The 135434-nt window shown below is 33.1% G+C and overlaps 1 protein-coding gene across 2 annotated transcripts; it reads right to left on the bottom strand.

The window, feature by feature from the left end:
• Window positions 1-14164: 14164 nt before the first annotated feature.
• Window positions 14165-128842, bottom strand: LOC118204675 (protein DEK-like). Of its 2 annotated transcripts, none has more exons than XM_085807816.1 (12): window positions 128643-128842; window positions 105615-105786; window positions 96584-96727; window positions 78054-78130; window positions 77732-77826; window positions 73568-73707; window positions 64283-64473; window positions 63886-64024; window positions 55700-55761; window positions 43874-43957; window positions 43727-43795; window positions 14165-14330 (listed from the first exon to the last, which is right to left on the bottom strand). In XM_085807816.1, the coding sequence occupies exons 1-12, from the start codon at window positions 128676-128678 to the stop codon at window positions 14235-14237; spliced, it is 1305 nt and encodes a 434-aa protein (XP_085663942.1). In that variant the 5' UTR covers window positions 128679-128842; the 3' UTR covers window positions 14165-14234. The 2 variants fall into 2 exon arrangements, with proteins under 2 accessions (XP_085663942.1, XP_085663943.1); XM_085807817.1 differs by lacking the exon at window positions 14165-14330 and adding an exon at window positions 34470-38826 and having other exon boundaries at window positions 128643-128841.
• Window positions 128843-135434: the final 6592 nt, after the last annotated feature.

Genomic DNA, 135434 nt, shown 5'->3' with positions numbered 1-135434 from the left:
TCAGTTTATGGGAAAATGTTTTCCATTTGAAAAGGTAGGGTCCCCTAGTTTGGATTTAATCAGCAACCGTTTATCAAGTTCTAGCGAAATTTTATTATCCATCCATTTATCAGAATTTTCCATCAGTGGTTTGTATGGATCAAGATTTCAACATAGTTCAAGAAAATCCTTCAATATTTGAAAGATATCATGATATTGAAAGACATTTCCAATTTTTTCCCATGACGGAATCCGTCTATCCCACACCTTCTTCCAAAGTGAAGTTAAAGAGATTTTTCATACCGAGTTTTCAATTTTCACCTCTAACCATACCGTTGACGTGTAAGAGACAGACCGTGACATATATTTCAGTTTCCATGACAGCTAACACTCTTGAGGTTTAAAAATGTATGAAAGAATTCATTTTTGACCCATTTCAGCGATTGAGTTGGCTGGAAAAAATTTTCTCAGAGCTCAGGGAAAAAAAGCTCTTTCCAGGAGGGAGAAGCATGTGTCTCCAGGTTGAATGCAAGCACACACTGATGTGAAGTCGAAACTCGAGTGGCTTAAATAGATAAGTGAAAATTCCTTCTAGAAAGAATTTTGCTGTCTTGTTTGGGTCATCGAGTTGACTGGGAAAAATTCTCAGAGATCTGAAAATAATTCTGAGTTTAAGCATGAGACATTTTGACGAATAAGCTAAACTATTTTTCTAGTCTCACGAAAGCTCATTCCACTGGCACCATTTTGGGCTCCTAAACCTCGATCGTGTGAGAACCACCCTTTTATTTCTCATCTCAAACCTTGAGGGTGGGAGCAGCTATTTGGTTTCCCATCCCGTGAAGACTTTCGGAGGAGACCCTTGTGTTCTTTCGCTCTTCGAGAGCCAAGATGGGGCCCAGCGACCGTTTACGTTTTCTCTGCGCTTAAACCTGGATCGCTTGAGCAGCCATTTTGGGTCCCGTCTCACCCAGATAGGTCATGTTGTATTTTTTCCTACACCTAGCCATATTGGACATGTCATGTTATCAGGTTCAATGTTCCGCCTTACTTGCTTTGGGAACATGCAAGGACCTGACTCGGAACAGAGAGCTTACTAAAGCTACGTTCAATAAATGTGGGAAGTAGACAAGATACACAGGAAGGGTATACGAAACCCTTTATTTTTCACTCTTTACAATAATTTCCGGACTTCGGAATACAGAGACCAACCACTTGTGGTCTGAACGTAAGAATATAAAAATATTAACTAAACTTTGGAATAACAAACAAGGGCCTACGTGGAAGATTGGCCGTATATTAACAGGAAGCCGTATGTAGTACAGAGAACTGTTAACACTACAATACGTTTAAAATTATTAAGAGGATTAAACCTCTGGCCTGGAAGGCAACCAGCAACCGAGTAAAACTGCTAAGGCAAGCGGCCTGCTTCTACTAACTCCTTCCTCTTCCTCGCTTGGCAAAAAGCCACAACTTAAGTACTTGGCGTTCGCCAGACAAATTTGCATAAATAAGTTAAAGCTTTTAATTCTGGCCGGAAGTAGAAAATAAGAAGTGATAGTAAAGATTTAAAATAAAATAAACGTTAGTAAAACTTAAGATCCTTACAATGTCATCGTTGTTTTCGAAAGCCAAAAGAATTCCTCAAGAAGGAACATCTTTTCTTCCTGGTTGTGGGATAGGGTAGAGATGTTGCATCTTCAAGAACCCACACTCATCTGAACAGAAACGCGGAATGTTTTTATAGATAAGAAATGAACTGAAAGTGAAAGTAAAAATCAAATCGTATTGGCTGGAAAAATTTCTTGGCTGTCGACTGGGAAAAAATTTCCATAGCTAAAAAAAAAAAAAAAAAAAGAAAAGAAAAAAACTCTTTCTTTTTGTTCATTAATTTGATGTCTACACTCTTTTGACTTTGGAATGGAGAAACCGAAAGACCATGACTCGCCCTTACTAAAAAATAGAATTCCAAGAATGAGTCATGGTCTATTTTTAGAAAGGGTTAGTCATGGTTTTTGGGTTTCTCCATTCTAAAGTCAAAAAGTGTAGACATCAAATTAATAAACAAAAAGAAAGAGGGTTTTTTTTTTTTTTTTTTTTTTTTTTTTTTTTTTTTTTTTTAAGCTCTGAAACATTTTTCGCAGTTGACAGCCAAGAGAAATTTTCGAGCCAATACGATTTTACTGTCACTTTCACTTTCAACTCTTTTCTATAAAAGCATTCCGCGTTTCTGTTCAGAACAGTGTCGGCTCTCCAAGGTGCAACATGCGTTTTCTCTGTCTACCTCATCTGCACCTAGGATGTTCTTTCTCAAGAAGAGGAATTCTTTGGGAATGCCTTGCAATTTCTGAACCTTACACGAGCTAGATGTTTCTTCTTCTCATATTTCGAGGAGCTTTCAATGGAATTTTTTATGGATGTCGCCTATTGTAGATGGGGAAACACCTAGCATTTGAGTCAATACTGGAACGCTCGATAGTTTTTGGATACGCATGTTTTTTCTAAATGTATTCCTGCTTTCGTCTGGATAGAAAAGGGTTTTTATGAAAGTCCTTTTCAAATATTGACTCAAAATATTCTTTCTAAACATTTCCGCGTAAAGTAGTGAATAATATGTAATAGACCATTCAAAGCAAATGCCGGTTCATATTTTTATTGTTATACCAAACATGAAAAAAAACCTCGAAGTTTACAGACAAAAGTCTTGTATAGTTACAGAAATGCGAGCAATTACGAAGGAAATACCTGTAACGAACACAGAACCGAACCAAACTGTAAACTCTACAGGATTTTTTCAAGAAGTTTTGCTTTGATTTTGTCCGTAGCGTGTGATCACGTGGCTTAAAACAGCTGAGAGAGAAGAACCAATCAGGAAGCAGGTGAAAAAAGCGTTTTAGCGGGAGAGTTCAACGATAGTCGCCATGTTAGCCATTATTTTTGCTATGGTCGAGGTACGTTCGAAATCAGTGTTTGACGTGTATATATTTTATTAATTTTATGTAATGTATTTGTTATGTTCTTTACACTACTATCTATAATTTAATTCATTCTTTTAATGTTTAGCTTATAATTCTAATGCTCCTAAATAAACCTGTGCTGAATGATTGTTAGATAGAGTTCAAATCACAGAGCTTGTGTTCCATTTAGTAAAATTACAACTTTTATTCGTTACATCTGCAGGTGTATGCAGTTAAACTGCTCATATTTCGAAACAGAAACAAATTTGTTAATATGTTAGTTTCAAAGCAAATAAGCTTAATATTAATGTTCTATCTATAATCTAATAATTTCTCATGTTAAATATTTATGTATCTTTTAAAACATATCGCGTTAGAATATTTATCTTTTTCATTTTGTGGACAGATGTAACATTATTATTCCATACATGTTATCATTAATTCCAGCGGGAACTGCGTTAGAATACTTTTCAGAGCATTATTACACTATGTATGTTATTATTAATCTCAAAGAAAAAGATAAATGTGATATATTTAAAAAATTCGTGAAAATAACTTAACATACATTAAGAATGGAATATTATTTCATTAATACATGCGGTAAGTTCGCCTTAAAAGATTATATAGTCGGATAGCAATTACATATTTGTAAAAGTATTCAATGTATATTATGTTTTTGTGTTAAGATAGTTCTAATCCAGGACAGTCTTTACCAACTTATAAAGCATCTATTAAGTTACATTATAACCAGCATTTACAAAAGGCAATAATCGAAATGTGATGACTTTGACATATTTTTAACTATGATGTAACATACTAGGAACATTAGAGGAAAAAATTCTATTTTTTTCTTTATGCTTGTTGAAAAGTAAAATATTAATAAAATGGTACAACATTCATTCTAGTACTTACAATGTAAATTTACATATAAAGTTACTATAAATTTTGTATTGTAAATTTGGTGCAAAGTTCATTATAAAATGCATTTGCTAATATTTACTAGTTATAGCATTCAATATCAAATCATGGAAATTTAATGATACGTCAGTTGCATATATTAATTTCAATAGTCAGCTCAATGCCTAATTTCTTCTATATCTGAGATAACATGTATTTTTCGAGAATAATTCTTTTGTGCCATCTTTTCATTTAAAAATATCTTTGAGATATATTTTGATGTGAATTATTTTCAAAATTATCCTCATTAGAATGAATGTTATTCTCTTTATTATGTTTAAAACTGTCATTACACTAAAAATTGTGTTCAGAAAACTATTTATGGCTGAATGTTTAAAATAAGTTCTACCACTCCTTTTTTGACAAAGAGTATCAATTTGAATTGCAATTGGTTTTAATTAGTCGTTGGTTGTATTTTTAAGACCTACTTGATAAAATTCAACAAATTAGTTCAATCTATGAGTTCATCTGAAAAACCTAAAATTTTTATTCCAATTCTGTCTTGTGTATATATTTCAAGAACGAAAAAGAATTACAAATTCACTATCCGACAATACTGAGTAATATAAGTTGTTGATATAGCCAAACTTAAAATGACCCATTTTAAAACCAGATTAAATAAATCATCGCGTATTTTGGGTCATCGAATTTCTTTGGCGTTAAAAGTGTCATAGATTTAATAAATCCAAGGGTCAAGGTAAACTCATAGATTTTTTTTCATAGTTCATATTTGCTAAGTTATAAATTTTGCTGATGCAAAAGTTATGTAACTTATGCAAACATATGCTTAGAGTATTTGAACTAGTGTTGAAAAATCACCGGAATTTAAAATGTAATTGACAATATGCCTTACAGCCTGTTTTGGTAAAATCATATTTACGGGGGCCCCTTGGCAAAAATTGGCGATTTTTGGTGGTACATGGATACCGAGTTTGTGCAATTCTTTGACCATGTTATTTTGGCTTGTGTAGCGACGATTTGTGTGCCAAAAACCGCCGCTACACAAAGACAAGAGATTGCACAAACTCGGTATCCATGTACACATCGACCTATTTTCACTTAAAAAAAAAAATCAGCGAATTGTACAAACTTGGCATCGCGCACTCCCTTGACTTTATCCATGTACACATCGACCTATTTTCACTTAAGAAAACATCAGAGAATTGTACAAACTTGCACTCCCTTCATAACACAGGGATCACCCTTCAATATACTCTAACTGCTGTTTTTTCATAAATTAAAACATTTTAGGCATTTAATATATCTTCCTGTAAGTTACAACTAAATGAATGACTCTTAAGCATAAAAATACCAAATTTTTATTTAGAGTAGAAGGAGTTATACACTTTTAAATAACAGTGTCAGAAAAATATACTTTTTAAAATATGTAAACCATTGTTAGAAGTACAGAAAAACCTTCCTCAGCAACTATACCTCTTTAAGTGACTATGTCAAATATTCTGGTGATACAAACAGTGATATTAATTATCACTAAGAATCATGCTTTGGGAAGTAACCACCTCCATTAAATATCAAAATTGTACAAAATTATGGAAGGTTATAGAGAGGTTTTACTGTATATTTATACTTAAAGTATATCATATCACTGTTAGATGTAGATGATGTAAAAAATATTATCTAATCATAAATATTTCAAGCATTAAATAGCTTAGTAAGTGAATAAGTTCTCAGATTCTGACTTTGTACCCTGTCTTTCACTATGTAATATTTTTCTAGCAACTGTGTTAAGTACCAGTAAGTAAGTTTCTGTCTTAAATACCACTTAATGTAATCGGGTATCATCTGTTCTGGCTGTAAAACTTAATCGTAATTAGTGAACAGATGAATATCTATAAAACGAAAGATGACACTCTATGTAAAAAATACAAGTATTAAAATGTCTATGAGAGGAACATTTAAAATATTAAATCCACAATCAATTTTTGCGACATCTAAGATAGAAAATACCCAAACTGACTAGTTAATTCAGAGGATGAATGCATGTAACATCATTGTTCATGTGTTTGTTAATTGTGTAAGTTTTGAAGTTCATGCATTAATTGATGTTCATTGATAACTATATTATTGGCCTTATACATATACATGCATTTTAATTTTTTTTTTATTTTGCAAGTGAGCTAAGTATTAAAAATCAGCATATTTTTTTTAAATTTTTTTTAATTTACGCTGATTCTTAATGTTGGACCTTTGTTTTTTATTGTTATTCAGCATGATATTTAAACTAAATTAAGTTCAATTTACTTATTGACCTGAAAGGACAACAATTGATTGATGGAGAAAATAAGTTATATGTTAAAGAAGACATTTCTTCAATACATTTAAGTAATAGTAAACAAAGTCCAACATTAAGAATCAGCATAAATTAAATTTTTTTTTTAAATTTATGCTGATTCTTAATGTTGGACCTTTGTTTTTTTATTGTTATTCAGCATGATATTTAAACTAAATTAAGTTCAATTTACTTATTGACCTGAAAGGACAACAATTGATTGATGGAGAAAATAAGTATTGTGTTTAAGAAGACATTTCTTCAATACATTTAAGTAATAGTATAAGCACATTAAACAAGTCGAATAAATATTCAAATCTGTTTTTTAAATATCCTGACATATCTGAGCTAGCTTACTAATTTCAAAAACAAAGCATGTCAAACACTATATAAATAAACTGAACGCCAACCTGTATATTTCAAAGCTCGCCAGCTTGGCCAATAATGCCTAGAAATAGCTCAGAAAGACTTTAAAATCATGCTAAATAATGAAATAATTCGTCCTTCTTACTCACAGTGGTCAAGTCTATTACATATGGTGATGAAAAAAGGAGGCTCATATCATCCGTGGGGAGATTACAGGAAGTTAAATTCCCAAACAGATACCCGATACCAAGAACTGAAGATTTTCTCCACATTTTGAAAGATACAGGCATGAAAGTGCAAGTTGGCAAAAAAAGCTGAACAACGCGCGGACACAAAATTGCACAAAAACTAAATGCGCACGCGCGACCTTAAAAGAAAAAAAAAAAAAACATTTTAATCAAATATCAACCTTTTAATATAAAAAGTATTAAACATATACATATAATTAAACTAAAATAATACTTGTACTTACTATTTTGCTATTAATTTTATCTTCCACTTGTAAAAAAAAAAAAAAAAATCAGTAAATCACCAAGGGATTGTAATGAATTAACCTAATTAATGAGATGTTCTTTATATAACTTAATTTAACAGTTGATACATGAATACTGTACACAACATTACAGCACAGTTTTAGTTTAGTTTTTGTTATCAAAAATTGGCTCTTATGACATGTTATGAATTCATCCTTAAAAGCACTGGCAAATTCCAATACGCATAGTTTGTTGTTGCACACAACCGCAACCACGTGCAACAAATGGTGACTTCAGGACGGTGAGGCTTAAGCCAAATGAATCGTCGCAATTTATAGTACAGCATAAATTTTGTGGTTAAACAAGACCTTGTAATAATGTGCGAAATGCAGCTGAACCAATATTTTTTACTTATGTGTATTGGATTACTTATCGTATCTATTGGATCGTGCATCAGTTTCATCATATTACAGCCACGTGGATTACCTTCATGTTCCATTTGTGATCATCTTTCAGACATGCGGAGTACCTTCATCTTCTATTAGTGATAGTGTTCCAACATCAAGCGAGTGGATAATTTCTGTACATCAAGGTGATATTTTTTACCTTTTATTCCGCACATGAATTCGTATGTATTCGTCAAGCGGGTGAGTTTTTTCCTATATTTCTCATGTTCTAGATCATCAGAACCCAGGTCCTAACATTAATTATTTTGTGTTTCTTCACGTGTACTGCAACAGTATTCTGGAACTATATCTTTTTTTTTTTTTTTGTTATCTGTATTTATTCATATTTATTATGGCTACTAGCGATCCTCTAGCCACTGATGACAAACAAATGGCTCGCGTTGCTGTGAAACCTGGCCCACTTTGCCGTAGTGACCCCAACCTTTGGTTTTTTCAATTAGATGCACAATTCAAGCTCGGGGGTATAATACGCGACGACACGAAATTTTATACTGCAATTTCCGCATTCGACACTGAGGTTCTTCAGTCAGTACGCGAGATTGTTCTGAAGCCCCCCACGGATAATAAATACGAGGAATTGAAAAATAAATTAATTTCAATTTATGAGGAGTCTGAAAACACCAAACTAAAGCAGTTATTACAAGATTTGCAACTTGGTGATATGCGCCCATCCCAGTTATTGTCAAAAATGCAGGAGCTTGCGGGTGACAATTTTAAGTCCAATGTTTTACAATCATTGTGGCTCAATCGTCTCCCGAACAATATCCAAGCTATTCTTGCCTCCAGTAACGAGAACCTACCCCAATTGGCTCAGATGGCAGACAAAATTCATGATGTTCTCCAACCACAAGCAATCAGTCAAGTTCAGCATCACAGTGTTGATATTTCATCTCTTCAACAACAAATCCAGGAATTATCATTGCAGGTCGCAGCCTTACAGACGCGATCTCAGTATCATCCGCGCTGTAGTTCAAAGTCCCGGAACCGAAATAATAGGGAATTCCAAAGCGCTCATTCTGGTACTCAATCAGACATTTGTTTCTATCACAGCCGATTCGGTGATAAAGCGCGCAAGTGTACACCTCCATGCAAATTTCAGAAGACCTCTTTAAACTGAAGGGGCCGTCACTCGAAGCCATGAGTGACAACGGCCCGTGCATTAGTCGATTGTTCGTAACAGGTAAACCATCAGGCAGACGTTTTCTTGTTGATACAGTTGCTGACATTTCGGTTGTACCTCCCTCTTTTGCCGAATCCAAACGGCCGCCTGGAAAATTTAACTTATTTGCAGCTAATGGGTCAAAAATTGCAACATATGGAGAAATATTAATGTCTTTGGATCTAGGATTGCGTCTCAAATTTCAATGGCCATTTGTCATCGCTGCGGTTTCGCACCCAATAATTGGTGCAGACTTTCTGCAAAAATTTTCTCTGTTGGTCGACATTAAAAATCGACGCTTACTCAACTCCATCACACAATTGTCCGCGGTAGGTAGCATTGGAAATGCCACTAATTTTGGAATTAAATTAATTTCCGGTAATTCTCCTTTCCACAAACTACTTGAGCAATACCCTAATGTCATCCGCTCAGTAACTGGCAAACCGACTGCTGACCACGGTATTGTACACGTCATAGAGACTACTGGACCACCAATCTTTGCCAAAGCACGGCGGTTGCCTCCAGAGAAAGTAAAGGTTGCAAAAGAAGAATTTAAATACATGCTTGAGCAAGGGATCTGTCGGCCATCTAAAAGTTCATGGGCCAGTCCACTCCACATGGTCCCTAAGAAAAACGGCGACTGGCGTCCTTGTGGGGATTATCGACGTCTTAATTCAGTTACTTTGCCTGATAGATATCCGGTTCCTCATATTCAGGACTGCATGCAAGACTTGAAAGGCAAAAATATTTTTTCTACGTTAGATTTGACTCGTGCTTACCATCAGATCCTTGTCAATCCACCTGATATACCAAAAACTGCTGTAGTAACACCTTTTGGATTATTCGAATTTCCTGTCATGACTTTCGGGTTATGTAACGCTGCGCAAACGTTTCAGCGCTTCATTAATGAAGTCCTTCGAGATTTAGATTTTTGTGTCCCATATTTCGATGACATTCTGGTAGCCTCGACAACTGAAACCCAGCACCTTGAACACCTTTGCATATTCCTTGGCCGATTTCAGTCTTATGGTGTAGTCATTAATCCATCAAAATGTGTTTTCGGGAAATCTAAAGTGTCATTTCTTGGTCACGAAGTTTCTTCGGAGGGCGTTCGCCCACTTAGTGACAGAGTCACTGCAATTCAAAATTTCCCAGAGCACAAAACTGTTCAGGAGCTGCGTCGTTTTCTGGCCATGTTAAATTTTTATCGTCGCTTTCTTCCTCATACCGCTGAAAAGCAGGCACCTTTGCACACATATTTGGTTGGGAGTAAAAAGAAAGATACGCGGCCAATTATTTGGTCTGATGATGCCCGTACAGCCTTTGTACAATGTAAGAATGACTTAGCGTCGGCAACAGCTCTTAGCTATCCTTCTAAGCACCCTTTAGCATTAATGGTTGACGCGTCTAATACTGCCATGGGTACAGTTTTGCAGCAACTGGTAGACGGAGCATGGAAGCCTCTGGCTTTCTTCTCGAAAAAATTTTCTCCAGCGCAATCAAAATACAGCACGTACGACCGCGAACTTCTTAGTGCGTATGAGACTGTTAAACATTTTTGTCATATGGTAGAAGGTCGTGTGTTTTCTATCTATACCGACCACAAGCCGCTAATTTTCGCTTTTCGACAAAAGCCTGAAAAGGCTTCTCCCAGACAAATGCGTCATCTTGATTACATAGCGCAGTTTACGACTGATTTTAGGCATGTAGAAGGCCCTCAAAATACAGTTGCTGATGCTCTGTCCAGAATTGAAGAGGTTCAGTTGCCATCAACAACAGATTTCTCCGCCATTGCTGAATGCCAGAAACAGGACCCAGAATTGCAACATCTTTTATCTAACAAGTCTTCTCATGGACTTAATTTAGTACCTATGCAGTTAGAACCAGATCTTTCACTGTACTGCGATGTGCAAGGTAATGTGGTGCGGCCATACATTCCACTGAAATTCCAGCATGGTATTTTTAGCGGCCTCCATAATTTATCCCATCCTGGCATCCGTGCTTCTCGCACGTTAATTCAACAGCGTTTTGTATGGCCTGGTATGCAGAAGGACGTCGCTGCATGGGCGAGTTCATGTACAGACTGTCAAAAATCAAAAATTCACAGGCACACTCGAACTCCATGTCAACGCTTTGAGTTACCATCTGCTCGCTTTAGCCACGTGCATATCGATTTGGTTGGACACTTACCCCCATCACTAGGTTATACATATCTTCTTACGTGTGTCGACAGATACACACGTTGGCCAGAGGCTATCCCTATTGTAGATATGTCAGCCGACACTGTGGCAAAAACCTTTTTTTCTGTATGGATTTCACGGTTTGGGGTACCCGAGTACGTTACCACGGACCAAGGACGGCAGTTCGAATTTCAATTATTTACTGCATTAAGAAAATTCTTGGGAACTAAAAAGATCCGTACATCACCGTACCACCCGAATTCCAATGCACTTGTTGAGAGGTTCCATCGCTCTCTTAAACAGGCCATTAGATGCCTTCCTACTGTGTTGTTAGGACTCAGAACGGCTATCAAAGAGGACCTGGGTTCTTCAAGTGCTGAAATGGTTTATGGTACCAATTTACGTTTACCGGGAGATTTTATAAATCCCGCAAAAAACTCACCCAATGTCCAGCCTCATGCATTCCTCAAACAATTGCGTGAAACCGTGGCTGCGTTATACCCTAAGCCCACAAGCATACATTCTTCAAGACCTGTGTTTGTGCCTAAAGAGCTCACTACATCCTCACATGTGTTCTTACGGTGTGATGCATCAAAAACGTCCTTGGAGCCTACCTATACAGGCCCACACCTAGTTCTAAGTCGTACATCCAAGAACTATCGGATACTAATCGGCGACAAAGAGACAGTGGTGAGCCTTGATCGTCTCAAACCAGCCTTTATCTTAGCACCACAAACTGTCGAGACTGGTACATCAGTCCCACCTCCTTCGAAGGCACCTTCATCTATTGGGTCTACACCAACATCTGCTACTACGTCAGTTCCTGTGCCTGGATCCCAGAAAACAAGTGCTCCTCAGTATACACGTTCCGGACGTAGAGTCCGATTTAACCCTCGCTACCTTTGATTCGTTGCCACTGGAGGGGGAGTACTGTGGCGACTCTGTAAACATGTGTTGTAATCGGCAACCGCGCGCCGTTATCACTAACTGTAACCGAAGGTGATTTCGGCGACACACAGTCTGTCTCGTCGTCGGTGCGGTTGGTCGCTCGCTTTCCTCCAATGTGATTGTCTGTCGACTGTAGCAATTAAGTTTTAATATTGTGATGTGATTAAATGTTGTTATCAAAAATTGGCTCTTATGACATGTTATGAATTCATCCTTAAAAGCACTGGCAAATTCCAATACGCATAGTTTGTTGTTGCACACAGCCGCAACCACGTGCAACAGTGTAATAGAGTTCTGTTTGATTTTTATTTTGTTTCATTTTCAGCTATTGCATGTTTTTTTTAAAAATAGTTCATTCTTTACAAAACATTCCATACTATATTAAACAAGGTGTACTGTGTTAGATTTGAAAATTTTTATTATTGTTTCTTCAGAAACTCAACAATTGCCTCACTACTGTATTTTTCATCCTGTCTTATTGTATAAATGATAATAATTTAACAGTCAGTGTGTAAAGAAAATTCATTCTTTAGTTTTATCAGGAACAACGTTTTTCAAAATAATCTTATAATTAAACACAACCAATTCAAAAAATATTCTGTTTTATTTTAATAGTTCATCATAAAATTACATGCATTGAAATATCAGAAAGTTATAATAATGAAGATATTGACACTTTCAGAGAACAGGAAAGTTTTCTGAAATGTATTTATTTCTTTAGTGATGTATAAGGCAGTGCTACTTAGCTGGTATAATATTACATTACTGTCTATTTTGACTGGCACCAGTAGACTAGCAGATAAGATAGCCATGGGAATTTTCCTGTTTCTCCTCATGTATTATGTGAATACAAGTCAATTTTGCATAGAAAGATCTTCTCAAAGGCATCCCTTTGCCTAAGGTACATAGCTCTTACTTAACGTTACCTTGCTTTGTGTAACTTAGCCATCAACACCTTAATAATTTTTAATACAAAGTGACAATTTTTTTTTTTTTTTCCTACCATATTACCACAACAAATTTAGCAGGATGCACCAAACTGTGTCAACCATGTATATGTGCATATAACAATTCTTCAGTATTTAATAAGCAGCATCACCATTTCTGTTTTTTTTTTTTTTTTCCTTTGTGTGTGTGTATTTGTCTAAGTTACAATGATTTGCATAACAAATCCTATTTTTATTTTTATAACAAATTATTTATAAACAAATCATACTTTTTTAAATGTGAAATTAATTTTAAAATATGCACTTGTGGAATTTGTCTGCAATGGATGAAATAGTAGTATGAATAAAATTCTGAAAAATAAAGCTGTATTAAATTATAAAGTTACAGAAGAATGGAATTTGCTATGTTAGTTGAATTTAAATTACCCGGAATCTTTCTCCCTTCGCTGTTGCTATACCACCAAAAGAAAACCAATTATGAACAGCATCCTGCAAACAAAAACTTGTTTGTAACAAGGTTTATTGATTGATTGGTACAGACTTAAATGGCATATTTGTTACCAAATGAATCTAAAGCAAACCAGTATGAAGGTTAGTTTTACAGGTTAATTTGTTTTCAAATTAGCAACTCTGTAAAAGGGATCATCCAGCTGTACTGACACTGCATGTTCTTTCTCATATCTAGTTATTTGGTTGTAACAGACAATTAAGATAAAAAAACATTTGTAACACTTCTTAATTTTTATGTATGGTAGCCCAGTTACATGAATACAACATTTTTCCACTACTTTTTTTACACTGTAAACTTAGTTTAGAAAGTTATTTACCAAGATTTTGGGATGTTGTATAGAAATATCATATGGAACAACTACAGTCATATGTATTGTTTCAGAAGAGAGTATATCCTCTTACTGAATCTTTTCCTGCACTTATTGTTTGATTTAATATTTCCAGTATAGTGGAATGACCATTATGAAAACATAGCGTCCTGTAGCTCTTTCTATATAATTCCATTCAGATATTCACACTTTTATTTTTGCAAGTTAATGCAGAAGACAATACATATTTACATCTATTTCTGATACTTCTAATTTTAAGGAATAATCATGGAGTCTATACTGTTACATAGAAGATGCTAAAAAAATACTTAACAAGAAGTTTCACATTATTCATGCAACAAAGGAGCTGAGGTTTATTGCAGTTTTAAAACTCATACAAGCATTTATATCTTTTATTATAGATGTAAATCAATGACCAGTTCCTAAAGTATTGAAAGATAAAAGTCAAGGAAAAAATTCTCAGTTCATAGTGCCAAAGTATTTTGTTAATAATGATAAAACTCAATTAAAAAAAGATTCCTCATGTTATTATGTAGAACTGATGCTAAAATTCTATATTAGAAACGGTTATCGATTAATTATGTTAGGTAGAATTAAAGAATAAACAGTCGGGCAGAAATTTATTAAATGCATAAAACATAGCAAAAGCCAGGGCTGTATTTGCTCATCCATTTAAAAAATTGTGGCTTTTCTATCCAACTGTCTACAAATCTGTGAATTCAGAAAAATCTTTAATATTGTAATTTTTTCCAGAGAAGCATTTCCATCCTAAAAAAAAAAAAAAAAAAAAAAAAAAAAAAAAAAAAAAAAAATGTTAAAAAAGAATTGAAATACAAAATTTGTGCATTTTATGCAGAAAGTGAAAAGAAAATCATTATTTCATTATAATGTTAATCATAAAAACAGATCTGCTTAATATTTTTTGTAACAAAAACTTAAAATAAAGAAATATTTTTATTCTATTGCATGTCCAGTGATATTAAAAATAGTTTTAAATTTTGATTTTAACTTGAAGATGCCCCAGAGAAGTTGCACGATATCTAAAATTTCTCTGAAACTTAGTTTGAAAACCTTCAAACTACTTGAAAACTTCAAATTATGTGAAAAAATAAATACTGGTAAACAGCAGTGATTAAAAAGTTTTAATGACCAAAATATTTTCATTCCATCATATTATTTGTTTATTTTGAAGAAGACACTGTAGAGACATTAGGATTTTTTTTTTTTTTTGGAAGCTGAGAGATGTGAAAAACGAGCAATGCCTTCCCTGGGACTCGAACCATGGACCTCTCGAATATGTACCGAATGTGCTGATCATTACACCATGATGGCATGCTATGAAGGCAGGAGAAATACCTTATAACACAATCAGATAATAAGATCACAAATAGAAGATAAGAAATTTATTCTTCTGGAAAATTAAAAAAAAAATATTCATATTGCATATATATACAAGCATATACCATAAATTGTAACATATATAAAATTCTTGGATTATCTAATGGAAAAAAAGTAATAAATGTAAATATTTCAATAAATGAATGGATAAAAAATGCCCTTAAACAACCTCATGTTTAAATTACTTAGAGAAATTAATGCCAACAAAAACATTATTATTGAAACAAATGGTAGATAAACACAAATTGCCTAATGTATTTAATTTGACTATCTGTTTTGGAACAAAAGATGTAAACAGCCTTAATGTACTTAATAACAGAGAATAAGGAAGCCTATTTAGTGCCTTCCAGTAACAGCCACAGAGATCCTATATAAAGAGAGCTATGCATTTTGCAGGTGGTGGAGGTTGTATCTTGGGCCTTTATTACAAAGGATGGTCACAGAATTTTCAAATAGAAAGGTTTTGCTGAATAATGACCGGTTAGATAAGTTATTATGATGGAATTAGCCTTTGGGTATCAGAAATGGACATGTAGTTGAAGAACGAAAGCTTGCTTTAAATTACAGAGATTTCTAATACATTAATTTAATATATTTTTAAAAATATTTTAATAATATAATATCTAATATATTTATTTTATTATCCAAAATTATTTTCTAATTAACAGAAAGGTACGGAGTAAGTTTCAGTGATCAATTGTCAAAAAGGCTTCTTCTGGATGTCTTAATAATAATACAAGGAAATAAGCTTATTTTACACATGCCTTATGGCATAAGAAAAGGAACTTATGAAGTATATTAAAAACTAAAAAGATATACATATAACACAGAAATGATTTTTAACTCTAAACAAAATTACTGGTTAACGTTTCGGAAACAAAATTCAATACTTGCCCATAGTCAACTTGTGAAAGCTTTTTTGCCAAAATGCAAATTATTGTGTAAGGAGAAAAATTTCCAAAAGCCATTTTGAAGTTTTTAATAATATGACTAATAATCATACGATACTACTTTTTGATCAGTAATGTGATGAGTGGAGGTAAAAGTTTAGATTTTAAGATTCTTGCGTCCACAATCAGTGAATATTAATATCAAAAGAAGCACTAAATATTTAACATATATAAAATTCACACAATTTACAGGAAGAGGGAGGGAAAAAAAAAAAAAAAAAAAAAACACGTGAGAATATAAGTACATCATGCAGTGCTAGAGCATGTCGACTTGTGAAGTTTTATAAGTAGTTTAATTTGCACATTTTATTCTTTCATATATACGGTTGAATATACGGTATACAATAGAATATACGGTTGAATCCAACAGGTTGTACGTAGAGGAAAAAGAAGATTTTAAAAATAAATAAATAATTCAAGGCCTGGCAGACTGAACGAAATTCCGGTTCCCAGTTTTCATCACTAGGTGGCGCTCGCATTCTGCTACAATTTTGCTATACTCGCACTATTTGTAACGTGGCTCGTTATTAACAGAAAGTGTATTTTATGCCTAGCTGCTGTATATTTAAGGGCTATACTTAACAAGCTTCTTTTTTTTTGCGTAACTTTATATGCATATAGGTTTAAAATTGTGTATATACCTCATTGAAATCAGTTCTGAAATTCCTCATTCTGCTTATTTAATCCTGAAATCTGTGTGCATCTAACGTTGTTATTTTCAAAACTTTGTTTGTAACTTTCTTCTGATTAACCTGGAATGGGAATGGTACACATGGATTTATGTCAGGTAGTTACATGTAGGTAATGTATCAAGATGGCACTCATGTATATGTGTGCTTAATAGTGATAATATTGTTTTGTGAAATTCAATAATTTTATTTCATGTATACATTATTCTTGATAATGAACTATATCAGTATCTCATGCTGCCAGCCATAAAATTTTGTACACGTCATTCTGATTAATGTTGTATGTGTGTAAAAATGTCTAGCTGCTGTATATTTAAAGGCTATACTTAATAAGATGGTTTTCTGCTTAACTTTATATGCATATAGGTTTAAAATTTTGTATCAGGGTTGCCACTCAAACAGGAGAATGAAATTCCCTGACTTTTCCAGGTATGTTTCGAGAAAATTCCAGTCTATCCGCGTAATGTACGTTGGCTGTGCTAAGAGGTAAATTAATTATGGTATTACTTGTACTGTGTAGCAAATTCACTTAATTATTTAATAAATCCCAGAGGACATTTATTCTTAGTTATTCTTGGTACACTTTGATAATTTTGTTTACTTTTCCACTTAAGAACTTAATAAAATTTAAGATATATACATTGGATAACAATTGTACGTTATATTTAATTATTACTCATGATCATCACCAGTTCAACATAAGGCTAATCCGGTTCTTATAAATCACAACACAATGCTAAAAGTTAGGTTAGATTTTAGGTATATTTAATTTGTGTGAGGTGTCTTCTTAAAAGGCACCTTAACACTTGAAAACACAAATATAATTATAATAGGAGTTGTTTTCTCCACTGAAGATTGAGATTAGAATCTCCCCAATCTGGAATAAAATAAGGCTTTTTCTGCAGACATTCTGCAGCTAAATGAAAGAAAGAAATCTATTTAATGATATTTTTTTACTAAATTGAGGTATTTTATATTTATTTCGCAGCATACATAAGGAAAAAATATGTGCATTAAATTTCGTGATGTCATCATACTGCTAGAATTAATTTCAGGATTATGCCAGAGAAAATTTCCTGAAATTTGGAAATATTATTTACTAATGATAAATAAATTTAGAGGGAAATAAAAATAAAGATAATTACTTAAAAATTGAATTAGAATAATCAACGATTTAGCGAATATAGTTATATTACATGGTTAGCCTAGATGACTGATTACTATTTTTTTCATTTTACTGAAAAATGACAAGGTATTTATTAAAAAGAAAAGGGAAAAAAAAAAATAAATAAAAAATAGATTTTGCGGTAAAATCCTAGTATACGGTACGGCCTTCGCACGATTTTGAAAATTTTCGCCAAGAACAAAATGACTCATTTACTGCTCGTCATCATGTCGCCAAATCCCGCTGTACCATACATGGAGATTATTCTAACCAAAGAACGTCTATGTAAAGAAGAAAAGGTTCCATACATGTAAATGCTATTACGCGGTTAGAAAGGGGGGGGGAATTTGCCAAGGGATTTGGCGACGGAACCTGGCGGCCAGAATTTCCCTCTCCGCGATGAGTACAGGAAATTGAGAAACACGTGTTAAGAAACGTTCTTTGACAAAAAAGAAAACTACGAAAATCCGTTTTTAAATTATTGCGAAAAAATTCAAGAAGAAACGTTTTATCAAAGAACTTTTTTTCTTGGATTTTTCGCAATAATTTTAAAAATGGATTTTCGTAGTTTCCCCCCCCTCAAAATAACTAATCTATGAATTAATTTACTTGCGCCGAAAATATTTCCTTTAGAGTTTAAAGAAATTTTAAACGATATTCATTTTATGAATTCTTGATAACGTGACCTTCGAACTTCGACATCGGTTTCGAGCTTTGGCGACAGATATATCGCGCATGCACAGCTGTTTCCCTCTACGATGGAATGGAGCCACGTCTGTTGCAGAGAGGTTTTCTTTCTTTACAATACATATTTTTTGATTCTAACCTTCATGGTACCGTATACTAGGAATAAACCCATTTTGTTTTATACGAGAACAGGTACTTTCTTTAGTTCATGCACTGCACATGCGATTCTCGAGGTTACTGGAAACCAAAATTGCGGGAAACTTGATTTGCCTTTCTAAAAGACAATCAAATTGGAGCTGCGAAAATTGGCTCTATCCCAGCTGCCCGAATGACACTCTCGTGATAAACAATTCGCGAAAAAAGTGATCTCTTCCGACGTCGGCGCAAAACTCGCCTTTTTTGGTGGGATCGTTGTATGAAATTCCCTGACTTTTTCCAGATTTTGACTAAAACACTTAAATTCCCTGAATTTTTTGGTCAATTTCCGAATTCCCTGACTTTGTCCGGTTTTCCAGGTAGCGTGGCAACCCTGTTGTATATACCTGTCATTTTATTTCATGCATACATTACTCTTGATAATGAACTATATCAGTATCTCACGCTGCCAGCCATAAAATTTTGTAGACATGTCATTCTGATTAATGTTGTTTATGTGTAAAAAATGTCTACCTGCTGTATATTTAAGGGTTGTACTTAATTACTGTACTTATTACTTTGTTTTTTTGGCCTAACTTTATATGCACATAGGTTTAAAATTGTGTATATACCTCATTGAAAGCAGTTCTGAAATTCTTCATTCTGCTTATTTAATTCTGAAATCTTTGTGCATCTAATGCTGTTACTTTCGAAACTGTCTGGAACTTTCTTCTGATTAATCTGGAATGGGAATGCTACACATGGATTTATGTCATGTAGGTAATGTATCAAGGTGGCACTCATGTGTATGTGTGCTTATTAGTGATATTGTTTTGTGAAATTCAGTAATTTTATTTCATGTATACATTATTCTTGATAATGAACTATATCAGTATCTCACGCTGCCAGCCATAAAATTTTGTACACACGTCATTCTGATAAATGTTGTATGTGTGTAAAAATGTCTACCTGCTACATATTTAAGTGATGCATTTAATAAGCTTGTTCTTTTGCCTAAATTTAAATGCATATATATATATATATAAAATTGTATATATACCTCATGCTACTTAGCATTGCGGGTATGTGTGATGGATATATTTATATTCAGCCATTGCAAGTTTTCAAATTTTATCCTTGATATACAGAACTTAACATTTTCTCAAGTATATATTGTGATGATGAGAGTTATTTTTTTGTGTGCTGTTAAAATATATTTTATGATGTTTGTGTCACTTTTATTTATAACAAACAGATTGATTTGATCAATAGCTTTATAAAAAATTTCATTATTTTCATTTGAAAAATTGAAGTTTCTCTAACACTGAAAATGTAATTGCTGCAATGCACTTAATTCAATTACTAGTTAACATCAATGAAATTTAGAATACAAATGAAAGTGAAGAAAAACACACCTGTGTAATATTAAAATTAGTCAAAAAAGCAACTTTGGGTTTGAGTTTCATTCAAAATCTACGGCCCAGTAAGACTTTTTTTTGGCCTAATAATTTTAGAATGTCTTTGAATATCTGCAATGAAAATACTGCACAGAGATCAAAATCTGCATTACTTAAACGTTTATTGTTTAAGATTTCCTAAACACAGTTATTTAATAATTTAAAAAAATTCTTCAGTATGTAAAATTTAATCTCTTTAAGTAATATTTTTACTCCAGTGCCGTGGAAACAGATATACAAATTTTAGATCACGGTGTATTAATATGCTAATTCCATCTTTGATAGGGGGGATACTAAATTATTTTTTGGCCCAGTACAGCTGATAGAAATATTTTGAAAATTTTTCACAGAAATAGTACATGATCTGAAGCTATCTGTTAACTTCTTACTATATAAATAATTAAAAAATAAGGTGTATACTCTGAATTACCTTTAAATTAGAATAAATAGTTGTAATGCGTACAATTCAGAATAGCGCATGTCTAGATGAAAGCAGGAATTAAAATCGAGATCAAATAGCTGGTGTTTATGTGTGAAAAAAAAAAAAAAAAAAAAGGTGAGATAGCTTAAAATTCCATGCTTTCCTTCTAATTAAAATATTTTTACTAATAAGAAATCAACAATTTCCGACTACTATGAATTAATCGTTTTTAAACTTTGCATATAACAAGACAGAATTTGTTTTCGGTACTTTTCCGATTTTTGTAAACATCGCAAAGTGTAGCAGAATTGTAGCGCCATCTTGCGGTCAGTAGGAATATCACGCAGGTAACCGAAAACACAAAAGAATATTTTCACACTGGCAGGCCTTGATTGAAGTCAACTCTCGTTTGACGGTTGCTTACTCTTCTTTGATTCTGTGGAAGGCAATTACTCTTTTTGTTAAATTAACGTTTTGGCACTAAATTTACCTCTTTGCGGAACCCTCTTTTTGGCGATAAAGATAATTCTTTGACGATGTGGGGATAAAGGCTATATGACTAAGAGCCCCGTAATAGAACCCTTCCTTGTTCTTTGATTCGATATTCGTACGCATCTAGTTCCGCCTTTCCACATAATCCCCACCTACTTCGCCTTGATGTAAAGAGCTTGTCCTCCGTTTACCCCCCCCCCACATTTGCCGGTCGCAATTTCTCAACGATTCTACATCGATCTCAGAAACAGCCCGGGTGACGTTCAAAAAAGCGGAATTCCGCAAAAACTTTCATGCCTGAAGATACCAATTTCCCCCCCCCCCCTAAAACTGATCTCTTTAAAGCATCTTATCAAATACCAATAGCAGAAGGTAAAACTGTGATAATAACCCCATTTGGCTTGTATGAATTTAATGTTATGAAATTTGGCTTGAAAAAAGGGCCTTCAACATTTCATAGATTCATCCATGAAGTTTTTAGAGACTTAAATTTCACTTTTGATTATTTAGATGACGTATTGCTCGAATCACCTAACGAAGAACATAAGAAACATCTGAATCTAGTTTTTGAAAGACTAAACAAATATGGCTTAAGAATAAATTTGTTAAAGTCAACTTTTTGGGAACAAAATGTAGAATCTTTATAGAGTATTTGATTAAACCTGAAGGTTCTCATCCATTATTTCAAAAAGTGGAAAATATATTGAATTACAAAACACTCAAAGCCATCCATGAACTAAGAACATTTCTTGGCATGATTAACTTTTATTGTCGTTACTTAAAAGGCGCTGCAAAAACTCAAGCTATTTTACATGACTATCTGAAATGTTCAAAGAAAAAAGACAAAAGAAAAATTCAATGAACAGAAGAGGCATTAAAGCAATTTGCAAAATGTAAACAAGATCTTACTAATGCTGCTTTACTGACCTACTTGAATCCTGAATTACCTTTAGCATTGTTTACAAACGCTTCAGATTCAACTATTGGATCAGTTTTACGACAAAAATACAAGCCAATAGCATTCTTTTCTAAAAAACTCAATACTGCATAGCAAAATTATATCACATATGATCATGACAATTAGAACATATTTCACAGTTTACCACAGAAATCAAACATATTAAAGGTGAAAATATATAATAGCTGACACATTATGAAGACTAAAATAAATAACAGAAATTAATTATGAAATAGCGGAAAGCCAAACTTATGGCAAATTAAAAAAAATTTACAAAATTCAACTTCATGAAAATTTTAAAAATATCCGTTACCTTCAAGGGAAAATTTTTGACGTGACACATCAACCACAATATAATTAGGCCGTATATACTGAATGAAAATATTTTTTTCACTTTCACGAATTTAATAATCTGTAAAGCTCTTTGCTTCAAAATTCATATGGCCGAACATAAAAAAAAAAAAAAAGACATACAATAATGGGCTCAAGCATATATTCCCTGTCAGTAATACAAAGTTTCTCCCCAAACAAAATCAATTTTAGGAAAATATCAAGAGCCTACTGAAATATTAAAAAAATTCATATCAACATAATAGAGCCATTAACCCTATTAAATGGAAATACTTTTTTGTATGACTTGTATAGATAGATTTACAAATTGGGTTGAAGTAATTACATTAAATAATATATCGGCAAAAACCATCGCCAAAGCCTTCTACAACAATTGGATTACAAGATTTGAAACACTCTATGAAATAGTAACAGACAATGGAGCACAATTTTTGCCCTAAATATTTAAGAACTTGCCAAGAATTTGTGGTATCCACAGCCTACCATCCACATGAAAACTTCACAGGTTCAATGCAGCATTACAAGACCATAATAACCTAGCCTGGAGTGAAACTTTACCAACTGTCCTCTTACGATCTGCAATACAAGAAGATACTAATTATACAATAGCAGAAATAGTTTATGGGGAAAATATAAAACTACCTAGTGAATTTTTCCATGAAGTTCCATTCATACAACATCAGAAGCATTCGTAAATGATCTTAGAAACTAGATGGAATTCATCAGACCATCGGATCACAAAATGTTTTTGTTCATAAGGACTTGGAAAATATGCTCCCACGTATTTCTGAGAATAGACAGAGTAATGAAGTCACTTGAACCTCCTTATGAAGGACCGTTTATGGTGACTGAACGGACACCAAACTATTTTACAATTGAAATAAAAAGGAAAAACAGCACTATAAAACCAGCCTTTAACCTGGTAAATGAAAATGAAGACTTTCCATGTTAAAGAGCATACACTGAAAGTAAATGAAGAAAATGCACCACTTAAACACTCTCGAAGTGGCAGAATAATAAAGATTCCAGTAAAATTTAGAGACTGAAATAACTCCGACCATTTAAAATTGTTGAATGTAACATTTTTACTGGTGGGGGCGTAATGTAGGGGTACAAACGTATTAAGAATTCTGAAAATATTTAAATATTAATAATTTTATCTCACAGTAATATTAAGAACAATAAATTAAAATTTACACTTATTTAAAAAATTGTTTTTAAACACTTAACTAAGCGAAAATACCATTATCGTAATTTTAATTTCAAACAGTTTTATGGTGACAATTTTCCTATTAAAAAAAAGAATAACATTGTTTATAAGAATGTAAGTTGATGTATGGATTTAAAATATGTTCAAGTCCTCGGAAAGAGTAAATAATTGTAATTATTTATTGTAATAAAATTGTTCCATTAGCAGCAACATTGTTTTATTTTTTGTGTGTCGTCATCATCACAGATGCAAAGATATCGTTTGGGTTTAGATGTCCATGTTGAGTAATCTGCAGATTTATTTCCTTACAGCAGTGATAAAATTCCTCCCTTGATTGGAATGTAACTGAAGAAGCACTCCTAAAATACCTTTCCATTATTCCAATATGAACTTGTAGTACAAGACGCTGTTTCGGATATGGAGTGAGTCCCAGACAGCCTAATATTTTTGTCGTATTATAAGTCTAAATGTCCTGCCAGGTAGGTTTTCTATTTGAAGACTCCATTAAATCAATTATAGCTTTAATTTTGCAGTCTTTAAATGGGTATTTCCTGAATTTTTCGTCATTCTATGGGTCTGGGTAAAATGATGTTAAATTTTTAATTTGGCATATGACCAGACTAGGCAGCTTGTATTTAACTTTGACCCTGGAACAATGTCAGCAGCTTTCTGGGCAAGGTCTTCTAGACAGGGCTGCGTTTCTGCGTGATGATCCTCTCCAATGACACTGACGTTTTCGCCACTCTATGGATCTGGGTGAAATGATGCTGAATTTGCAATTTGACATACGACCAGACTAGCACTTTGACCCTGGAACAATGCCAGGAGTTTTCTGGGCCAGGTCTTCTAGAAAAGACTACTTTTTCGTGTGATGATCCTCTTTGGTGACAGATAATGCAATCATATTCCTGAAGTCTCTCTATCTGTTTAGCTATTGGTGTTTGGGATTGTTGAAATTTAAGAGCAAGCAGAACATGCATGACCTGTTCACAGCAGGAATTTTCTGCTGTAGAGGTAATGGTGGAAATATTCTAGTTTTTTAAATATGGCAAGCAACTCTTCGGGCCACACAATAATTCTCCTCGTTAAGATACACAGACATGTTATTGACTATTTCTGGGGAGAAAACAGTAACAACACTCATACCTTGCAACTGTGTGATAAACGTGTGCGAATATAGCATTAAAGGTTACAGTACCACAAAATGTTGGTATACAAGCCTATGCTGATGCTTGATGTTATTGGCCACGGCAAGTGGTCGTCATACTATAGATAGTGCATTAAGTTGTGCCATTCAAGAGTTAGAGAAGTGGTCTTCACAACTTAAGCTCAAGTTCGATCTAAAAAAGTTTTCTTTTGGATATTGCAAAAAGTAATACTAGATCAATACATCCTAGGTCTAAATCGCATGATAAAGGTTTCTAAGACCATTAATTATCTGGGAATTACGGTTGACGGAAAGCTTACTTTTATACCGCACCTGGATAAAATAAAGATTGAGGGTATTTAAACTCTTAACAGACTCAATAAAATGAATCTCCAAGGTAAAGCACTTAAAGAGTTTGTGCAAGAGAGCTATTGAGAGAAAGATTCTGTATGCATGTGGTTCATGGTGGGCTGGTTAGGTCCAAATACGCGTAAAAGTATTACAAATTCACAGAATAGCTCTTAGGAATTACGAAGTGTTTTAGAACTGTTTCAACAGCAGCTCTTCAGATTTTGGCTAAATGTATTCTGATTGATATTTTGGCTGAAAAGAATATGCTATTTAACTATTAAAGCAGGCAATGGTACTGTTGATTGCTTCAGTGATGTTTTCTGTGCTAGATTTTGAGCTAAATAAAGTATCAGATTATCACCTGGCCTATCGAAGAAATTGGTGTAAGGGCTTCCCAATTGCACTGCTTTTACAGACAGTTATAAATAAATTAAATGTCCATGTGGGGGCAGCTTTTCGTGCTTTTTCACATATACAAGGAAAGTATAGATTATCTGATAATGCATCTGTCTATCAGGTAGACCTAGCAGCTTTACGAGAGGCTCTGTATTGGCTCGTTTCAAATATCACACAAAATCCTGTACAGATCTATAGTGATTGTCAGACTGCTATTATTTCAATTACGAACGTTCATCCTAGTAACTATCTAATAAAGCAGATAAAGGACATGCTCCTCTTTCTTGGCTCTTTGAGAGATGTTAAACTCTTTTAAAAGAAAAGCAGTATTTGCACTATTAGTAATGAGCATTTGGTTGGTCTACTTGATGAGGCAAAATTTGTCCTGACTGTATACAATTGTTTAGCTCATATTTCACTTAAAGTTTTAGTGAAAGATAATGTATCCATATTATTCTTTCCTCCCAAACTGTACGTTTATCATTCAGCCTATGGATATCGGAATAGTGCACGTACTGAAATGGATATAAAAAGTAGCATTTTTAAAATCCATGTTAAATTTCTTGAACGAAAGCAAGATTATTTAAGAATTTTTGAAATATTTCAGCATAAACTCTGCTGTGTACAGCATCGCAAGATCGCGGGAGGATGCACCTCCAGATTATTTATGGCGAGCTTGCTTATGCTTTTCGGATATCGCAAACCAAAGGTGAAATTTTCCAGTTAACGAATTTTGTAAAGAAATGTGGAGAAGTAGTAATAAATAAAGATGATATAAGTTTTTCATTGCGATGACAATGAACAAATCATCAATCATTTAACAAAGGGTGAAGTCTGTAATATGGTTCTAGATCCAGAAAATAAGGCTACCCATAGTGAAAAAAGTGACAGAGAAGTTATCGAAAACAAAATCATTTCGATTGAAAAGTTAGTCAAAATTCTCGACACAGCAACTACAGGACTTGGAACTCTGTAACTGAACAAGAATCTACACCTGTCTATAGAATTAAAGAGAAAGTATTAGCACAGAAATGAAGCAACTTAAGGAAAGTAGAAAATTTTTACCACTTATTTTTATATGAAAGCATGGACCACAATCTATTTTTTTACATATTTTCTGCCAATACAGGGTTTGTAAGCACATTTTAGTTAAAAAAATAAGCACCTATAAGCACTTTCCAAGCACATTTTAAGAAAAAAATAAGCACCTGTCTAATTACATTATACACAACTGCATAACCTTAAAAGAAAAATTAGACTTGCAATTTAAAATATGAGAAATGCAATATTTATTAAGAGAATGAGCATTACCTCAACCATAGAAAACAATTAACTTTTTTTTTTTTTTAATTTTAAATGACAGTTCAATTTACGGAATTAGTTTACAAGATTTAATGATGAAATTGAAGTTCAAAATATAGAAAATAAATAATATTAAGCCATATTAATTGTATTTGCTTGGCACCTAATAATAAATACAATTTATTTTTCCATTCATATTATTTAAATAATTTAACTTAAATCAAAATTCTGAACATTTTCTAAATTTTCATTGCATAACAGTTTTCCCTTAACATATATTCCAAGCAAAGTAATTTAAGTAAAAAAGAGGAACATATCTGAAATCAGGAGGCGGGAAATTGCTTCATACAGTCAGTCATCTTCTAACAGGAAAAGCTTAACTAACCCACATACTCGGAAATTGCCGAATATTCCGTATAGTCGAGCGTAACTGGAAAAAGAGGAGGGGGGGGAGAACGTAGCTGTTCTTTAGATTTCTCGGCTAAATAAATAATTTTGACATTTCAATATGTGCATCATATAAAAATAAACCAACGGAACTGAGAAATATTCTGCTTAGAAAGCACAGTAAAACTCTTTTAAGTGTTCATAAATAAATCTCAGACTGAACATCAAAATTAGTTATCTCTTCAAAATACCGCAAACGTTATTGCGCTATACGTATGGCGTAATTCTTCCATACGTGATATTATGCAATCGGAATCAACAGCTGCCAGTATTCGGAGAATAAACTAAATATAGGAAAAGAAAGAGACTTACTAATCTGGGGTGTTTTTGATTCTAATTTTGAACAGACTGCGTTAAATTTCCGGAACAGAATCATTCTTTGCTTGGGTTCGGCAGACTGCAAATTTTTTAGTCCTATTCAATCCAGATTGGACAGTGACCAAAAAAAAAAGTCCGCTGCTTCAACATTAGAGATTTTGCGGAGAAAGGGGAGAACCTCCCAACCTCCGTACTGTATAATGTATTGGGGGGGGGGAATTTGACTATTTGATTACTTCCCCTTTTATTTAAGCCATTCCGAATATTATTCCTTAGAAAGCTAATCTGTGTAAAAATACACCCATTTTTGGAAGTTTATTCAGCACTGCAACTATATTAGTATAAATATTCATACATATGCTCAGAATATAGGCATAACAATCATAATAAACATGAATATGAACTGACCACGCAGAACGAAAATGCAAACTACTAAAATCTTGATAGAAATTCAAACGTGTGTAGTATTTGGGTGGGAGGAATACCGAATGTACCAGGATTTTCTACGGTTTTTGCAATTCTTTGACCAATAGAACGACGTGCACCTGTCTGTACTCTCGCGTGCACCATAGGTTACATTAATGCAGGAGAAAGGGGGAAAAGCTATTTCCGGAAGTATGATTCACCATCTGACATTCCATATAAGGAAGAAAAGTTGTTTATTTAGTTTCGGCTTTGGAACGGGGGAAAAATGCGCGTTCAAGAAAAAGCACTAAAAGCAAAAAATAAGCACTAAAAACTAAAAAATAAGGGCTTTAAAGCAAAAGTAAGCACCTATAAGGGCCTTTATATTTTATTTTCAAATACAAGGACCGCTACGAACCCTGCAATAGTAATGTACTCATCATATCACAGAACCTGTTTCTGGGTCCTCTTTTCACAAAAATCTGCCAGCTGATTTGACCTCATTGTCACTAAGGCGAAGACCAGCCAGATGTTTCTTCAAATTGCAGGACCAGGTGGCAGCCATCAGGCACTAGATTGGGAATTTATGGAGCATGATCAAGCTGTTTTCAGGAAAATGACAACATGAGATCCTCAGATCATTTAGCTGTGTGTGAACAAGCATTGTCATGTAGCAAAACGATCACCCTACCCAACATGGTAGGCTTTTGTTTTGGATTTCATGTCACACTTTGTTTTAAGATCTTTCAATATATTGTAGAATTTAGTGTGCCAACAGAAGGCAAAAAATCTACAAGCAACACCCATTTCCTGTCCCCCCAAGACACCGCACACGATTTTTTGGACTGAAACTGTTTGCTTCAACTTCACTCTCTTGGGTGATGATGAATGCCGTCATTCCTTGAATTGCTGCTTGAATTCTGTTGTAGCATATACCACTAAAATTTCATTGCCAGTAATCTGGTTTAAAAATCATCACCTTACTGAACTGCTGAAGAAACGTTAAAGTACTAATTTAAGGTTTGGTTTTGTGCACGTGTCAACATTTCTGGTATCCAGCAAGCTCAAAATTTTTTATACCAAGCGTTAGCTCACAATTTCATACATAACATTGTGTGAAACCCGAGAAAGTCAGCAGATAATGCGAAATCGTAAAGTGTATCAGGGTTCATAGCCAAATTTAGTTTAAAAAATAAGCAACTGTCTAATTACATTATACACAACTGCATAACCTTAAAAGAAAAATTAGACTTGCAATTTAAAATATGAGCAATGCAATATTTATTAAGAGAATGAGCATTACCTTAACCATGGTAAACAATTAACTTTTTTTTTTAAATTTTAAATGACAGTTCAATTTACAGAATTAGTTTACAATGAGAGAAAAAAAAAACTATGCAGAACTAAACTATGTTACAAGATTTAATGATGAAATTTCAGTTCAAAACATAGAAAAAAAATAACAATAAGCCATATTAATTGTATTCGCTTGGCACCTAATAATAAATACAATTTATTTTTCCACTTATATTGATATTTAAATTATTTAACTTAAATCAAAATTCTGAACATTTTCTAAATTTTCATTGTATAACAGTTTCCTTTAACATATATTCCAAGCAAAGTAATTTAAGTAAAAAAGAGAAACATTTCTGAAATCAGGAGACAGGAAATTGCTTCATGCAGTCATTTTTTAACAGCAAAAGCTTAACTAACCCGCATACTCGGAATTTTTCGAATATTCCATATTGTTGAGCGTAACTGGAAAAAGAGGAAGGGGGGGGGAGATTGTAGCCGTTGTTTAGATTTCTCGGCTAAATAAATAATTTTGACATTTCGATATGCGCATCATATAAAAATAGACCGACGGAACTGAGAAATATTCTGCTTAGAAGGCACAGTAAAACTGTTTTAAGTGTTCATAAATAAATCTCAGACTGAAAATCAAAATTAATCATCTCTGCAAAATACCGCAAACGTTATTGCGCCATACATGCGGCGTAATTCTTCCATACGTGATATTACGCAATCGGAATCAACAGCTGCCGGGATTCGGAGAATAAAGAACTAAATAAAGGAAAAGAAAGAGACTAATCTGATTCTAAATTTGAACAGACCGCAATGCGTTAAATTTCCGGAACAGAATCATTTTTCTCTAGGGTTGGGAAGACCGCAAAGCTTTTAGTCCTACTCAATTCAAATTGGACAGTTACCAAAAAAAAAAAAAAGTCCGCTGCCTCAGTATTACATTTTGCAGAGAAAGGGGAGAACCTCCCAACCTCCGTACTGTATAATATATTGGAAAATATATTCTGACTATTCGATTACTTTCCTTATAATTAAGCCATTCCGAATATTATTCCTTAGAAAGCTAATCTGTGTAAAAATACACCCATTTTTGGAAGTTTATCTACACTTCAGCAGTTACTGCAACTATATTATTATAAATATTCATACATATGCTCATAATATAAGCATAACGATCATAATAAACACGAATATGAACTGACCACGCAGAACGATAATGCAAATTATTAAAATCTTGATAGACATTCAAACGTGTGTAGAATTTGGGTGGGAGGAAAAGAATACCGAATATACTGGAATTTTCTGATTTTTACAATTCTTTGACCAACAGAACGACGTGCATCTGTCTGTACTCTCGCATGCACCATAGGTTACATTAATGCAGGAGAAAGGGGGAAAAGCTATTTCCGGGAGTATGATTCACCATCTGACATTCCATATAAGGAAGAAAAGTTGTTTATTTAGTTTCGGCTTTGGTACGGGGGGGGGGGAATGCACGTTCATTAAAAAAAGCACTAAAAGCAAAATATAAGCACTAAAAATAAAAAAATAAGGGCTTTAAAGAAAAAGTAAGCACCTCTCACCTTCATGTAAGGCTTGAAAAAAAGTTGCCTTTTTTATTTACCATGCATCTCACTAAAGATATTACTTAGAAAGTTAATATTGAGATAACAAAACTTATATAATGCTAATATGGAAGACCTCCCCTATTAAATAAGTTATGAAATAAAACTCTACTTCATCAACCAAATTGAAATACACTGTGCAATGCACAGCATTTGTAACACCATACCTGCCAACCTCTAAAGATAAAAATTCAGAAGATTTCTCCAAAATTCAGAACACGAAGAATTAATATCATGCTTTGATATTAAAAAAAATAACAATTTATACAAATAGAAAAAAGAAAATTGTACTTACATTAGTAAATCTCAATTAAGTAGTAACTAAAAAATTTATTAGGAAACATAAAACAAGAACTTAATGTTACACAAAAAAATTATTGCAATGAATTTAGAGTGCATTTTTTGGCTTTAGCCAAAAATTCTTTGGAAAATTTCCTGTCATAACAATTAGTTTCCTCATAACATTTAGCAATTAAAATGTTTTCTAGAGTTTTTGGTGAAATTGAAGAACGAAACATAGTTTTGTTTTTCTTCACAACACTGAAGACTCTCTCGCACTCAGCATTACTGTGTGGAATTAGGAGAACAGCACATAAAACTCTTGCTAGTCTATCATATTTTGGTGTTCCATTAGCTCTTTTTATTTTTTTTTAGGTACCAACGAGGACATCAAGTCTATCTTCTCCAGAACTGGCAAAGTCTTCAAACTGTGCAGCAGAAAATTGGTTCTGTAGTTCAACTAAAGCATCATGTCATTCATTTTCTTTAATTGTTAACGAAAATGGAAATTTATCAATAAAAAAATGAATCTTTTCAAAAGATGAATTTTCAATTTGTTTCAAATTTGCCACTTCAGCATTTAAAAGAACTTCATTTTGCAAAGGAAACTTCCTTACAATGTAATCACAGGCTGCGGAAAAGTACTTTCTAACACATTGAAAAAATTCTTTTTTCTCATGCTTCACAATGTCGCTTCTTCCACCTTACTTACACCTTGACTTATTATGAAGTCACACACGCACACGCTGCAAAATGCATAGTTATTTCCTTTGAAGGATTCTTTAACTGTTGGAAATCTGGCTTTGTAGGCAGGCCGAAAATATTGAGAATACGGTTCTTTTGAACTCATTTCGTAACAACGTCATATTAAGAAAATTCGTAGCACGTGCAAACAAAAAAAATGCGACAATCCATGCTCCGAGCTGAGTAATTCCCTTGCTGCTGAAGCGATTGCGAAAAAAATAATTTGGCACCCACAAAGAAAAGAGTGGGAGAAACAAGTTCAGCGCATTGGATTGACTGGTTAAGCGGCAAGTTGGGAGAAACCGCAGGTTACTGGATTCGAAGTAGTCGGTAAAACACGATGCAATTGGCAAAAATCGCTGAATTGGTGAAAAATTCTAAAATTTTTACAAAATTCACTAAAACACTTGAAAAAGAAAAAAAATCGTAAAAAGTGGATTATGATCGTAAAATCGTAAAGACAAACGCATTTTCGTAAAAGTTGGCAGGTATGGTAACACCCAAATTGAACGTTTACATTAGTTACCCATGTTTGATCAGTGTGAGCCTAAACAGGTTTAGGTTTTTGTACAGGGTATAAGTCGATTACCCTTTATCTGTTTTTCTTTCACATTTTGAATTAAAAAAACTGAAATCTAGGATTTTCCTTTTACAGAACAACATGCAGCACAGTATTTTCAAATTTATATCCTAGCAACAAGAAACACGTGCGTTAATGGGCATAATTATCCACTATCCACTTTTATTCAAAAACAAACATTAATGTGAAAACATCACACATGTTTAAAGTTTTTTACATACTCTTATCTGCATCTCGCAACTATTGCTACACCTAACTAAATAAATCATCTCCTTTTCCATAAACTTCTAGACGACTGGCACAAGTTTTGGCAGTATCTTCATCACTTTTCACAGAAATTCATAATCAGAAAGTTATTTTAAGTTTCACTCTTCTAATGCCTAAACAATACTTCAGCTTTTGTTTCAAATTAATTTTTTGGTAACTTTATATAATTTTAGATACAGTCAAAAGTCGTTAATTCGGACACCCATAATCTGGAATGATCTATAATCCGGACCTCAAAGCTAAAAACTTTCTGCGCATGCGCCGCATTGGCACATGCGCACAGTTGTTTTACGCGTGCGCGTAAGACTGACTACTGCGCATATGCGTGTGCGCAAGTGCAGAATAAGTTTTTGGCTGCGTGTTTAATGTATAACGGACGGTGTAAGCTAAAATTATCTATTTCAGTTAATGTTAATGATTGTGTTGTTCCTTAATCTTTGAATTGGATCCCGCTTATTAATTTTTGCAGACTGTAAGAGCAATTTTATAAAAGTAAACTTGAACTTTCGATTATGTCAAATAGAATTTCCGATGCTGGAACTTCCAAAGGATCTACAAAACGAAAGTATGTTTCGATGTCCAACAAACAAAAAGTGGAATTGCTGCAAAAAATGGATAAAAACATGAAGAATGTGACAGAGAGGTTAGTGAAAACGAAAAAATTTCGATTGACAAGTTAGTCGGTATTCTCGGCACAGCAATTAACGGGACTTGAACAGCGGAACTTTGTAACTGAACAAGAAATTATGTCTGTTTATAGAATTAAAGAGAAAGTATTATCACATAAAACGAAGCAACTTAAACAACTTGCATTGAAAGAAGTGTTTAATAAAGTAAACAAATAAATATTAAGCTTTTTTTTTGGTAAATTTTGATACCCTTTAGATCATAATTGTTCTTTATTTCATAAATTAAGGTTTCATATTATTAATTTTAGAATTTCTGCATGCCATCTTACGGGATTTAAACTGATGATCTATAATGCGGAAAAATCGATAATCCGGAATCGGCGAAGTCCCGACGAGTCCGGATTAACGACTTTTGACTGTATAAACTTTTGATATTCAAGTTGATAAATATAAAATGGCTTTTGTAATTTTAGAATGAAATTCTTTTATTCATTTGGCTTTTCTACCATGAACTGCAATTTTTATACATTCAACTACCTGCAATTTTTTCTTATTTAGCATTTTCCGAGCCTTCTGGATTGTTGAACTTTGGATATACTTTGTACTTACATAAAATGAAGCAGCAAACTTTACTAATTTTTGGTACATTCTTATGTAGATATATACACATATAAACTGAAACTTTTAATTTTCTACTAGTCAAAATGTTTCAATCAAATTACAATCAACTTTGCAAAACTTGCAAAATGGAAAGGCAATTTATGACAGAGCTGTGAACATATCTGCAGGGTGCTTGTTACATGTCAGAAAGCATACTAGTTTTTAATTGTCTTCTAATCCCCCAACTTGCGTGTCTTACACAGCAAGATTAAATTTTACTTTCTATACTGAAGATTTTAAGTAGCATGCTGGTTAAAACAGCCATACTCTTTACCATAAACAAAAAAGAAATTCCATCATTCACCTTTAAAGCATGGAAATAAATATTTTAATTGTGAGAAATACAAAGTTTATATTTGATATGTTGGCGGAGGACATAATTTACTTGAAATTACCCAGTGCAAATACCGCAACTATATCGTAAAAAATATAGATGTTTCATAATTTTACTTTCGAGTTTTATTCCCAAAAACTGAGACAGACATTCACCATATTGTTGATAAAACTTTTATAATGAAAAACCATAACGCCTAATATAAATAATGAAAAACCATATTCTTTATTCTGTTTTTATGAAGTTTTTAAATAACTTCATTCCAACATGTCTTCAGCATCATATGTTCATCTGCAAAATCTTTAACAATGCATAAAAGATGCACAGATAACAGAGTAATGCTTTAATTTATGCAAAAGATCAATATTAAAATTATAGGATGGCAAATATTTCATTCAGAAAAATAGTTACATTAAATTTGTCAGTTCACATCAGTTTTTTTTTTAATAAAATCCTCATATACAGACAATAAGTAAATTAGCCACAGCTAAGAACATAAAATCAATGTTTAATGATGAGCTAAGACTTACACGTAAATGATGTTTTAAAAGAGGCTAATCTGAAATGAAAGCTCCTCTCAAATTCTTGCATGAAAAAATGTTTGCATATCAAAATACAATATGTATCCTCTTGCTTATCTTTCATTACCTTTCGAAATTTAATTTAAAAAAACCTGTTACACAAGAGTTCTTGTTATTACTGCAGCTTTATAAAAGTACTTAGTTTATTATCAGTACAGATTTTGAAGTTTACATTCTAAACTTTAGAAAGTGAAAACATTCTCTACAGAAAAAGCAGTTTTTAAAGGAATTTTAATCTACATCTATTTTTAAGCTGGCCAGTTACTGACTCCCATACTGAAGGGCAGGGTTTGTATCTGGAGAAGGCATGGATGTAAATCTTAAAACTATACAATAAGTATATTTTAACTGTTGAAAAATTCCAGAAATGACTGATTTGTATTACAGTTACAGGGGATATCTTTTCTTTAGAAAAAGAATGTTAGTATAGTTATAACGTTTAAGTAATGTCTTCTTTTAGAAATTATGTGCAGAATCAGCTCTCTTATGATATATAATAATAATTTTTTTATTATTTGGTGATCAGGATGGGAAACTGTAAATACTAAAAGTTTTATAAACAGTTTGTGCTTTGAATATGGAATACAGAATATGGTGTTGTTTACAACCAATTTTCTTGCATAGTGGTATAATGTAAAATGGTGTGCTGCAAGATTTGGAAGATTAACAAACTGTGACAAGGTAAGATTTAATATTCTTTGTTAAGAAAGGAACCTGTACGTTGCAAATTACTTCTAACTCCTCTTAATGTAATTAAAATCGATGAGAAATTTAGTTCAATGAAGTTATCAAATTAATTTGAAAGAACTGTTAGAAATGATTTCAAAACAGAAGTAGTGAAGGCTAAAGGAACTACTCTTAGATCTCTTACTACAAGATTAATTGATGAAATTAAAATTTTAGAAAAATCAAAACAGAAGAAGAGTTGGAAGAACTTTCAGAAGGGATAAATTTGAAATTTAAATGGTTAAAAGAAATAGATTCTGAAATTCAAGTGAAAATATGCATGTTAACACTCTGGCTGCTCATCCCACGGGCATGTTTTTTTCTTCCTTTGTTGAAGAGCATATCCCGTTTTTTCAACGTTTAACGCCTGAAATAAATTATATACAGTATTAGACAGTTTATGTTTTGGCCAACAGATATCGTTAGTTGTCCATTAAATTGCGGCATTTGAAGGCATGTGGTATTACTCCACTTTTTTCTTACAGAGATGGCTGCCAGAAAACATTCAACGATTATCTTAATTATTTAATCAAATTATTGAATTATTAATTAGATTTATTGAATTTGGTGCAAAGACTGTGAAGTTGGACTTTGCCTTGAACACTGTTTGAATTCTATCATACTAAACTGCATTTCTAAGGTATTTTTCCCCTCAGTGCTTTATATTTTCTTAAATTTTATATATTTCCCTTTTTTATTATGCAATAAATCGAAATTAACTGTAATTTATTAAAAAAAATTTTTTTTGGTGATAATGTCTGAAATTGGTTTTTCTGGAAACTTAGTTTCTCATGATAAATATTTATATATAAAAATATTTTCTAGAAAGGAAAAATGCATTTCTCAATTCTCCAATACATGTAGATTTAAAATATGCCCAAAAAAATTGCACAATTTTTGAAGTGATTTTGGTCTACGAATTGAGCAGTCAGAGGGTTGAAGAAGTTGAAACCGAAATTATTAATTGTGATGAGCATCATGAAAAAGTGAAGATATGCAAGTTGAAATGTACTATTAGGAAATGGAAGCCAGATACACAAAGAATACAACAACCAAGCTTCTTTTAAAATTAGGAAAAACAATTTTTAAAATTACCAATGTTAAGAATAAGAAGTTTGAATGGTGATCTTGCTGATTGGCAAAGATTCAGCAATTTACTCTGATACATAGAATTAAGATTTATCTGATGCAGATAAATTTAATTACCGACACTTATAGTATTTAAAAGGAATAACTGCAAATGTAATTACAGGAATTACACTGACAAATAAAAACTATGAAGCAGCAAATAGAAACCTTAAAAGAAAGATTCGGTAAAATGAATTTGGATATCAATCTGCTTACAGAGTTGTTAAGATACTTACATAGAATTTCCTCTTAAACCCTTCCGGCACAAATGTGCCCAAAAATTTCTTTCAGTATGCAGAGAAAAATTAAATGGAAAAGGCTTTATAGATTAAATTTAACCTTCTTTATTAATACTAGATGGCAGGATAACAGACACCAGTTCAGATTTCAGCCATGTTGTTTTTAGACTTAATTTTCAAAGAAATCCTTAAATTTCAAGAACACAATATCATTTTTTCCGCTGATATAGAAAAGGCATTTCTAACGATAAGTATTACTAAGGAAGATCACAAATATTTAAAATTCCTTCGATTTCAGAATGACAACTATGAATCATTCAAAATTATGGACATAACATTTGGTATTACTACCAGTCCATTCACTTTAGCAGCTACAATAAAGCATATTAAAAAATACATTACTAAAAATGTCAGATTTATGAAATAATGAATTTGTCATTATATGCTGATTTATATTATGGAGCAAATACAGTAGAAAAGGTATACCAACTGATGCTGTTACCATTTTCTTGCACGTGAGTATGAATCTGCGTAAATTTAAATCAAATTCTAAGGAGGTAAAGAATGATTTTTCAATGAATGATTCCTTTGCACATGCCAAAATTTTAGGCCTTGATTGGGATACAGAAAATGACACTATTAAATATCAACATCTTGATTTAAGAAATGGTCATTTCTTTGATACACTAAAATATAAGGATCTTAAAATTGGTTACACAATATTACTTCAGGGAACAACTAAATCTAAGTTTCACCAAGATTTAGCTCAAATAATTCAAGTTTTGAAAGGGCGTGATGGTCTTGTACAATCATGCGTGGTGAAAACTAAAAAAGGTGGCTTTATGGGACCTCTGCATCTGATATACCTTCAACTCTCAGTCAGAAAGTGAACTAATTTAGCAACTTTTATTTTATTCTTATGTTTCATGTTTACTTAAATGATTAATAATTTAAAATTTGTAATTCAATTTTATATTTACTTATTGAACAGCTTTTGAACTGTTAACTACATTTGTTAATTTTATAGAGTTTCCCTTTTGCTGTTTATGTTTACATCAGGTAAATGTACTTAATATGTAAGTTGCCTGCTAGATTTGAATTCCCCCCCCCTCGTGTGCTGAAATAGTGCTAATTTTTGAAACATGATCAGGTGGAAAGAGTTGTAAAATCTCACAAACGATTGATTTTTATCATTGTTAGAGGGTACATCTCTGCTGTAGGAAAAGACTGTTAGTTTTGTTTACGATGTTGAAGTGTAAAGAATGACTGAAGCTTCTGGGATTATTTTAAAATAAATTATTATTTTGTAATGTTCAAGTACTGTCTTCTATTAGTATTATCTGAATGACCAAATCAGGTCTCTTGTGAAAACAATAAAAAATGTTTACACTATCTGCACATGTGAGTATTCAGAAAATAGTAGTTATTTAATAAGAACAGGATAATTACTCAAAATTACTGTACAGTACTCAAAAATAAGACCCTCCAAAAAAACTTATCTTCCAGCGGCCCTCCCTTTTTTTTAGAAGGAAAGAACTAAAAACATTACTTTATTACATGGTAGTAATTGTCTTTCAAAAAAATAAATATCTTTATTTGTTTACATGTCACATAAAGCACATTCTTAAACCCACATCCTAGTTTCCTTTGTATGAATGAAGACTGACATTCTATGCATAATTCTTGTCTGCACATACTAGACTACATAAATATATGATAACATAACACTTTCTGAGAGAAGTTCATATTCAAATTAGCCTACACTATATTAAAATGAGATGCATATGTTTGCCGAATAAAAGAACGACAGATGTTCAGAGGTGGATTGCAGAAACATTGATTTACACAGCTCAAACAGAACTTCTCCGAGAAGTCACGAAATAACCTAAATTAAAAACATAGTAAAAAATTATACAAAAATTTAAATAAAATCAAAAGTTCAAAATTATACAATATAGTTCTTTAAGAACATAATGTGCATAAAATAGGGGTTGCTTTATTCATAACTAAATAAACAAATCTGCTCCACATTCTATTTTTTTCAAAGTCACATTATACCCACATTACTGTCAACTTTAGAATGTATCAACTGTGTTCAGTGCTTTAAACAAACAAGAAGTGCTGTCTTTTCACCCCCTAACCGATCTTTTAATTAGGTGTATACAATTCCAAAAGCAGAAAACATTATTTCAGTTTCTGAAGCTTTTCCTGTACCTTACATTTCAATGACATTACGTTCCTTTTCGTCTCTGCTTCCTTTCACAAGGGCTACTGACTTTCAGAACTCAAGTGTGGTCATTGACTGGATTGATTCCTTTCCAAAATGGGTATTGCAGAAAGCTGGAGCATGAATTATAAACTTGCATGACATGCTGAACAAGGCGGTGTCATTTTCCGGTTAGTATTTCCAAAGCCTGTCCCCTTCCACTTGCATTATATTCTGGCAATAAAACATGCACTAAAAAATGTACTGACCACACTAAATGTTCACATTGTGCTGTTTTAGCCATTCTTAATAAATAGCTTTAAAGTTGTTTTCAAGTCCTAGACAAACTTAAAAGCTTCAGCAATGCTGCAATTATTTTTCAGGAATTTATCCAAAGAATTGAAACTGGCTTCAACAAGAACTTGTTATACATTTTATTTAGCTATCATATAAGACATTTTTGGCCAAATAGCCTTGTTTATTTCATTTCTAGTCTCATACACAATCTGCATGTAAACTGACCAGACATTTATACAGCTTTCAACCAAGTGAGTTACATACTGGATACCAAAGTAGTTCTGGTAGCATATGTAAACAAATTCTACTGTACTCAATAAAATTTGGCTTGAACAAGATTGTCTGGTGGTATATAATAATGCTATATTATATTTATTAAATTTGGCTCTTGCAAGCTGAAGATAAAAGAAATATGGTTTGAATAAAAAGCTCAATAATATTTAATAATCTACATTTAAGGCCAACAGATATATACAGTACAAAGTCCGAGATCTAAACGACAAATATCTCGAGCTCAAAGCCACAAACTTTTTTAATATGCTTTATACATGCGTATTTGATTTTTCCTTTCATGATAAAACACGTGGAGAGTCCCGATTCTTAACTTCACTTAGGCACTAAATAAAATAACTCATTATTGAAGAAACCATCATGTGAACATAAATTTGTGAGATTAATAATTTGGTTCAATAGCTGAGTATCTGCTTTGCATACATCTCAAACCAAAACATTCTACATAGGAACAGAACTTTTTTACACCTACTAGTATTTTATATTCCTGACGCTGACCTGGCAAACCATTATTTATTATATTTTGCTTTCATCATCGCATGTTTATCAATACATGACAGCTTCAGTAATGACTCATGCAGCAATGTCTAAACATTTTTTAAATATTAGTAATTGTATATGAAGAGTGGCAAACTTTTATGCTAACATCACACTTGGCGATGATTACACCACGTTAAATGCAATAAAAAATGTTGACGAAAATTTTAACAAAAATTTCTTTTCATATGCTAAAAATAGATTTTGTTAATGAAACTCAGAGGCCAAAAGATTACATTTAGTGCTATTTGAATTAAGAATAACTGATATGTTATTCGCATAAATCCAGAAGCGGAGGCAGAATATGGCTGCACTGGACAGGAGAATTTAGGGAAGACAAAATTGTTCAAATTCGGGGAAGCACAAAACGGCAAAATTAAGGGCTGAGAAATTTTTTATAATTTAGGGAAAGCACTGGGATCCAAAGTTTAGGGGCGGGGAAAATTTAAAACTTTAGGAAGGTGCTTTGTAGCAGATTTTAGGACCTGCAGAGACTGCACCAAGTGGTATCTAGCGCCGACCCTAGATTTAGCCTTCAGTATACGTGGGAGGTTATTTATCCAGGACTCAGATTAGTCTTGAGCATATACAGAAAATCGGAAGTACGTATAACAAATAAGTAATACAATTAAAGATTAATTCCGCACGCAATAGAAGCAAGACAAAACTTAGTGCAACAACTTGTCTTTCGCCGCCAATCTTAGCTTATGATACATAGCCTATAATGTATGGCGGAAGCTAATAAGCTACGCCAAAATTATTCTAAGGCATTCCAGTTAATGTAATAGACTGCACTGCTCCTTAATTTTCTAATTAGTTCCATCTTTTGCAGACTGTTATTATTACAGCAATTTTATAAAAGTTAAAGCTTGGACTTTCGATTATATCGGAAAGAGTTTCCAGTTCTAGAACTGCCAAAGGATCTACAAAGCAAAAGCATGTTTCGATGTACATTAAACAAAAAGGACAACTGCTGCAAAAAATGGATAAAGGCATATCTGTCTCAATATTATGCGAGGAGTATGGCATTGGAAAGTCAATCGTATATGACATAAGAAAAAGGAACTTTGGGGATTGTTTGTGGACTCCCACTGAACAACACAAAAACTGTTTGTTATGCTAAAAGTGACGATCATGACAAAGTGATGATTGAATGTGTCAGACAGCGTTGCAGTGAGGACGTGACATTGACGAGGCCAATGCTAATGGCTCAAGCCAAAATATTTCATGAAAAAATGAACTTAAAAACTGAATGCACATATTCAGCAGGTTGGTTAACCCAAAAACATTCCAAAGTAAAGGCAAAATTTTCCAGTTAATGGATTTCCTAAAGAAATGTGGAGAAGCAGTAATAAATGAAGATGATACAACAGATGTTTTTCATTGCAAGGGCAATGCCCCAATCATCAATCAATTAACGGACGGCAAAATCTGTAGTATGGTTCTAAATCCAGAAAATACCGCTATTGATAGTAAAGAAAGTGAGAGGTTACTGAAAATGAAAAATTTCGATTGACAAGTTAGTCAGAATTCTCGAGACAGCAATTACAGGCCTTGAACAGTGGAACTTTGTAACTGAACAAGAAATTATGTCTGTTTATAGAATTAAAGAGAAAGTATTAGCACAAAAAAAAAAAAAAAAAAAAGAGCAACTTAAACAACTTGCGTTGAAAGAAATAATTAATAAAGTAAACAAATAAATATTAAGCTTTTTTTTGTAAATTTTCATTCCCTTTAGCTCATAAATGCTCTTTATTTCATTTATTACGATTTAATATTTTTAATTGAATAATTTCTGCTTGCCATCAGATTTAAATTGATGATCTAATATTTGGAAAAATCCCAAACCCAGAATAGCTGAAGTCCAGACAAGTCCAAATCTTAGACTTTGTACTGTATGTGCTACACATCTAATAAAACAATAAATTGTTTTCTACTGCTTTTCCTACATGTGCAATCAAATCAGTTTATCAGTAAAAAATAAAATTTATACATTTAGTTTCAACTTTTTAAATGGCATCAATAGCAAAGATCAGCATAATTCCACTTTTTTGTAGTCTTAATGATTTATCAAGTTTCTACTAAAAGTACAGTTCCATCTACCGTTCTAACACAGATGCACATTATTGGCTGATTTTACATATTAGAGCAACTACTTATCATCATATACATTATTTTATTAAAATATTCCTTTCTTTTTCATATCACTTAATTTATACATTTAGTCATCTTGAGATAGATGCTTATGTTCAAGACTCAGCATATCCATTAACTTCATGAAATGAGGATTACTCATTTCAAAAATTGAAATTATGTATTCACAATAGAAAAAAATTTATCCACTGAATGATTTCAAGATTTTTGAGCAAATGATATTTTTATAACATATTTGCTTTAGCATTTGTACAAATTTGAACTTTTATTAACCATGAATGAAAACAATAATGGACCTATCATCAAGGTGGCGTATTGAGAATATGGTAAAGCGCACTAGGGCTATCTGCCTAAGGGAAGGGATGCCTTCGTGGGGGACTTTCTAAGGGAAACTGGCTCATATATACGTTACACATGGGGGAAAACCACGAAAACGCCCATATAGCCAGCCCGTTCATTGGATTCGAACCTCGGACCGAACTACCAGTGTTCAGTGATTTTACCGCTTGGCCGCTGGTGGGCTTACCTAGCATCAAATGAGATCTGAATAAATTTAAGCAATTAACTCCATTTTGCAATACAATTTTAAGTATAAAACAGAAGTAGATGTGTATGCATTATTATTATTAAATATAACCTAACATATAAAGGAAATTTTAAAATAAAATGAACTCTTTAAATGTTGTAAAGCATTTAACATTAAATTAACGAGAATTTCTGAGAACCTATATTTACACTTGTCATATATTTTAAAGAAGATTTAATTGGACACTATTAAAATCAATTTTTTTGCTTTGTCTCCAAGTTTTCAAATTAATGACTTTTGTTATTCTAAAAAACTGCATATGATTACTAGACGAAGCTCCTAATCTTATTTCTTTAATACCATACACAGAGTGTCTCCAGAATGCGAAATGATAATGGTTCCTTTACGCAGATGCCTATTCATGTGACAAGATTAGAATCCTTTCTTCAGTTTTTAAATTCTTGTGGGTCATGAAATGTATGGGTAAAAAAGAGAAAGAAAAAATAAATGTATCGAGAGAAAAACTTTAAGGATCAAAAGCAGAAAATTTTAATAATTTTTGCATTCATGGTGTTTCTTAAATTTTCTACACGAAAGCATTTCATTGCATTCAATCTGTAAAGCATATTTTTCTAAACACTTTTCCATGTTAATGTATTCTGAGATTAGAGGACTGGGTGAAAAATAACTGAAAACATATTTAGAAATACCATAAGACAATTTTAATTTGGTAACAAAAATGTCTTTTAAAACAAAGAAATTAAACACTCTTACTGATTTGATTGTTGTTTTGATGAACGCTTTCTTATGACTCAAATCACAATCAGGATACGCATCTGAAACCTATGACACATGGTAAAGTTAAAAGAATATTTATGGAAACTATACACTATAACTAAACTATAACTAAACTTGTTTTACCTGTTTGATTACTTTTTTCATAGTTATTTCTTGTAGATCTGCTTCATCAAGTATCTGCCTTACTAAAGTCTTGATATCATCGTCCTAAAAAGGAATGAGAAATAAAACTACATTATTTGCATCATTAATTTTGTATTATTACTTATCACTGGAGAGGTAAGTCAGACAAAGAACGGATATATAGAATTTTTTTTTAAAAAACCACAAATCTATAAGTCTGAATTCAATTATATAAAAAACTGGAGAAAGTAAAATAGATGTACTGAATATACTGAATTTTTTTATAACCACGATCAACAGCTTAGTTTTTATTGCAAACTGATACTTCAATATCAAATGAACAAAGGTATCCCCCCAAAAAAGTCAACCAGACTGCATAATTCTGCATACACCCATATAATTTTTTAAATAAATCTAAAAATTATTTTATGTTTCAATATTAATATTTTCTATTTATTTCGTGATTCATAACTGAGTCATTTCTAGCAAACATAATAAGCCTCAAAGCTAGTAAAAATATATATATATATATATATATATTTTTTTAATTTCATGTTTGTAGTCTCATTTCTCTTTAGCATCTACGATACCATATGCTGATATTTTTCAAGCATTCATATCTTGATATATTTTATTTAATCAATGACCAACACTTGAAAGACTTTCCTTGAATGCTCCTTGTTTACCACTGGAAGATGTTAATTATTGCTTTGTTTCTTTTTTAGTGTTGCAATTAAAATATGATCCTTTATAAAACTACTAGCCACTACTCAGCCAGCATTTGTCTGGCTTTTAAACGTGCCAGAAAAATGTCATAAGGGAACACCAAACATTAAATTAAAAACTGCACAGTTTTACTCTCCAGAACAAGTTTATCAAAAAAATGTATTATATATGAAAAAAATTACAATGAAATAAGCAATATAACTTAATCAGGGGTGTTTGTGGGACCCCAAAAAAATCCCCTGAAACTTTTACGGACTTACTAACAGACATTTTGGAGTTTCGAGAAGGGGGGAGAGAAAAGAAAAATTACAATTATGAAGTATTGAATGACCTAATTATAAAAGTTCAATGAATTACTTTTTTTTTGCAAAATTAATAACCATAAATATAAACTACTATATTTTATGTAAATATTTTAAATTACCTGAATTATTTCTTTAAAAAAAAGTTATCTAATTTCTGCTGCTTTTTTTTATTTTCTGATGTTTGTGGGCTTGTCTTTCTTTTGTGGTGAACTTCATAATTGCAGGAAGGTTGACTTTTATTTTCCTTATTTATAGTTGAAATTTCCTCGAGAACTGCACATGCAGAGGTAGAAGCAGTTTGCTTTTCTGCTAATGTAGAAGGTTTTTCAGAGACTTTTATAGGTGACTCATCTGAAATACATGTTTTTAAGTCCTCTTGATATGTTTTCCAACTTCCGCTCATATTCAGTAAGAGATCTTTGTGAATTGGATTAGTCATTGGATTTTTTGAGCCATATTTTTCACATGAGGTTTCTTTATAATCATATTTAATAGTCTGCACTGCATCTAGGGAATCAATCTTAAGAGAGGCTCTATAGTCAGTGACAAGTGTATCCATTAAGTTGAATGCACTTTCCACTAATGGGCCATGGAAGCAGCTAAGGCAGGCTTTGACCAATTTAGCCAATGTAAGATACTTATAATCATTTGTGAAATCATCTTTTAAATTAAAAACTTTAGAGCAATATTTATCAATTGTACACTTGACTTGATTTCCACTTTCATCAGATGTGTAGAGCATTTCTTTGGTGATATCAATATCACTCTGGTATAACCTTATTTCAGCTTCTACTTTTGACTTTTCATTATCACTAAAAATATGGGACATAAAAGATGATAATTTTTCAAAAGCTAATATTGTACTGGTTTCACCTCTTAGCTTTGGATCTAATGCTGTAAAACTAATTAGATCCGAATTTTTATGGGGTAATTTCTGTTTCATATGCTATGCTGTATTAGTATAAGCTTTCATCAGAGAAATTTGGAATTCTTTTGCTATTGGATGATTTTTTGATAATTTTTTCACGAGAGTAGAAGCTTCTGCACCAGTAAATATTACTTTGCTAGGTAGATGGAATTCTGGATTTGTGACATCAACCTTTAATAAATTATTATAAGATGTGCACTCTATATTTTCTGGCTTCATAAAAAAAAGAGAAAAATTTTGCCATCAATTTATAAATACTGGAATGTATTAAATGAAGCATTGTTTTTTTTTGTTTCAAATAATTTAATATATGTGTTGAACTCTGGTAATACTGCTGAATATAATGCCATATGCAATAAAGTTTTGTTTTGCATAACAAATAACCTATTTAGTATTCTTTTTTTCCGAGCTAAAGCATCCTTTGTGAGTTGTTGGGAATGCAAGCAAGAATACACCCCTTCAACAATTTTTTTCTGAGCTGCAGAAATATTTCTTTTATTGTATACAGTTTCAACATAAGAAAAATAATCCCCTGTATCAGTTTTATCCAAGTAGTGAAAATAAAATGCAATAAGAGCATCCCACAGATCTTTGATTCTTTCTAAAACACATAAAATGTACACCCACCTATGGTCTGGTCTCTTCAAGGTCTTAAGTTTTTTAATGGCAAGGGGTTCACAGATTTAGAAAAAATTTTCTCTTTTACTGCAGCTTTTCATATCAAAATAGATGTCATCGAACAAATCTTCTAAGTATCTATCAAAGCATGAAGCAAATCTTTTTGCACAGTTATTAGCTGTGTGACATGTGTCACCATCAATATCTAATAAGTGGGGTGCTTTGTTTGATCGTAGTCTGGTTTCAACACCCTTTTTTTTCCACGCATGGTGTTACATGAGTCCTATGTAACACCATGCGTGGAACATACACTAATTAAGTTTGCCCATGGAATATTATTATCTTCAATAGTATTAACAACTGCTTTAAAAACAGCTTCTGAATTGCAAGATTCCATCCTTAGAGATGCAAAATGATGAACTACAACTTAATTTTGATTGTTGTCATAAAACTGCACCAATATTGCCAGTATACTTTCTTGCGCATTGCTAGTACTTTCATCCAAATTTAGAGAAAATGGAGTCTCCTTTAAAGTTTTAATGATATTTTCCTTAATAGTTTTTGTGAGCCCATATTTCATCTTATAACATGCAGTAGTCCTGGACATTTCCAACGAGTTTAGTGCCGTCTAATCGCGGCTCAACTGTTTGCAGAGTTCGATTAAATTGGAAGCTACATTGAAAGAAAGAGAATTCTCGGCGATAAACGAAGTTATTAATACCTCTTGGCATGCTTTTCTTGTCACTATATCCAATGGCCCAGCATCAGTCTCCAGTAAGTCATCAGTATTTTTTGAATTAGCATAATTACTTAAAGTCATTGAATGTCTAATGCACTTTGAATATTTTATGAGCATCACAGTTTCAGAATGATTTGTGAAAGCCTTGAATCCTTCCCCACCATACTTCAGCAGTGAGTTACAAAAAACACAATATGCTTGTCCAGCAACATTTATTTTCTTGCACCATGTGCCGATGGTATCCCCATTACCATCTCTCCGTTCAATCCAATTGCACCTAAATGCATTCCGGACACCTTCTTCTAATTGTATAATATCACTATTTATATCGAGAAATTTCATAGTGAAATTCTCTTGCGCACATAAATAAAAAATGATTTCAATAGAGGAAACGAAAAATTTACACGTGCATCAATAAATGAAACGAAAATTTTACACAGCGGAGAAAAAAAAGTTGAGAAGCGATCAATGACAATACCTAATACGGCGAAAAATCCCCCTTCTCTACTTATTGGCGCCACGCCAGGAGAGATAAGACAAAGAAAGTCTATGTAAAGAAGGAAAGGCTCCATAGACGTAATGTAAAGCAGTTTGTCTTCTACGCCGCTAGAAAGAAGAGGGAAGGCGACTAAGGGATTTGGCGATGGAACCTGTTGGCGAGAATTTCCCCCTTTGTGATGTACCTGGCCGAGATTTTCCACCTCCGCCACGTGTACAGGAAATTGAGGAACACGGGTTAAGCTGAATCGTTTTTTGACTTTTCGCGATAATTTAAACTCGAATTTTCGTGCTTTTTTGCTTTACTAGTTGAACTTGTATCATCCATATCGCAATGTCTAATTTTATATCTGTCAATATGTAGGGGGAAAAAATGGAGTCACACAGCTTTTAACTCTTGATAAACGTGACCGTTGAACTTGTTCAAACTTCGACATAATCTTCGAGCTTTGGCGCTTTTTGGTGGCAGATATTTCATGCATGCGTAGTTGTGTCTCTTTTCGTTCGGAGGGAGCCACTCCTGTTGCTGCGAAGCTTTCCTTCTTAACAATACATATTCTTTGGATAAGACCTTTGAATCCAGAGTCACATGATTGCACATCTGGTCGAACAAAGTCTCTCCTTTATTTTTTTCTGCCACGCCTACTTGCCAAAAAGAATCCAGAAGAGAATGTCCGAGAACCGGGGGAATGAGTCATAACTCGCAATAAGGAAAGAACAAAAAAGAAGTTTTTCTCCCCTTTTCACGCATTATCACTGCCTTTGGAGAAAGAAAGGAAAAGTTTTATACACACACACTGACCTTGCGTTTTCTGCTTTCAAAGCAAACAAAATTACCCAGATCAAAATAAATAATTCATTATTATTCCTACTTCCTTTTGAACGACGATCCCCGGAATTTTTGGGGATCGAAGTTCAAAATCCCCAGAATTCCAGGGTTTCCCCGGAGCACAAACACACCTGCTTAATAGAAATATTAATTATCCTAATAAGTAATTTAACCAACTTCCCATTGCAAAAATCTGAAGAATTCAAATGGTATAGAGGACGGTAAAAACATTGTTTCCTCGGGGGGGTGTCATGCAAAACTTTTTAATAACTTGAAAACAGTACAATAAGCAATAAATAAAAGAATTCTAATTCTGGAAAGGAAAGCATAATTAATATTTTCTCTCAAATTCTCATGAGAAAACAATCAGCAGTCCAGTATACAAAGCATAGCGAGAAAGTCTGTTTTCACTAATAACTCAGTCACTGCTATAGCTATCGTAACCAAACTTTCCACAATACTTTTCTGGGTCCTGGAAAAGGTCGTCATCCACTTTGGGGGGGGGGAAGCTAAAATCAGGGACATTTATTAAAAACTCTTTAAATGCAAATTTTTGCACTCATTTTTTCAAGTGGCAACAGTGCTGATATGTTATTGTTCCTGCAGCCCATTATGTCTCAAAATGATGCAATTTCATCCAAAAACATAAAATAAATGTCATTCGAATTTTGAAAAAAATCACTTTGAGGTACACTGACTCTTGTCTAGATGCACATATGTACCAAATTTCATATCCCTGAGTCTATTAGCTTACGTGAAGCACAAAAGAGAGACACACAGACAGACTCTTCCTTATATGTAGAGATTATGCACACACATGCTTTACACTCTTATGTCTAAGAATCCCAAAACTTCTAATGATGTCAGCACTTTTAGTGATTAAGTCTTAATGGTGGAATGGTACATTTCTAATGAAGCCTGTGCCACAATCTGTCATGTGCATTTTTTATTTGAAAAATTATCATCTCATTCCTTGTGACATGCATGCACAATGAATTTTCACACAAATTCTCCACAGATAAAAGCATGGAGAAAATATGAGAATAAATAAAGTTTATAATAAAGAATAAATAAGTTTTTAAGCCATGTTAAACATGTCTCTAATAACACCAGAGGGATATTTGGCTTTATTCTTCCTGCAGACCAGTTATTATTATATAAACACTGCTTACTGACAAGTTTATCAACAGAATTTTCTGGCGGAGTACAAAGTCTATGATCCGGACTTGCCAGGACTTCGGTGGTTCTAGATTTTGAATCTTCACTTTAAGTACAGCAAGATTACAAACTTCTGCTGTTATATCATCTCCATTTATTACTTCTCAACATTTCTTCACAAATTTCACTGATTGGATAGTTTGGTTTTTCATTTGCAATATTCAAAACGGTTCAAAATCACGGCTATCATAAAGCTAAACCAGCATCTGCTATACAACTGGTGATATATCATAGGACTGACGACCAAAGGCATTTGCTTTTACTGTATAATGTCATGGAACTGAACCATTACTGTATAATGTATCGGAAGTCAAACCTCGACTATATTAGTAACTAATAAATTCTCACATATGCTTAAGGCTTTTCTGAGCAACAAATGAGTTATTAATTCAAACAATATAATTTATAAAAACTATTTTTGCATATCAAAAGAAATTTATTGAATTTTTTCCCTCGTTAATGAATTCAACACTTTATAACCCAGCAGGCTGAAGTCCGTAAACATCACCAAATGTAATGCAAAAATAATAAGTTCCCACACTGTTTTATATTCAATAACCAATATTAAAAAAATTGTTTTAGATATATCACTGCATAAATCCTTTCTCAAGCTGCCATGACTTGACAGTCGTGCGGTGATGGATGGAAAAATTAATAATTTGCCAAGTCGACATCAGTGTTATAACTTATTCAGCAGGTATAAAATGAATGATAAACTTCGGTAGAATGTTTCAGCTCAATATGTATGCCAAGCAAAAAAAAAAAAAGACTTGGACCCAAATCATTGATCACACAGGTTTATACTAACAAATGACTGTGTTTCTTCAACATATTGGTGCTTAAGGAAGAAAAATTAAGAAACAGGGCCCTTCAGATGCTTGATTGTGAAAAAAGGTCTACTAGCATGTCAGAAACATTCAGGATATATTAAAGGGAGATGCCTCTTTTGTTTTCTTTCTTTGCAAACAATTGCATGCAGGGGGGGAGCTGTAAATCCAGTGGTCCAGATTTTGGACATTGTAACTGTGTAATATTGGGTAAGAGACTTAAACATCTTGGTGTCTTGTTCAATCAGATACCTTACAAACAGATGCAAAATTTTTAAATACTATGACAATTTATATCTTAAGCGAAGTTTTGTCAGCTATAAATACTAAAATATGCTCAGCATCAGTCAAGAATTACTTTTGATTCAAAAGATAAACAAGAAACCTTTTCACTATCATTCACAGCATTAACAAGCTTGGCACTCTCTATCTCTTACTTTAACATCAAGTAAATTTTCCCCATGCTTTTCTTTCAAAGAATTTTTATTTACAAAATACTTCATTAGCTTCATGAATAATTCTGATAATTCATCATATGGCAGTTGTGTAACTATCGATATTTCACGTAACTTCTGCTTTTTCTTTATGAATATAATGCAATCTGTTTCTCAGGGAAATGGGTCTGTATTAAATTGCAAATTGAATACAAGTTAAACGGCAATCAGTAGTTTTAACTACTCAACCACTAATGGGCTCATAAGATTTGAAAATACGAGGCAAGGTTCCATAGTGATACTGTCCGAATAATATATTTCTTCCTTATGGTGATCTGAAAAAGTATTGTTAACAATAGCAACAAATCTAGATAGCTTAAAACCTTACATAGCTTTACAACAGACAATTGATGACTGTATTTCTCAAAATTTTAATATATCTCTACATTTCTGATCAGATTTATTTGACACAATAGAAATTGCACACCAGTATAGCATATTTTATATACAGCTAGTTGGAAATGGTCATTTTCACATGTACTGAGGATAAAATGCAAATTACAGGTGCTGATGTTAATCTGAAGAATCTCCATTTAATTATCTGTTAAACTTTAAAGTTTCTTCCTTCTATTTTGGCTTTCCTTGTAACCATTGTAATAACTGCTGCAGAAGATGGTTGAATGCTTTACTATATCAAAATATCCACTATGCATAGAATGAGAACATGATTCATAAGATAAGGGAGTGTAGTCACAAAACTTGTCAATTTTAAAGTAACCCACAGAAGTTGAAACATAACACCATTAGGATCATCTGATCCCAACATCAGCAATTAGGTCGAGTTAATACTGAACGATTTTTACATGGATTTTCATGCTCATTGAAACATTCCGTGACACAGTACGGGCCACTCATTAATTCAGAGCTATTATACCTTCCTAAACTCCAGAGTTTCAATACACATCTCACTGCTTCTTATTCTGCTCATTCAACATTTAATAAAGCATTTCAGAGGAAAAGTACAGTTCCGCAGAAAACTGAATTTATACAGGGTGTTTCGTAGATCATGGGATAAACTTGGAGGGGTGGTGCAGTGTACTAAAACATACATTTTTTTATATGAATGTAGGATTTTAAGTGACAGGTTAAGGTTGGAATGCAAAAAAAAAAAAAAAGAACATGAGAGGAAAATGTGTTTAGGTACAAAATCAACGCAAAGTGCTTCTTTGTAGCAATACAGTATTCACGATAAATGTTCAAAATTACGACCACAAATAATACATTCTTGGTAACGTCGCAGAAGGGACTGACAAACATTTTGCACGCTTGCAGCTGCAATGGATAGTCTTGCAACGAGGTCCTCCAGTGAGTCAACAGAAGTTTCGTAAATGATGCTCTTTAGATGGCCCAATAAAAAAAAATTCCAAGCTGGATAAATCTGGCAAACGGGTCCACCACGGCCCGGAAATGTCCCATCTACGTAATTGCGGACCAGCGCGTGGTCATAGGCTGGTGTACCATCATGCTGGAATCACATGCGATTGCAAACGACAGTCGGAAAATCCTGCAGCAATTCCAGTAGCATCTCTTGCAGAAACATATGATAGTGCAGGTAAGAGGTATGGGCCTATGAGGTAGTTGTTAACAATACCCGCACACACATTAACAGAAAAGCGGGAATGCATGTGAACGTGTGTCGCGTGGATTACGAGTTGCCCACAAGTGCATGTTGTGGCGATTGAAGATGCCGTCCTGTGAGAAAAATGCCTCGTCCATGAATAACACATTCAATGGGAAGTCCGCCTGCGCTGCACACTGCTGCAAGACCCAATGACAGAAATGAGCTCGAAGAGGGTAATCTCTCTTGCAAGGCTTGGACTCTCTGCAAATGGTATGGGTGCAAACCATCTTCATGCAACACTCTCCAAATGGTGCAATGACTCAGCTGCAGACGACATGAAATAGCTCTTATACTTGTCTGAGGTGATTCATGCACAATGTTCAACATGTATCCTTAAATGCGAGGTTGTTGTGCACTTCTTTCACTCCTAGTGTCAGAGCTGGCTTCAAATGACCCGTTTTCACACAGAGACCGATGCAACCTTTTAAACATTGTGTGCTTCAGCATATGACCGTTCGGACACCATTCCTAGAACAACCGTAGCGATGCTCTGCCGTTCCCATTAGCAGCACCATACATGGTATCAGCTTTTTCCTTGTGCATAAACTTGCCCATAATGCTTGACATCAGAGTTACGAGTCCGGCTCACTACCGCCCTCTACTGCTGCGTTGCCCGCCAATCACAGCTTAGTTCCTATTACTGTTAGTGTTCCCTTTTCTGAATTTATTGTGAATACTACATTGCTACAAAGAAGCACTTTATGTTGATTTTGTACATAAACAAATTTTCCTCGTGTATTTTTTTTTTTTTTTTTGTTCCTGCCTTAACCCGTCACTTTAGACCCTACATTACTATTCAAAAAGATGCATGCTTTAGTACGCTCCACCACCCCTCCAAGTTTGTCCCATGATCTATTAAACACCCTGTATACACACTCTTCCAAAAAAATTCAACACACCATGACAGAAGTGGTTGTTTTTGACGAAATTGAATATGTGCATAGCTCATACAGATAATAAAATCATTAAAAACTCAAGGTTATAGTACCTGTTCATGGCTCAAAATCACCCGCTGAGTGTTCAAATCAGTAGTTGGTCCAACCGCCCTTGGTGGCAATGTATGCTTGAATTTGTCGAGGCAAAGAATGGTAGAGGTTCCTAATGTCATTCTGCCAGGCATTCATCAGCTGTTGCTCTAGATCTACGATATTTTGCGGTGCTCGAGTCTGGCAGCTTACCATATCCCAGACATGCTCAATTGGTAAAAGGTCTGGTGACCTTACTGGCCAAGGAAGAGTACCAACCGCATGGAGACAGGCCAGAGATATGCGAGCGGTATCTGACCTGGCATTATCTTGTTGGAAAATGGCCCTAGGATGACGTGCCATGAAAAGTAAAACAACCAGCCGCAGGATGGTATCAACATATGGTTGAGCTGTTGCAGATGCACGGAGGACGACTAAAGACAACATGCTGTCATAAGAAATACTGCCCCACACCATCACACCAGGGTTGTATGCCTTTGTAAAACAAATGCTGATTGGGACAGCTTGTCCTGCCCTCTCCAGACACGAACACAGTGATCATCTGCTTCAAAAGTGAAGCGGGATTCGTCGCTGAACACTATATGATGCCAGTCTGATGGCAGCCATGATGATCAGCTGCGATGCCACTCCAGACGACTCTGACAATGTTGTGGGATCAAAGGCAAACGTCTTAAAGGCCTCTGTGAGCATAACTGCACCTCAGATAAACGCTGTGAGATGGTGGACGGCACCATAGGAGGTATAGGCGTGGTTGTAGTGCGTTGAATAGTCGACAACGATACTCTTGGGATGGTTTGGGCCTGGCGAACAATCATCCTGTCTTGCCTTGCATTTGTGCTCCTTGGCCTTTCAGAGCCTTCATTTCGTCTGCAATTTCCTTGTAGCCACCCATTGCTGCCAACATCTTTACACAGCAGTGTGTATATGCTGCAGGTGGTGGCCTATTGCTATTATAACCACCCATCTTCACGCAACCCTACATTGCGACCACATTTAAAGTTTTAGTTGCCTGTAAGGTCTTCAAGATCATCGCAATGACATCTTTAATTGCTTTTTCATGGAATTACAATGACAGCAATAGAAAAAAGATAAATTTTCCACCTCTATTAATGGTTTTATACTTTGCGAATTGCACACTAGAAAGAAATGCACACTCTGATTGCTATTCCTGTTCATTTGCCTGGAAACTGATCATTTGCATGTTCGATGAAGATATTTTTGCATACCAAATTTCGCCACATATGCAAAAGTCCTTGGTGTTACGATTTTTTCAAAAGAGTATATTTTAAATAAAGAATGCAAAATTTGAGTCTGTGATTTTACATATTAAACTCATGAACCTTACTTCTTTCCTTGGCTTATGGGCAAGGGTGGGAACATTAGAGCAAAATTTTAAAGGAGCCACACAAGAAAAGGAGCCATTCAATCCATGGATGGTCCAGAATACTTCAATTTTCAATCACCAATTTCATTATCACCTTTTTATGTTTACCTTCTAGAGATATTTCCTGAAAACATGTCAGAATTGATAAGATTCTTTAGCTTACCATGCATCAGTCAAGATGTTTCAAAACTTCCATTTTCTAGTTTCCTGGGTTGTGAACATTTATTATTACTTTAAATGGCATGCAGAATATTAAAGTACATGAGTAAGTTTTTGCCGAAATACAACTTGAGATTTTTGAGGAATTTTTATCAGCAAGATAAAAATTTTTGCTATTATGTGTATGATCACAATTTGTTTACTTATTAAATGAACATAAGTCTTTCTTTTTTAAGAATTACTAAAACACAGGACATAAGAATATAAGCATCAAAGATGGAATATGAGAAACTGCACAAATCCATATTTACAAAATGTGCCAAAATGTATTTACCATTTTTTATGTTATGATGCAACAAACAAGGAAGACATATTCTGGTAATATAAAATACAAAACAATAAAGAGAGCTTTTTCTAACAACTAAAGGAAACACAACTTTATACACCGCATGGACAAATACAGCCAACCTGTTTAGAATGAATCAGGGACTTACAGTAGGCATTTTACTCTTTTTCTGAATAGGTTCATCTTCAGAACTGGCATCAGAATCATCATCTAAGATAAAATTTCAAAAAAAAGGAGGATTTAAATTTTATTATGAATAACTTCATTTTACATTTATATAAAGAAAAACAAGAAAGAAGTTTCTGTTAGGCTTACACTATTTCAAACAGATTCTCTTTGTCATACCATTCATAAAATATTCCAATCAGCTAAAGAAATTCTTTAGTAAAAACGATCTGGGAAAATATTTTCCACATTACAAATAAATGATGAGATGATTATGCTTACATTAAAACTTAAAATTTTGAGCCTACCTTTATTGCACATGTACATTCTTTAACTAGCTTTAACAATTCAATCATGATGTTAACAATACATTTTGAGCTACTTATCTTCCTCGCAGCAACAATGTGATTGGCGCTGCGATAACTAGCTCTATGCCAGCTGTTTGCTCATGCGATGCATGATTTGCCAAGTGATGATTTCTGACGGCACGAAAATAACTTTTTTGGGGATCGCAGTATGAAATCGCCCTGACTTTTTGGTCAATTTTCAAATTCCCTGATTTTTTCAGGTAGTGTGGACACCCTGAGATTAAAATAGAATGACAGCAAAGAATTAAAGAAATGTTCTTAGGTCTACAAAATATTTACCTAAACCTATAAAAACAGCATACAGATATCAGAATAAAGCTACAGAATGCTCTGTTTTCATTTATTTCTGAGACAAGACGCTACAATAAATAGGAACCTACAGAATATTTTTATTCAATATACTTGCTTAATTATAACTAATCCTTAAATTAAAAAAAAAAAATAACAGCTTGGCTAATATCTGTTATTTATAAAAGCCTAAGGTATTTTTCCACATGAAAATGGTAAATAACCTGTCACTTTCAGCAATAAGGACAAGAACCTGAATGACTTTTACATTTAAACTAAACGAACATTACAAGCAAATTATAGTCTCTGACAAATTATCAAAGACAATTTGAAGCTTCAGACCAAGTCTCATTCACATTGCTATAAAAAACTGGGGAAATTTCATCATGATGTGAAAACTGTCTTTATTGGATATGTGAAAAATCTAAGTGGATTTTCAATGAAGTAAACATGAAGTAAACAACCTTCATAAATGAAAAATACAGCTCTTTGTAGACTGGCACAATATGATAAAAAAATACTGTACACTACCTGGAAAAAACATGTTTTAAAAGTTCCAAACCTGCTAAATGCCAACTTAGTGTAGCATGTAAATATCGTCATGGTTAGTAATTTTCACGGAAGCATTTTACATGATACAATTAAAGTTAGTATAGATCAAGACTACAGTATATGGCAACAGTTTTCATGCATTGCGAACAGAAATTATACAGCCTCTCATTAGCAAGGATTTTTTCATCCGCCGGTGAACAGCTGTGTGCAAACATTTGCACATTTATTCATTTTATTCTCGTTTTCACAATTTGTTCACTACAATGGCATTTAGATGAAATAAAAACTGATTAAAAAAACAAGTTTATAATGCAGCATGTTACTACAAATATCATGTTTGGATAAAAGCTGCCATACCATTCAGATGGTTCAGGAAAATTGCATATACGTTTTAAATAAGAAAGCTACACTACTCAAACACAATATAAATTTAGTATTGGAAGACAGTGAAAAAATTCCTCACACTTAGATGCTACTAGATTTAGAAACTTTAGAATTCTAAAGGAATTTATCATCAGAAATGAGAAACTGGAAGGATCTCTAGGCAACAGAAGTCTGCTAAGATGCATCTTACACAACCACCGCAATAAGCAGGAGTAATACAAATTACAAAGAAATCCACCCTAAGGCAGTAAAAAGAAACTTTTGCACATAAATGACAGTTTGGATCTAGGATTTTATGAAGAAAACCTGAAAACTATTATTGCTATTAAATAATTCTGCTCCTAGGAAATATGCAAAAGGAGAGCAAAAACCTGAAATTTTCATTCGCTTCCGATTAAACTTATGTCAAGGCTATGAAAATGCTTTGCTAATGTTAGCTTCAGATTGAGAAAAATAATACAGTCAAAAGTCTTTAGTCCGGACTCCTTCGGCGATTCTGGATTATAGATCATCAGTTTAAATCTAGCAAGATGGTATGCAGAAATTATAAAATTAATAATATCAAACGGTAATTTATGAAATAAAGAGCAATTATAATCTAAAGGGTATCCAAATTTACAAAAAAAAAAAAAAAACCTTAATATTTATTTGTTTACTTTATTAAACATTTCTTCCAATGCGCGCATGCGTAAAGCATACATTACGCATAGTCGAAATTGGAAAATTGCAATCAGAAAACTATTTAATATGTATTCGTGATATTTATAATGACGAGGAATTTGATTTAAGTCATATCAAAGACGGAGTACATCGAGATGAAATACTACATTTAGTAAGGGATTATAAGCCGAATAAAATAACAACATCTGCTCTGAAGATAAGGATAGTGCTGACAGATCACTTCCAGTTCATTGTGCGCCGCAACGTTCCCCCCTCTTGAATAGCAGCGTGAAATTGATAAAATGATTTTGGAATGGTTAGAGAAGCAAAGCATAAGCCTTTATCCATTTTTTGCAGCAATTCCACTTTTTGTTTGACGGACATCGAAACATGCTTCCGCTTTGTAGATCCTTTGGCAGCTCCAGAATCGGAAATTCTTTTCGACATAATCGAAAGTTCAAGCTTACTTTTATAAAATTGCTCTAACAGTCTGCAAAAAATAAGCCGGATCCAATTAGAAGATTAAGGAACAGCACAATCTGCAACATTAACTGAAATAGATAATTAGATAATTTTAGCTTAGCTTATACCGTCCGTTATACATTAAACGCATAAGCGTAAACGCATGCATAAAAGTATTATGCGCATGCGTCGATGCATTATGTGTTGATGCATGCGCAGAAAGTTTGTAGCTTTGAGGTCCGGATTATAGATCTTTCTGGATTATGGACGTCCGGATTAAAGACTTTTGACTGTATTTTATATGGACTTAGAAGAGGAATTTCTCTGCAATGTTTTTATCCTAATAATTATAAAATTATAATTGTTCAAAACCATAATTTCCCCGACAACCAGACAGTTATGAATTGCAAAATCTAAACAAAGCAGTTCTGAATTTTATCTTGTTAAGGCCCGTCCACACGACTACACTTGAAACGTAGTTGACGAATGCGCTTTTACGTTACCAGAGAAAAAGCGTCCAACCCAATATAAAGTTGGTTTGGAATACAGTATATAAAGAGAATTAAATTACTTAATTCTCTTTATATACACCATCCACCATATAATAAAACCAACTTCATACTTTTTAAACTACCCGTCCCTTGGTTTTTTTTTTTTTTTTTAATTTTTGAATTTAGAATGAGGTTCAAACTTTGAACAGTTTATAAGAAATTATGTGCATGATAAAATATGCAATAAAGTAAAAATAAAGAGATAATTTGTAGATGATATATGATAAAGAGATGCAGATATATTATTACATAAGGGTTTCTATTTGCAATGCACATTTTTAAACTAAATTAAAAACAATAATAATAATAAATAAGAAATGAAAACAATAATAATAATAATAGGTAAAATAAGAATATAATGATTCATGATTAAATATAAGAAACACGTTTCAAAATGAGAAAAGCTAACTGAATTATATATGGTCTACGGGTGAGGCTCGAACTCGTCACCTTTCCATTTGCAAAGCAGCGCGCTGAACACTCAGCTATCTGTGACAGCAATGCATACTGAAAATAATGTAACAAGTAGAAGTCACTGCAAAGGTAATTTAATTAAACTTCAATAAATGATTGCTGTATGACACAAGTTGTAACTTTACTCCAAAATTTCGTAGTTGTATTTTATTGAATACTCTTTCACAGTCAGCTGCTTTATTTTAGAAGTTGTTAAATTGCTGAAGTTAGTTTTTGGTGTATTTAATATTGGGATATTTATAGAGCTTTTTATTACACATGATATAGACAATATTTATAATAATTAAGGAGAACTTTCTAAGGCAGAATCTTTGATTTCGTAGAAACTGTAATTTATTTGGGTTCCTATTACTTACGGTGTTATAAACAGGTGAAGCATATGGATATACTGGTTGGATCATTGCTTTATAAATATACAGTTTTCCCCTTTAATGAGAAATTGAAATTTATACCAATATATACATCTTGAGAAATCTGAAGATGGTGTGAACAATGCTGATTATTTTATTGCTGTTTACAGTTATGATATTTCTAAGCAAAAACTAATCTCAGTGTGGTTCTGACGCCATAATGAAACGGGTAAGCAAGAAGGTTTTCTGATTATGACACGTGATAAGAACTCGGTCAGCTATTGGCTGTTCGTTCCCGTTACGGACATAAAAGCTGAACTGGAGCGAACTCAGTTTTACGACTTCTGCATTACGCGAATTTACAGCGGCATCAAAAAAGTTGCGTCAACTACGTCGCAAGCGTACTCGTGTGGATGGGCCTTTAGAAACACGTTTTTTTCTGAATAAGAAAACAACAGATACAAACACCATTCAAAAAGAGTAAATAAATTTCTGACCTTTCATTAACAGAAAGATATTTGCAATAAAATAAAAATGTTGGTATTCACTAATTAACTTGTGAATGTCAGTTTTAATTGCTAATAACTGCTATGCATAAAACTGTTCAGAATTAAATTTTCATAGTTTAAGATTCGTACACACTTCCATGTGCCGAAGAATATCAATGAAAGAAATTAAGGACCTATATCAAGCAAAAATGACCTGAATAAATTTTTAAGGTTTATCTTACGGTTATAACAATTATTTTTAAGTTAAAGCTCCTTTCCCATCTCTCCTAATTTCAACTTAAAAATCCTTAAGTAAATGAGTTTTACAATCACATTTAATGCAAATGAGAAGGAATAGTATTCAAACTCACTTCTTTCACTTCAGTTCCACTCACTTCGAGAAACACAGAGAATCAGTTCCTGATTAGCGTGCAGTTGCCTTTTGGCCACGTTTCTCTAAGCTGTTACTACGCTCAGCCATATTAAGTGGCCTTTACAGCTTCACTAACTAATTCAATATTAGGGGCCAACTAGTTTAGAACTGTATTAGCGTTGGCTAAATCTCTTTAATCAGTCATTAGTTAAGTTCTTATTTTCTATATTTTTTAGTTTAAGCCCAAGTGGGGGCTTTGTTGTACATTCTAAGAAAGGGACCGTCTGTATACCTTTAAGGTCAGTTTACACCTGTCAGAGCGGCTCGGAGCGAGCCGCTCGTTACGATTACTTTGACAATGTAAACGCTCACTTCAACAGAGTAGAAACGTAGGGGAGATGAGTCAGCGCTTCCGTTTCTACTTTGAACCTGTTGAAAAATCTATCCGGGCAGTTATTCCGAGCAGCGTTCGTAGGGACATCGTGACAGCGAGTTCTATAATGCTGAGATAAGCGATAGCCAAACCATAGGCATTTTTAATGCATACACATCTTATGATGAAGTGTTTTAGGGAACACTTCACTGCTTCATTAAGATGTTGCATACTTCTATAATTATGTGAGCTTATATTCATTTTTCTACAAGCATCCCTACATGAGGATGCAATAAATATATGATATTATAAGCTATAAAACTAAAAAAGGAATTATGAAAAAAAAAAATATGTAGATCTGTTTTATTAGGGATATTTAAATTTCTTGCTTTGTATAAAAACTTTCTGGGCTATAATTCGTTACAATTTAGTTTGAATGTGAAACATGTTCAGCTTTGGATGTGTTAGTGCAAGTACTGAAGGTGTATTAAGGTTTATACAAATTATGTTACATGAATTCTAATCTTCTTAAACCATCCGTTTTAGCATTTTTAAAGTAAAGTTTAATCACTATTTTAATGATTATTAATTTTGTTGATATCATTTTGTGTGTTGTTTAAGAACACAATTTCAGTAGGATCCAAAAGTAACAATTTGCGATAAATATCTTCCTGTTGGAACTATGTCGTAATATATACATTCTTTTAACCGTGGTAATATATGTAATGCTCCCAAGTTTTTTGTTACTTCTTATTTACTTAAGATTTTCTGAATAATTAGGTAGATATTATACAGTTTACTTATGTCGTGTTAATGGTAGCTTTGAATAAATATTCCATGTGTTAATTTTGCATTCTTCTCTAGAAATAACACAGTTCCAGTCAGAACTCTGCATATTAATTACAAGCACAGAGAGCTACTGATTCTGTGGATTCTGGATGAATAAATATATTCTTTCTATTAATAAATAATAAAACACATTATTACTTTTACATTATTTTGTGAATCATTAATTAGGTATAAATAAACAGTTGTATATAGTAGAAAAACTTTGTCAATTTGAATTTCAATAACCATAGTTGACTAAATAACTTCTCTCAAACTGAGTTTCTTTTAAATTCTTGTATCTGATATGCAATAACATTTTTGTAACTTTGGACATTCTCGTCCGAAATTCATTTAATAGTTCATTTGATACTCCTAATTAATCGCGGCAAGCTACCCAGTCGCGTACCCATTTCCTTTTCTTCTTTTCCCTCCCAAGAGCAGAAATTAATTCATTTGAAATTGCTTCGCAGACTTCAAGTACTGCAGCCAAACAACATCTATATATGTTCAATGGTTATTCTTTCCTGCAGCTGCCACGTCGGTATCGATTTCGTAAACAAACGGAGGCAAGTTGTCAGTCCACTCTGATTGGTGTAAACAATCTAACAGAGTACAGGTCCAGTCACTCGGTTCGAAACGACCGGACGAACGGCTCGCTACGAGCTGCTCTGACACATGTAAACTGGCCTTTAGTCCGAGCAATAGAGGGTAACTAACCCTTCGTCAGTTTATGTTTCTAATACTGAACTTAAGCGATTACTCACTTAGCTAGTTCACCAATTTCCTCTACACTTAGTTAATAGTTAAAAGGGAGGAACACTACAAACTAATGCAATTATCTACACCCATACTTCACTTTTGTAATTTGATATTACAAAAAAAAATCTGAGTAGGATGCATTTTAACTTAATTATAAAACAAATTCAAGAATAAAAGTTATTTCATATTTTTTATCAAGTAATTAACAAAATAAAATTTTTTGAAACATTTATATTTTACACTTATATCAGTCCAACGTGTTTTACAGAATATTAGCGGATCTAACATGTTGATTCTTTATTTTATGCCTCATTTTGTCACATAGTCATTCAGTAGAGGTACCATATGCAACTTTCATGTCAAATGACATAAGCCAAATTGTGAAATAAAATAATAATCAGCATGACTCATAACAGAAGCATGGCTGTAGCCACCACAGCTGCTTGATCAGACAGAGAGCTGCTGACCAGAATGCATGAGAATACCTGATGTTGGTAGTTGTAATATTGTTGCTAATTAATACTTTTATGAGGCAATTTATTAAATGGTAAGAAGTTTAAAAAATCTCTACAGCATATTTTTCTCTTTTAGCTCTTTGTTATATTATCTTTTGGTTGCATGTGTTTACTCAATTTACTTATCAGGTAAGCAAAGTGTATCATTATAAGCATTAAAGTTACATGCCATTTCTTCTATTCGGAAGCAGTCAAAAATGGCCACTGACGGTAGTTACAGGTACACGGAAAACTCCATAATGCTAATGTTAAAATCTTTCTCCACTGATCAAGGGGTAGAGTTGCCTGGCCACTGACCGTAGTTACAGGTATACGGAAAACTCTGTAATGCTAATGTTAAAATCTTTCTCCACTGATCAAGGGGTGGGGAGTTCCAGTCATTGGATGCATGCAGGAACTTTCACAGAAAGGGTTGGAAGGTATTTTTGATACTCACAAAACAAGCAAAATATTGAAAATTTAGAACTGATTCAAGCAGTTACAAATTATAATTGTTAAAATTAATTCAAAACATGGTGAAATTTCAAAATATTTTCTAAAACGTAGGCAGAATTCTTTCTAATTACTTCTATAACGAGAATTTTTTTTTTTTTTTTTTTTTTTTACGAAATGAGACTGACATTTCAATTTCTGATACTAAGAACTTTTATGAAGAAAACCACTGTGAATAGTACTAAAGAAATATATCGGAACAGAAATGATACACAATACAATGTGCATATAACCCATATGCAATTTAATTACCATGCTTTCTTTTTGAACCCTTTCCTACAGTTCTCTTCTCTTCCTTCTTGATTTTGTTTGCAACCTTCTCATTTTTTTTAGCTTTACCTTTTCCAGATGTTTCCTTTGTTTTTGAAGTATTTTTTGATTTCTTTTTGGGCTAAAAATGCAAAATATCCTAAATTAACTAAAGCGATAAAAACATTAATTTAGTACTTGAAAAAAATAGCTAAAATATTCATAACAATTTCTGCATGAACATTTTTCAGCATTCACTGAAAAACTAGATCGTACATTTAATACTACACACACCATGTTATTTCTACTATAATGGAAAATATATTGACGAATTCAGTGCATAGCAAAATGACTCGCAGGTATTTGCAGAATTTGCTATGAATTACAGAATACACATTACTTCATCATCACTGTCATCAACATCTTCTTCACTGGCATCTTCACTAACATCAGCAGCACTATCAGGGCTTTCAGGTTCTTCATCATCGTCATCATCATCATCAGATACTTCTTTCTTGGTTTTTACTTTCTTTTCACTATTCTTCGACTTTTTTTCCTTGCTTTTCCTCTTTTCATGCCCAGAAGACAATTCTATTAAAAATTAGTCATAAATGTATGATAGCAGAAACGTGAAGAAAAATCAGAACATGTAATCACCCATTGAACAAACAGATCTATAGCTAACGTTCGATTATAAATAAATTTTTTGGGGGGGGGAGGGGGACACAGATCGTATCTTAATAGCAAAATACTATAGAAAGCATAGTCCGCAGCACAAATTGCATCTTTCTACAGTGGCTCACGATGGGGATGCAAGCCACATGCCATACACAAACAAAAGGGGAATATGGAAATATTATAAAATGGCATGACAAATAATTCGTGTAATATGCCTTTGCTACAAAAAAAGATTCCCCACCAGTTATTATGCAATTAAAAAAATACAATAAAGATATGCTGTTGAATAACTCCTGTTATAAACTCATTTTCATGCAAGTCATGTGAAAGTACACTTCCAACACAACGGAAGAACAACATCAGGCTATAGTACCCAAGAAGCTAAAAAGCAGATTCAACTTCCAAAAATGACTTCTGTGTGAAGTCTAATTAACCCACTAACTGCCAAAACTACAAGGAATGTTTCTTTTCTCATGAAAACAATAACAAATATTAAATTAAGCATTTATAACAAATTTACATTGAAAATTAAAAAAAAAAAAATCCTCTTACCTGTAGAAAAAGCGACTTGTGTTCGTGAAATGCCAGCGGAATATGACTACGGATGTTTAGTGAGTAGGATTGTACTCGTGTGATGTTCTTTCGAGTGGAGCGCAGGATTACTTTTTAGCTGTACAACGTTTTATAAATCTACACTGTATTTCTTTTACAAATACAGATTATTGCAATTGAAAGATTCAAGCATGAAAAGCTTGATTACAATCATGATGTAAAGCTACATTACATACTTTGCATCTATAAACAGTCTGGCTATGGTTCTCTTTACAACAAAGTCTTTTGTTATAAACAGACTTTACGATAAAATGTCTACCAGCTCCATGCAGTGGTTTTTGAGTGCTGAATTTATTAGGTCTTCCTGTTGCTGATCTATTTCTGGCTAATTCTACAATCTTAATAGGAGTTTGCAAAAGGAATAATGCATTCTCACGTCTGAAATCTAAAAGAGACTTTATATTTCCAATAGTAAAAAAGTGGTGATATTTAGTAAGTTTAGATACGGTCTCACCTCATATAATTTATGAGTATTGTAAATTTGACTATTGTCAAATGCAAATTCTGCTTCATATTCCTGTACTGCAAACGTGATATCGATTGTCTTACAACAGGAACAGAAATATCCTTATTAAAAGACCAATACATTTTTTCTTGAGGTAAAGATTGATATCCTGTAAGCAATAATATTCCAATAAATCTTCTCATATAGGCTTCAGATGCAATAAATTCTGGGCATTTCCCCCCCCCCTGAGCGTATATATTTGTCTGTTCAACGAGAAGAGAGTAAATATCTAAACCAAAAAGAAAACTGGAAATCTGTGCAATAGTTTTACCTTGTATTTTGTCTTTTATAATTTCTCTTCTATCTCTTTCTTCATGTTCTTCATGAGACATAACTAACAGTTCCTTTTTTATCCACTTCAAGATTTCAGTCCTCTGCTTTTTAAACTTTAGAAGGCTGAAATTTACTTCTTATGTGAATTCCAACTTTCCCAGCAGTATCATTTGGTAAAATATCATTATTTAAAACATTGCCATTCCTTTCTTCTTCGTCACTAGCTTCTGCAATTTCTGGGGGAACAACAACAGTATCAGTTTCATTCTGGTCATTATTAACCTTTTAACTGTGATGCCCGAGATAACTGGTGTTCGAAAATGTCACGCTCGAGTATTTCTCAGGGCAATTTTTAATTTTTTTTTGAGTGCATCGTATTGTCATACCCGAATATATATCGGGAGATGTTTATTTCGGCTACATTTGGTTTTTCCAATAAAAAAATTTGACAATTTGTGTACCCAAATCATCAAAATAACTTGACAGTTAAAGGGTTAACATTATCATCATCTGTTTCTTTATCAAAAAATCTTTGAAGGGCTTCTTCTAATGTAAGATACCTCGTTCTAGGCATTTTTAAACAACCAGAACATGAAACAGAACATCGAAAGAAGTGAAAAAGGAGATTGACTACCCGTTTCCTGCTGACGTTACGTCAGCGCAACACCTGTTTTCTCTTCCTTTCGAACACAAATATAAACATCCGACTGATGTAATGTTCTGATAAACGGTGACCTTGACTAAAAATAGATCACTCATCAAGACGGCGATTCTTTCATTAAATATTTTCAGCAAAAATACCCTGTCGAAAATTTTGCTTAAAGTATGTGATTAATTATTATAAACAAAATGATTGTTGAAGACAAATATTTTTTTACAGAAATAATCTTCATAATATTCCCTACACAAAATCATCTGCTGGTATAAAATATCTTAGGTAGTTATATTTATACACGCATTTATTTTGACCGTTGCAGCTAATGGGTTAATGCCGTAAGAGATAAATACACTTGAATGAATTTTTAGAATGTTCTCAGAACATTAAAATATTTAATTCAAATTTACATGTGTTTGTAATATTTATAATAAATAATGTACTTAAATGCTGCCCATTTCATTAGATGCAAATTTAATATTACAGTCAGTCAGAAAGTATGAAATATATAAGAAAATGTTCAATTAAATTAATGAAAGTAGGCAAAGCATTCAAAAGAAATACTAAATTCCAAAATAAACACTGAGAAAGAAATGCGTAACAGTACAACATCCCTTGGTGTTTTGAAATAAAGTGAAAACTCTTATATCATAATATAGAAATATGTACTGAACACCTATTTTCTATAACATATAATTCTTAAATGACAGTATTCAGCTTACACGTGAAAGATATTTAATTTCACTTCTAGCTAGAAGTATAATAGAAGGTGAATCTCTTGATTCTCAAGGTTACTGGATACCAAAGTTGCTAAAAGGCTATTTGATTGAAGGTGTGAAAATAGACTTTATGCCAGCGCCCCAAATGACAGTCAGGAAAACATAATTCTCCAAAAAATTGATTGCTTCCAACGTTAGAGTAAAAACCGCTTTTTTTGAAGATCGCCGTATGAAATTCCCAAGTTTTCCAGGTAAAGGCGGCAACCCTGGTATTAGGAAAAAGACGTGACAGATAATGGCCATAACTTCTTGTGAAAATGTGGCAGTTAGGTTACCAGCTGAGATATACCATTTGGCGTTCGTTGTATAATTTTTGGAGACTTTATAGCCTGCGCCGGGAAATGGAAAAGTAGCCGTAAATCTTACTGGTGTAAGAAGACTCACTGCCTATAGCAGTGCTCCGCAACCTTTTCTCACCTGCGACGCACAAAAATTCTTTCTGGAATTTCGTGGCACACCAGAGTTCCGAGTTATCAAGGAAGTGCCGAAAAAATTCAAATGCTGACACACAATCACACACACGACCACACAACAGTGAAATATATAAAACATTTAAAAGAGACATTATTAAGCAAAAAAAAAAAAATTGTCATTGTGTATTAAATACATGAAAAAAATTGCAAAATGTCAAATACATGCATTTGATTGCGGTACACCTATATCCTGCTCATGGCACACCGGTTGCGGAGCACTGGCCTATAGAACTGGAGCTGACTATGCTGGTTGCAGTGCAAACACCACTCGACTGGATTGTTATGGGCAAGACAAACAATTGCATTTCATCTGAATACGTCACCTTAGGTATAGGTATACTAATCCACAACAATAATTTAGGTATTTTATGGAAATTAGATGCTTTAGGAATAACTGACCCTAGTGAAAGCTAGCCTAGTATAGAACTGGAACACTCGGATATACCGTCAAAAGTCGTTAATCCGGACTCGTCGGGACTTCGGCGATTCCAGATTATCGATTTTTCCGGATTATAGATCATCAGTTTAAACCTCGTAAGATAGCATGCACAAATTTTAAAATTAAAAATATGAAACCGTATTTTAGGAAATAAAGAACAATTATGATCTAAAGGGTATCAAAATTTACAAAAAAAAGAAGCTTAATATTTATTTGTTTACTTTATTAAACATTTCTTTCAATGTAAATTGTTTCGTTTTATGTGATAATACTTTCTCTTTAATTCTATAAACAGACATAATTTCTTGTTCAGTTAAAAAGCTCCGCTGTTCAAGTAACGTAATTGCTGTGCCGAGAATACTGACTAACTTGTCAATCGAAATTTTTTCGTTTTCACTAACCTCTCTGTCACCTTCTTCATGTCTTTATCCATTTTTTGAACCAATTCCACTTTTTGTTTGACGGATATCGAGACATACTTTCATTTTGTAGATCCTTTGGGAGCTCCAGAATCGGAAATTGACATAATCGAAAGTTCAAGTTTACTTTTATAAAATTGCTCTTACAGTCTGCAAAAAATAATAAGCTGCATCCAATTCGAAGATTAAGGAATAACGCAATCATCAACATTAACTGAAATAGATAATTATATAATTTTAGCTTATACCGTCCGTTATACGCGCACGCGAAAACATATTCTGCGCATGCGCGTAAGACCTTTACGCGCACGCGCCGTAAACGCCTATGCGCATGTGTCAACGCGCCGCATGCGCAGAAAGTTTTTAGCTTTGAGGTCCGGATTATAGATCATTCCGGATTATGGGTGTCCGAATTAACGACTTTTGACTGTATTAGATCACTTTCATAGAACTTTGAGAAAAAAATATGATGGCAGATATAAAGTCAATTTGCTAATGTTCGATGATACGGATAATTTACCATAATTCAATAGAGGTACTGCTCAAAAGAGATTACTTTCTGCCACAAAAATACTTAAATTAGAAGACAAATTAAAAGACTATAATGCAGCAACACAAGACTGGTTACAATCGCGAGTGGTCGAAGTATCAAATAACGAAGCAGAGGGGAAAATACACTACCTTCCATATCAAACAGTTTTCAAAAATTCCTCAACACCAACACTGGTTAGACTAGAATTTCAAGCATCATGTAAAAAGAAAACATTGTCTCCCCTGAAACAGCTTATGGAGAAATGGTACGACGCATTAAGAAAATTTTTTGCCCCTGGAGACATTTTCATCAGTTCAACTGGATCCGAAAGAGGAAGGGGAAATTGCTTTGCTTGGTCAATTTTTTCCTGCCTCGCCAATGAAGCAAAAACCTGCCGTGGCAAGAAGGAATATTTTCTTTACATGCTCTGCCCTACTACAGAAAGGGAGGGATACTTCATGGGGGTCTTTTTAAGGGAAACTGGCTCATATCTACATTACACATGGGGAAAACCATGAAAACAGCCCTGCAGCCACCCCATTCGCCAGACCTCGAACCTCAGAATGAGCTACCAGTGTTCACTGGCTTTTACTGCTTGGAGGCTGGTGGGCAGGAGTATTGAGTTAATTCTAGATTTCTGGAATGAGCTTTTAAACTAAATTATAATTTTGAACTGAGAACTTTATTGCATGTTTTGATTTCCTAGTTCAACAATCTTTCAAGTGTTTAGGCAGTTGGGCAGAACAACTTCATTCTGGTCTGAAATTGCTGGTTAATAAAAGAAGTGAAAGGCAACAGGCATAAACCAATCGCAGCAACAGAAAGGTACCCACCACAACTGATCACAGCTCAATATAATTTATTTGTAATACTAAGTATATTTGAAAGCAAAACACGATGCATTTTACAACGGAAGAATTTTAACAGCTAAAAACTGCCAAATATATAATTATTTATTATGCCTGTGCTACCACAGTTAAACAGGAAATTACAGTTGTAATGTATCTGATGATTCTTTTGTTTTACTCCATCGGGCAGAATATTGAGCACAATGAGTACGTTCGCATTGTAGATAATGTAAGAAAATATATAACTGATTAAAATGTTAAAACTGTTTTTCTTTAATATTATTTAAAAATTTACCAAAAATGAGCACGAATTTATGGACTGACCCAATAAATTTAAATTGCTTTCATTGTCAACTCATTCCTCTGTTATCAATCTTATTCAGCATTGGAAGAATGAAATAGATGGTTTTAAAGCATAGAAATTAAAAAACTTGTGGTGCAGATCTATTTTAATACCAATTTATAAAAAGGAAAACGACCAGAGAGATTTTAGAGATTACAGCAAGTATACTATGCAAAACTATGGAAAGAATAATTGAAAGAAGGTTAAACTGGTATATTGACAATTTTGGATCTGCAGCTAATAAGAAAGCAGGATTTAGTACAGATCAACTAACCAACATGTTGCTCTCCTTAGCCAGATGGTAAAGGATGCATTGGACAAAAAAAACATTCTATAAGCTATTTTTGTAGGGCTAAAATCTGTTCATGATTTGGTTTGCAGGGAAAGTATTTTGTTCAAGCGATCTAATTTTGGTATCCTTTAGGCCTGTCAATTATGTTCTACTGGTTCAAAAGTTTTCTCGGCCAGAGAATCTGTAGAGTACGAACTTTGTAATCTGACCTATAAAAGATTAGTTATGTCAAATGACAACTTTATGCAGACAATTTGTTTATCTGGACTGAAAAATCACAAAAAACAAGCTATATTAAAATCTGAAACTTCTTTAAATCAGGCTCTCAATAAACTAAGCGAATGGTGTCATGTTAATAATATGGAAGAAAATATAGAAAAAAACTGCATATCAAAACTTTTACCCTCGCACACCAACCGATCAAGCTGGATTTATTTTATCAAAACCTCCCTCTTCAGACCAAACACTTGTCTTATTTGGGTATAATTTTTTTACTGTAAACTGACATTGAAAGAGCATGTTAAAAATATGAAACATGTTAAAGAGACTTACTTTATGGAAAATTTATGGCTCTAAGTGGAGATGCTGCAGAACAAAGCATGACCTGACCTATGATTCCTATATTTTGCCACTTATTACTTACTGTTCCGAACCTTTGGTGGCGACAGGTAAGCAAGTTACTCATACCTTGGAAAAATTCCATTCCAAGGCCCATCTTCTCATCATGGAAGCTATTTAAGACAACACTCATTGATATGCTTTTGATATCAACCCAACATGAGTACTGAATCAGTGATCAAAAAGAAGGCACTAATTTTATGAGAAAAGATCGCAAGACTACCAGATTATTCTCCCCTGTGGAATAGCCGTTTGTAATCTCCTCATGGAACCTTAAAACCCAGTATGGTTTCCTTCAGAGAGTTTGTCATACGAGAGAACAACTAGGATTGAACTGGGAAATGGAAAGTCTCATCAAGTTACAATGCCTGAAGGAGGGAAGTCCATGGTTAGGATAAACCTATCAAATGCATTTTCTAAGAAACAAATAACTTAATTTCAAATGCTGTAGCCTTGGAGACTATTCATTAATTGTGCCCAGATAATGAGTGACTACATGTGTTTACAGACGGCTCCATGTTAAATGACCGTATCAATACTGGCACTGGCATCTTCTGCAGGCTTTTCTCATTTTGCACTTCTGTCAGAAGGTTTAAACAGCCTTTGACATGATCTCTGCAATTCAAATTGCCTTGTCACAGCTCTAATGCCAATCTGAAAAATATTCATGGGCTGTTATACTATCAGATTCTAGAATTACCCTCCTGACCATTGTCTCATCTGAAGCTCCTGTTTCAGCTGATATTTAAAATATTCATCTCCCTTAATGATTTAATCAAAATCCACAAGAGGTTGCTTTGCAGTTGGTACCAGCACACTGTAGACTCAGGGTAATGAAATAGCTAACTCCATGGCGAAGAAGGTAACCAAAATTACTCAAATAACAGATACCAATTCCTTTCTATACTGCCAAATTTCTAATCCACCATTGGAAATAATAATAATAAAAAAGCTTAGAAATGGCACAATTCAGCCGCAAAAAAATTCAGCATGTTATGTTCAAGACCAGAAAAATCTAGCCAGATGTGATAAAACATATGCAACTCTACTTTACAGTTTTAAATTTGAATTTCATTTAAAATATTGGTCTACATACTTTTAATTATAGTAATATCCAAAATGTATTCATAACAAAGGCAGTACAGAATCCTACTGGCATACGAAATTTAAAATATTGCTCAGTGGTTCTAAATGGGGGCAATTTAAATTACAACCTTACATTCACATTGGATTCATCTTGTTTACTAAACTGTCTCAGTTAAAAAGAATGATAGAACATCCACAGTATGAAATCTCTAATAAAACCTACTCCAAAGTAATAAATAAAAAAAGAGTGAAAAACTTGTAACCCTCAAAACCTGCATATAATTTATGCTGCACACACATTTGGAGATTTGAATTAAACAAATAAAATTACAGATTTAGTCAAGAACTCAAACAATTTGATGTCAGATGGGTTCAGGTAACTTCCTCAGGAGCAAAGACACCTATAAGACTGGGAAGAAACAGTTGTTACAGTCTTGAGTTCTCGACTAATCCTATGCCAAACAAGGTTATTATTTTGCTAATTTTGTTTCATTTTGTAATGTTTCTCTTCTGATTTGATTTTAAAACAACTAAAATTTAATATTTCCACCTACTTAAACTATAAATAGAATTTGCTACACACACCTAACAAAAACATTCCTGTGGCTTTCTTCAATTGTTCCAAGATTTGTTTATACAGACATATTGTGCAATTTATAAGATATTTAAGAACAGTATCTAGTGAACAATAAAAATTTCATGATTGTGGCCTTTCCTTTTCCAGAATACAATTATAAAAGTTTTACAGGAAGAATTTTTCACACACACATTTCAAGTATAAAATCAAGAAATCATGAATAGCTTATCACTGCAAATATGCACGTGATTCTTCATTGATCAGTGATATAATTTTACTGGCATTTGCTGAAACAGACAGAGATTAATAAGATATAAGTTATGCATTCATATAAAATTATTATCATTCAGAAAATTAAATCAGAAATCAGCAATTAAGTCAGAAAATCAGAATATTACACAAACGCAAGATATTATTTAAAAAACTAAGTTTTAATGAACTGCTCAATAAATTACTGCTGCACTTCAATTTTAGGTTAAAAAAAACCTACCAAGATTTTACGAACAACTTTCATTTGAAGTGCAAATCTTTAAATTACTAAATGCATTCCACCTACTCTTTTTTGATGGCACTTTTTTCCCAGAATCTTTCGGATTCAACAAGAATTCCAATATTCTCAAGACTATTTCTTCCTTGGTTCCAGAACGCTCCAAATCTAGGACTTCACAAACATGTTTGAGAATAGCTGCAGTTAACCTGTTAAAATTGAAATTTAAAATTATGCTAAATAAAAAAAAATCACTGAAGAAATTGGAATAAAAGAAAAATTTATCGTAACTTTGGAAGGCATGTGGTATTAGCACTCAAACTTCACATTTTTCTTACAGAAATGGTTGCTAGAAAACATTCAACAATTATCTTGATTATTTAATTAAATCATTAATTAGATTTATTGATTAAATTAATAATTAGATTTATTGAATCTGGTGCAGAAGTTGGACTTTGCTTAGAACCCTGTTTTGAACTCTATTATACTAAACTGCATTTCTAAGGTAATTTTCCCTCAGCGCTTTATATTTTCTTAAATTTTATACATTTTACATTTTTATATTATGCAATAAATAGAAATTTACTGTAATTTTCAACTGAAATTTATTTTAAAAAAAGATGTTTTGGTGATAACATCTGAAATTGGTTTTTCTGGCAACTTAATTTCTCATGATAAAAAATATTTTCTAGAAAGAGAAAGTGCACCTTTCGATTCTCCAATAAACACAGATTTATAATATATATATAAAACCAATTTTGGAAGCATTTTCGGTCCACAAATTGAGCAGTCAGGGGGTTAAGCTCCGCTACTGAAAAATACAATATTCAAGCTTCTACAGTTACATTTAAAAAACATGACAATGTCATGTTACCTAGTAAAAAATGCAATATTGCATTTCCAATAGACAAATTAATTAATTACCTTTAGTGCTCCCTACTTCTCTCTTTAGCACATGAATAGTACTTGGATTTATTGTTATACAGAGGAATACATTACACAAGTTATCACAATTAAAGAAGGTGGGGGAAATTTTTACAATCTAATGAAAAATGAACAAATAAAATGTCTTTTTTCCATTCAGAAGAAAGGATATTCACTCAAAGCATATGATGAATCAGCAGTAAGGACTTAATTTGCTTATTGTTAAGCACTGCCGGGAACTTAATTTAGTAAAACTGCTATTTTTGCAGATAAATAAAACCAGACATGACAGAAAATTTTCAGAACAAGAGTGGACTCTTAACATGTAGCTTTTTACTAGAAGACCCAGAATGAATCTTCTAGTGTCATGTTGTGAGCAGGTCAGACAACAGGAAGACGGTACGAGTAAACCCTAAAAATTACAAAAACCAGTTTGTACAAATGCATTATTTAACATAAATTACCATATTTGCCAGCTGATTAATCTCAAAGCAATGAATATACAAATATATTAAAGGCATCATAATTTTATGCATGCTGAATCTGGCTCAAGTCAGTTAACGATGCAAGACAATCATTCAAGTAGTATCTTCTGTCCACATATTCTGGTGCAATACCTCATGACAATCTAACCTGAGAGCACTTACAAGGTTAGAACGACCTTTTCAAGGCTTTTCACACTGTTTTTCAAATTATCCATACACACCAAACTGCCCATGGATATTCAATTCCTGCAATTCACTGCACATTTGGAGACTTCTTCCAAATTCAGCATATTTAAGTAACAATCTTTTTATGCGATGAAGCTGTGGTTAAAATTGATAGTAAAACTGCACTGTAAAATGCAGGGCATGTTATTCATTGTCTTGAATTTATATGAAATATTTCACTATTGTCTATATGTCACATATATGCAAATTTGATGACATTTAAAACATGAATCGTTACTTGAAAACGAAGAGCATACAATGTATTCCTTGCAGTTTCGGTTAAATCCCCTTTCCTCGAGACCGCTCAGTTAAAACACATAAATTTAGAAATTTTCATAAGTTATTTCCTCTTAATTTTTAAGAGCTGTATGCAGCTTGCTGCTTCCAAAATAATGAACCAGAGGAAAATTTTCAATTTTTAAATTCCTAAAGACAATTTGATTTTAATTTCCGATTGTTTGAAAAACTGAGACAACATTTTATAGTCATTATATCCTGTATTGTCTCCTGAGACACATACTCTTCCAGTCATGTCCAAAAAATCACCCTACTACAGTATGTCTTATCCTGGTTTGTTTTATTACTGTTTAAAATCAAAAACATAATAATTAAAAAGACCGGAAATTCACATTGCAGTCTCACAACTAAGGAGTTTAGTATTAAAAATTTGAAAGTATTAAAAACTTTAAAATTGTAAACAAACATAAAAATAACAAAACAAATGATCCTATACCATTAATTAAGCCTATAACAATAAATTAAAAATACAGTCAAAAGTCTTTAATCTGGGCTCGTTGGGACTTCAGCGATTCTGGATCATCATTTTTTCCAGATTATAGATCATCAATTTAAATCTGGTAAGATGGCATGCAGAAATTATAAAATTAATAATATGAAACGGTAATTTATGAAATAAAGAGCAATTATGATGTAAAGGGTATCCAAATTTACAAAAAAAAAAAAAAGCTTAATATTTATTTGTTTACTTTATTAAACATTTCTTCCAATGCGTGCATGCGTAAAGCATACATTACGCATAGTCGAAATTAGAAAATTGCAATCAGAAAACTATTTAATATGTATTCGTGATATTTATAATGACGAGGAATTTGATTTAAATCATATCAAAGACGGAGTACATCGAGATGACATACTACATTTAGTAAGGGATTATAAGCCGAATAAAATAAAAACATCTTCCCTGAAGATAAGGATAGTGTGCCGCGACGTTCCCCCCCCTTGAATAGCAGCGTGAAATTGATAAACAGATTTTGGAATGGTTAGAGAAGCAAAGCATAAGCCTTTATCCAATTTTTGCAGCAATTCCACTTTTTGTTTGACGGACATCGAAACATGCTTCCGCTTTGTAGATCCCTTGGCAGCTCCAGAATCGGAAATTCTTTTCGACATAATCGAAAGTTCAAGCTTACTTTTATAAAATTGCTCTAACAGTCTGCAAAAAATAATAAGCCGGATCCAACTAGAAGATTAAGGAACAGCGCAATCTGCAACATTAACTGAACTAGATAATTAGATAATTTTAGCTTAGCTTATACTGTCTGTTATACATTAAATGCGCATGTATAAACACATACGCGCATGCGTAAATGCATACGCGCAGAAAGTTTGTAGCTTTGAGGTCCGGATTATAGATCATTCCGGATTAATGACTTTTGACTGTATAATATTAGTAATGAAAATTTAAATTGTTAAAAGTACATTTATTGCTTTTAAGACAGACACCATATGAATTAATTACCGGTTGCTTGGTATGTTAAAAATAAATGTTGAAAGTTTTTACGCTCTTGACGAATGAAACGGCTATGCACAACGGCACCTGAAAGATGAGTCTTGCTTCGTCCAGGGGGGAATACATTGCTTTTACATCTCTAAATTTACTAAAAGCAGGCTGATTCTACTCTCTGAGAATCCATTAATAGATGACAGATGACAGAAAGTGAAGCTTGATGCTCATTGGAGAACTGGAACACAATGTTTTCAGGCATATATGCTCTTGCACATAAAGCAGAAGTGTGCCATGTCTAACCGACGAAACAACTTTGGTTTTCTTTCATGCGTAATATAAAGAGAAACTAAGTACTTTCAGATGCCAAAAATCATTTTTTGGGTGCAAATGATGAAGTATTAAGACAAGCTACTGAGAAATTTTAAGAATAGGAGAAAGGTCGGGTTAGCGGGAGTAGGGTCGGAAATCGGAAGTCTCTCATCTAAATCCAGAGATTTGGCAGCTCTGATAGTATAATATTTTAATAACTAAAACTTTCAATGTGTACTTTTAAACAGTTCATGCAATGAAAGAATTTGACCTATAAATAGATAAACCAATTTTTGTGCTCCAGAAGCATGTGTTTCATGAAACAAATGTCTTATACAACAAATGAAAAATCTTGACAAAACTGGAAACTTACCTTTTTAAAGTACTATATAATGAATTTATACATTACAGAAACCTAAATTTAGATGCAATTTTTTATTTATTTAATATCTATAAAATTAATTTAAACAGGCACCATTTTACTTAGATACTTATAATTTTTCATTATCTAAAAGTAATGTGTGCAAATTCTATTTCTCTTACTTTTCAACAACTGCTTTTTTACGTTCATATTCCTGGGAATTCTTTTCAAAAGTAAATCCACAAAACTTTCGAATGTTTTTCTTTATTTCATTGCCCTAAAATAGAAAACTACATATTATTTGGCCACATTTGTTTCTATAGTGTTTTATAAAAAATTTTTAATGGGTCACATAACATATATTTCAAAGCCTTATAAAGCATTTAAAAAAAAAAAGACATTGTTATCTTTTTTAACTTATTGTAAAAGAAGAGCATTTCACTTCATCTAAACATAATTAAGAAGGGGGAAAAACGCTTATATAAAACGTTATGCATTACTTACAGATCCCACTCTGTTGAACAGGATTTTGTGTAATGGTTTCAAATCTGGCAACTTGTTTCTTTGTATCTGGAATTCAACTGTATTAAAAAAAAAAAATTACACTAAGCAGCTATTACTAAATTTGGACACAAATCAAGAATACAAGCTATTCCTAATTAAAAAGTTATAATAGTTTCAAAACAAAAAAATGGATATGTTGAAATCTAATGCTTTTTTCTTTTTAATTAGTCACACTCTACACCAGCGATCGTCAACCCTTAGAACTTCACAGACCACTGCATATATAATTTTATATTTGGCGGACTACTAATATGAATTAAAAACAAAAACCTTAACTAAGACCTTAAAACAACATATTAATGTGCAAAAACATTATTCAACTTTCCAATACATGTAATTCTAATTTCCACTTGTTAATTTTCGAAACATTTGGTGTTCAGCAGCATGCCTTTATGGAAATTCAGATTACGCCCCTGATGAAAAGTACAAGCAGCTTCACATTTCTATATCACTAAAAAGGAACTTCACGAAAAGCAAGAACAAATTGGCAAACGCAAAGCAATATCAATAAACTGAAAGTGTTATGCTGCCAATTTTTAATTGTTGTAAACATAATAATCCTTGTTTACTCAGCACTGGTGTCATCGACCAACAGTTAGACAAAACAAAAAAGGAAACTTCCAGTGATGTAATTATAAACAAGAATACAGATGGTTCTCATAAAATCTATCAAGTTGCCTATTGACACGGAGAAAAACTGTTAAACCCTTATCACATACGATATTTGTTGCCGGAACAAAACGTTTGCAGCATCAGTTCTGAGAAACGCCCTTTGGCGAAATAGGATTACCATCTTCACTAGGTAAACAGGCTGAAAGCCAAACAAGAATCAGTTATCGCTCAGATTGGCGAAAGTGACATTTCCTTTCAAGTGACATTCACTTCTTCGTGTTGTTTTGTATTACTCACACGCTTTTTGTTTTAAACTTTATTGTTAGTAATGGAAGATAATAGAAAGGTGATTGCTATCAAAGTTAATCACTTTGATCTCCCCTCTGACACTTCAAGTAACAGATAAACACACTTCTGGTTACAGTAATCAATTACATCAGTAATTGCCAAATTCTGTATACACTAAAAATAGTTTACCCTCTGAGCGTTACGGGTTTAGCTCTGAAATTTCAAAGTTCCCCAAAATGTCATGAATAAGTGATATTTTCCTGATTTTAATTAAAAAATGACTCTTTCATTTTTTACCTTGATTCTTTTTCTTCCAATAATACATTCAAACTGAAACCCGATACATTAAAAGCTAGCAGAAATTTTCATGTATAATGAATGTGGACGGCAACCTTCCGCACGGAATTCTCCGGTCGTAACGCTGAGAGGGTTTTAAAACGTGTGCTGGATAAGTCTATTTATCAGACATTATTTATGTGTATTTTCTGTTGTCTGAGTTGCAATGAAAATTTGATGGCTCACTGGAAAATTTGTGACCTGGTGACTACCTTCTGACCTTGACTAACTTTATGGCTCAAAATTACTGTTCTGTTCATTCAAACAAACAGACAAAAAAAAAAAAAAAAAAAAAAAGAACTTTTATGACAAAAGTCTATATGGCTGATATTTACATCCTCACAGCCAATAAATACTATTCAGCAAAATGAAGATCAAATAAAGTATATGAATACATGAGCAATCAAACATGCGCGAGTTGTTTACTGTCTCATAGAACACTCGGTAATACACCTAAAACACATTAATTATAGCAACTCTAGAAATTAGGTGGTGCACATCATGAGTTTGTTTTATGTGATTACGGCAGACGAGGGATATCCCTTTGTAGAAGATTTTTTAAAACTGGCTCGTATACCAGTTACAAATGGGGCAAACCAAGGAAACGTCATGTAGCCAGCCCATTCGCGGCATTCTAACCTGAGACAAAACTACCAGTGTTTAACGACACTTCAGCCACTAGTACGCCCGTGCACTTAATTAGAAAGTGCAATTCATTATGTAAACAGACATGAAAGTGATAATCAGTTGTGCACTGTTTTAAGTAATCAAATGTTATAAATGTACAGCTGTTACATTTCTTATTATTTATTAGTCATGTTTTTATTACATAGATCATACATATGATATAATTATGAATTAACCCAATAACAAAATGTGTACACTCTTTAGTACTCAAATACTCATAAATTACACTCACGTTTGTGAAAATTGCAACACCATGAAGGACTTACGCGAGTGAGCTGAAATTTTCAGGAAATGCAAAGTAGCACATGATATGCAAATGATTAGAATTGCAAATCCGTAGCGCATGCGTATGCTGAGCAGCGCCCTCTGAACGGCTGATGGATCCGAATAAATAGACGGCTGTAGCGAGGCGTGTATGGTTATCGGTGGTTATCTGCTAGTGGTAAACGTTAACTCAATCTGTACTTATGCCTCGTCGACGAAAGAGAGCGAGATTTGAACAACTTACAGAGTTTGAACGAGGGAGAATCATCGGCCTTCGTGAAGCTGGATTGTCGTATCGTGCAGTAGCCTCTCGTGTGCAGCGTAACAGCAGCACAGTGATGCGCGTTTGGAAGCAGTGGACGGACGAGTGTCGGACAACTCGGAAATCCGGGAGTGGACCCCGAAATGTGACATCAGCTCGCGATGATAGACACCTGGTCCGCATGGCGCGGACGGACCGTACAGCTTCCTCTAGACAATAGGCAGCACTGTGGTCAATAGCTACAGGTGTTTCATTGTGTGCTTCATCAATTCGTAGACGTCTGCTGCAGTGTGGACTGCGCGCACGGACTCCTTTATACAGGATCCCCCTAACGCACGACCATCGCCGCCTGCGGCTACAATGGGCCAATCAGCATAGAGACTGGCGTGCTGATTGGCAGCATGTCGTGTTTTCTGACGAATCCCGCTTTAATTTGTGGTACCATGATGGCCGCATTCGTGTCAGACGCTATGCCGGTGAACGCCACCTTCCGGAGTGCATTATCGAACGCCACAGTGGACGAACACCCGGAGTTATGGTCTGGGGCGCCATAGCATATCATAGACGATCTCAATTGCTACGAATTGTGGGCAATCTGAACAGCAACCGGTATATCCGTGAAGTTCTACAGCCTGAAGCTGTTCCCTTCCTTCAAAGCTTGCCAGGCGCTTTATTTCAACAGGACAATGCCCGCCCTCATACTGCTCGGATTGTTAAATCCTTGATTGGTTGAACGTTCGAGGAACACGTCTCCAGCCGGAACATTTTCGTACAAGTCTTAAAATGTTGCTCGTAGCCGGGACATGTTCCTCCTAGCTAAACGAAACATTTCTCGGAAGCCTCCCGCTTAAAGCAGTGCGACTAGAATCTCGTTTCTCGGAATTGTCCCGGGTAAGCGCGCGCGTAGGGCCATTATGAACGACTACAACAGCATATTTTTGTAATTCAAAAAGAAACAGAATTCCAGTTTGCACTATTATTGATAACAGCAGCATATCCATGGATGCTAACTCTCACTTTCAAATGTAGCTAGATACACCTGCAAAAGTAGCTAAAAAATCACTAAATTCAGAAGGAATTTTGCTAACAGTAATAGCTAAAATTTTTAAAAAAAGTATAATCCATACTCCAAAATAGGTTTTGTTACTCATCACTTTTTAAACTGAATCTTCATAAAAATAGAAATGTCCTAATTTTTCTGCAAACCATCAAGAAGTTTTCACGGACCATTGGTTGGCGACCACTGCTTTACACCATAATTTCAGACAGATAAAAAGCAGTACAACAAAAAAATGTCTGCGCCTTATTTTAATATATCAAACCTTACTCTAAACTTGAAAAATTAAGTGAAATAAATGCAATTAAAAACTACTTTTACTTTTTGACATACAGCATAAAAATAAGCTATTACCACCCTTTTTATTGCATTAATCAAACATTATAAAGGTGGGCTATCCAACTTTATAATGTCCAACTGTGAAGTGCTGTTCAAAATTTTCTGATTTTTAAGTTGTGTCCCATAAGCTGATAAGTATTTCATAAAAACACAACAATAAAAGTAATAAATACATATAAGAATGTAACAGCACAACCTCCCTAAAACAACTACATAAGGTTCTAGATGAATCTGATGTTCTAAGTTAACAGTGTCTTTGAAAAAGTTCAAGACTGACTACTTGCATTCTAAGAAAATCTGGTCACAGTCAGAGGTAGTCACTATATTCACGTCTGAGTTGATGCACACACACAAAAGCCAAAAGCACCAGGAATAAACTGTAATATCACACTAGAAACTCATGTTTCATGCTAGATTATCTTTTGCAATAAATTTTGAGCCGAAACATTAAAAAGGAACCCCCAAAAACGAGATGCAGCTATTCTGCACTTCATTGCTAATAATTTCTGAAAATCTAAATGTTCTATAACTTTCATTTTAATTCTTAGGAGATACTTTTAAAAATTCCAAAGTCAACTAAAAACTGTGGCAAATTAGCAGGTTGGAAACACTTCTAAAGCAAATTACATATTTCCATGCTTCGTCTTTATTAGTAATAACAAAATGATCTTTCTTAAAAAGTAATGCATCAATCAAGTTATATTTATTTGGATGCAGCTGAAATATTTTCCAATCAAAATATATTGGGCCATATATTGGCCACTAGATGGTCTTGATGCCTATTATCCGGCAACACATGCCCGACTGTCTCAAACGAATATGTGTTTATAATGCGACATTCAGCTTCCACTGTTTGTGAAAAAAGTTTTCTAATTTGTTGCTTATGTAAAAAGTTATAGATTTGAAAATTGATGAAATATCTGAAGAAATACATTATGTGATTCTTTACTATAAAAAAGGTAAAAAGACTGCAAAAACATGCTGAAAAATTTGTGAAGTTTATGGTGAGAATGCTGTGAGTGAACGAAGGACCCAGGAGTGGCTTGCTTGATTCTGTTCTGAAAATTTTGATATCAAAAATGCACCTCATTCTGGTCAGTCAGTCACTGAAATTTTGCAACTGGTGGAGCAAGACTGGCATGCAAGCTGTTAGGAAATAGCAGAGGCACTAAACATCAACTACATAACAGTTTGAAATCATTTGAAAAGAGCAGGTTACAAAAAGCTCAATGTTTGGGTGCCATTATAAATTGCAAACTGGTGCCATCTGGCGAAACCATCAATTTGGCCCTGTACTGTGCACAACTCGACCATTTGAACGAAGCAATACAGAGAGAGCGACAAGAATTGGAAAAAGAAAGGCAGTTGTGTTCTAAGAGGAGTTTAGAAAGGGAGAGATCTTTGATGACTTAAACAGAACTTGGTTAGGAAGTTTTGATGCATCTACCATATAGCCTGAACTTAGCACCGTCTGACTACCATTTTCTTCAATCTCTGCAAAACTATCTTGATGGAAAAAAATTGGTTGACCGAAGAGCCGCTGAAAATTACTCGCCCGAGTTTTTCAACAATAAACCACAGAAGTTCTACACTGATGGAATAATGAAGCTACCCAAAAAATTGCAAAAGATCACAGATAATAATCGTCAATATGTACTTGATTAAAATTTATTTTCAATAAAGAAAATTTTTGTTAAAAAATGTACCAAAAAAAGCACGAAGACTTTTTATACGACCCAATAGAAAAGCGAGACTACTCTAAACCTCTAAGCAGCAAGACCGTTCATATATGGCCTAGAATATCTTTTGCGATGTCTGTAAGAACATATATGTGCATATGCATCTTCAAATATGTCCAAATACTTAAGGCAATAAATATATTAAAATGCACACATACAGTTATAACTACCAGGGATATTTTGGCATTAAAATCAAGAAAATAGCTTTCTCCTGACAGTTTACGGAAAATTGGGCTTTATTAGGGAAACCCCATGCCTGTCAAAGAATTAATTATGAAATCTATACTACAACAACAAAACAAAAAGGATTACCATACTGGAAGTAACCTAACACTCTCACTGGAAATGTGGACATACGTGATAATGAAATAAGAAAAATCTATTACAAATAAATATAGTGTATAGTAAATAAATATAGTATAATACACTCTATGATGATGACCTATGCTTTCATGTGAATTTGGTTTTATGTGTGAGAAGTCATCTTAGAAAGTGACTATTAGTGATAATTTTTTATTTGCCTTACAGATTTATTCCATTCAAAGCTCTTGAGATTCAGCGAGACAAATATTGAATTAAAAATTTACATTATTGAACGTGTTATATTATTAAAAATATAAAAGAAAAACAAAAAGTTGGGGAACAGCCTCCCTCCCAATTTAGTTATCTAGCCCACTTTAATAATCAGAAAGTAAATACTGGGTCAGTAGATCTAAAATAATACTGTACACTCAATACTTATTTGATAGACAACAGTATTGGAAGGATGTATTTGTGGAGCATTTGTTAAAGAAACATTTAGAAGAAACAGGTTTAGAAAACATTTTGTTGACATTTCGATAATGGAAAGAATTTTCAGCAAGGAAAAATTCTTTTCAAAGAATTCAGTAACACCTTTTACAGGAAGTTGAGCAATTAAAAAAAAGAAATGGAATTAAGATGTTTGTATATCCAAAACTCACTGTAAACAAGCATTATACGCACACAGCAAAACAAAAAATCCAAGCACATTGAACTTACAGCTAAAAATGGTAGAACACTAAAGAACCAAAAGAAAGAAAAGAAAATCAGTCTGCTGAGAAAACATTTACCTAAATCATGCCATATTTCCAAAAATTCACTACCATCAGTATGACATCTTCACCATCATTAATTATCAAAACTTTTATCCTGATTTTCAATACACAAAGTTCTCTTACTTAGGTTGCAGTAACCAAATATTTATTGGCAAACACGATATTGCACGAAATTGGGGGAAGGGAGAGTAATCAGTTTGGACGGTAACATATCTTTCTATTCCGAGTTGAAATGGACGCAACATTTCATTCTGGCTGAAAAGAAACACACTGAATACTGCTAAACATAACATGTACCATTCATAACTGTTGGAATTCATGATTAAAAAAAAAAGGTCACTGAAAATAAAAAGAACTTATCTATGGAAGGATTTTGAAATTCTTTCCATGGCAAGCAAAGTTAACAGGGTTTGTACACATTTCAGCACACGGAAATAAAGTTCTTTTAAGGACCACTGATGAAAAAAATTAAGGACCTATGAGCAAATGGGAACTGCATAAATTCAATTAAAAATATTATTCTATGCTGAATTTCACTTTTGTAATACCATCCTAAAAAGAAAATAGATCCCTAAGTAGTACGCATTATTACTAAACATGAATTAATTAATATAATTATTAATAAGTTTGAGAATAAAATAAACTTTCTGCAATTTATCAAGTAGCATTAAATATTTTACACTTGTTGGACATATTTGTAAGAAGATAAGTGACATTTATGTTTTACTAATAGTTAGCTTTATGTTGATTTCTTTATGTTTAATTTTGTCACATACTTGGTCAGTCTAGAGGTTTAGAGGTTCCATGCTTGTGTAAATAGCAGGTATTAGAATTTACGTCAAGCAGCACAGGTTAAAATGAGAAGTAAGATCATAATCAGCATGATTCGTAACAAAAGACTGAATGTTGTCACCGCTGCTGATGTCCAGAGAGAGACATGCTGATTTGAACAAACCTGAAAGGCCTGATGTAGGCACGATTTGCAAGTGTTGAAATTTAATCAGGCTCTGTTTAATGCAGTTAGTGTCGTAGCTTTATGTAGAGTTCCAAAGGTTGTAACCCAGTTAATATAGTTTAAGATCCCAATAAGACATTAAAGCACCAGAGGTGATAAGTTGTTATTTTAAATCTCATTAGATGCAAAGAATAAGTTTACTTGAATTTTTACATTTGTGTGTTATATCTTGTGATCACAGTAAGTATTAATGAAAGGCAATAACTCTCTTTAATATGTAAAGATAATTTTTAAGGGTAAGCAGTTAATTATAAATGATTAAATTAGGTAATTAAATAAATTTAGTCATTATGGATTTACATGGCCTCTATTAAATTTTATTTTTTAACAATATTTGTTAAAAAAGCATTATTAAAATCACAATTTATAGAATTTTACAGTTTAAAAATGCATGTAATTTATGACATTGATTCTTAAACGATATTAGGATAATTACACATTAAGAGCTAAAAAACATTTATGTTTTGTAAGAACACTCAACAAAATATTTATCCATCATTTTAATTTAAAGCCTTCCCAAACATTTTGGCTAGTTTATATCGATTTCCTTCTCTTTAAGCAAATTTTCTAACAATCAGAGATTTGTCTCAATATGCAAACCAGTGCTCTCACTAGTTTCTACGTGCTTTATCTCCTAACTTATCAACCTCTCCACAATGTACCTATGAGGGGGTTTACTTGATGTGGTAAAAGTTAAATAATCTCAAACCCCAGACAGACGTGAAGCAAATTATCCCTATGTCTGAAAGTAACTACATTATCAGACAAAGGTTTAAATATGCCTAGGCATGTTCTGATGCTAGCAAAATCAATTACAGCTCACAGTGACGTAATTAAACAAGAGCAGTCAAATTCAGACTCAAAATCGGGATTAGTTGTCAAAGATTATACAATTTAGTTTCTTATTTAATCTGGCTCAGTAAATCTATCATTTGAGGAAATAGAAATGGGAAATTATAGTAAAGGCTGAAATCAATAACAGTTGGGTAATTTACATAATAATAACTGCACATATCTTGAAGAATAATTTTCTTTATGTATTCAGTTTCTTTCTCCAACACGTTTCCTTTCCATTTTAGAATTTTGGGATTTAATTAAGAATTTCTGTTATTTAAAAAACACTAAATGCATTTAGAATATATAGAAAAAGTGGCTAATTTTATTTCTTTAGTAATATGAATATTCAGAAGAAATATGAAATATATACAGTAAAGGCTGGTTACAGAGCTGGTGTGGCAGAATTTTTAGAATTTAATGGCACACGGAACAGCAAAATCTAGAAATGGCAAAACTTTTAGAATTTAGAGCAGGCATTGGAAGTGCATTTAATAATGCAGTAGGCAGCAGAATTTAGGATCCACAGAGATTGCATCAGGTGGGAAAATGCCTAGTGCCTGCTCTGTGTATGACGCATTAAGGCATATTAGATGAATCTTTTAAATTTAAGTTTTCAATTTCTTTATTAATAAAAAATTCCCCTTCTATAATGCCTGCCCAAGTGATAACATTAGAAGCATTTTTGATATTTTCCATGCTTGTGTCTAGTGAAAAGTAGAGAAAATAAAGGGAAGATAAACATGTTAAGAAAAAGATTCTAGTATCAGGAGTAAAACATTCAAATATTATGTTTTCATTGTTCTTCCAGACGTTCTCCAAAAAGAAAGAAATTCATTGCAAACTTTCTGTAAAATACATCCATTAAGTGTTGATACCATGGAGATATTCTTCATTTTGTCAGATATTTCTTGAATCTTTTAGAATTGTGGGTCCATAAAATCTTGCCTTCAAATCCTTCTAAACTTTAGAATCTGCAATATCTAAAATACTAAAGAAAAATTATCCCTACCAATTCTGTAACAGCAAACAGCCAGAAATATTTTTTGGGGGGAAGGGGGGAGGGAAAAAGTGTAAAATTAATTTTATAGAGAAAACTGATGCATTTTCCGAGAATTTTGAATATTCTGAGACAATTACATGAGAAAAACGCTTACTATGAAAAAAATTTAAAAGAAATTTTTATTTAATTACATAGCTAATTTCAATATGTTACCATTATTTTAATGAAATTTATCAATGTTATGAAGTTTTAAAAAAAATCATCGAAAAATTTTCAGATCTCGGAATTTAAAAATGTTCCATAGAAACTGATCTTAACATCACCAAAATTTTGACAAGTCGCCAAATTTAGAACCGTTTAATAAAAGAGTTCACATCCCCAAAAGCGAAAACTTGTTTAAGGGGCTCTTTATTAGAAAATTAATTTTGAAATGCTTATGTTTCACTTCTTGCTTGGAAATTCGAGTATCCCATCATTTATATTAGAAATAGAAACAAATTATAACCCATGAACCCATTCAAAAGATAACCATATATGTCAGAGAATCGGCAAAATATTCCTCCAAAATGCTAATTCACACTCAAAATGACAGTCATGAAATCGGACAGAAATTTCAGATAATTAAAATTAAGGACCTTCTGCTAATTTTGGCCAAAATTAAGGACTTTTAAGGACCAAAAATCGATTCCAAAAAATTTAAGGACTCTTAAGGACTGTACGAACCCTGAGTTAATCAGCATGAAAGGTTGGCGCTAAAAATTTCCAGTTAAATCATGTTTTTATAATCAATGGAAATTAAATCCTTAACTAACATTTATGTTTTTATGGCAGTCATATTCAATGATACAGCGTGTACTAATCATTTAATATCAGCTGCAAATTCCATTGCAAAGATCATGCTACATCCACTTCCTACTTGATATACGGGTGATTATAATTAAACTTTCCCTATAAATGGCATCTCACAGTGCAAACAGGTGAACGAAATTTTGTATGTGGGGTACATATGAAATGAGCTCACAGAATTTCGAAAAAAAAAAAAAAATAGTTAAAAAATGTCCACCAAGGGGTGCCTTTTTGGGGAAACAAAATGTAACACAATAAACAACCAAAATGGAATATAGCAACAATATTAAGAATCCAAAACAATTATGAGTAATAAAATGCAAAACCAGTAAAAGCTGTCAGTTGTAGGAGAAAAATGTCAAGATTTGCATGCTTGGGAAGAAGCATAAGCTTTATATGCAAAACAGGTTACAGTATAAAATGTTTGCAGATGTCATGTTTAAGGTTGATGTATACTAATGACGGTCTTTTTAGTTGAACGTGTGTTATTGGTTCCTTGTTTTACAAAAAACAAGGGAAATGCTTCTGCTGTAGATTGTGAATTTCGCCGTAGAAAGAACCTATGGTGAGGACCAATGTCCACTAAAAGTACCCGGCCATGATTAAGAGATCTAAAGAAACGGAGAAATTAGAAGTTCAACCAAAGGCTGTTTTACGAAAACAAAGGGAATGCTTCTGCTGCAGTTCGTGAATTTCATTGTAGAAAGACCCTATGGCATGGACCAATGTATACTAAAGGTATCTGGGCCATGATTAAGAGATTTCAAGAGACAGAGAAATTAGGAGTTCAACCTGGAAAAGGCCGTAAACATGTTACACCAGTACTTATAGACACGTAGTCACAGACATCAGTTTGGGGGCAGTAGTGCATGTGCAGTTTCTCGACAGACAGGCTATTCTTACAGCATCGGCCGAAAATTTATTCAGAAACATAATGCACTACTTCCCATGCAAGATTTGCCATACCCAGGAGCTGCTTGATAAGGACAAGTCACAAAGTTTTTCATTCGCAGTCAGTTTTCTCAACAGAAAGACTGTTGATCTATCATGGCCTTGGAATATTCCGTGGAGCAACGAGGTTCATTTCTACCTCAATGGGACAGTCAACACACAGAATTGCCACATTTGGGATATGGAACATCCGCGGAATACACTGAAATTCCTCTATAGTCTCCAAAAGTCACTGGTATGGATTCATGGCGACATTCATCCTCCGGCCATTCTTCTTTGAGTAAAATCGGTGAATGTCGACTTGTCACATGTTCCATTATGGGCCATTGGTCCCATAACATGCTGCAAATGTTTGTTTTGCTGCAACTACAGCAAAGACGGATCCTTACATCGACCATCTTCATGCACGATGATGCCCTGCCACATATCCACACATAAATTAGTGGCGCTGCTTTCGGAATACGTCATCTGCGAGGAGCATAAAAGTCCATGTTTCAGAGCAAGCACACATATTTCACTGTAACAGTGACATCAGAAATTTGAGATAGCCAATTCGTAACAATGACCTCCAGGCATCATTTGTCTGCAGAGCTGCGATGGAGAGCATTTGGGAGACTAGAGGCAGGGCAAAGTGAAACAGAAGTGGCCAGGTGGTTAAATGTGAGTCCTTCTGTGGTTCATAGACTTTGGAGGCAATTTCAAACCACAGATTCAGCATCCAGGAGGTTCAGCCAAGGACGGCCAACTGCTACGACAAGCGTCGATGACCAATATTTGACATTATGTGCACGCAGGAATAGAACTGCTACTCCGACTCTTCTTAGATCCTCCCTTGCTGCAGCCACCGGAAGGTTGGTGTCAACATCAACTGTTCGTAGAAGGCTTCACGAAGGAGGTCTGTATGCAAGGCGACCAGCCATTTGTGTGCCGCTTACGTCACGCTCATTTTATACATGTGCTAATTTCTATACTCCCATATCTGTCTGGTAATTTCTTTTTATGTTATTTGATACTATATTGTGTGTAAGTTTTATTAAATTCTACATGTAACTTTTTCAGTAATCGTGATTTTTCCTTAATTTATGATAACCAGTATATTTGACATACTCTGAACAAGACAATGTAACACAGGCTTGTAAATAGATGAATTTTCTCAACCCAAAATTTCCTAGAAAAAGCACCGAGATATCTCCACAGCATATAACGATCAAATGAAAGGACTGATACAAGACTGAAATCCAGCCTAATCAGTCCACCAGTAAGGTGGAAGGTTGACGTATTTGAAGGATAGCTTTGCAAATCTGGCAGCATGTGTGATAGCAAATGAAACCCCAGCAACTCTTGGCATTGCTACATGTACAATGCTGAATCATTTACTATAGAGTAATTGCTCCAGTCACTTTGAAGTAAGCTAGTTGGTAACTCCAAATTGCTATCATATACCTCTTTAATTGTGTCAAGTTAGAACCTACTGGAGAGTAGAATGGAGACCTGAGGCATTTTCAGAGTTTGGTTTGATTTATGTGACTACGGCAAAGCCTCGAGGGCTACCTGCCTAAGAGATGGGATGCCTTTGAGGAGAACTTTCCAAAGGAAACTGGTTCATATATGCATTACATATACGGAAAACCACAAAAATGCCCATGCACCAGTGAGTTAGCAGGACTCAAATTTTGGACAGCACTACTGGTGTTCAGTAACTTTACCACTCAGCCATTGGTAAGCAGCATTTTCAGAGCTGAGAGCTGTGTCTCCCTAGAGCAGTGGTTCCCAAAGTAGTTTGTACGAACCCCTAGGGGTCTGGTATCATTCAGGGGGTTCTTGAAAAATTAAAATTGATTTAGGGGTCCCTGAATGTCAGGTTGGTTGACTTTTAATGGCACAAAACCTTGAAGGTTATTATGTGCCAGATGAATGGTGAATAAAATCCAAAATGTACAAACACGCGGTATCAGATGAATTTTTGAAATGAACCTGTAATGCTGATGAAGGCATGGAGAAATGATCGAAAAATGCTCTAGCAACAGGTAGAGCAGGATAAAAGGAAAAGAAAAAACTTCAAATCATATGGGAAAAAGAGATGTCTTTTAAAAATCTTAAGAGGTTGTTGTGAGGGTTTCTTGCAATGAGATCTGTTAACATTTGTAGAGTTTAAAAAATATTCACGTTTCTGATTAAAAGCAAGACAGCAAGTTAAAATGTGATTGACTGAAACAGGAACATTGCAAGTGCCACAAATAGGCTCATTATCTCCTTTTAAGGGATACTGATGTGTCGGTCTGCAATGACCAATTCGTAGTCGAGTCAGTAGTACATTCTCTTTTTGATTCCCTCTCAAATCCCAATACTCTAAATTGGGTTTTACCTCCCTTAATTCATTCAGAGTCTGGCATTCCCAGAGTTCTTGCCACCTGGACAAGACCTTTGTTCTGATGTAATTCCGTATGTTTGTATAAGGGACATCATTTTCAGAGGTAATATCAGCAAATTTTGCTGCGACATCGGCGAGTTCATTGCCTTTGATGCCAGCATGTCCAGGCACCCAGCAGTACGCAATAGAATAACCTGCATTTCTCAAACGGAGGTGAGGCTTTTTCTAAGAACTAAAGGGTGGCTAGTATTTGTATCTACTGATTCAAGAGCACTCAGAGAGTCACAGTAGATTATGAATTTTCGGCTATTCCGCTTAGAGATAAAGATTAAGGAATTCAAAATGGCAAACATTTCTGCAGTAAAGACAGATACAGCCTTATGAAGTTTACTTCTCTTGATTTCTTTATCACAAATAAAAGCTGCCTTGACATGACCATGATTCTTTGAGCCATCAGCAAAAATTGCTTTATAGTTGGAATGACTGCTTTTATGCTCTAGGGAAATTTGTTGATATTGGACATCATTGGTACTGCTCTTTTTAAATTCTCCAAAAATGTTAAGTAGGTGAATATTCACTTCTTGCCAGCGAGCAATACAAAAAACTTTAAAGCTTTTGGGATGCAGATCTTTTAGGTTAAACTCTTTAATCAGTGAGTGAATGTGAAGATCACTAGGTGGGATACATGAAGGACGTGCTTGGTAGATACGCCAGTACTGATCATATGTCATGAACCTGACAGGATGTTCGGCTTGTGACATTACTTTATAATGAAGATTAATAGACAACTGCTTGCATCTGAATTTCAGAGATGGTTCAAAACAGATGACATAAAAACTTTGGACTGGAGATGTTCTGAAAGCTCCACAGCAAATCCATAGTGCTTGATGGTAGACTGGATCCAATTTCAGTAGCACAAAAGGTCTTGCTGATCCATAGATAACACAGCCATAGTCAAGTTTGGGACAGATTAAAGCTCTATAAATGCGGAGCATAGAACGTTTTGCTCCCCATGAAGTATTGGATACAGGATTGAGAGCTTTAGCACATTTTTTCTTTAGATTTAAGATATGTGGAAGGAAAGTGAGCTTTCTGTTAAATATAACTACTAAAAATTTTGCTTCTGGCTCAACACAGATCAAAGAGCCATCAAGACGCAGATTTCTTTTGTGACAGAAATGCACGCAGATGGTCTCCTGGCTAGAAAATTTAACACCATTGTTGTCGGACCACTTTATGATTCTGTTCAGAGCAATTTATAGTTGTCTCTCTCAATGGAACAAAGTCAGGGGATCCGTGCAAGGTTTAACACAAAGTAATAAAACTTTGATCCATTTTTATTGTTATGGAAAATTAAATAATAAATAAAATAGTAGTGATTTTTACATCCCGAGTAAAATATAAATATAAGTACAAGCTCAAAATACAGTTTGTTACTTAAGTACTGAGGGTTATGTAATACCTTTTGTGGGTGAGCATTGAGAAAACTTATCTCCACTGATTTGACACTTGTATTAACAGTGGTTCGTATAACTTGTTTTAATGTTATTACTAAAACTTACTTATGGTTCATTTCAGTAAATTTAAGCTTTCAATTTCCATCAGCACGCTGACAACATTATAACAACAAAATAACAATAAAAAACTGAGATAATCCCTCAAAAAAGAAAATTTTAAATAATTCACTGACACACGCCTATGATTTAATAGCTCTAGATGCCGACAACTACTTAAGTTATTAACAAGCATAGCACTGTGCGAGATAGACGGCCAAAAACAGGGTTGTACAGTAACGCAATAATGCCACTACATGAACTAACTTGTCTACAATACAGGGCTATTCCTAGTGGGGGTGCAGCACGTAAAGGTACGCAGGTGGCCGGACTGGAGTGATACCATGCCTAAATATTTTTACTTTTTATACAATAGCAAGTACTTTTTATACAATTTGTTATATGAAAGAACTCAGTCAATATGAAATAAAAACTTTACTAATCATTGAGCTTTTTTTTTTTTTCAATTTGAGGGCAGCAATCTCAAGAAAGTACGCGGGCAGCCAATGGCCTAGGAACAGCCCTGCTACAACATAAACATAAAAGAGTCGGACATCTAATCAACAATTTAGTTCTATGTTATGCTGATATGAAGTGTATAAACAAATTTTCTTAGTCTGAGCCATTTCGTCAATCCTTTTTTGTACTGTATTATTACTCAGTGGAATACTTTTTATAATGTTGAAAGCTAGTTTATGCAACATGGTGCATATTACTTCACTTTCAGCTGGTAAAATAAGTTCTTCATCAATAGTGTACGGCTTTCCAAACTTTGGAATCAATAAAGAAATGTTATAAGATGCATGCAGTTCATCATCAAAGTGCATGTTAAAATCGATTTTATGCGTTCTTTGATTCAGTGTTGGAATTCTTGGAAAGCAAAGACAATAATTTGTGACACAATTTAATTAACTCAAAAATGACATAGCCTATATGACTGATTTATTTGCCAAATTTAACGAAACTAATCTGAAACCACAAGGTAACCAATTAAATTTAATCAAAACTAAAAGCGTAAAATCTGCATTTATTGCAAAACTTTTTCTGTACAAACAAAACTTGAGAAGAGGAGAATGTTCTCAGTTTCCAAATCTTTCAAAATTGCAAAATAGAGATGAAAATTTGCTTGCTTACTGTCAACACCCAATGCCTCTTCATGTAGACCTGAACCAAAGATTTGAAGACATTCTTCACTTGGATAATCCCAACAAGGTGTTGAACCCTTTCGCGCATGGACAAACTCAAATCCCAAACACAGATGAATCCAGACTCATACAGGAGAAGCTTAATGAAATATCAAATGAGGAACTTAAAATCAATATTTGAACAAGGATACCATAAATTCTGGTCCCAAACACAGATTCCAATTTTATATTTTGCATTATGGGTTATTGTACAGAAGTTGTTAACCGCTTTCCCATCTTCCATTTTGGTAGAACGTGAATTCAGTGCTGTTACGAACCTCGTCACAAGGGGGGAAACCGACTAAAAATTAGTGGTCGTGTGGGATTTGCGGTTGCTACTCACAAACATTGAGCCCAACATAAATACTCATAACATCTCACCAAGTTCATCCAAGGTCATTAATTTTTTTCAATTTTATTTTAAACAAAAGTTATAATTTCAATAAATACTTCAACAAAATGTTTCTTTAAATTTGTAATTTTTATATTATTATGCATTTATGTAGCTTTGGGGGTCCATGGGCAACTTTTGACTATAAAAAAAGGATCCATGGGTCGAAAAAGTTTGGGAACTGCTGGCCTAGAGTATCAGCAGCAGTGACATGCAGATAAGGAAGAAGTCTAGTATACACCAAGATGCATACATTTCCAGTGCAACTGTCCAATTCAAGCACCAAGGAATAGAAAGGGATTTTTTAAAAGAAGGATGCACCTTGCTGTTTTGATTATTTGCTGGATTTTTAAACCAACATTAAACAGCACATTCACATAATGGACAAAGCCACCACTTTCTTCAAATTGATATAAAAACTGAACTGGCATAAACATAGGTAAGTTAGCTGGACACCAAACTGAACTTTGTCTTTATAACAGTTACCACATGCACTGTTTTCTGAAAGTTAAGAATGTAATGCAAATTTGCAATTTTCTAAAGCCTAGTTGACCACGAGTTGCTGAAAATCGTTGTAGATGAAAATATGTTACAGCCAATCACGACTGACTGTCCAAACACGATAAGTAGAGTCATTTATGATTACTGCTTATTATTCTGCAGTTTCAGGAAGCTTATTTAAATGCTGATACAAAGTGTTTATAACTTTCATAGGATAATTTTTTATGACATTCACATTTCTAGAGCTGACAGAAGACAAATGGTGTTGGCGAATTGTCAGACACATTAAAGCAGAAAATCAACCAAAAAAAAGTCACTTGTTTCTTTGGTTTTGATATTTCAGTAATTTTTTGAATGAGGAAACAATTCATAACAAGTCAAACAATTGTCCAGAGACCCGCATGAAGTCAACCAAGGGTTACCACCCATGCAATATTTTATGTTGGTTCTTATGGATGATAATGTCCACCCCCATCAAGTCAATACTGTCAGGAAGTACCTGCACAGTGAAGGAATTTCTTGTATGGACTGGCAGTTGTATCTCCTGATCTTAAACAGACTGAAACCCTTAGCATGTCCTCAGGCATTCTGTATCTGCACATCCATATTCACCAATAAGTTGTTAATGACCCAAAATGGCATCACCATATAATTTACGAAAATTAAATATTTTTTCATCTCTGCTGTCTTCTGCCCAATTTGGTCACAATCGAGGCTTTAGATGTTCATTTTTGTTGATTTGTACTGCTGCATCCTTAATTTTTGAAAGACGGTGTCAAATCTTTACCTTTCTATTTTTGTTGTTTTACTAATGTGTGCTAAATTTCTGAAAGCCTATTTCAACTATGGAAGAAAAATTTTACCCTGAACATTAAATGTATTACTACTTTAGAACAACTAAAAGCATTAACTTAAAAAGATATATTGAAAAAATTAAACAAATATATAATCCTTCTCAATTCTTAAATTCTAGCAATCTTCCTTTGCAACAAATTTTCAGAGCAATCTTGTTAGTAGCTAAAAAATAGTCCAAAAAATTTTAAGAAACCACAATAAAAATTAATTTTGAAAATTAAAGCACTGTTGATTAATTTTGTAAAAATCTTACTAAAATACATTAAAATTTAAATTGTTTAAAAATTTCAATTAAGAAATGCTCACTTCGTGGACATTCTCCAAGCTTTTGTCCTTTACCTACAGGAATTTCTTGTTTTTCCTTGGAAGTCGCAAAACTTATCTCAAGGCGTTCAACTTTTTTTCTTGCTCGACAACCAGTTACCTCAACTGGCCTATCAAGAAGACCCACTGAAAGACAATTAATTACTATAAGATAAACTAATACTATGAGATAGGAGGTCCTATTTGTTTGAAATATCTTTTTATGTTCTGTAAACTGAAAATCAACACAATTATCAAAGAGAAAATAATGGACTTCAGAATCAGAACAGAACAATTATTTTGACCCCACCTTGGGAAAATTGTCAAAAGGATTTCAAAAATTTATAAAAACCAAATAAATACTTTTTACAATTTCCGTGAAAATGAATCACAAGGGTAAATTTGTAGCCAAAAGTTTTGCCAACAGCAAGTGTACTAAAAATAGCTATGGTACTAATTTCTTTTATTGATCCTGAACAATTATCTGATTAAGCAAAATGTTTCTTCCAAGAGAATAAGTCATCTTCAATACAGTGCCTAATAATATGGCACAGTGCCCTCTATTGCTGAAAAAATGAAATACATATTTTCTCCCAGACAAGAACTCCCCCCCTTGAGATTCATTTTCATGTTAACTATACACCGTTACTACAGTTCATGTTCTCTTTTTTATGGTGAGGGGGAATAAGCATTGGTAAGGGGGACTTTTACTGCACCTTTGACTTCAGCTAATCTAAACATATCGATTTTGCTTAAATATAATACAGAGGTTACTTAACAGTAATATGATATTTAGCTCAAAATTTTCTACACTAATGAATGCATGTAACTCTTTTTTTAAAAAAACTTGCACTTAATATACAGAAAAATAAAGAAATGTATGATAGCAAGAAAAACTATAAATATATAACCTATAAATTCTTTGAACTTACAACAAATTTGAAATTCTTCATTAAAAATAGTACTTACAAAATATTAAAAAATGAAATTAGAAAATAAAGAAAATTTGGTAATTTTCCGTTTCGCTGACGCAAACCTCGCCATTTTTATTTCTCCGTAGCAAATCTCACCACGCAGACTTTATATGCAACAATACACATTATACACATAAAAAATGTTAACAAATGTTAGTTTTAAGAATTTTTTTATTTTGGAGGCATAAATATTTTAATATTCTTTAAAATTTTTTCAAATGGGTCTTTTGTGTCCTTTTGCCACATAAATTCGGCGCGGTAACTTTCCAGATGATGACGTGCCGTTCCTCAGTGTTTCTAATTCTGCCATTTGGTGCTACCCCCATAGTCTTTCTATTTTTTGCATGTATTTTCCAGTTTCTGGATCTACAAAATTGCATTTATGGCTCACTTTGAAATATTCGAAACTTTCCTCTTCCAGTTTTTCAGTGTAATATGAATTCCATGGATCGGAATATATCGTAGTTCCTTTTTCGATATTTTCATTTATTGCCTCTAATATAATACTCATGGATCGGTTTGGCACCATCACAAGGAAACATTCGTTTGTTTCACGACAAACTCCACCAAAGATCCACTGTTGTGGTAAAATCCGTCCCGCTTTGTGAACATACTTTCATCCACTTCAACGATCATACTAGGTCCTCCTATTTTGTGTTGTTGACATTTAAGTAAAGAATCCACACAAACCTCTCGCATGTAGTTATTCCAATCTACAACTGTTCTGTGACTGATTTCAAACTGCTTTTAACACCATTTAACTGAAGTTAATTCTTCACTCCAACCATAAATAAATCTTACACACTTCAAGAAATTCAATCACGATGATTCAAATCATAGCCTTTCCGTATGCTTCTTTTACTTCGGCAAGTTGAAAGGTTGCAGCGCAATTGAATTTAGTCTCCGAAATATAATTTCATTTCATGATTATTATCACAAATAGCAATGTTAGGCAAAACACCTTTCGCTTGAAAGAATCTGACAGATTCTTCCTCAATCCTGGGCAAATCCCAAATTTTCATTTGTTTTTCATCAATTTTTGACATATTTGTAAAAAGACTGTTCATATCACATAACCTCAAATCATCTCATTTCACGTAAACTACGCTACAAAAATCCAATTCTCTCAGTAATTATCTACATTAATTTCAAGTTAAATCTTAGTATGGAATTCGAGTTTAAATGCAAGAATTATTTCAATATTATAATTTTAAAAAATCTATGTAACTGCATGCCAATATTGAAAGAACGGATCAAGCTGATAAGAAATAGTAGTGACTTATTTTGAAAAAGGTGACCTGAAAGGTTATCAGCGAGGATATTATGTTTGGCATCGGTTGTACCATTTTCAGCGAATTTATCCTTGCACCGTCGAAATGGAAAATTGCACCACCCAAATGGAAAAGTACTGAAAATGTTAACATTCAAATAGCAAACAATAAACAACTAATGCTATAAATAAAAGAAACTAATAAATATTTAAAAAAAAAAGTAGAATTACAAATAGAAATAAGAAATTGAAAAAGTTCACTATTATTTTTTTAATATTTAAAGCCAATCTATAAAATTATTAAAGAATGCTCCATTTAATTAAGAAACTGTTATATTTTCAACCAGATACATAATCTACAGATTTTCAAGTTATTTTGTTCAAGCTTTAAAAATTAAAAAAATTAGTAATGCTTAACAATTTTCTCTTCTCTTTTTTGCTTTGTGCCACATAAGCTTACTATACTTTACGCACAAAGTACTTTTTCGATTAAATACGATCCAAACATTAGTAATCTTTATTATTTCAACTTTAATATATTTATTCTCTTTACATTGAACCATTTAATAACAGATGAAATGACATAATATATTGAAGTTCTAAATGGTGCTCATCAAGTAATGCTGAAGATTATTTTAACAGTATAAGCAATTTTTTTCATAAATGTATGCAATATCTTCAAATTATATATGCATAAAAAATATTAATTACATTAGTACATATACTGAAAAGGTTTTTATTTAAATAAAAACAACCAAATGGCAGACATTTCTATTCAGCAATATTCAAGTTTATCCTTAAAACTAATTCAATACTTAATTTAACATAGCATAACATTAATACTTAATTTATACTAATTAAGCAATTAAATTTAGCATTAGTTTATAACTGCTAAATATGCTGCAAAAATAATTTTTTTAGATATGTGTAAAGAAAACATGACATATTTGCACGATGAAGACTAAATGTATACATGAGGCAATATGTTGGCAAAACAGTTATGTGGCAATCCAGGTATGCACGTCTGTTTTGGCCAGTGCACAATGTCAAAGTTGTATGGATGCTACGTTTCCAATTCTCTGATGTTTTTAAGCATAATTATATTGCTATGTATACGGTGTCCCATAGAGAATAAGCTTTTGAAATCCCTACAGTTTCTGTTCTACACTTCAGGTCAACTTAAGCTGAGAACACTGGATATAGTAGAAAGTGTAAGCGTCCACCATAGAATGTAGTTCTACCATTTCGAGAAGTAATATTGTAAAATTTAAGCTGTGATATATGAATACTGTTGGACAAAGAGAAGAAAAGGAAAAAATGTGTGAAACGATAGATTACGTTGCGTCCAGCTTTTTGTTTAAAAATTTGCTAAATCATGTCAATCATTCAATGACCAGCCGGAAGACATCCCCTTTTTTGGGCATTATTGGCAAAACTGCAAATTCCAACAACCCCGACCTCACCCCACTAACCGGGAGGAGAAAAAAGCCATTGTTATGGTATCTGCTTCATCTTCAACATATGTGTATAATTTTCACCCTCATAAAGCTGGAAAACCTCATAAACCTAAATAAACAGTACTGCTAAGATTATAGTAATGAATGTTTTTGTCAATTACGAGAGGGCATTTTCCTAATAAATACGATAACAATATTGTTACTTGTTATAATCATTGCGGGATTGAATACCTCAGTTTAAAAAAAAAGCCCTTTCCAATGCCACAAATTAAAAATGCAACAGCCGTTTTCAAGGCAAAAAAAAAGGCAGACCTATAAACAGTTATAAATAACATTATAACTGTTATACAAGCTAACCAATCCCTTAGAAAATATAATTTAGAAGTGTCGCACCAGTAGTTGAGTGCTTAAATCGTTTGAGCGCGAGCAAATGGGCAGTATTCATGGTCGGTTTTGGTGGTTTTCTCATGTGTAACCTGAATACAAGCTTGTTTCCTTTAGAAAGTCCTCCACGAAATGCATCTCACCCCTTAGTTGGATATCTCTTCTGTGCTTCTACTATATTCAAATCACCTAACCTAACCAATACAGAAGTACTGATCAATTAAATTAACTATGGTAGAAGGAACAAGGGTTTCTGTCTAGAGGATGAGATGGCTTCATGGGGAATTTATAAGGGTAAAGGACCTTTTTTTATACAACACACTGAGGGACTTCTATGCAGTTCAAATCTTACAAAAGCCATTACAACCAACTCGCTACATACTACCAGTGTTTCAAGGCTTAAGCAACTCTTATCATTAATGCGCTTGACTTGCAGATGATTCCACCTAAGGAAAGGAATAACCAGATTTTTTTTCCATTTGATATGCTTGTTTTAAAAACCTCAAAATAAATGTATGATTTTTTTTCCTAACTTATACAGTCATTCACATATAATTCACAGATTCTCAGTTAGCTGAATCAGTCTGCTTTTTATAAATTGAGAGATGTAAAAGCAATATATTCCTTTTCGCGAAGCAAAAGACCCACCTTTCATGCCGCGTCACGCATAGATGTTTCACTCGTCAAAGAATAAAAATTTTTTTAAATACAAGGAAACTGTCGTTTAATACGACAAATGTCTTAAAAGCAATAAATGCACTTAAGAATAAATTTTTTTTAATACTTTTTAGTTCTTATGAATATTTGCGCTTTGTTGTAACTAATATAAGACATTTCTAATGTTATAATTTTAATTGATTAGTGGAATTAATTGGTATACGATTAATTAATTGGTGCAAGATCATTTGATTCTTAATTTTTATGTTTGTTTCACAATTTTAAAGCTTTAATATTTTTCTAACAATTAATACAGGATATAATTTTCATGATGTCTGCTATAAAATATTGTGAGAGTTTTTTAAACAATTGCAAATTAAAATCAAATTAACGTCTTTAAAAAATAAAAATAAAAAATTTCCCCTCGTTCACTGTTTTGGTAACAACCCACATAAAATCTTAAAAATTAAAAGAAAATAACTTACTACCAGATTTTCCAAATTTATATATATTTTACTTTTAACTAAGAGAATGGTCTTGGGGGGGGGGAGTTTGACAAAAACTGCAAGGAATAATTGCTAGCGCTTCCGGTTTCAAGTTTTAAATATCATCAAATTAGTATTTGTCACATTTCGAAAATAGTGAAATATTTAACATAAATTAAGACAATGAATAACATGGCCTACATTTTGCACTATAATAAACTATTAATTTCAACTGCAGTTTCACTGAAAAAAATCTTATTTAAATACGCTGGATTTGGCAAGAAATCAACAAATGTGTAGCAAATTGGAGGAATTGAATATCTGCGGGCAGTTTACTGCATATGGATAACTTGAAGAACAGGGTGAAAAGCTGTAAAAAGGTGGTTCTAGCCTTGTATGTGTTCTCAGGTTAGCTTGCCGCGAAGTATAGTTACTTAATTACATCAGTAAATTTATAAAAGTTGTATTCTTGGTATGTCCCATCAATTGCACATTTCCATTTAAATTATACACTTACAATTACAAATAATTCAACAGAATGCTGTCTGACAGCTGAATCAAAGATCTTGAGTGGAATCGAAGTGAATTCAAGCTCTTTGTAGCAATGGTTTTTTGGCTAATAGTGTGATCTCCTAAGGTATGTTTATTGTGTGTCCTGTTTTCCCAAGAGCTGAGTGTTGCACCTGCCTCATATAGCCTTTTGTTCAGAACAGGGATGGACATTAAATCAATCCTGATCGACCGGTGGACCACCGAGACATTTTAGGGTGTCTTTATCTGACCTGAAACATATTTATGGAACACCGATGCCAGCTAGACTGGAGAATCAGCTTTTCATGATTGATGCGACTGTGTTTACTTAAGCAAATGCTTCAATGAATGTATAGACGACACATGTATATTCATTGGAAGTGCACGATGATGCTTAAGTACACAGGGTTCATAGCCACATTTTAGTTAAAAAAATAAGCACCTATAAGCACTTTTCAAGCCCATTTTAAGAAAAAAATAAGCACCTGCCTAATTACATCATACACAACTGCATAACCTTAAAAATTAGACTTGTAATTTAAAATATGAGAAATGAAGTACTTATTACGAGAGAATAAGCATTACTTCAACCATGGAAAATAATTATTTTTTTTTTGTTTTTAATTTTAAATAATAGTTCAATTTACAGAATTAGTTTACAATGAGAGAAAAAAAAACTATGAAGAACTAAACTATATTACAAGATTTAATGATGAAATTTCAGTTCAAAATAGAGAAAATAAGTAATAATAAGGCATATTTATTGTATTCGCTTGGAACCTAATAATAAATACAATTTATTTTTCCACTCATATTGATATTTAAATAATTTAAATATAAATTCTGAACATTTTCTAACTTTTCATTGTATATCAGTTTTCTCTTAACAGATATTGCAAGCAAAGTAATTTAAGTAAAAAAAAGGAACATTTCTGAAATCAGATGATAGAAATTTGCTTCATGCAGTCATCTTTAACGGTAAACGCTTAACTAACCCACATACTTGGAAATTGGCGAATATTCGGGCAGTCGAGCGTAACTTGAAGGAGCGGAGGGGGAGTAGACTGTAGCCGCTCTTTAGATTTTTCCCTAAATAAATGCTTTTGATATTTCAATATGTGCATCATATAAAAATAAACCAACTGAACTAAAAAATATTCTGCTTAGCAAGCATAGTAAAACTCTTTTAAGTGCTCATAAACAAATCTCGGACTGAACATCAAAATTGATTATCTGCAAAATATCGCAAACATTATTGTGCAATACATGCGCCGTAATTCTTCCCTACGTGACATTACGCAATCGGAATCAACAACTGCTGGTATTGGGAGAAAAAAGAACTAAATAGCTGGAGTGTTTTTCATTCTAATTTTCAACAGACGGCGTTAAATTTCCGGAATAGAATCATTCTTCGCTTGGGTTGGTAGACCGCAGAACTTTTAGTCCTATTCAATCCAGATTGGAAAGTGACCCCCCCCAAAAAAGGTCCGTTGATTGTTTTGCAGCGAACTGTAAGTTTCAATATTCAAGATTTTGCGGAGAAAGAGGAGACCTCCCAACCTTCATACTGTATTGGCCAAAAAAATTAAACTATTTTGACTTTCCCTTTATTTAAGCCGTTCCGAATATTATTCCTTAGAAAGCTAATCTGTGTTAAAACATAACCATTTTTGGAAGTTTCCTATACTTCAGAAGTTACTGCAACTATGTTATTATAAACATTCATACATATGCTCGTAATATAAGCATAACAATCATAATAAACACGAATATGAACTGACCAAGCAGAACGAGAATGCAAATCTTTTTAAGATCTTGATAGAATTTCAAACGTGTGTAGTATTTGGGTGGGAGGAAAAGAATGCCGAATGTAGCGGGATTTTCTACTGCTTTCGCAACAGAACGACGGGCACCTGCCTACTCTTCGTGCACAACAAAGGTTATGTTAATGCAGAGAAAGGAGGAAAAGCTATTTCCGGGAGTATGACTCACCATCTGACATTCCATATTAGGAAGAAAAGTTGTTTATTTAGTTTCGGCTTTGGTACGGGGAAAAATAGCACGTTCATTAAAAAAAAAAAAGCACTAAAAGCAAAAAATAAGGGCTTTAAAGCAAAAGTAAGCACCTATAAGGGCCTTTATATTTTATTTTCAAATATAAAGACTTATAAGCACTTATAAGGACCGCTACGAACCCTGGTACATATGTAAGTTACAGATTCATCGGTTCACAAATGTTCACTGCTCACTGCATTGAATACACCCATGGTCTAGCAGCTTATAGCTGGCTCTAAAAAACTCTACAATACTGCCCACAGTAGAACCAATTATTATTCAGCATCAAGTCTGGAGGAAACCTCTTATTTAAGTTTATTAACATGTTGCCTAGCAAAACTTAAAATGTACAAACAGCTATCTGTAAATGGTTAATAACTGTAAAACAATGCAAAAAATGTTTACCCGCAGAACTAATCATATGATACTTTCGATCTGGGTTTAATTAAATCACAAGATTTTTTTGTTTCATTAAAAAAATAACCGCAGTTATTTCAGTCTATTTCTTATATATCAGATACTTAAATCCAACATGCATGTTCAGTGGAACTTATGGCTGGCTTTAAAGAAACTCTATAACGTTGCCAATAGTAGATCCAATTTATTATTGAGTAACAAGTCTGCACAAAACCTCTTACTTAGTCATTTAACATGTTGCCTTATAGGGCTTGACATGTACAAACAGCTGCATGCAAAAGGTTAATAGCTGCAAAATGCATATGATTTCCCCCCCCCAAGAGGTTAACATATAATTTGGATTTGGGTTTAATTAACTACCAAGATTTGTTTTCATTAAAAAAAGAACAAATGCGGATATTTCAGTTTATTTCTTATATATCTGATGAATGATGAAGAGAAATTCCAGCACAGATTACATAGGCAGAAATAAAAATTGCAATGCATTTTAAATACCAAATTACTTTTGAATGTTTAGTACTTTCATGTAGCGAAACTACAATAGAAACTGAAAAGATGGAACAACTTTATAACGAATTTATATTTATTATGTTTACAGACTATTACGTTCAAGAAGTTACATGAAATGCAGTATAAATAACATATTTTTCAAAATCTTCTTTGCATAAAGAAAAGTGACTAAAATGTTGTCAGCTGATAACATACAGTATAATAAACATCAAACACTGCTTATTAGTTACTAAAAAAATATTTAATTAGCTTCTGAAAAATTTCTTAAAAATAATAAAAAGTTTTTTTAACTACCTTCTTCATTCTCATCTTCGCTTTCATCTTTCCCACTTTCTTCTTTCCCACTTTCTTCTTTTGCACTATCTTGTTTTATGCTATCTTTATCACTGTCTTTGGAAGAATCATCTGTTGGCTTCTGATCTTCTGCTTGAATTTCACTTTCGTCGTCTTCTTTGACATCAGGGGGCTAATTTAAAAATCCAAAAATAATTATCTTTCATGTCAACAGGCAAAAATCACTTATGAATACAGTAACCACAGCTTATTTAATTTTACTAGTTAATAAAAAGAAGCTGCTTATTATGTTAAAATTTTCCAAGAATCAAAACAAATATATACTAATTATTAGAGAAACAACCATTTATTAAACTCAACTTCACTATTTACAAAACATAGATGGGCAAGAAAACTGATTCTTCAGGGCTAAAATATCTTACTGGTACCTATCAAAACTGTCTCTAGTTTATCCATTTAACTTCATGAGGGTAAAGGATTATAAATTGCACAATTATGCAGAGCGTAAAGAAAAAATATTTAGCTAACATTTTGGCTAATGTAGTTTCTATAAACACCAATTTCGATCAAGACGTTTTGTAACCCTTTTGCGACAGCGCACCTTTGTTTAAGACGCTCGTGCGGGACGGAAGGGAATCGAAGGCAGTTAACGTATAAGATGGAAGTTTTGCATCGCTAAGCCTAATTTTATAAAAAAAAAATCAGGGAAAAAAAAGTTTCGCTTCTAGCATCATAATTTTGGGTATCATTTTAGATTATTACTTGAGCTCTTATGTATGTTAAAATTAGCACTTAATAACATTTTTTTTCTTTATTTTACTTGAAAATATACTTAAAAAGTTGCTTATCTTGTAACAATTTTCGGAAGCGATATTCAAATATTCCAAAATTTTAATTATAAAATCCATCAATAATTTTATAAAAGTAAGCTTGAACTTTCAATTATGTCAAATAGAATTTCCGATATATATTTACTAATATGTAAAGGATCTATGAAGCGAAAGTATGTTTCGAAGTCCATTAAACAAAAAGTGGAATTGCTGCAAAAAATGGATAAAGGCATAATCCTTTGTTTATCTAACCATTCCAAAATCTGTTTATAAATTTCACGCTGCTCTGCGGGGGGGGGGGGAATGAATTGGAAGTTGATCTGTCAGCATTATCCTTATCTTCAGGGCAGATGTTTTTATTTTATTTGGCTTATATAATTCCTTACTAAATGTAGTATTTCATCTCTATGTACTCCGTCTTTGATATGATTTAAATCAAGTTCCTCGTCATTATAATTCACTTCCGATAGTGAAGAAAGTGACGCAGAGGTTATTGAAAACGAAAAAATTTCGATTGACAAATTAGTCCGTATTCTCGACTCGGCAATTATAGGACTTAAACAGCGGAACTTTGTAACTAAACAAGAAATTATGTCTGTTTAATAGAATTAAAGAGAAAGTATTATCACATGAAATGAAGCAACTCAAAAAACTTATATTGAAAGAAATGTTTAATAAAGTAAATAAATAAATATTAAGCTTTTTCTTTTTGTAAATTTTGATACCCTTTAGATCATAATTGTTCTTTACTTCATTAATTACGGTTTCATATTTTTAATTTTATAATTTCTACATGCCATCTTACCAGATTTAAACTGATGATCTATAACTCGGAAAAATCGATAAACCGGAATCAACGAAGTCCCGACGAGTCCAGATTAACGACTTTTGACTGTATTGTATAGAATGAATGTTGTGTGATTGACCAGGGCCCCGGGTAAATGTATTGAATGCATGATCATACATATGTCTTTCTATTGTTTTGTAACATGTTGGATTTTTGTATTATGGTAAAATTTTGAAAAATGGGATAAAATGTGCACATCATCCCTAAACATTCTGAATTGAATGGAATTGTGTAGTGTTACATTTATGTTTATTTATTCTTGTTTTGAATTTTATAAAAATACTGGCGTTCAGTTTTTTTATTTCAGGTCGGAGGTGATGATGTGGGGGGCATTTGTTGAAAATATGACCTATTGTAACCCTTTTTCTGCATCATCTCTCCTCCCTGAAATAATTCTAACTCTAACATAAGGTTTAGTTCTTATTTTAGAGGGTTATAGCAATTACTTCTACTTCGTTTTTCACTGCCATGGTTTATATTAAGAACGGACTGTTCCAGCCTAATTAAGATGCAAAAACGAAACTTGATGTTACGTCATCTGGAAAGCTGAGTCGTGCCGATAGCTGATTGGTTGCCGTGAGATGACGTCATGTCTACTTCAGGTACAAGTATCTTGCATCGCTCTGGCTTATTCCTTTTTGTTCCTGTTTCATTGCTCCTTGGTGTGCCATTCCTGTGCTCATTGGAAGACCCAGTGGATGCGTACCGTCCAGCGATAAGTACCATGGTTCCAGTCCATGATGATTTTTCCTGGATTCTGCAAAGCTGCGATTTCCGGTGGTCAACTGCCATGGGCGGCATCCTGTTTCCAAGGTTAAGCAACGTCAAAATCCAAACTGTGATTTCTGGTGATCAACTGCCGTGGGCGGCATCCTGTTTTCATGAAGGCGGCATCTTCAATACAAGTGTTTTTCCAGGACTAGCGGCGATGTTTTTCCAAGCTGTGATTTCTCGTGAGCAACTACAGTGAGTGGCTTTTGGCAGTTCAAGTGCACTCAGGGTTTAGTTTAATTTTTCAGGTGCCTTCTTGGCCAAAACGCATGGACCTATTTATAGTGAAGTGAATTTCATATTAACTGCGTAGTTTTTGTTCTGTGATATGTTTTTCGCGTATTGAATACCAGTATTCAAAGATCAGGTAATATATTTGCTATATCATTAATAGTGGAATATTCATTAAAGGAAAAACCCTTGGGGTTAATGAATAGTCAACTAAATGTAATTTTTGATAATGTTACACTCTTCTGGTGGTTCTGGTGTTGATTAAACTTATTTATTGTATATTTATTTTTATATATATTGTTAATAAATTGGTTAAATTTAAAACTTTTGTCTTCAATGTCTGCACAGTATATAATCTTAGGGAGCTTCTATTGCTATTTCTGCTAAATGTTTTCATAACTTTAAACTTTGCTTATGCATCATGATCCAAAGATTTCCTTGTGTTCTTTTCTTCATCAGATAATTCTTGAAGAATCCAAGCAAAATCAGCTGGTTGCACATTTTTTTTTTTTTTTTTTTTTTGCCATGAAAACCGATATAAAATTTACAGAGCCAAATGTATTCAAATTAAAATAATACACGGCAATTAATAACACAAAATTGCAAAATATTTGAGAAAATATTTCCGAATTTTAAAACACGACAGCGTGCGTGTCGTAAATTTTATGAAAACACTGCGACATAGCACAAAAGCCTAGTTAAAAAAGAAAAAAGTCAAATGGCTTCCTGTTGGCCTATTCCATGATGTGGGGAACGGTAGAAAGGAGGAATAGAAATGACTTGAGGATGTCTCAGCTTCAATATGCGAAAAATGTGAATTAAAACTGAATTTGTCGTAAATTTTGCGCACACGCGCAAGCTGGAAGGTTAAATAAAAAAGGTTTATTTAAACCTGAATCTGACTTTCTAGTTACTTTCAGACATAGTGATAATTCACCTCACGTCTGTTAGGGGTTTTCGACTAGTTAAACTTTTACCAGAGCAAGGAAAACATTCAGCTATAAATAAGTACTTCTATTCAGAGTTTTAGCATTTATCACATTTTCGTTAAGCATGCTAAAAAACAATCTAAATAAATGTATATGTGTATTTTTCGAGTGCTGGAAAGAAGTGAGAGAAATGATCTTTTAGAAACGATGATAAATACTGAGTTGATGTTTGTTATGTTTGATACATATTCAATATAAAATATTTGTTATAGCTAATTAGATGTATCGATCCCCCCATGATATACACATGAGTGTGGAAATCAGTAATTAAGATTGCATTATTTAGTTCCAGTAAGATAATCTCAAGAAAAAGAAGGTGGAGCTCATTTTAGAAGTATAACCTACATGCGGTGAAATACACTTAAGTTTGTTAATAGATTTTTATTAAGAAAGAATTATTGATGGCAAAATCAAAGTTACTTTGATCAACATTGCCTTGAGCAGAAATTTTTTTCCATCTACCATCATCAACAATCTAATTTGAAAGTGACTCAAATTTTCTTTTAAATTCGCACTTGACCCTCTTTTCTTCAGAAGGCACTCTTTGACCTGTAAGTGGATGTACAGTCAAAAGTCAGACTTCCAGACTCGTCGGGACTTTAGCGATTCCGGATTATCGGTTTTTCCGCTCATCAATTTAAATCTGGTAAGATTGCATGCAGAAATTATAAAATTAAAAATATGAAACCATAATTTATGAAATAAAGAGAAATTATGATCTAAAGGCTATCAAAATTTACAAAGAAAAAGCTTTATATTTATTTGTTTACTTTAGTAAACATTTCTTTCAACGCGCGGATGCGTAAAGCATACATTACGCATAGTCGAAATTAGAAAATTGCAACCAGAAAACTATTTTATGTGTATTTGTGATATTTAGAATGACGAGAAATTTTATTTAAATCATATCAAAGACGGAGTACATCGAGATGAAATATTACATTTAGTAAGAAATTATAAGCCAAATAAAATAAAAAAATCTGGCCTGAAGATAAGGATAGGGCTGACAAAAAAATAGTAATTAACTAATACAATTCAGGCTTAGTTCAGTACGCAATAAGAGCAAGACAAAATTTCGCGAAACAACTTGGCTTTCGTAGCCAATCTTGTGATACACAGCCAATAATGTATAACGGGCGCTATTAAGCTAGGCTAAAATTACCTTTACTGATTCTAAGGCATTTCAGTTAATGTAGCAGACTGTGCTGCTCCTTAATCTTCTAATTTGATCCAACTTATTCCTTTTTTTGCAGACTGTTATTATTACAGCAATTTTATAAAAATTAAGCTTGAACTTTCAATTATATCGGAAAGAGTTTCCAGTTCTAGAACTGCCAAAGGATCTACAAAGCGAAACCATGTTTTGATGTCCATTAAACAAAAAGTGGAAATGCTGCAAAAAATGGATAAAAGCATATATATGTAAAATAAATAAATAAAAAAAAAAAATACGATGGCTTTGCTCTTTGCGAACCAGCATCCTTTAATTAATTTTCTGCAATTCAGCATCTCCCCTTAGACCATTACCTTCTAGAACATTCGCACCTATTACATAACCTCCTCATATAAATGATGCGTCATAAGTTTTTCTACATTTTTCTAGAAGCTACTCTGTTACATAACTTTTCATATAAATGCTGCGTCATAAGTTCTCCTACACAGATGCCTTCTCGCCTTCGTTCTGATAACGCTTCCGCTATGCTCCTCTTTCTTTGTTAGAACGTTATGACGTATTAAAGTTTAAAGTCAGTCGTATCTAATAGTTCAATTACTGAATAAGTTATTTGATTAACTCCATCTGGAAAAAGTCATCTGCTCTAAATTAAAATAAAGATATGCTTGCTGTTAAAATTGAAAAGTCCCGAGTCGTCATTTTTCTCCGTGATTCAATCATCCCAGCTTCGTCAACCATCTGCCAGAACGTGTAATGGAATAGCCTCACCATTCGCCTACGATGTGTTGGAATAACTGAAAACATTACATATATCTCTCTCAAAATTATGCGAGGAGTATGCCATTGGAAAGTCAACTGTATATGACATAAGAAAAAGGTACTTTTTGAACTTTTTATGGGAGCAACTTAAGCAACTTGCATTGAAAGAAATGTTAATAAAGCAAACAAATATATATTAAGCTTTTTTTTTTTGTAAATTTTGATACCCTTTAGAACATAATAGTTTTTTATTTTATAAATTACAATTTCATATTTTTAATTGTATAATTTCTGCATACCATCTTACCAAATTCAAATTGATGATCTATTATCTAGAAAAATCCCAAATCCGGAATCGCCGAACGAGTCCGGACTTCGGACTGTACATGCCCGGAGAAGTTAATGCACCGCCTGAGCAAGGCGGATATATACGCCCATAGAAACTATGATTTATTTATACCAAAAGCAAATTGAAGCACCGACTGAGCAAGGCATATATATACGCCCACAGAAACAAAGATTTATTTATACCAAAAGCAAATTGAATTCCTTTGACGTCAAGAAGATATTTTTAATAATAATCTTATTAGCTTAAGTTCTGCATGAGTACCATTTCAAATACAATCCTTTAAGAAGAAATCAGTATTGTTTTGGAACTCTTATTGTTTATCCTAATCTTTAAATTATTGTTATGATATTATTCTTAATGATTTAAATTTTATTTTCATAAATCAGATGAAAATAAGTCACATTTAAAACCCATCCTTTTTCAAAATCAGTCCACACATAATCTTAACAATGTTTTTTTTTTTTTTTTTTTTTTTTTTTTTTCCCTGCCTCTGTAGCTAGTCATTTGTAACTTTCTTGATAGCTCACATTTACAGGTACTAATGTTAACAGTAGCAATCCATGTTTCTTAATCGGCATCATTGAAGTAAAATTCTGGGATTAAAAGGGAAACAACAAAAGGAGCAGCTGGCTTTTTTTCAGAGGTTTAGAGTTATTTTGGCAAAATTTTGCAGTTGGTCCAAAAATTTGCAACAGTAGAGGTATTTGTAAAAAATAACTCGGAAAGCTAAGGGTTACTTAAATAATAACTGTTAATAATCAAGTACATAAATTTAAAATGCTATTAACCACACAGCATTAATATATACATACTTGTATGTAAGATTAATTTTCCTCTCATTTTCAGCCTTTGAATGCTGTTTTCTTGGTTTTTTTAGCAAAAACGATTAATCCAAAAATATAAATATAGAGATAAAAATATTTTTCATTCTTACTGGCTCTTACAAATCATTACATGAATATGCATTTGTAACTTTTAAAGCCTAAAAAACATACGTCTACACAACGATTTGTAGATGCTTTATTTTTTATCACGATATTTCTTATGACGAAGTTTTAAAACTACAATCATTTGAACTGCTTTATTTTCAACTTCAGTGTTTAGAAATGAATTGTTTTTTCCTTGCTTTTTTTCCCACTATGATGTTTTTAGTTTGCATTGTTTTTGGTGGGCACAGCTAATTGAATATTTGACTACATGGCTTTAATACATAGAAAATCAATCTTTATGACCTACGTGAAAAGCTTAATGATAGTATTATTAATAATAGTACTTAATGATAGTACAGTAAATTATGTTAGACAATACTTGCTTTGTAATTAACCCATGAAATACTGCAACAAATATTACCTCATTCATAAATTCACAAAGTTCTTATCAGCAAGTAAATTGAGCACTTAAAAGTCTTGAAATTCACTAATTTGTAGTTTTTTAGATATGCACAATGTTGAAACTTGCAACTTCTTGGTCACATGGCATGAACCAGCTAATGGGAAAGTTTCTTTCTGACAGTGGGATTAAATTCATCTTCAAGGCAAAATTTTGTAGAAATTTAACTTTCATAATTTGGATAAATGGAGAAATAAGTTTGAAAATTCATTTTTAGGAATGAAGTCACTTTGCAAGCCAACGAATGGGAAATGAATGTAAGGTCACGTGGTGTGATTTGGCTAATAGCGAACGTTCATGCTCAAACTTTTTCAGTAAAATTTTTACAAATACTCTGAATCATTGAACAACAATGTGTGTGTGTGTGTGTGTGTGATCATGGCAACGAATCGAGGGCTATTTGCCTGAGGGATGCCTTCGTAAAGGACTTTCTAAGGTAAACTGGCTCATATACACATTACACATGGGGAAAACCACGAAAACCAGCCCATTCGCGGGATTCAAACTACCAGGGTTCAGCGACTTTACCTCTCGGCCGCTGGTGGGCCATTGAATAATAATGATGATTAAATAAATGGAATAATATTAAGTCCTTAACCTGCTTTACCAGGTAACTCAAAATCCATTCCCAGCTTTGTCAGAAATAAAACAAAAAAGTTTAATTTATGTATTAACAGATTCACTACAAGCATGAGTTCTGGTGAATCAGGCTAGGTCGTTTAACACGTTGAGCGTGGCACCGGTCCCTAGGGATTGGCAGTGAACTTTCCGTGTGGCTGCCGTCGGTCCCTGGGGAGAGGCACTGGAATTTTCGTTTGGTTGGCGTCGGTCCTCGGGACCAACAGTATTAAAGTTAAAAAATAAATAAGCTCAATGAAATGTAGTGAAACATTCTAAACAAAAATATGGGTTAGCTCGCTGCCGGCTGAACAGAAAGGACAGCAAATTTTGCGCCACGCTCAACGTGTTAACAGTATTTTCAAATGTTGGATCATAATTTACAATTTCTTGAATGGCTCGATAAGGAGAATTTTGCATTCTTTAAAAGAAATGTGCTGTGATTAGGATTTCATCATGGATGCATTTTATCTTTAATTCTTCATGGATGTGGAAAATTCGAACAAACCACAGAGCATTTACAATGGTTTAAAGTATTTTGTTTTGCAGGTTGATCTTTAATCTTTCTGTTTCCGAAGCAGTTGCCCAAGCCAGGATGGCACAGAGCACGATAAGGCAAATTAAAGTTAAATAAAGCATTCTTTTCATGCGGATGCTTAATTTAGATTGTTTTTCCTCTAATGCAATATATAGACAAATGCTGAATTTGCCTCATCAATAATAACCCTGAGATACGTGCAAGAATTTAAAACTGGCAGTATTCTATTTTCAGTTTTGATTTCAGTGTGACTCAAACATATCCTCTGTATCTGCTATAAAGGACGACTGAGCATTTGGAGGTGTTTAGTTTTTTTTTTTTTTTTTTTTTTTTTTTTTTTTTTTTGCCAGAGTTGACTTAGCAAACTTATTTATTTGAAACTGAAGTTTGTCAATGGCTAGTTGAGGGTGCATAGAATTCGAGAGTATGACGGAATCATCTGCATATTTAGGTATTTTAGGATTTAGCAGGTTAGGTAAATCATTAATGTAGGTGAAAAGTTTAGGGCTTAAAATTGACTCCTCTGGTACACCACTGTAAATAATCTTTTTATCAGAAAGATAATCACATCTGACTTAGAGGGTTCTTCTTTTTAGGTAAGACATCTTAGAATTACGTATTTCGCCACTAAATACTAAAGGTACTATACGTCCTGCTTCACCATTAAAATCCTCCGTATTAGGCGGAAGGCAGGCAAAAACAGCCACCAATCGGGACATTAGTATCTTGCTCCCTGCCACTAGTCCCACACTTACGGCAACAGTTTCAAATTTTCACTATCCCAACCAAACCGACTGGAACCCAAGGTCACCACTGCTGGTTCTCGTTCTCATGGAAGAGTGTGGCTTTACTTTTCGCCTGCCAATCTGACTGGTCTTCAATAATGGTCCCGCCAATACTATGTGGGCTCGCACCCTTATCCCCGTGGGCTAACCACACCAGACGGAGTACAGAATTATTACCACTCTCCTCACCAGAGGGACCACCTGGCGGAATACAGTTATGACCTCTCTCCTCATAGAGCAGTAGTCTTCCCCAATCCCTCCCGCCGTCCAACCACATGGAACGATCTTCCTTAAGGATTCTGGAACTGCCAAGCTCACAATTATTTCCTCCCCAGGATGCTACTGCCATAGTAAAATAAATCAGTGTATGCCCCCAAGGGTTCTTTCTAGGTAGAAATAATTAACTTACTGAAGCTGTTTGGTAGCAGGAAGTTATAGATCTTGTGAATTTATCCGTCGTGCCATGCGTCGTCGAATGCATTCTCGAAATCAAGAAAGCATGCAGCAACTCCAGATTTTTTAAGCGAATGCATGAGCTAGATTGACTATATTTAAAATTTGACCTCTTGAGAGAATTTCAGATTGCTGTGTATTTTGAGTGACCCTTTGCTGCACAGACACTATACGCTTACAAACATCTATGCTTTCTCCAAGATTCAAACATAAACCCTTCGGCACAGCAGTTGGCATCACTAACTATAAATGCTACATATTAAAACATCGGAAATTTATGGATTTATTATTAGGAATGATGAAAACCATTTGTATATACATTCATTAATATAAATCTTACTCATTACATTAATACTAATACATACATCAACAACTTCTAAACCATCGGCATCTCTCTATGTGTATGTAAATATATGACTTATTAGATGTGTGTGTATATACTATATGCATGAATACAAAAATTAACATTGCCAAAAAGTTTATTTGAAGTTACTTCTAATTCATAAAACGATCATGTAATTGGTAGCAAATGTAGTTATCAGTTCTTTGCACATTATCATGGATATGGAATACACAGTTGAAAAATAATTTAAGTGCATTTTGTGCACTAGGCTAGTCATTAAATTTCACCCATTTACACACAACCTTTGTATTTAAAGTTACCTACTTAATGATTAAAAAATGAGTTACAATAATCAACAAATTTTGGCACATATAGTTATATTAAACAGTTAGCCTAGATCAGCAGTTCTCAACCTTTTGACTAATGTGTACCATTTAAACAAAAATTCAAAAAACTTTGTACCACCACCATATTTTTTACAATGACTATTTTTCAATTTCTCAAAAATATTTAGTGATTTGCACAACCTCTTGGCTATTTCTATTAAATATGCACACATAAAAAATATTAGATTAAAAATTGTTATTTTATTTATCAAAATTTAAGTTATAATACATAATTCCAAAATTTAATGCGAAATTTGGGCCTATTTAACCCTTTGATGCACGCGATATTATTTTTATATTTTTTAACTAAAAAATTCTAGAAATTGAATATTATGATCCTAGAGACAAATAATACAGTACAAAGTCCATAATCCGGACTCGTTGGGACTTCGGCGATTCCGGATTAGGGGTTTTTCTGGATTATAGATCATCAATTTAAATCTGGTAAGAAGGCATGCAGAAATTATACAATTAAAAATATGAAACCGTAATTTATGAAATAAAGAGCAATTATGATCTAAATGGTATCAAAATTTACAAAAAAAGCTTAATATTTATTTGTTTACTTTATTAAACATTTCTTTTAATGTAAGTTGTTTAAGTTGCTTCATTTTTTGTGCTAATACTTTCTCTTTAATTCTATAAACAGACATAATTTCTTGTTCAGTTACAAAGTTCCACTGTTCAAGTCCTGTAATTGCTGTGTCGAGAATACTGACTAACTTGGCAATCGAAATTTTTTCGTTTTCAATAACCTCCCTGTCACTTTCTTCACCATTGGAATCGATATTTTCTGGATTTAGAACCGTTGATTGATGATTAGGGCATTATCGTCACAATGAAAAACTTCTATTATATCATCTTCATTTATTACTGCTTCTCCAAATTTCTTTACAAAATCCAATCACTGGAAAATTTCACTTTTAGTTTGCGATGTCCGAAAACCTTCAAATTCACGGCTATCATCTTCATCGTCCTCACCATGAAATATGGTAGCTGGCCATAAATTATACCAAGCATGTTTTAACATATCTGGAGACACATCCTCCCAACACGCATGCGTAAAGCATACAAAAAAAAAAAAGTTTGTGGCTTTGAGGTCCGGATTATAGATCATTCCGGATAATGGCCATCCGGATTATAGATCATTATGGATAATGGCTGCCTGGATTACGGACTTTGTACTATATATGAAAAAGTCTACTCTGGCCCATTGATCTATGGGTGGTGGTCACACAGTGAAACCAGTGCACGTCTCGGACTTTGAAACTTACTGAGGTAGTAGGAAAAAAAAACTTACCTTTTTCCGTGCGCATTCTCAATAAATAACGAAATTCGCGAATTTTTAAAAAAAAAGTATGTAAAAAAATTGCATTATATGTAGATTTTTTACATTTTACAAATCATCAGAAAAAATTAAAAACTAAACATTTATATAATTTTTCTATAGCAGTAAAAACATAAGAACCTACATAATAAGGACATTCAGATAAATGTATTAAAAAACTCAGTAATGTAAGGATAAAGAAAACTCAGTTTTTTTTTTTTTTTTTTTAACGTCAAAGAACAAATTCTTTTGTGACACTGTTCAAAGCATGTTTTGTCTTTTTGGTACATGCATAGACCCACATTGCGCTTTTCACATATGTATCTTCTACGAGGTTTCTTCCTTGTGCTACGAAATGTACACTGCCTGGATCTAAATTTCACTGATATATGTCCAGGATTATTTAGTTTCTTTTCATCTGGCACATGAAATTTGTGGTTTTTTATGTTAATGGAGGGTGAGACTTGGTCTTTTTGGCTTTGATACGATCATTCATACTTATTTTATTCGTATTTGGTCCCAAAATGTTCAGAAAATATTTTTAATTTAAATAAAACTTTTATGCAATTTTTATTTTTATATATAGCAAAGTATATTATATTCAAACCACACAAAATAATTTATAAAATCACAATATTAGCATAGGAAACAAGCGTGTTGACGTCAGAGAAAAATCTCTGGGAAAGACCTTTTCACTGGGCAGGTGCATGTATTGTTTAGTAATAAAATAACTCTGTGGTTTCAAAGCCCCTTGTCTATATCTGGATAAAATTAAACATTCCTATTTGAAATGCAGCAAACACCATTGCGAAGAGCAGTGGTTTCAAGGCACGACCACTGAGCCTCTAGAGCAACGGTTTTCAACCTTTTGACAAATGCGTACCATCTAAACAAAAATTGAAAACCTTTAGTACCACCACCACTCTTGAACAAAGCTCAGATCGCACAAATTTACGATTGTTAGAGAAAAAACTCAATCAGGATGTTGGGACTTTAGTTTTTGAATTTAATAATTAAAAATACTTTGCATACTACCTATTTTTCTCTTGTGTACTACCATGCGAGTGTTGAGACACAATGCTCTAGTGGCTCCGTGGTCACGCCATGCAATAAATGATATAAATACACATAGGTTTTTTACATATGCAGTTTAATTATTGCTATTTTTTCATTGTTTATGATAAAAATGTTGTGCAACTAATAACTTTGAACTTTAAAGTTGTTTATATTAATAAAAGGAAGTTATTTTGTCTCATTGAAAATGAATTTTAAAAGGTACCCAATTTGAAGTACTAAGACCTCAGTAATCAATCATTTCAGAAAGAAGATGAGAAAAAAATTCGAAAATTGGCGGTTTCAGGGTGCAGCCAATACACATCAAAGGGTTAAGAGAGATCAATTTCTGTATGTTTGATCTTATTTTACTTGGTTTTAACTGCAAATCAGAACCTACTTTTAATTCTATTCTACATTTATTTTTCAAATATAACATGGAAGAAAATTCTTGTTCCCATAAATAGATTAGGGGAAAAGGCAATAAAAAATTAACAGCTTTATTTGATATGCCTTTAAGTTCTTTTTTTGGTCCAGCTAAAAATTTACGAGGTTAATTTTTAAATCTTAAGTTAGAGTTCAATCACAGGAAATTTCTAGTTTTTTTTTTTTTTTTTTTTTTAAGATAAAGGCACAGTTTAACAAAATGGATTCTAATCCAATTTTCTTTTTTATAATCCTCGGGAAAATACATAGTGAAATTATTTATCAATGAGAAACCATGGTTTTTAATGTCGGATACTAATTCTTTTATTTTCAAATTATTTTCAATTAGAAAAATTTCTAAAAGCTGTAAAAAGCTTAAAATGTTAGTAAAGTCCTTAATCCAGACGTCCATTATCCGAAATGATCTTTAATTCAGACCTCAACGCCACAAACTTTCTTTTTGTATGCTTTATGCATGCACATTTAATGTATAACGGACGGTATAAGCTAGACTAAAATTATCTTTACTGATTCTAAGGCATTTCAGTTAATGTTGGAGATTGTGCTGTTCCTTAATCTTCTAATTGGATCAGTTTTTTTTTTTTTTTTTTTTTTCCCCAGACTGTTAGAGCAATTTTATAAAAACTCAGCTTGAACTTTCAATTATTTCAAAAAGAGTTTCCAGTTCTGGAGCTGCCAAAGGATGTACAAAGTGAAAGCATGTTTCGATGTCCATCAAACAAAAAGTGGAATTGCTGCAAAAAATGGATAAAGGCATATTCGTCTCAAAATTATGCAAGGAGTATGACATTGGAAAGTCAACTGTATATGACATAAGCAAAAAGAAAAAGGAACTTTCTGTAGAAGCAACTTAAACAACTTACATTGAAAAGAAACATTTAATAAAGTAAACAAACAAATATTAAGCTTTTTTTTTTTTTGCAAATTTTGATACCCTTAGATTATAATTGCTCTTTATTTTATAAATTATGGTTTCATATTTTAATTGTCTAATTTCTGCATGCCATCTTATCAGATCTAAATTAATGGTCTATAATACGGAAAAACCCCTAATCTGGAATCTCTGAAGCCCTGACGAGTCCGGATTACGGACTTTGTACTGTATATCCAATTCTTTAATTATTAGCTCAAGTAATTTTTTATCATTGTATTTATTTTATCTCTAATGGTAAACAAATTCACACTTTCTCCTTGTAATTCTAAATTTAATTCATTTAACTTCCCAAAAATATCAGCTAAATGTGCGTAACATGCCAACCATAATTTACAGAATAAGCATTTTTGTAATTCAAATTTTGAATCACAGAGGAAAATTTGAATTTTTGATCGAAGTTCAAAAAGTCAATTTAAAACTCTGCCTCTGCATACCACCTTACAAGAATGTAACAAAAGTGTTTTATGTTCACTGCCCATCTCTTGGCATAAAATTATAAATGTTCTTAATTTAAAGCTCGACTCTTAATAAAATTAACAATTTTCACAGCTTCATTCAAAATGAATTTCAAGTTTTTGGGGATTGTTTTGGCTACTAAAGCTTCACGATGAACAGAGCAGTGAGTATACTTAGTTTCAGGTGTGACTTAGTTCTTTATTTGAGAAATAAAACCGGAATGAAAAACCCGAACTCCATTAACTGCAGAGTAATGCACTTATTCCAAGGAATATCATTCTCAGACATAAAACTGTCAATTACTTTGAAAATTTCATTTGCAGCTGCTCTTTCATGAAGAGGTTCACAAAATAAATACTCTTGGGTAATACATTTATCTTCTTATATTCTAGATGTCTTTTAAGAAACAATTTTCATACTTTGATTGGATAAAAGTTCAGTAAACAAAACATTGTGGTTGAGGGTCCATTTCATCTTCATTATAAGAAAACCCAAATGATAAATAACTTTCATTACATTTTATATAAACAATTTTTCTTTTCTTTTCAGTCTTCTTAGTGCTAGTAGACCATGCTGGATCCACCACCTGTGAATTCTCACTTTTCGCTTAGTCAATCCTAGCAATTTTTCAATTTTGAAAAATCTAGGTTTGTTTTATTATTTTTTCACAAACCTTTAAATGCAGACTATATTAAGAGTTCTTCACAAACAAATGAGGATATTCTCAAATAGCATAGAAAATTAAGGAATACAAAATACCAGCTGTTAGAGACAGCAAATCAGCATAAAAATTTGATTCTAATTGAAAATGGGGCTAATCTTTGGAATATGGCAACAGGCAGTTTGGTGACATTTTGGTAGGCGATAAAGGTTACTACCTAGGACTTTGACAATAATGTGAGAAGCACCCAGTTTCAATTACGCATTATTTTGTGCGAGAGAAATGAGAGATCATGAAATATGTCGTGACATTTATGGACGAATCACAGTTCTTTAATCGGAAAAAGGGGGAAATTTGGAAAAATATCTGCAGTACTTTATAGTATTTTGTATTTAGCTTCATTGTGTGTTTCGTGAAAAAGTGTTGCTTAATTTTTGGATCCCATGGCCCTATCTAAAGTGAATTTGAAATTTTTATTGTGTTTAGCATTTTGTATTTAGCTTCATTGTATGTTGTGTGGGAATGAAATGAGATTGTGTGAAAGGAAGGATATTACAGATAAGTTTGAATGGCGGTGCAAGAAATCTGGTGAAAATGGACATTTTGTGATCCGCCATGCACTCAAGATTCTGTAGAAGTTTAGGTAAGTTAGTATTTTTAATCATTTGAGGATATTATTTTTATGCATTGTTCTAAATATAAGGAATAAATAAATAAATATGCTATTATTGGAAAATTTTTATTAGCAATGAATTAGTTTAAAGTAAGTTAGTAAGATTTTAAGTAGTGTTTTTTAATTTCATTATATTTTAATTAAATGATAGTTATTTTGTGAATTATATGTTTGTAGCATTTGGAATACGTTTCAGTAGAAGTAAATGTGCATGGAAATAATTTAAATATTTGACACTAAGTATTTGCAACCATTTTTAATGTTTGCGTTATAAATTCACAGGTGATGTTTATAATAGATAATTTAGAGGGAAAATTTTTTGGATATTTTATTTATTTTATATGTGCAGATGTTCATCCTTGGAAAAGGTATATATATTTTTTCGCAATCAGGTAATCCTGTATATGTCCTTTCTACCGACTTTAAAGATTCACAAAATTTTCCTGCAAATTTTTCTAATTTATGAGAAAAAAGCAGTGTACATGGATAAAGTCAAGAGCCATTTTTGCATAATTCTAGGATTTTTTTTTAAGAAAAAATAGGTCGACGTGTACATGGTTTAATTATATTTTAATTAAATGATAGTTATTTTGTGAATTATATGTTTGTAGCATTTTGGAATACATTTCAGTAGAAGTAAACGTGCATGGAAATAATTTAAATATTTGACACTATGTATTTGCAACCATTTTTAATGTTTGCGTTATAAATTCGCAGGTGAAGTTTATAATAGATAATTTAGAGGGAAATGTTTTTGGATATTTTATTTATTTTATACGTGCAAATGTTCATCCTTGGAAAGGGTATATACTTTTTCGAGATCAGGTAATTTCATATACATGTCCTTTTTACCGACTTTTAAGATTCACAAAATTTTTCTGCATTTTCGTGCAAATTTTTCTAATTTATGATAAAAAAGCAGCGTACATGGATAAAGCTAAGAGTGTGCGCAATGCCATTTTTGTGCAATTCTGGGATGTTTTTTTAAGTTAAAATAAATCGACGTGTACATGGTTATCGTGTATGTGCCATTCTGAAAAACGCGGCAAGGAGTTTGCGATTCTGCACTTTTTCCCAATTTTGCAGTTAATATTCGTCATGATTAAGCACTTTTGTTCCATAAAATTTCTAGCATAAGCGTAATTCCGCTAGTAGATTGTTGGAAAAAATGTTGAGTACGTAAAAAGAAAAGAAATCTGTCTTTACTTTGTGAAGACAAAATGGCGGCGAAAAAAAAAAGTAGAAGGTTGCTGTAGCAGGGTTGGCTTGGCAACATATAAAGTACAGTTATTCTAATAAATCAATCAACTTTAAAAAGAATGAGATACTACTTTTAATAGGAACTTATTTCTATTAAATATAACATCCATATCTATTACTCCCTTTAAAAAATCATTTATGACTAATTTTGTTATATCTATGTCTAAAAGAATATTTGTGAAAATAAAACCAGATTATTTTCCTAAAGTCTACAAGTAGCTATCAACCTTGAAACAAAGCTCAGATCCCATAAATTTAGTACTAGAGAAAAAAACAAACATGATGTTGGGGTATTTAATTTTTGAATTTAACAGTTAAAAATACTTTTTTTCTTTGCATACCACCTATTTTTCTCTTGCATACGACCAGTAGAGAATTCCTGGCCTAGATCACCGATTACTATTTTTTTATAATTTACTCAAGATGAAAAATAAGGCATTTATTTAAAAGAAAAAAAATGTTTGGTTGATCTTTGGATTATGGTAACTTGGCGATTTTTTGGCGACCAACTCTGCTACAGCAACCCTCTATTTTTTTTTTTTTTTCCGCCGCCATTTTGTCTTCACGAAGTAAAGACATGTTTCTTTTCTTTTTATTTACTGAACTCTTTTTCCAACAATCTACTAGCCAAATTACACTTATACTAGAAATTTTATCTAACAAAACTGCTTAATCATGACAAATATTCACTGCAAAATTGGGAAAAAGTGCACAATCGCAAACTCCTTGCGCGTTTTTCACAATAACACATACACATAAACCATGTACACGTCAACTTATTTTTACTTAAAAAAAATTCCAGAATTGCACAAAAATGGCATTGCGCACACTCTTCACTATATCCATGTACACTGCTTTTTTCTCATAAATTAGAAAACTTTTTACGAAAATGCATGACAATTTTCTGAATCTTTAAACCCGGTAAAAAGAACATATATGAAATTACCTTATCGCGAAAAAGTATATACCCTTTCCAAATATGAACATTTCCACGTATAAAATAAATAAAATATCCAAAAACTTTTACCTCTAAATTATCTATTATAAACGTCACCAACGAATTCATACCGCAAACATTACAAATACTTAGTGTCAAATATTTAAATTATTTCCATGCACGTTTACTTCAACTAAAACGTATACCAAATTCCTACAAACATAAAATTCACAAAATAACTATCATTTAATTAAAATATCACTAAACCATGTACACGTCGACTTATTTTTACTTAAAAAATATCCCAGAATTGCACAAAAATAGCATTGCGCACACTCTTCACTATATTTATGTACACTGCTTTTTTCTCATAAATTAGAAAAATTTCACGAAAATGCATAAAAGTACTCAACGTATACTACTCAAACATATTCCAAAATACTACAAACATATAACTCACAAAATCACGATCATTAAATTAAAATATAATTAAATTAAAAAACACTACTTAAAATATAAATAAACACATACATTAAATTAATAAAAATTAAATTACAATCCTAATTACTTTAAACTAAATCATTGCTAATAACAATTTTCAAATAATACCATTTTAATTTATTTACTCCTTACAATTAGAACAATGCATAAAAATAATATCCTCAAATGATAAAAAATTCTAACTTACCTAATCTTCTTCAGAATCTTCATTACGTCGCTGCAGTACTACTGCTAATTTCTAAATCCTAAATCCAATAGTCAACTGGAAGTCTATTCACCAAGTAATAAGAAATTAATAAAATTTCACCTATACTCAAACTACTTTCAGCAAACCACGTACCCTTCCTTACACTCCTTTTCACAAAATGTCCATTTTCACCATATTTCTTGCACTGCCATTTAAACTTGTAATATCCTTCCTTTCACACAATCTCAACTTATTATTAATATCAGATAAACGCATTAAAAATTTAGAATTCACTTTACATAGTGCCATGCAATCCGAAAATTAATCAACACTATTTCACACAACGAAGCTTTTCCAAATTAACCCCCTTTTCCGATTAAAGAACTGTAATTCATCCATTAATGTCATGTTTCACACAACACAGAATATAGCTAAATACGAAATTTCCAGATTTCCCCCCTTTTCCGATTAAACAACTGTAATTCGTCCATTAATGTCACATGACATATCTCATGATCTCTCATTTCCCTCACACAAAATAATGCGTAATCGGAACTGAGTGCTTCTCACATTATTACCAAAGTCCTAGGTAGTAACCTTTATCGCCTCCAAAATGTCGCCAAACTACCAGTTACCATATTCCAAAGATCAGCCAAATGTTTAAAATATTCTGTGGTAAAATCCTAATGTACGGTTTTGAAAAACTGTCGCTAACATCAAAACGGCAAGTTTACTGCTCATCCTAATGTTGTCAAATCCTGTGTATAATGTATACTAGGATTAACCTGATTTTGTGTCATACGAGAATGGGAAGATATTTTCTTTCGTTCAACATGCACTGCACACGCGCGAGTCTCTCGATTATCGAGTTTACTGGAAAATTGCTCTGCTTTTCTTAAAGACAATCTGATTGCAGCTGCGAAAACTGGCTCTGCTACCCGAATGATACTCACGCGATGCATAATTTGCCACGAAAGTTGTTGGTGCAAAAGATCCTTTTTTCTGGGGGGGGGGGTTGCATATAAAATTCCCAGACTTTTCCTGATTTTGACTAAAATATTTAAAATCCACCTTTTTTTTTTTTTTTTTCAATTTTCGAATTCCCTGGTTTTCCAAGTAGCATGGCAGCCCTAATAAAACTTAAGTAATAAACTGTTGGAAACTCAAGATTAAAATGTGCATCTAAACAGCAGTGAGACAAAATTAAATGTGAAAAGTAGGGCCACAGAAGATGGTTTAAAAGGTGTCATATTTTAGTAATAATGTTTACAAAATCAGATGGGATAAGGAATTAAATTTTTTCTCTTTATCATAAAAATTCTATTAAATCTAAGATTATTCAGGACATGAATCATTTTAAATGTATTGGTGAATAATACTTGAAAGAATAAAAGCTGCATAAGTAAAAAATTTCAGTAAGTTCTGTGTTTTTAACCCTCTCACTGTGTATCCTGCAATTTCCACAGGCAAAGTAGCAATATTTTCGGAACCCACGACTTCCGAGGAATGCGTTCTTTTCTGTCTATTTAACTGTGCAACCCACTCTTTTTTTCATTCATGGTTTCATTTCAGCTTTACTCTGATGTTTGTTTACTCCAATCCGGGTTAACAGATGACGTTGGCTGTCCATATTTCTGCAAAATATACAAGCATGTATAAATATGGTTTACACCATTTTGTACGCTCTTTTCAAAGCTCAAAGATGTCTTTAGTTCAAATCTCAATCCCATGAGACTAACTGCTCAACATTTGCTGTCCCATGACATGACAGTCTGCTAGCCATATACATCCCTCGATCCCATCAAAAAAGAGCCTCCGAGACAGTGTGCTATTTGTTGCTCAAAAGAAAAAAAAACCTAAAACTAGTGAAAAAATTCGGTAAGAAATGTGAATTTGGTGCAAAGTTTGCGAGGTAGGACTTTGCCTCGAGTCTATTTCGAAGTTAATCATACTAAACTATTTTGCATACTTTCATTAGAATATATGTTTTAACTTCCTATTTGATAAAACAAATCATAATTTAACCACAATTAATTTCCAAACTTTTGCTTTTACATGATTGTTCTTCAATTTTCCAACAACCTTTTGTTATGATCTAATTCTATACTGAAAAAAATTTTTTTTTTCCCCTTAAAAAAAAAAATGGAAAAGTTGGCATATTTTAACTCTAAAATACATGTAGATTTGAAATATATAATAAAAAAACAAAATTTTTAACCCATTTTGATAAAAAAAAATTTTGCAGCAAGAGGCTTAATGTTTATTTTCCATTAACAGAGTTGTTATGTGTTATATTTATTATATTATTAGCAGTTCATGATCAACAGACTGTCTAAAAAATAGTGGCATAACTTTGTGCTACTCTCAGAAGCAGCATATATCGTAACATTTTGATTATTTTCGTCTCTCAAATCAAGGGCATGGTAAAATTTGATCACATATTTTTTAACCAAAATAATTAACTATAGTGGTTTTCAACAACTGTATGGGTTAAACAGTTTTTTCTTGTAGATAAAAGAAATTTATTTTATAGTCTTAGGAAATATCACTTTATTTCAGGGTGTTAAGACTGAGACACCATAAAAATATAATTTCAGCGGATAAGATTTGGAATTTTGCTCACATGAAAGGAATGCCGATAAAATCATATTTCTGGTTACCATGATAGTTTAACTTTGCTTTAGCCTCCTGATTTTTTTTTAAATAAAAATAGATTGATGTGTACGACAAATTTAAAGCAGTGCACAATGCCTAGTTTGTGCTATTCCGGGATTTTTTTTAAGTGAAAACAGATCAATGTGTACATGGACACAGAGTTTATGCAATTATTTGACTTCTTATTTTTGTTTTGTGTAGTGGCCATCTTGAAATTTTTTCCTGGCGCCGGTCTTGGCATCAAAAAGAATCGCCAAAAAACAAGGGACACCCAATTGTAAACTTTTACCGGAATATTATAACAACAGTTAGAAGAATTAATTATAGATGATTTTACTGAAACACAGGCTTTTGATGTGCACCATGCTGGTAATTAAGCATTTTAAAAGTGGGGGGGGGGGGAACATTAATGTCTATGTTAACTATTTTAAATGTAATGAAAATACTGTAAATCATACATATAAATAGTGTGCACATTAAAACTTCACCATTATTAGATGCTCTGCAAAGGTGTGACTTGTTAAAACCTATATCTGAGACTCAAACTTTGGTTACAAATAACCAGTTGGAACTTCAATAAGTAAATAGCCACAGAGAAAATTTCATCAAAAAGATAGAAGACTCAGTTGTTCTTGCAATTGAGTTTTAAATTTACAAAATTTATTAAAACATTTTTATTTTTTACCATCAAAACATTCTAGAATATACACAAAATCAAAAGCGAAATGAAATCTTTAGATTAGTTTTAATTAAGCCTAATAATATTCAAAACCAAATTATTGAAAATTATTAATGCAGTTTTCTTTTCAACTATTAATAAATAATATAATTTAGCTCTCTAAAAATAACTGCATATGCAAGAGACACATTAACAGTACCGTAACTCTTGTCATTTTTAAAAATACTACATAAGCCTGATAAAAAAAACAGCAACATAATTTTCCGCATTTAAGCAAATTAAGTCGCGATTTAATGGATTAAAAAAAAAGGAGGGAAACGCGTACAGCGCCAAGATTTCGCAGTTTTACCATACTAACCGGTGTTATCGGAATTTTAGCAAGAGACGTTAAATAAGTAGCCAGCCAAATCCGATCCTATACGGATCTTCCCCGAAAAGTACAAATTATGACATCATTATTTTTATCCAAATGAAAAAAATTATAACAAAATTTAAATTACATCTTTTAAAAACTTAATTAACAGAAAGCAGTCTCCCATGCTAAATACGCCATAACAAATTAAATTTTGGCGGGAATGGGAGTTGTATGCCGTTAGGGCTAGTAATCTTAACAGTACGAATTACATACAAATAATTACCAATAATAATTTCTATAATGAATATACAGCTTACATAACTATTATTATATATAAATACCATCACTCTGCATAAGTTAAAAAGTAAATAACATGAAAAATTGACCAATTCAGTAGCACATATTCTCGATGATTCAAATTGCAGTTAGATCATTTCTTACCGTTGAGTTATGCTCCTCATTATTTTCTGAAGACATTTCGGATGGCCTCTTAGTCACGTAAAATTATGAGAAGTTAAACAAAAAAAATAACAGTAAACAAATGTACAAGTCGAAAAATAACAATAATTCAATCCAAACCACTTCGGTGAAGAACACGCACAACAACTAGTTCCCGCTGTTTGCAACACTTCCAAATACCTTACAGTTCACTTCATTTCATATCCAAATTCGAAATTTGTGATTCACTTACCCTATAGGTAGCGCTGCAAAAATTTAATGAGAAGCCTAAAATTTTTGCATACAAAACAAATAGTATTTGACGTTTCGGAAAGTAAATCACTCTACATCATTACAGAAACCAAGCGTCAAGTGTATTTATAATCATGCCTGAGGATGTCCGTCAAGAATATCTATGTTGCAACTCTGAGGGCTACAACGCGCAGGCTACAAATTAAATAATACCAGCAATGATTTACTAATATAAAGATTTTAATAGGGATATCTCACACAAGTGGAAAACGTTACAATATCTCTAACAAGTGCATACATATAACTGAGTGAAAAGGGAATTCCCAGCTTAGTTCTCAGTTAAAGAAAAAATGAGAATAATAAAAAATAGTCCAAACGAAAGCGGGGCTCCTTCTGTCGACTTCGCCAGTACCTCCTACATACGTATGTAGGAGGTACTGGCTTAAGACGGTAGCCTGGACGATGGAGCTTGAAGTGATTGCGTAGTAACCAGAGACTCTAAAAACCTTTTTGATATGAGGATCATCGCTATTGTGATGTCACCCTATGCTATGAATATATTTTTATCCTACTTGTTTTCATCTTTCTATGTTTCTTTTATTATCATTAAAATACTAAATCTTAATACTGGTGTCATCATTATAGTAAAGTAGAATGAGAACCCTGCATATATATATAATACGATTGATATAAATATGTACCTAGCGTATTCGGAAACTAAGTACCGTTTCATTCTAGCGCCGTCGCAGCGCATTGGTAGGCGTCCCGCGCATGCGCACTAGTCTTTCTTGTTCACTGACTTTCAATTGTCGTCATTTTGATTGCTCTATGTTGTGTTTTCAGTTTGCTGTGCACATTCAAAATGTTTAAGACAATTAGTTCTCCCGCTGTCTGTGAGATTCGTGCCGTGATTAAATTTTTGAACGCGAGGAATGTTAAACCGGCCGAAATTTATCGTCAAGCGACAGAAGTTTACGGTTAATACGCGATAAGTGATTGAATGGTGAGAAATTGGGTAAGAATGTTTAATGCAGGTCGAACAAATATCCACGCCGAGGTTCGGAGTGGTCGGCCTTCTATTGTCACCGATGATTTGGTAAGGAAAGTTGATGAAGCAGTTCATGAGAACAGACGCTTCACAGTGACAACTCTTTCAGAGGCATTTCCACAAATTTCACGTACTGTTTTGTTCGAAATTGTGTCTGACCGCTTGAATTATGGCAAACTATGCTCCCGATGGATTCCAAAAATGCTCACTGATGTTCACAAAACAAAGCGACTTGGAAGTGCCCTGACCTTTCTCACGCGGTACAGTGATGAGGGAGAAAACTTTTTCAACCAAATTGTGACAGGTGATGAAACTTGGGTGTGTCATTTCACACCAGAATCGAAACAATCAATGGAGTGGAGACACACTCATTCTCCGAAAAAACAAAAGTTCAAAGTGACAATCTCATCACAAAAAATCATGTGCACTGTCTTCTGGGATAGGAAAGGCGTTTTGCTTACTGAATTTCTTCCCAGAAGTGAAACCATTAATGAGGCACGATATTGTTTAACTTTAACAAAACTAAGGCGTGCCATTCAAAACAAACGAAGAGGAATGCTCAGTAAAGGAATTGTGTTGCTCCATGACAATGCTCGGCCCCATACTGCTGGTGTCACTCAATTGTTAATTCGACAGTTTCATTGGGAGCAGTTCGATCACCCGCCGTACAGCCCGGACTTGGCGCCGTCCGACTATCACTTGTTCCTGCACATGAAGCGCGAGCTTGGTGGCAAGCAGGGGCGTAGCTAGAGGGGGCAAGGAGGGCATCTGTCCCCGGGCGCAGAATCCAAGGGGCGCCAAACTGATGTGGTGTGGTGTATTTAATTATGGAAAAGCACACTAGGGCTATCTGCCTAAGGGGAGGGATGCCTTCGTGGAGGACTTTCTAAGGGAAACTGGCTCGTATACATGTTACACATGGGGAAAACCACGAAAACACCCATGCTGCCAGCCCGTTCGCGGGATTCGAACCTCGGACCGAACTACCAGTGTTCAGCGACTTTACCGCTCGGCCGCTGGTGGGCCGCCAAACTGATTTTACGACATTTTAGAATTAAATGTTTTTCATCCTTGGCAAGCAGTAGGGGGCGCGAAATCTTCAGTTGTCCCCGGGCGCTGAAAACCCTAGCTACGACTCTGGTGGCAAGCGCTTTGGATCTGACGATGACACGAAAAATGCTGTGGAGTCGTGGTTATGGAAACTGGTGGGACGTTTCTTTGACGATGGTATACAAAAACTGGTCACCCGCTATGACAAGTGTTTGATCATTGGCGGAAACTATGTTGAAAAATAGTTTAAGCCATGTATTTTCATGTAAAAATAAAATTGGATTCGAAAAAATTGTTTTACTATTTTTTTTTTTCAAAACGGTACTTAGTTTTCGAATACGCCTCGTATATATATAGAGAGAGAAAGATAGATAGTTATCATACCAGCAAATCTTAAATTCAGTCCTCGCTTCAACGCCGTGAGTTTGTCAAGCTGCGCAGAGACGCGATTTGAAAAGAACAAACTGATTTGAGTTCAATTTAAAATGAATAATTCGGGTTATTACATTATTTGTTCATAATATGATTCTGATGCCAAATATAACTAAATATCTATATCAATATTCTAAATTTTTACATTCTTTGGCTAATTTACTTCATCAATTTTCTTAGACATTTTTATTGAGAGAATAATGGGGAGGGAAGGAAACCTTTTATATATATTTAACTGATTTTAAATACGATGAAAATGAAATTAATAATATTATATATTGTTACGTGCGTACGGGTTCGTGATACACTGAATGCACAAGTGCTATGAAAGATTAATAAAATGTATTTTTATGAAAAGGAATATAACAGAACGCTGGAATTTTTCTCAGGGATGTTCGTGTAAGTACACAATATCACGCAATATAATCAGAAGTTATACTCCAAATTGCTAAAAACGTTAAATAGAACGCAATACACAGCGCATTTAAAGAGAAAGTTAATCCGATTTATTTCAGTTCCCAAGGAACTATAATTCGCAATAACAATAAGTAAGCAACTTAAAATGAGACGCTCTTTCTTCGGCCTTAACCTTCTAAAACCGGCCCGAAATTCTCATAATATAGCCTTCAGACCGGCGCGATCCGAAACAGTTTTCCCCCTCTTTGACATTTTCCTAACGAGAAAAGTCGTTAGTACCCTTCCATGGATGAAGTAAAATTTACATGTTTGTCAGACACTTACGTCCCATAGTAGAGGGGTTGCTAGATTTGCAATTTTTTCGATGATTATTTTGCTTTCATTTAAATGAAGTTCTAAATAAATAGTGCATAAATAAATATGCAGTACTGGATGCATATCCAGTGCACTATTTATTTAGAACGAAATGTATGCAATGTTTATATTTCACTCACTATTTCTAATCAATCTCGTAAATAATTTGTGAATTTTTTAACTTTGTTTTCACTCTTCATTTATATTCGCGTATTTTCGTATTAGAAATTAGAAAGCGAGAACAAAATTTAGTAAATACGGACTAGATTTGTAAGTCTGCAGACTGAAATGCGATTTTTAATAACATCTTTTCATTAATAAAATAATGGTAATGACTAATTTAATGAAATAATAATAATAATAATATTTATTACCATTAGATGATTAGAATGAGATTCAATGCAATTAGATTTTGAGATAAACTTACAGCAATAATAAAGCTTTACATAACAATAACAGAGATTTAAATCTGCTTTTTTCGATAATTTTGTTATTATAATATAAAAATCAAAATCCGAGATACATTGGTTGCGTTTAATCATTTAACTTTAACAAATATTACATTGGACTATCAGGTAAAGAAGGTATATCTTTAACGAGAATTTTTCTTTGTAAAATTAGCTTTTGTTTATGTTAGCAGAGAAAAAATTCCGTGACCTATACATGCAATCATTAAAAGAATTTTGAGAACAGTTTTAAATGTTCATGAAGAATTAATTATACGTCAATTTCTTTTCATAGTTAGAAATTTCGTCTAAAACCATCGTTATATCCAAAGGTTGAAGTCTATTTCATTTTCAACGAATATTCTATTTGCACATAATATATTTTCTAATTTAGTTTAGAAAGAGTAATCTTTCACGTTTTCAAAAGAATAAGGATATACTGGGTGTTGACACAATGAAGTAAATCTGTTTTTCAAATTTCTTCCAGTAATGAAAACGATTACCCTGGAATATTTTCAAAGCAAAATTAAGAAAACCGTTTACGCCAAACTTTGCATAAAGTATCTTCTCGTGTATTTTTTTATTTAAAGTGTGGAATTTTCTCTTTGAAAATATCAAAAATCATGAACGGAGCAAAATTAATTCATGAGAAATAACTTTGAAATGCAATAATTCCATCGTAATATGAAATAATGGAGAAAATTGCAATACAGTTTATTTATTCACAAATAATCCCCCTCATATGCGTAATTTATGTACTGTCGATTGAGAAATATAGGTTAGTAAATTAAACCGGTTACTTCAATACTTTTCCTTTATCAATATTTTTACGGGCTCTTCAGTAGAGCGGTAAAGGTGGTTGAACACTTGCAGCTCGCTTGGGTTTGAATCCCAGCTAAATAGTTGGATTCACGGTTTTTGTGTAACGTAAATGCAAGCCAGCTTCTCTTAGAAAGTCCTCCGCGAAGGCATAACTTTCCTTATACAGGTAATTGTTGTGTGCTTTGATGTAATTCAGTAAGCGAACAAAATTAATCCAATCAAACCCGAAGAAGGGGTTAATTACATGTGGAGTTTTCCACCAGGAACGTAAATGCGAGCAATTTTCTCTTAAAAATGTTTACACGAAAGCATTCAACCCCTTAAGCAGATAGCTTTCGCATGCTTTTCAGTAATCCAATCCTAATTTTCATACATTTAATAGTAAGTTGACATACACCTTATTACAGACAAAATAACAACCTTTTTTAAAGATATTTTTTATTAACTTGTCTGAATTCACTTTATCTCTTGAGGAGTATAAGAATTTCGGCAAATAAAACTGGCCGAAATTTTATACAATATAACTGATGTTTTGATTCAATTTAGAAGTAACGTGAGCTTTACTGATATTTAAATACTTTTTGGTAGATCTCATCCTAAAAGAGGGTCTAAAGATATCTTGCAATTCTTGACAGTTAATATAAAATGTTATATTAACTGTCAAGAATTGCAAGATATCTTAGTTCAAAAAACACTAATTCGAATCACACATAACATCAAGATACATGAACACTACAAATCAGGTTTCTAAACTCCCAAGTTTATTCACGTCTAACACACATTCAACTGGAGGTGCCAGATCCAAGAACAAGAAGTATACATCATGAAAGATTTACGCTCTCTTTGGCGATTAAAATATATTTCCACATAAAATTTCTTACACACTGGACCCGGCTGAACTGTAGTTCAGAACAATCAAGATTATCAGTGTTACATGAACATTTCAAGAATTATTTTCAAGAATCACTATGCATTTCAATACAAATTCAAGTTTTGTAATAAAGAAATGTCACATAAATATCAAGAACAGGTAAAACTTACCATATGTTTCAAGAATATCAAGTAAATTTTCAAGTAAATTTCATCAAGAATTATTGTTATAACATTCCTGTTCAAGCATCAGGATTTAAATCAAGAATTTAGATAACTCAAGATAATATTAAACAAATTATTTCAAAATCAAGATTATCATAATTCAACTGAAATACTAGAATTATTACAAGAAACCTGTCTTTTTTTTTTTCAGAACTAAATTAAAATTTTTAAATACACTTATACATTTCTACAACCTTAAAATTTTCTAATATATACATTTCTTTAAATATTAAATATACAGTACTTTAAATAGCAATTAAATAAAATAAATACAACATTAGTAGCATTACGATTACATTTTCAGTAAGAAATATACTATCATACAATATTAATACTCTTAGCACTCTAGATTTAGATAGAGGTAATGGTGCTATGACTGGTCGTATCGGTTAAGAGTTATAACGCTGACACAGTACACAGTTTCTTATAACACGTTTCACATTTTGTCTGGATCTAATTATCCAGTACTTTTCACGGAGGAACATGACACCTGTATGACACAGCTACACCTGTATGAAGAACTCGTTTATGTGCATCACTTACTAGAAGATCTGTAAAATGAGTTTTTGAAGGAATAATTATAGGATGCTTTTCATGAAAACATAAAGTTGATTTTTGTAGTCTTCCTCCTACTAACAAAACTCTTTCCCCACTTAGAAAAGGATTTAGTTCATAAATGTTTGAGCTTTTTGAAATCAACTGTCCCGACTTTAAACTATTAATTTCATCAGAAAAATGTTCATATTGAACTTCTTTTATCAAATATAATTCTGCGGCAAAAAGTTCCTCCCGCTATCAAGGGTCCGGTTTTCTTGTCAGTTTTATTTTTCAGATTGTGAATAAACCTAAATATCCATGCAGTTACTCTAATAGCTCTAA

This window comes from Stegodyphus dumicola, chromosome X1 (assembly GCF_044657685.1).
Source record: "Stegodyphus dumicola isolate Sdum_Otavi_A_Nest chromosome X1, ASM4465768v1".
NCBI lineage: Eukaryota > Metazoa > Arthropoda > Arachnida > Araneae > Eresidae > Stegodyphus > Stegodyphus dumicola.
The sequence above is the reverse complement of the archived record's forward strand: the minus strand, read 5'-3'. Positions and strand labels throughout refer to the sequence as shown.

Bases quoted from the DNA above. Each gene is read 5' to 3' on its own strand.
- LOC118204675 (XM_085807816.1), bottom strand. From the start codon at position 128,678: ATGTCTTCAGAAAATAATGAGGAGCATAACTCAACG. The intron at 105,787-128,642 runs GTAAGAAATGAT...TTTTTAAATTAG, and splicing joins ATGAGGAGCATAACTCAACG to CCCCCTGATGTCAAAGAAGA. The intron at 73,708-77,731 runs GTAAGAGAAATA...CAATTTTAACAG, and splicing joins AAAAAAGCAGTTGTTGAAAA to GTTAACTGCAGCTATTCTCA.